Consider the following 121,896-nt stretch of genomic DNA (forward strand, 5'->3'; position numbering starts at 1 on the left):
TGCCACGTCGGACAAGGCTGCTGATGTGGCTACCACACGAGGCGCTGATGTGGCAAAACTGACTAGTCTACCTCTATTTAAATCTAATTTATTGATCTCAAACCGACGGCTACGATTCAAAGGGGTGAAGGGGTATCTAAACCTCTAATCTCGACTGCACGTGAGGGATCCAAAGGCCGACAACGGTTGGGAGAAGTTTGGTGGCCAACAGCGACACAGAAGCGATGGTGCCGCCTTGGACAGGGCCGGAGCATCACCGCCGATGCTCGATCTAGCGCTACGGGCTACCAAAAGCGACGAGGAACGACGCAAACGAACGAGGTGGCGACGAGGATTCTCAGCGAGGGCTTCACGGCGACCGACGGTGGGCTCAGTGGTGGGCTCGGCCACGGTGACAGAGAAGCAAAAACGGAGGGCAAGGAAGCTTCCTCGGGGTCCTGCGGTGCCGAAGAACCGGTTAGTGGGCCTCGGGGCGCAACGGAGAAGGCGGGCGACGGTGCGCGGCGTCAAAACTCACCGAATCTTGGTGGAGGGCGGCTTGCGGCGATGGAATGTCGTCAAGGAGCGGCGGAGAAGATCCCCTGTGCTCTTGCGAAGCCGACGGCGGGCTCGGAGTCGCTGGGGAGAGCTCAAACATGGCAGACGGCGCACGACGTTGCTCTATGAGTCGGCAATGGCGGTGGCGAGGCTACGGGGCTGGGGGAACAAGAGGGCGGCGGGGTGCTATGGATGCCATTTAATAGCGCAGAGGGGGAGCGGGACTGTTACAGAGTCATGGGGCGTGGAGGTTGATCGTGGCCGCGACGGTTTCGACGGGCAGCTGTGGCTGCGACGCACGGGAGCGAGAGCGGGTGCAGGTGTGAAGTGAGCGAGAGGTTGGGGCTGACAGATAGGCCTGACTTGCCAGTGAGAGAGAGCTGGGGAGTGGGCTGGGCTTTGAAGGCACGAAGATAGACCGACACGACGGAAAACACAACGAGCGTCACATCTGGGTTGGTGCGAAAGCTATTTTGAAGCAGGTATGGCATTGGTGGTAGTGCGGATCGGGAAGGCTGCTTCCGTTGGCAGCTCTTAGCACTTAGACCTCTTCCCACAAGTAGGAACTGTAGCAAATGTCACCTCTAGTTGTTATCCCTCGAGTTTAGACTCTTAGTTGAGTCATTTGCTGCGTAGCCTACTTTAACATTTTCTAAGGCAGAAAATCAAGAAAAACTAAGGCTAGCGACCAAGATATCATCCCTTTTGAAGTCACCGACTTCACTTTAAATCGAAAAATAATACATTAGTTACCTAAAAATATTATATAACTAACGGAAGCACATGAAACTAGTTACGAAATTAAAGAATGTTACATAACTAATAAAAAACATTGAACTTGAGTAAAGTTAAGATTGAATCTTAAACGTGACCATAAATCTTAAACAGCTCTCAGAGTGAAAAAACAGTGAAGTCTCTGGCACGGATAACAAGCGACGAGAGGGACAGTAATCATAGGCTCCACTCCCGGCGCCAACTTAGCCGTTGGTCCTCCGGTTCAGGCCGCTCAACGGTCGCTCCTCCCGCTCCATATTTAAACCTTCCCCCGCGCACTTCCCGGCTCTATCCACCGAGTGCACTGCTGACTGCTCTGCTCAACTAAGAAATACCTCGCTAGCTAAGAAACAGCAACCACGCCTCTGTCAGGCAGCTCGACGCGATGGCGTCGGCCACCGGCAACTCCAGCCTGAGAAGCTGTTCCTCGCTGCCGAACCTGCTCGTCTGGCTCCTCAACCTCTCCCTCCTCGTCCTCGCCGCCGCCGCGCTCGGCCTGGTTTTCCTCCTCCGGCCCCGCCCGACGCCCTTCGGCTGGGCGCTCGTCTCCGTGCACACCACCACCCTGCTCTCCGCGCTCACGGCCCTGTACGCCCAGCTCACCCATCTCTGCTTCCCCGCGCACGCGGCGCTCGCGCTCGCCGCGCTCTCGAGCCACGCGGTCGCGTCCCTTGCTTTCTTCCTCCGCCACGACCACAGCCTCCAGCTCCTCGGGTCCGCCAGGGACCGCCGGGAGCAGTTCGTGCTGGCTTTCCTGGAGGAGGTGCTGCTGCTGGGCATGTTCCTGGTGCAGGCCGTGGCGCTGGCGGCCACGTGCGTGGTGAGCCAGCGGTGGGCGAGGGAGTACGAGGCTGCTGAGACGGAGAAGGCGGCCGTGGCGAGGAAGCGGGGGAGGAAGATAGGGTACAGGCGGAGTCGGCGGACGCCGGGGTGAAGGCCGTCGACGAGAAGGTGATGAGGAGCAGCAGCGACAAGAAGGTGCACTGGGCCAAGAACGATGGATTCGAGGAATGCTGAACGAAGTAGTCTATAGTATCCAAGAAAGTAGAGATGGCCATTATAGTGTGGTCACAAACAACCAGCTAGAGTTACTTTTCACTGTTTTTAAGCATGTACCAGTTGTTCTATTAATTGAACTTTCCACCTGAACAACAAAGATCCCGGAGGATCTGTGAGAAAAAATATTTCCCTCTTCGTTTACAGCTGTATCGTTACAATAATGTTCGAGGGTCATGGGAAAGGCTAACCTCAATAAAATAATATACTTCTGAGTGATCTACTATATTTACAATTCTAGTTACCTAATGTAAACTGCACAACATGTTACAACTGACAAGAATGCTTACTAGTTTCGATCGACTTGTTTCAGCCTGTATGTATCAGCCACACTCTATTATCCTGCACCATCCGAACTAATTGGGACAAACCAAACCGAACTAATTTAATCTTGAGTTCAAATCACCCTGAGTTTTTTCTGTGCCCTGAAACGATCCATGCAGCTGCAGATGCAAAGAATTGCTGACAACAAAGATGGAGCTCAGGGCCATCAACCCCCCTGCGTGATGCACCACCAACACAACATAGTGTCATTATCAAGACACGACGCACTGATATAAGGAAAACGAAGAAGAGATAACAGACAAGTGTACAGTAGCCCTGAATAAACATTACCTGAGAGAGATGGTGTCATGGCGAAATCAAATTGAGGCAGTAACACTCCAGCGGAAATTGGTATTGCTACTATGTTATATGCCACTGCCCAGGCCAAATTTTGGTGAACTTTTGCCATAGTTGCTTTCGACAGGGATAGGGCATCAACCACCTGAGCAAGAGATTGTTCTTGATTACTGTTAATTGCCACTTGAGTTATTCAGATGGAAGAATCATACAAGACAGAACCTTACCTGAGAAAGTCTGTTGCCTAATAGAACTATTGAAGCAGCATCAGCGGCAGCATTCTCCTTTGAGTGAGTTCGCATAGCTATTCCAACATCTGCAGCTGCCAAAGACGGCGCATCATTTATTCCATCACCAACCTGGACAACAGCAAGTAAACAAGTCCACGTTGTTAGGAAACAATGCAGATAAAAAAAAAACAAGTACAATAACAAATAATGCAAAGTTGTAACCGAGCAATTTCAAACTTCTTTGTATTATCTCCAAACGATGAATTTAGCCAAGCTTCTAGTTTTGGACTATGCTCAACACTTGTTTATACCATTATTCATTGATAGCATGGTGGTAAGTCACTTAGTTATGGTGCTACTAACAAGGGCTCGAACCCTGGTTCTAACAAAAAAAGGCAACTCAGTGTGTGTCGCTTTCAGTGTGGTCCCGGGTGGCCATGAAGTCGTTTTAAGTGATGCCCCTAGGTGGCTGGCCTCCGGTACCTTTTCTCGACCTTTAAAAGTAATGTTATGAGCTATCTTCCCCAATAGGTCGAGTTTTTTTTAAGACATTACAATTTTATAGTGGCCATTTTGGAGGTCAATATAATCACAAGTGACAGGATGTTTGCGCTGTCCAGAATAGGTCATCAATAAAGCACTGAAAAGTGAAATGCATTACCATTGCAACTCTGTGTCCTTCCCCTTGCAAAGTTGATATAATGCCTGCTTTTTCCTGTGGAGTTAGGGACGACTTTATGTTTTCATTCCTGATTCCGACAGTCCTCCCAATGCTTGCTACCGCTTCTTCTCTATCCCCTGATAGTAGAAATGGTGTAATGCTTTCCTGCTGCAATCTGATAATTAACAAGAGAAAATGACGTTTATACATGCTGCACTACTTGAACTATACAAATAAGACAGTAATAGTTGCAACGCTTCCATGATGCTTCAGAGATAACATTAGCAATATCTAAGGATCTAACAGAAGCATTTCATAGCACCTATGAGCATAATCCTGTTAGATAAGAGAAATATATATGTATTGAGGAAATACAGTTAAAATGCAGATGATATCTCCAGAAAATACCTGTCCACGGTCAATTTTGCATCTTCTCGTAAAATATCTGATATAGCAATAGCACCTATAATTCCTTCTCCTTCACGGCCAACATAAGCGATTGATTTGGAGTGATTTGATGATGATACCTCACTGGACAACACAAACTCCAGACGATCTCTAAGATCTTTCAGTTCAGTTGGTGACGCTTTAGTTTCAAAACGATTGTGGACCCAGTCCAAAGTGCCTACTGCAATCAAACACCCATCTACTTCTGCCAAACAGCCGAATCCAGGCACTGTAAGCTGCCCACTTGTCATTGGAATATCCAGTTTGAGCAGTTCAGCCTTGTTCATTATAGCATGTGCAATTGGGTGCAATGCTGTTTTCTCCACTGCAGCAGCAAGACGAAGAACCTCTGTCTCCTCATATGCCAGAGAAGCAATAGAAGTAACTACTGGTTTTCCTTCTGTAAGCGTCCCTGTCTAGAATCGGAATACAAACATTGTTTGTAATAAAAAAATATAACTTTGATAAAAAATATTTTACTATGAAAAATAAAAACGATAAATGAAGTCACAACTACCTTATCAAGAACAAGAGCATTTATTCCAGCCAAACGCTCTAAAACATCACCTCCTCTAATAAGTAATCCTCTTTTAGCACCTAGTTAAAGTAAAAGGAAGAAACAGGAAGTTAGGACTTTACAAAAAGATACAATCAGGAGAAAGTTTCCATAGAATAGTTAACCGAATTTGCGAAGAGTCTCTAAAAATGTATAAATCCCATTGTATCATCAAACATCCAGAACAAATGATAGAAACAGTTGGATATAAAAAGTTACCCAGAGAAGTTCCTATTAAGATAGCTGTAGGTGTAGCTAATCCAAGTGCACAAGGACATGAAACAACCTGCAGGAGAAAGTTCACAAAATTAGCCCAAATAAACACTTCAAATGTGGTTACGTGAAGAGGACTTTTACAGTACACCTAAATGAGTGCATGACGTTCATTTTCTTCATCCGGTGGTTTAGATTAGCCCAATGATACTCTATCGCCCATCAGTATCATGGGTATCATTAAAGAGTATCATGAGTATCATAAGGGTAGGATTGGAAAAAAAAAACATGATAAACTTGTAAATTATATGTTTAATTAGGGATGATCAAAATGTTAGTTTATTCTTCGGATAAGTTTTCACTTATTCTGTTCATTTCATTTATTAGGGTTTCCACCCTCCGTCGGTCGGTCGATGATGGATGGCGAAGGTCCGAAGTCCGGTCAGTCAATGACGTAATTACCCCTAAGGGTATCAAGATAATTACAATAATATCTACTAAAATGGACGGTTGGATCACAACAATGATACTCTCCATCATCTAGTATCATGGTGTACTGTAAAGGTTCTCTATGTGAAAGCGGTCTATGCAACAGATTTCTAATGATCAGCCAATCAGCCACCTCAATACAGGTTCTACCGTTTTGAGATTTCAGGTTTTGCATGCGCATTGACCACACCATATTAAGGGAACTAGTTAGTTGATCAATTGTGAAATTTGCCAATGTGATAAATTTCCAAACAGCAGCATGCAGTCTATTAGACTGAAAGGCTGATCCTTTTCCCCCAAAAAGAAAAACTATAGAGGACTACTTACTAGTACATCCACAGCAAGCTTCAAACTCAGAAGTAATGAATCCCCATCTGGGCCAGCAATATCATTCAGAAGAACCTCCGGAAATAAGTGTGTGCCAATGTAATACCTTAGGAAGGGAAAGGGTTAGAAAAGCAATTTTATCAGTTACAGTAAGCTTATTGTGTATATTTCATTGAATAGAAGAAAAGAAAAATAAGAGCAAACCAGAAGGAAAAGGTTGCTGCAGCCAACGTCATAACAGTATACACAAATGGCCCTGCAATTGAATCTGCGAGCCTTTGAACAGGAGCTTCACGTGCTTGGGCATCCTCAACCTGTTCAAGGACAAAATAAACATAGTTAAACACTTTTTCCCCTTCTTTCACTGTCAACAGCAAAGGGTGTGTTTCCAACCATGCGGACTATCTTGGCAATTGTTGATGATGGTCCAGTACATGTAGCTCTGATCTTTAAAGGTCCATCCTTCAAAACAAGTCAAAGAATGGGTTGTTAGTTTATCCAGCTGAGAAGTCTGAAAGGCCTATGAAGGTAGTGCAATGTCAAAGCTGAAGAAGTGAAACAATCAGTTGTAGTGAATTTAGTGAAGTGTATCCTTTAGACATCAGTCAAGACATGACAAAATGAGTGAAGAGCTTACTAAAACTTCAATCACAATTAACTTTGAATTGATTAAATAAGTATGGATGAGAAAAAAATACATGACATAGAGGGCGGGCATTTTGATGTAACGTAACAATTAAAATTTTCATACATTTAAAAAATAAAAGTTGATTGGAAACAACTTGTTGGAATACAAACGGAGAAAATTGACCAGACTTTCAGACAAGAAGTTATATACATACCCAATTCACAGTTCCAGAAAATACAGGAAGCCCTATTTCCTTGGCTACAGGCAAGGATTCCCCTGTAAGCATTGATTCATCTACAAAACTTGATCCTCCGATGACATTCCCCTACAAGAATGGGTGTCAGATGGTCCAATGTATTGGTCCAATAATACTAGCAAAAAAATGAAACCATGGTGTGGCTCCTTACATCTACAGGTATAGTTTCTCCTGGCAGGACTAATATCGAGTCTCCAACACGGACATCATCAACAGGAACCTCAACTGTGATTGCATCCGAATTCAAAATACTGTCCGAGGAAGGATCATCACTTGAGGAAGTGATGACTAACCTCGATTGAGGTGATAATAGTGACTGCCACAGAACACCAGCCGTCATTAGTTTTCAATAAATCAATTATCTTGCACGAAGAATATATGGATCCCTTTGCTATCTGTTATTTAACAAAATGGTCATTTTTCTATTGCGCTTTCAGAAATACAGAGTATATATTATCCATGTTATCTTCCATTCTAGCAATGTAAAATGAGAAGAAAAAAAGATGCCTCTCGTTGTAACATTAGTTAGATACAAAACAATACTTACAATAAGGTCATTCATATCGCTAGATGCCTTAAGCCTTGCACTTTCTTCGAGAGACCGTCCAAGAAGTACAAATCCAAGAAGCATGACCTGCATGCTACAAGACAACTTCCTTCAACAAATTTTTGTTATGCAAAACAAAATTCACAATTCAACAGTTATTCAATCAACTGCCAGATCGGATCGAGTAATGTGGGAAAAAGAAACAAAGTTTCTAAGTTCAGTGATTTGACACTGATTTTGTCAAAGTATTGCAAGATCCAAATGCAGAGCAACATTAACCATAACAAGACAGAAACCAGAAGATAATAATTAAAGTTCTATTAATAGAACTCCAAAAAGAATTGACTCACCGGTTCATCAAAAAAGGTTGAATTCCACTCCAATTCAGGGTTCAGCAAGGACACCTTAAGAGACACAATGCTATATTAGTATATTCTTATATGGCTGGACGGAAAAAAGTCCGCCACTATAAACCCACTTACTGCACTGATAGCAAATGCAGCTGCAGAGCCAAATCCTACTAGGGAATTCATGTTGGGAGACCCTTGCTTGAATGCTCTAAGACCGTCAAAAAGTATTTCTGGAGGTGGATGGGACACAATGTGAGAAAGGGCAAGTGAAGTAACTGAAGAAGCATGGTGCTTAAAAATGTGCTTCAGTTTGAACTTTGATTTTGATTCTTCATACAACTTAATTGGTGCTGTTCAATTGTCTAATGTACTAAGTTCTTAGAAATAAATTGAATAACAAATGTCAAAAAATATTGCTGGCATTATCCGGTTGGTGCACATTAAACAAAATGACATGTCAAAAGTAAACTAGTACATAACATAAAGACTATGAGACAACATTGGCACTAGTTAATAGTTATACCTCTTCCAGGCCCAAACAAGGCCGCGATAGCAATGCCACATTTGACATAAGAATTATGTAACGAATCCAAAAATGTTCCTGCACCATGCACAAACCGATGAGAAAACCATCCACACCGAATTTAAACATTAGTTTGTTCTGTCACATAGCTTGAACACAAGCTCTGAATCTGTCATAAATTCCAACTCACCATGGCCGATGTGGATGCCCAGCGAGTGGAGGAGGTGGGACGCGTGCGAGCCGCAGCAGAGCGCGACGAGCGTCCACGCGAATGCCACGCGCCCTCGGCTCCGCGCCAGGAGGTCCTCCTTCCTGGCCGCCATCTCCCTCCACTTGCGCGCGCTCTCCCCGGCCCCCTCGGCCGCGCCCCCTCGGCGCGCCGTTGACGGGAACCCGCACTCCGTAAGCCTCGCCGCCAGCTCCTCCCCCGCGCCAGGCTCCGGCGCCCGCAGCCGCACCGCCGCTGACTCGGCGAGGAGGTTGACCGCCACCGTCTCCACCCGCGCGTCCGCCGCCAGGATGGCACGCACCCGCGCCGCACAGCCGCCGCACATCATCCCGCTCACGTCGAGCAGCACGGTGGCGCCGGCCCCTTCTCCCCCCACCGCCGCCGCCGCATCGACGGCGCTCGAGGCGGACGACGGGTCGGCCGTGGCGCGGGGGGTGGCCGCCGGTGCGCCGCGCGTAGGGAGGAGGAGGATGCGGTGGAGACGCTGGAAGCGGGAGGTAGGTGCCGAGCGGCGGCACTGAATCGGGCGGAGGTGCTGGAGGAGAGAACTATCGCCGGGAATCGGAGGGCGGACGCGTACCAGAGAGGAGGCAGCGGTAGTGGTGGCCATGGAGGCGATCCAGATTCGAGAGGTCTCTCCGGTGAGCGGCGGAGCGAGAGGAGAAGGTGAGTTGGCTGGCTAGGGGTTGGTGGCGCGGGGGAGAGGGGAGGATATGGCCATGGAAACGCGCGCTCGGAGACGACTGGTAGCTGTGGCTTGGTGGTGGGAAGTGGAGGGGGAATGGGAGCTAGCAACCAACGGAAATGTGGTGGTGGTTGTGCGCGCCGGGATTTTAACTTGACGATGGTGACGCGTCGGACGAGATGAGGAGGGGAGTAATCCGTGTGAGTTGGACGGATTGGATTGGATTGGATCCGTGGAGTGTGGACGAGGGGCACTCCAGTTTCTGAGAGGCTTTTGCCGTGGAAAACCTGGTGGTTGCTTCTCTTGTCTTGTCTTAGGACACGAGGGGAGGATTCGTGCCACACGAGAGCGGTGAACCATGGGCTCGTCGGCAGTGGCGGAGCTCGCCAACAATTGAAGAGGGGCCAGAGAACGGGCTCGTAGCCCAGTGGTAGCATGCTTCGGTGGAGCGCTTCCCGTCCGAGTTTGATCTCTGGATCGGACTCGGGTGTCTCACCGGGATTTATTCCAAAAAATAATTTTGCAGGTATCCTCAGGCGTCTATAGATCATAAGGGGAGACGACGCGCCCGTCGCTAGCGGAGCTGGAATCTTCGTGAATCTCTAGTAGGCGTGTGTGTTAGTATAGGTTCTAGTTCTAGCGTGCGCTCTAGGGGGTGTGTTGGTGTGTGTAGGAGGAATAAAAAAAATTGAAGCGGGGCCAACTCGTTTTGGGAAACGAAGCTTTGAGCCTGCAGAAGCATGGATTTCAGAGTCCAAGAATATTGGTTTTTTAGCCTTGTTTACGGTTCAAGCCATTAGCTTCTAAACTACCACCTCCATCCTCTTTTAAATACCATTTTAATTTTCGACACATAGAATGTTTACTTCTCTTAATTTCTCCACCATTCAATCAATGACACATAAAACATCAATCCACCATATTCATTAAATTAAAATTTTACTTTTCAATATCCTTTAATATAGATACTGTAGTAAAACATCAACTTGAAAATCTAAAACGACATCTATTTAAAGATAAAATCAAATTTTTAAAATAACATTTATTTAAGAACTAGATACAGACATGAAAAAAATAATAGGGGGTTATCCTGCATGAAGCTCGTCGCTAACTCCTTTTACCTGCAGGGTGCCACTATTTGATTTTGCTGGTGTCGATATTGCATGCTGTCAAATAGGTGCAAAGTCGTATTTACCTCGTTCGCTCAGGAGTCACAAATAGGGATGCAGTTCCATCTTTTTTTTTCCACTCAATCCTCTCGAACCACTTAGTCCCTATTCGAATGGAAAAAAGTATGTCATTTGGTACCCAACCAACAACTTCTGCCGAGATTTGAAGATAGATGCCACCAAATTTCAATGGGACACATAAAAAAGGAATCCAACCTTACCATCGTCCCAAACAGCATAAACAGTTGAACTATGCCATGGTGGTCAAATTGAAGTAAGATAAGATTTGCATAACCTCCAATTCCATAAATACAATGTATTCCCACACCTAGAACTAGTGCAAAAAAAAAAAGACTACCATATCGATTATTTTCCTTCTCCGGATCATACAAAAAATGGACCATTGTGTCGATACATCACAAGAAAGACCAGTACAAGGACCAGAAGACCAGGCAGTGGATGTTTCTGTCCTCACCGATCACCTTGCAGCCTACAGCTTGGTCGATTGAAACGTGGCGACCCATTTCCATTGCTCTTCTTCCTGAACCGACGAAGGAGAGACATTTGTTACTTATGCGACCTGGAGGTCTATATCCCTGAGATCATTCAAGCGGTAGATTTGCTGCTGCACTGCATGAGGTCATGGCCTTAGGTAGGCGACGGGCCAGCGCACAGCCCGTAGACGTTAGATGGTGAAGCCACGAACTCTATTAGCAACAAGGAGCACTGACAAAGCCTAGATAAGACCAACAGCCGTGCTCCGCGGTTGCGACAGCAAGCTAACGAGAAGGTACGTTTGACTAAGTTTGTTAGAGAAATTCAGAAAACAAACAAAAATATTGACGAGAGAGACACCCACTAAGCCGTTGATTGATAGAATAAGATGCTGTAACGAATTTAGACGCGCAATTTGCGTGGGGCCACTTGTCCACCGAATGGCCAAAAATTACTTCCTTATCATAAATACTTGATGTTTTGCTTAAAATATGGTAAAATTTTAAAACATTGATCATCAATAGTTTCTAAAATATTTAACTTAAAAATATAAAAATCATACGTCTAGATTTGTTTTTAAAAATGCTTTCGTAATATTCTATTTTATTAGATATTATAATTATATTCTAATAGAAAATATTAGTTAAAATTTCATGATGAAGACCATTAAAAATAAAAAACGCTATGTATTTTTGACCGAAGTTGAGTGCTTCGTTTCTTTTTGGCTTCGGCTAATTTCCGAATACGGCGAGGGCCAAACTCCAAAAACCTCCATGCCCTCTGTCTTCAACGTTATCTGCAACCTCTCGTCTGCCATCCGCCTCTCCCGACCCGCGCAGCCGCGCTCCAGCTCAAAACTCACCTACCAATGGCCGCCTCCCCCACCGCCGACCCCGCCTCGATGCCGCCACTTCTTCTCGCCGTACGCCACCTACCCTTCCCCGGCGTCCACTGGCCGCGCACGCTCCCCGCCCACGACGTCCTCACCCCTCTCGCCCGCCGCCTCGAAGAGCTCGCGGCCGCAGCTTCCGCCCACCCGCTCCTGAGGCCGCTCTTCGCCGTCCACTCCCACCTCTCCTCCTTCTCACAGGTAGGCAAATACATACGCTTGTCTTCTTGAGCTCCATCGGTCACAATTCACAGTAAACCAACTAGCTAGCTAACGCCGTTCTCGTTGATCAACCAAATGAGCAGAGCAGGATGCGGCTGGTGGTGGCGCGGCGGGTGGCGCTGCTGTCCGGGGAGCACTGCTTCGCGGCAGTGCTGGGGAACTCTGTGGCCGGGGTGGTGGTGGCCAACGGCATCAACAACTTCCTCAGCCTCTACAACACGGTGCTCGTCGTCAGGCTTGTGCTCACCTGGTTCCCCAACACACCGCCCGCCATCGTCGCGCCTCTCAGGTACGCACCACTGCAACTATGTATAGATAGTTAGTATTATCCATCATCCATGCTAGATTTCTTAGCGACGTGGCACTAAAGATAAATTAAAAATGCTCTAGTATATACAAGCTCCTAAACCACTAGAAAACGAACAACAACCCACGTTTCTTCAGATGAAACATGAGCTAAACTGCATGCTGAGCTACCACCAAGGCACCAACCAACCACTAGCCGTTGCTTTTTGACGCGAACGTGAAAATTTCTCAAACGCATGCGGACACATGACTTATTAGTATCGTTCATTTATATTAAGATTTATATTATCAATGGATAGACAAGTATATAGTAAAAGAGATAGACGGCTAGAATAAATCGTGTATATAAGAGTTGCATTTCCCTTTTTACGCCCTTGTAATCGCTTTAACGAACACCATACAAATGCAATGCAGCACGATATGTGACCCGTACCTCAACATCTTCCGGGGCATCATCCCGCCGCTCGGGGGAACGCTGGACCTGTCACCCATCCTCGCCTTCCTCGTCCTCAACGCCTTCACCGGCACCGCCGCCGCACTTCCGGCGGAGCTCCCCGACTCAGCTGCTCCACAGCATCGTCAGAGCAGTGCCTCTCCATCCACCTCGCCGCCACTTAACCTGACGGCCAATCAAAGGAAATGGATGCGGAGAATGCGGTCACGAAATTGGCAGGAAAAAGATGGTGATCACTAGGCTTGTGCTGTGTCTTTTTTATTTTTTGGTTGCGAATTAGGCTTGTGCTGTGTCTGTCGGTGCCCTGCTCTCGGCTGGAAACTACAGTTTGCTTCAGACGCCTGCAGCTCCTGCACACTCCCACCTGAGCACCAAATGCAATTCAGCATGCGTGCACTGAAACTACCAAACTCGCCTGGCATGCAGTCTTTTCGTCGATCGTTTTGCTCCAAATGTTTTGTATTGTAATGCGGAATCCTTCGTCGAGCCATTTGCTTTCTGCTATGTATGTAGAGGAACCTGCTTGACTGTAATGAAAATTTTGGTCATTGAGTAGAGTTTGCAACTTTCTTGATGGCGTTCATGCTGACTGTTTACAGATTGCTACCTTCTCCATGTATTGCATACTACAGTGGCTGTTCACTCTGTCTGAAAACCTGAATTGCACATGGAAAAAAATTGCTTGTGCCATGAAGTCGGCAAAATGGAAGCATAATACTGACCAAACAGCCATTTTTTGTTTATCTTTTCCCTCGGCACTTTCATCACTCTTGAGTCACACTTTCATCTATTTCTGGTTAACAAATTCAGGATGACAATCAGTGATTATGCGTAGACAACAGCAAACTAATGTATGTAACAATCAAACGGACGCACCGATTCAAAGATCCGAAGAACTTTCCATAGCGCGCAACAGAAATCTTTACTATCTTGTGGAAGCACAAAAAGATCAATTAATGTTCCTCATGTGAAAAGAATTACAGAAGCTGTCACACTGTAAACTTTCTGTTACTCTCACCATCCTAATTACCTCCCCTCTGACTCGCAACAACCAAGTCTCAATCAAGTTCCTTCTCTGGAGCGCCTCATGCTCTCGTCAATCAACTTGAATGTCTTCTTTACAAGTTTCTGATCCAGGGCTGTTGTTCTGTAGATCTTGAACACTCGGTCTACACGGTCGGGCTTGCTACTCTGGAAGTAAAGCTCCTCAAACTTCTTTTTAACAAATCTGTAAAAGATGATCCTCTAGACCATAAGCAGCGATATTGGCACATATTGATAGGGCAAAGTGGAAAACTTATTTTGGCATGTATGTGCACATATACATCTTTATCGGATACTGATAGAGTGATAGTGATAGGGAGAGAGGAGCACACTCACTCGTAAGCATGTTCCACCTCCTGTTTCCCGGGTGCAGTAGGCTGGTAATCTTTAAACCACTCACAAACACTTAAAGGGACCTACATCAGGAGAACTAGCGTTGGTACACATGTGCGTACCTAGTATATTAGTCAGCTATTGATAGGTAAAAAAGGGCGCTCATTACCTTTTGTATTTTCCTCTCAAATATGTCAAATTTGTTGAGAAACAGCATGAACGATGTTTTCTGGAAGTCAGAATTGTATCAAAAAAGTTGGAATGAGTAAGATTTAGCATGAGAATAAAAGGTTGTTAAGACGGATGCAATACAAACCTCAAAACATCTTTGCTTTAACACCCAGTCAAACAGTTCTTTGGTCTCCATCATTCTGTTCTTTGTCTCATCCTCAAATAACATCTGATCGTACCTGAAATTAACAGCCCCAACATTTGAAGGTTTGTCATTTTTTTGTGCAAATATTTCAAATTTATGCTCGATTGAAAATACACTTAATATCAAAAGCACCTGAACTAAACCTGAATAACACATCAGCACCAGAATAAAAGTTCTGATCTCAGAAAATTGACCAGATTGTACACGGTAACTTACCGGTACAACTACTACAGCACTTTTTGCACTGCCGCACTCACAAACCCAATATAAAGGCAGCAGTGGCCTCTGAGTAGAATTCAGAAGTTCAGGATAAGTTCAGTGTCTACAAAGCAAGTGTACTTACTCGCTAATGGCAGCACAAAAGATTACAGCATCAACACCTTCAAAAAGATGAATCCACTTTCTTCTCTCATTTCTCTGACCTCCTACATCGTATAATCTATACACCTCTCCTCCTCTTTTGCTCTCTCCTAAAGGGCTGCAGAAACAGTACTGATTAACTAGATGGTTAACAATATCTCATACTCGTAATAACACAACTCTATTCAAATCCTCAGATCATATGTCAGATGAAAACAAAAACAGGTGGATTTAATTGATTAAGGACTTTAAACTTCAGTCTGTCACCCATATCGAGTAGAACAATAGAAGTATGCAAATATCATGTCAGCAGATTACCTAAATTGAATTTCTACTACACCATTCGTCCGTACTCTTGCATGAAGCACATCCTCCTGCAAGGCCAACACTAGTCAAGAAACAAAGTACCGCACACAAATTCTTAAATAAGTATGACAAATCAAGTGCCAGATGTTAAAACCTATCTTTGGATAAACAGGTGCAGTAAAAAAAATTGCTCATGTACAGACTGTGGAATTTACACAGCAAACAATGCCCAGTAGTGCAGAAATATGAATGGGCATCCACATACAAGGAACTAAAACAATATATAACTTTTAGTTTCTATATGCTATGAAAATGAATTGATTTAGCCAATGCAAGCAAATTTCAACATTTGGACCGGCAGAACCCTATTGAAATTACACAACTAGCATGTAGGATCAATCAACAAATGCCTTTCCACAAAAGTTCCATGACAGATGAAAAGTAGATGGTTCCATGCCAACTTTAGAGGCTACTTCTTGATGCACCACTAATGATTTGAACACAAAGACTGTACTTTAACAATTTTCTTTGCTTAAGAGGTGAGGGACATGATTGCAAAAATAGAAAAAATGATCTGGATAATGAGATAATACTCATATTTTGGAAATTGTGAAAGGAACTGAAGTTTTTTTATTTAGCAAAACATAATTTCTGGTAGAGGGACACCTGAGGAAGTTCAAAAGATTGAGGTGCTTAGATACGATTATGCCTTATCAATAGCAATTTACTAGCCTTTTCCCTCGCTGCATTGTGACTGGGCAAGGGGATTCTGTTGACCCTTGTCATATAAAACGTATGATATTTTCTCCCTCCCTTGATATTTAAAATAATACCTTCCTAAGCTCTTCGGAAGAAAAGGTAGATCAGTGACAAGGGTTTCAGTACCATGGCTTATATTTTGGACCACAGGGAGTAATATCAGAAAACTTGTAGATGAATCTGTCTCAGAAAAAGAATTAGGTAGGGGATAATAGCAGACCTTTGTCGGTACATAATCTAATTCAGCTAATCGGTCCAAATTTTCCATGAAGTACTGTGCACAGTCAGGGACTTGCAGAACACTTCCACGTGAGTGAGTTTCCTACAAATGTATTTCTCAATAATCAAGCTCTCTGTTTGAAAGTGTATACAATTATTAAGAAAAGGTGAACTAGCAACGTTTTTCACCTGAATGGCTGGATCTTGCCATAGTTTTCTTACATCCTGTACAAGTTCCTTGCTTAGCAGCGGATAATCCATCTTGGCACCGATTTCTGATAGTTTTTCTCCAATCTCCTGAAGTTAGAATAAAGTTGCATTAGAAAAAAACAAAAGCTTCTACTGATCTCACAAGGTGTAGAATGAGGAGATGCTAAGTGCTAAGGAAGGTATTGCAATGTCAAAAAAGGTGAAATTTGCTGGCAAGTATTTAGCTCCAGATCTTCGAACAAGGCAAATGCTCAAGACCTGAAAATGGATGGATCTTGTATACTTGATGTTTCAAACAATGATAATTCGAGCATACCAAGTTTTAGTCTTCTTCTCTGAAGCAATCAAATGTACCAGAAAAGGTTTCCAGTTATCAAATGACATAACTGATTTTCTGGAAAATCCAAGGAGAAATACATAAAAGAACAAGGTAGAGCTAACTTTTTCCTATTTCATTTTGTAGAATTTAGAGTTCAAACAGATAAAACTCCATTAGCAAATGACCATGCAAAACATAAGAATGCAATTGAGCAGGCAGGTTCAATCATAGAAATTGTGTCAGCAAAACCAAATATATAATCATTATGTTGCAAAAATAACCATGTTTTTATATGCCAATATATAACTTTAACTAAATAAAAGAAGGGGCACAAACCTGATTATCTGGGGATAAAACATATTTTGAGGAATCTGATTCGGCCTGGGCTAGCTCCTTAGCTCCCTCATATAGTATCTGTGCACATTTAACTCATTACTGAGGCAAAAGATGTGCAAATACACCTTCATAGGAGCAGCAGACAACTCCATAATCAAAATTCCTACATAATCCTCACTATGCGATAAGAGAAACAAAAATAGACACACCCTTTCTAGTATAGCATACTTTAATTGTCTGATACACGTTAGCATGGATGACTGACGTGTAGCTCCTAAGTTCTGCCTCATCAAAGCCAGTTTGAAAAAGGAGCTTTATCTGCAAATGAGCGGTCAGAATATATCTGATGTACCGATGGAAGTAGGAATTATGATTATCAAGGGAATGACATAAGCCTTACCTGTTTAAATATTGTAGATTTTCCCGATTCTCCAGCACCTTACAAGAAAGAAAATAAGAAGGCACCGCTGTTAGGAAGACAGGCAAACTAATTTATTGATGGGAAATATGCAAAGTGCATTTTCACGAAAGAAGATAGACAGGTAGAGAGGGAACGACAGTGACAGTTCTTTTGGCTCATCCAGCAAACTCTCAAGACAGAACAGATACTTGACATGGCAAAAATGCCTTTTCAGTTCAAATAAGTTGGCATTACCAAGAAGTAAGAGCTTGTGGATGTGCTGCTCTGCCTTTGTCTCTTGCAAAATCCGACGATCGATGGCTGCAGACTGTACCCACATAGGACGTGTATCAGAAAAAATCGAATGTGGCAGCTAACCAGCTCAATTGAAACCTATTTACAGCATTTACTTGCTCACTTGGTCTAAACGATAGTTTACCTTCGCATTTTCAGCTGCTTCAGCCTCGTTTAAGGAATGAGGTCTGCTACAGGATGAGCCCATGCTTTCAAGAACACAGGTAAGAACAGACATTATTCTAGAGGCGCACTCTCATTCTTGAGCCTCTTCCTGAGAAGTGCATCTAGGCCTAGATCTCGGAGTCCATAAGCTGCATAATACAGTACACACAAGTTTCAGCCAGCGGCGGGCTTGCCGTGGGGCATCGGGGTTCGGTTCAACCAAACCCAGAGATGAAATCAACTAATCAGGTCGAGACAGCCAGTGGCATCCAGGTTGGAGTGGGGATGGGAACGATGAGGAGTTGGGAACGCCGACGGGACTCGGGAGAAGGTAAGGGAGAGGAGAGAGGGACAGCTGCGGTCCAAGGATACCTGGATCTGGATCGAGCCGTGTGCTGTTCGGCCGGCGCGGATGGCGGTGGAGAGCCTGTGCTGCGGAGTTGGTGAATGAAGGAGCGAGCTGCTGGGGAGTGTTGAGGGTCTCGGCGGCGCTGGACTTGGAGGCGGCCCTGGCTCGGCAACTGCGGCAGTGAGCGTGGGTGGGTGGGAAATGGGTAACTGAGCAAGCAAGCTGCAAGCAGCATTTGGTCAAAACAGTGGTCAAGGGGAGAGAGAGAGAACATGATTTTTGGAAAAGGCAATTCCATGCGTGTTTCCGGCTATCTGGTCGTCAATATCTCCCACGTAATATTCATCAATTTTTTTTTTACTTACAGACGTATGCCTCTAATATAAATTGTAACATAAATGTACTGTCTAAGGACTTGTCCTCAGGACACATGGCCTAGTGGAATTTCCGCTTCCATGATTTTCCTCCGCTCTTATCTCCGTGCCTCCGTGGTGGTTTCAATTCATAGACATGATTTCTCTGTATAAATATTTTGATTGGAGACATTACAATGCCTTTAGTACTCGTACAGACGCACAAGTAGTTGTTTTCACAGAAGAAACTGGCAGCAAACACTTGCAGCTTTTCGCAGCATAATTCGCAAGGTTTTATCGGTGCTATAAATATTTCGCAAGCTAATGTGCAATTACAGGTATACATACACTTTGCATGACTGAACAGCCGCAAGCATTTCCGCGGAATTTTCTGCAACTTGGAAGGGTATATGGCTCCCCATATACTGAACTCTCAACATGCTCGCAGTGAATCTTATATCCCCCGAGAAAGAAACGCTCTTACAATAGAACACGATTCAGGACCAGAGGAGGGCTCAACTGATCAACCGCATGCTACTGATCATGCTGAGTTGAAGGAGGCTTTCCAGACGAAAGCAAGAAATGCAGCACAACCCTGTTGAACCGATCCGGGTCCTCCATCTGAGGTACATGGCCTGTTTTCTCGAAGACTTCCAACCTAACATTCTCACCTAAACACCTGCAGCACGCAATAAGCAATACAGAAAAGAAAAGGGTTATACTTCTACGCAGTTTGCATTACAGTACAACAACGAATCAGTTTGCATTACAGTACAACAAAGATTTAACATAACATAAAAAATAAGCAGCCGTGGTTCGATTACTCCCAGATAATAGAGCCTTCGTGTATGACTACGAATTAGAAATGCACAAAAGTAGGATCAACTTATTTAAGTCACTGTCTCTTCTTGCATCAGGATGACTATGAAATTCATTGTGTCAAAAAATGTTTATAGCATTGCGAATTACCTCTTGACGGCAAATGCCTTTTCCAGGGGAAATATCTGATCATGATCTCCCCAGATGAGCAAAACGTCCTGTCATCAAAGACACCACTAAATTACAGAGTAGAGGTGTCATCACATCTCAATACAATTGTTCAGAAACAAAATACAGCGTAGCTGACTCGAATTTTCTGTTCATATTGTTCAAAGGGTATACCGTAGCCGGGTGGCAGCTACCCACCCACCTGCACAGCCAGTAAAGAAACTGCAACAGATACCTGAGACAAGGGTGTAAGCTGGAACTCGTCTGTGCCTACAGTTATAGCCTTCATAAGCTCAATCTTCTCCTCCCTTTTATCCCAAAAAAGCTTCTGTAAAATTGTTGAATATGACAAGATTACTACTCCTCTGTCGTTTTAGATGAGAAGAAGTTTCTGTAAAACATCTATCCACTGTCGTTTATCTTCTAATGCAAAACAAGCATGCACTGATTGAAGTTAGAATATTGTTGAGTGCTTAGGCCCTATCGCCATCACATTTTAGATGAGAAGAACTGAAATGATCAAACTCAAGTGGGTGGATGGAATGGTGGATCCATTCGTTACCTGCACGGCGTGTCGGATCACAAAGTCGGGCAGCAAGGCGATGGCCTGCCTCCGGTAGAAGGAGAGTTCCATGAGCCGCCGCGCGCCTCGCGCGTCGAGCGGCATGAGCAGGTCGGCCGTGCGCGCCCACCCGCCCCCCGCGCGCTCGAGGAGCCCCCTGTCGTCCTCGGCCGTCTTGAGCAGGTCGGAGTTGGATATCACCACTGGGCCGACCCTCCCGGGCCCCACCGCGCGCGCCAGGGAGTAGGCCACGAACCCGCCGTAGCTGGTGCCGACCACCGCGAAGCGCGCGCCCGTGGCGAGGCCAGGGAGCGCGTCGAGCAGCGCGGCGAGCGCAGCGGCCTGCGCGGACTCGGAGGGCGGCGGGGAGCCGCCGGAGTTGGAGGAGGCGCCGAAGCAGAGGAGGTCCGGGACGATGACGTGGAAGTGGCGGGAGAGAGGGGCCACCTGCAGGCGCCACTGCCAGGTGGCCATGGGCCCGAAGCCGTGGATGAGCAGCAGCGGCGGGCGGCGCGGCTGCCCCGGCGGCGCCCAGTAGTGGATGGCGTGCTGCCCGCCGCCACCGTCGGACGCGGAGGAGGGGAGAGCGATCGTGCGGGGCCGGAGGCCGGCGCCGAGGAACGCGCGGCGCGCGAGGAATTCCATCAGCGGGAGGACGCCGAAGCCCATGGTGGCGTACGCGCGCGCCAAGCGCTAACTGGAGCACGTGGAGCGGAGGTGAAACGGGGGGCAACGACGGTTGGGTACTGCCGTACTGGAGACATAGCGGTGCGGCGGCCACCGAGGGCGGAACTGACGTCAAAGCAAAATCTGTCCGTACTCAGTACTGAGTGCCTGCTTAGCTCAATGCGTTCTGTATAAAGTGGGTTTGGTTGTTTGAATTTGCCTTAATTTGGTTTGATGGTGTGTATTTTTACCGTGTGTTCGGTGGATTCGCATCCTCTGACTCTACAGTAATTCACGATTTCCGTTTCCTGTCCGTCGGATCACAAATGTATGGTTAGGATTTTAGTGATACAGTATTTTTGCTACAGTGATAAAACTGCATTTTACTGTTTATACAGCTATAGCACCTCTGACTTGCCGAGGATGCGAGTCCGTGTTCGGTTGCTGGTACGGAAGTTCGTCCTGGATCGCCTGGTGCATCTTCAGAGTACATGCCCGTTTTGTTTCTTGAACTGAACCAGATCATCTCGGACAAGTCTATACAGATTCTCAGTATATTCTCGTTAGATGCTGCATCAAGCTGTACGCTCAAATCGACCGAATGAAGTTGTACAGAGTCGTACATGAACAGTACTCATTTTTTAGTGTTGTTTGATGCTCCAAAAATTAAAACGGTGGCTTTCTGTTACCAAAAAAATCATAGAATTTTTTTATGTGTTTATAATCCATGTGTAATTCATTTTAATTGAATTCACTAAAAGTCTATGTATAATTGAAACTAAAATTCTCTAAAAAAATTTATTTTTATAACTTCTCATAATTGTTATGACATCAAATAAATTCTCAAAAATCTAAAAAAAATTCACTAATGTCTTCTTACGTGATGGACTAATTTATAAAATTATTTTCACATCTAGGTTATATGATAAAAAAGTGAATTCCTTTGCAATTCTTAATATAAATTTTTATCATACTATACATTATACCTAGCATCAATCCATTCATACAATCAAACAGAATCTTGTACCAAATCATCTCATTTTATACAACCAACCAAACATATTTCTATACGATCTCATACATTCAACAAAACAAACTACGTATACTATCTCATACAAAACCATCCTATCTAAGATTATCCCATCATATTCAATTTGGTTCAATCAACCAAATATACACAATCTTCTTATGGCGAATGCAAATATACGCAATCTAATGGATGCAGACTCTTATATCTACTCATACAAACAGAATCATTTATCAATTTCACAAAATTATCTTTATACAAACAATCAATCACAATCTCAACTATTGTTCCACTCATGAAAGCTCAGATTCAATCAAACAAACAAAAGATATAACCAATTAAATATTTTTCTTTTTAATAAATATGACTGCACTCAGTCTAATTCTGCTTAATCAAATTATACATTCAGAGCTCATGTCCATGTGGCTAACGAATCAAAAAATATACATATAATTGTTGCACAATGTTCTGGAAATAATTCTGTACTATGAATGGATCAAGTGGCTAACCACCTTTATTGCAAACAATCGAGCGGCTAACAATTAATTTTATAGCGAGCTGCCATTAACCGAAGGATCAGGCTTGTGAGCAGCCAGCAAGAAGTCCAGCATGACCTTGTTGAACCGAGCTGGATCATCAAGCTGTGGAGCGTGGCCTGTCTTCTCTATGATCTCCAGTCTAGCATTCCCGTTCAAAGACCTGAAGAAAAGAGTAATTTTTGTACAGGACAGGTCAATAATTTGGTTATCGTTTAGCACAGCAAAATAAATAAAAATGGAGGCAACCCATGAAATTGCAGAAAAATGAAGAGAGTGGCAGAATACAGAGTGTGAAAAATCCATGCAGGTTAGAGTATACCTCTGAGCTGCAAACGCCTTCTCTACTGGGAAAAGCTGATCATGGTCTCCCCAGATAATTAGCACCTCCTGAACAGAATTGCACCGTGGCCAAAATTCAGCTAAGCCAAAGCGTAACCAGCGAACACAATGGATGAACTGTTGTATCAAACATACCTGGGATAATGGTGTCACTTGGAATTTATCTGTGCCGACTGTGATCCCCTTCAAAAGATCAATCATCCGCTCCCTGTTCGCCGTGAAAAGTTTCTGACAGATGATAAAATCGTCTGTTTTAGCAACCTGCCCTACCTCACCGGAACTATTAACTGCTACTATCTGAACGGCCTGAAGTACAGCTGCAGTATTAAGACCAATCGCAGACGAGCAGGGACAGCCGACAACAGTACTATCAAGAAGGACGGTAAGGGTGGAATTTTTAGATTTTGATCTTTTAAAAAAAATTCTACGCAGAAACATGTAGGGAAACATTGTTAAAAAATAAATCATTTTTCAGTGACATAAATATTGATACCATTATTAAATAGCACAATACCATAATAATTGACGTAGTGATAGATATCACATACAATCTTGCAAGTTCAAAATAGAAGATCATACATAAAAAAATATTAGAACGTTAATTGTCGTGATATCGTGCTATTTAATTACGATGTTAAATATTATTATGTCATATAAATGATTTATTTTTAGAAATTAGTTTGACAATATGTTTTTTAAATGGTCAAAATATAAAAATTTCACACCGACAAGGGACGATTCCTATCGAGTCGAGCGAAGCAGTTCGGCATTCATTCCTGCGGAGTCCATGGTTCGTCTTCGTCTCCAACTCTCTGTCCGAAAGATGTCGCGTACAATTTTGATTGTAACTCGGTACTGCTTTCCCTGTCAATATGAATCTACCCTCCCAACGTGAAGATGCTGCTACTTCTGCAAAATCACCGACCAGGTTGCTAATATATGTATTTAGAATTTAGAGTTATTTGGCAGAGCTCTGAGGTCTGTATATAATTTAAAGTTTGTAAACATCTATTTTTATTTTAAAATAAGAATAATATGGTTTAATCAAATATCATCCATTTTCTTATAGCTCCGGCTCAAAAAATTCTAGAGTTAAAGAGATAAAAAAAGCTCTAAATACTTTTTAAACTGAAGCTCTGTAAACAGTGTTTAGATCGATGAGTTCGTGGTATAATACTAGTGTCGCATGGAGTTCGGCCGTGAAAAAGGTTAGAAATTCTGGTGATAATATTTTCTTTACGATAAAAATGAAAAAATAGACAACATACGTCATTATATTTGCTAAAAGAGATAATATATCGGTGTATTTATAATAAATCTAGTACTGATATTAAGTACTTAAATTCCAGAAAAACCCTAGAACGGTGGACCCGGACTATATTTAACACCTGAGATGCTGAATATGGTCAACAATATCGTATTTAGCACATCAAATGCTAAAAATTATCTATATTAGGTGCCAAATACGGTGCACTATACCGTACTCGACACCTCATGCGCCGAATATGACCTAGCTGATGCGCTCGTCACTTCCTGTCTCTGCTTTGGCGCGCGGTGACGTTGTGTCGTCTCGCCGTCACTTCCTTTCTCTGTTGTCCCCAGTAATTAGTGATCCTCGTGCTGTCGTATTTCGCTATAAAATGAGAGTGCACTCGTGAGGAGTAGCATCAGCGCATGCACGAGCCGCAACACGAGAGGAGAGTAGAAGCGCGAGTAAAGGAGGAGAGGAGAGGAGAGGAGAATCAGCAGCGCAGCGCGTGGAGAGGAGAGGAGAATCAGCTCGAGGTGAGGAGTAGGAGCAGCGCGAGTAGAGGAGAATCAGTCCGAGACAAGGATGAGCAGCAACATGAAATACAACAAGTACTTAAATTATATTTTTAATTAGTACTTACAACAATAATAGTAATTAGAGTAAGTAGAGTGTTTAATTTGTTTAAATATATTTGTTCAATTATTTGCTTAGTTTGATTATATGAATCTGATTATTTGCTTAGTTAGTGTAATAGTAATTAGCGTGAATTTGTATAATTGTAATTAGCGTGATGTTGTATAATAGTAATTATTTGCTTAGGTTAGTAAATTGTACAATAGTAATTAGCGCGAATTTGATTAGTAAAAAAACTTGAGTTGGACAGAAAAATTCAATTCAAATCACAATGCACCGATAGATTGTCAAATTAAAATTTTCAATTAATAATGGTGTGCGTCAATTTCATTAGTTTTTTAATGCAATCCATTAAAATAGTGATCTACACATGAACTTCTAGCCTTAGTTAAATAAAAGAAGCAGCTATGAAGTAAATAGAGGAATATTTTTAGTGTCTTGTACTCACCGTAGACTTCATTACTCCGCTCAGCTCACTTAGCATAAAGAAATCTATGAATACGTTAATAGTGCAGTGTCAATTTATAATGAGATTGAATATTTGCTCTATATAACTTTCATGTTAGTTTAAATGATATTTTAATTCAATATTGAATATTAATTATTTTATTTTAATTCAATAATGATGATTTAATTAGCATTATTAATTACTTAAATATTTAGCATGTGTATCGTGCAAACATCTAAGTAGTAATTTTATTAGGTGTACCTCTGTTTAGCAAATACGGCATGACTTTCCATATTTATTATGGAGAATGTCTCGTAGTTTTGCACGGGAGGCTCGTAATAATTCAGAACTGCCAGCATATAGAGAGTTCGGTTGAGGTACCTAATGACCTAGATGACCTGAAATCACATGTTATGAGCCTTTTGCGTATAAACCAGCAAATCTATATTAGTGTCCTAGAGGGTGTGCGACCACGGGTTGTTTCAAACAGCTCGGTTATTGTCTATACGTTATTCGAGATGAGAAGGAACAAATTATGAGCTTTGTACTCATGCAAGACATTAGAGGAGAACTTTGATATAGGGTGTACGTAAACATAGTGCCACGACTAGTGCATAGGATGTAGTGACTACCGTGGAAGAATCAGGTCAGCAGGTGATGCATGAAGAGGATGGAGGGCATGTCGGGGAGGGCAGTTCTGGTAGAGGAGTTAGAGTGAACCCTTCTGATGTAGATATAGGATGCATGTATGATGAATCCAGTGGTAGCGGGGATGAACAGGATGCTTATAATGATGATCTGGTGTCGGCAATCCAGTACTTTCGTGGTGCTGGTTTGCTGGATCTTACCGTCGTTGAGTATAACACTTTATATAATTGGGGATATTAGAATAGGGACATTCGGGTAGGACAACAATTTCATAACAGGAGGAGGTCGTCCACTTTATTAGCAACTATGCTGTAATAACAAGAAGGGACCACAAGTGCATCCGGTCTAACCCTACGGAGTATGAGGTCAGGTGTATCAAGCACCCAATTTGTCCTTACTTCATACAAGCAATAAGCCAAAATATGAGAACTATTTTGTGATCAGTAGACACACCCCACATACATATAGCAAAGAGGCTATCAGGAATATGAGCCACGTTGTTGATGCGAGATTCATAGCCTAACTCTTCATCACTCTTGTTGGCACGAACATTTGTTTGTCATCAAAACCTATTATGGAGGAGGTGCAGACTAAGACGGGTATGCTGATCAATTACCACACTGCATGACGAGTGAAGTAGAAGGCATTGAAGATACTGTTTGGAAGCTTCAAAGAGTCTTACAACTATACTCCGAGGCTACTGCAGAAAATTGCCATGACGAATCCAGGCCTTGGTGGACGATGGTGGATGAGCCGATCAAGCTAGATGATGGGTCATGCAGCACCATTAACCGATACCTCATTAGGTTATTCTGGTCCTTTGAACAATGCATCGAAGCTTTCAAACATTGTAGGTCGGTTCTATGTGTCGATGCCACATTTCTGAGTGCTAAGTACCATGATACCCTTATGACAGTGATGACGGCAGACGCAAATAATCAGACCATTCCTCTCGCCTTTGCAATGGTTGAGAGTGAGAAAAATGATAGCTGGCTGTGAATTCTCACTTTGTTGAGGACACGTGTTGTGGGTAACGGAGATCTAGTTTGAATCATCTCTGACCGTAACAAGGGTCTTCTGCATGTGTTGGATGTGCTGTATGATAACACAAATGACTCAATTGCATAGTCTGATGTGAAGAAAAGATGGTGCATGTGCCACTTGGGAGTGAACATATACACAAGGTACTATAACAAGTCTCTTGTAAAGAGATTCAAAGGTTTGTGTCTGCAGAACCAACAGACGAAGTTCAACGAGATATGGAGAGAGTTAAATGAGACCACTCGAAAGATGATGGCAGATCAACAAGAATATGAGGACCATCTGCGAAGGCAAATGGTTAGGGGACAAAATATCGTTAGCCGTTCACGTGATACGTTTAGCCAGTGGATAACGGGGAAGCCGGCAGAGCGTTGGACCCTAATCCATGACACTCATAGTGCCAGGTTATCACTTAGAATTTAAATGATCATATTGAACTTTACCTTATGCAAATAGGCCTTCTAATTTTTTTAATCCTATGTTAGATACATCATCATGACAACAAACATAGCGGAGACGTTCAATAATGTCCTAAAGGGAGTACATGATCTCCCATTGTGTGCTATCATTGAGCTCACATTCTATAGAACGACAGACTACTTTCGAGACCGTGGTAATGCTGCTATATAGCATGTTTACATTTTGTATCAACCATGATACCTAACGCCAAAAAATTGTAACTTCCTTATGTGTGCCGTATGTTAGTGTAATTGTCTTATGTAACCGCACTCGAATCAATTATAATCAGTCGTTAGTCTACAAGCCTTCTTTACCTCGCAAATTTGGCGACAAAACATAGGCACGTGACCCTATCCCTGCTGTGATGGAAAGTCACAACTCAGTATATATCATTTCCCCTTTGTGCAAATGAACATGTACAAATCAATTATTGTTGCTCAGACCTGTGACCTTATCCTTTTGTCTACAGTACCACGCATCTTTCTCTCTGTTGTAATATCGTTCAAAGCAACAAATGCAAACACAAACTGCTACAACCACACCCTGCTGCCAGCACAACACCTTTGTCATGAGTCAGGCTTTAGACATGAAGTGACCACACAATGTAGCTTGAAACATGAAATGACAACACGCTGCTACTAGCACAACATCTCTAACATGACTCACACTTTAGTCAGAAAGTGACTACACGACTCACCTTTAACCATGAAATGGCAATACATCTATCCTGACTAATGCTTCATACACGAACTGATCACATGACTCACCCTTAACCATTCACATCGGATTCCATTAAGCATGTCTCGGGTTTGATATTAGTCACAATTCTAACAATTAAGAGACATATCTGCTCCACGAATTGCTTGATCTTGATGTTAGTAACCACTCTAATATTTCTACGTATCAAATCTGTCACTCATGTGACTGAGCATAATAGTCAAAACATTTGGAGGAATGGATGGTTGCACCATTAAAGTCCTTCAACGAGGTCATATGCATAGAGACAAATCAACCACACGAATCTACTCTTCAAGTAAACCTAGCCATGCTGGGATACCACATATTCTTTCTTTACATGATTTTGCAAATTAGATGCAATCAGATTTATACTCAACTTTCTGTAAATATCATTTATCATTGAGTAAAAAGGCATTGGCGTCAAAGACTCCAAACAAGAATATTGTGCTTTAGATATTAAGTAACCATACACTACTTCAGAACACCACATATATATAGTGCCCTATCAGTGCCGGTTTGACAGTAATCAGAACTGAAGATGTATCAGTGTCGGTTCTTAAACTCTCGCGCGCGAAAAACAGCTGAGGAGATAAGAACCAGCACTGATAGTGACTATCAGTGCTGGTTCGTGGCCAGAACCGGCACTGATAGTGACTGTTCCAGTGCCAGTTCTACCCACGAACCAGCATTAATAATCAGTATCAGTGCCGGCTCGTAACTATTAATGTCACAGCTCATTTAAAAAAATTTATAACTTTTTCACACGAAGTCAGATGGGAAAACTTTATAGGAAAATTATAGCTTTCGATGAGATCTACAAATTTGTAGTTGAAAATATTTTAATTTGAGGTCATTTAAATGCCCAAATAATTATAATAAAGTAACTTTTTCACACGAAGTCGGATGGAAAAAAAATTGTATGAAAATTGTAGCTCTCGACGAGATTTACAACTTTGTAGTTGATCACTTTTTTATTTGAGATCATTCAGATATCTAAATATCTATTCAAATGTTCGGTCAAAAGATATTAAAAGGATTTATTTTGCTACTATACTCATGAACGGACGATAGCTGAGATGGTTAGAGGGATCATACGTACGCATAGGCTATGAGGTCTTAAGTTCAAGTCTTTGTTTCCGTATGCAAGCAAATATTATATGACTTTACGAATATTAGGCATGGTCAGGTGGGCAGCCTCTGGTCGGGTGCTTCTAGTCGTGAAAAAAATTTAAAATTTTTTTTGGTCCGAAAAATATTGAATCGAGACTGACTATCAATGCCGATTGGAGCCACTAACCGACACTTATAGTGATTTTCAGTGCCGGTTTCATACCCGGCACTGATAGTCAGTGACTATGAGTGCCGAGTAATCAGTGTCAGTTCAAAATCCGTCACTGATGACGATTTTGAACCGGTACTGATGACGTATTTTGGTGTAGTGATACAATGTAGCTTTAATAATGAAATGACAGCACACCTGCTGACAGCACAATATCTCTGTTATGAATCACACTATACACACGAAGTGGGCACACGACATAGCTTTAAGTATGAAATGACAACACCTTTGACGTGAATAAATCTTTAGACAAGAAGTGACCACACGCCTTAACTTTAAATATGAAATGACAATACCTCTGTCCTGATGTAGGCTTTAGACACACTAATGCTTATGCTAGTGTCCTCTTATGACTAATGTTGTAGCACGAGCACCTTAGAGACTGACATAGACTGGGGTTGTATCACTAACACCTTGAGGACTAACATTAATTACAGCTCTATCATGAACCATATGATTGTATGAACCGTTCAACACATAAAGATTGCTTACTTTAGGATGAATGCTTAAAGCAACCTTTGACTTTGGATTAAGATTAAAGGGATAAATGTTACTTCCACACCCACTAAAAATCTATTCTCTAAGCAAACGGGCCTCCAAAATCATACAGTCACAAGTAACTACAATAAATTCTCAACCTTCAGGGACAAACATTAGTGATAAGAGGACACCAACATAACATCTTTATCTTGGATTAGGCTTTAGACATAGAGTGACCACACCACAGAGCTTTAAGTATTAAATGACAACACATATATCGTGAGACACCCTTTAAACAGAAGTGACAGCACGACTCAGCTTTAACCATGAAATGACAATGCCTGTATCATAAGTCAATCTTTAGACAAGAAGTGACCACATGACATAACTTTAACTATGAAATGACAACACATCTGTTGTGAGTCATGCAATAGATACGAAGTGACTACATGACTCAGCTTTAATAGGAATCCATGCCTCTATGCAGAGGCAACAATAACTCATGCTAAACGAAATAACCACACCAAGCAAAAACTTTCGCAGAAAATCTCTGCAAAGCATCAGTGCCACAACTTTTTCAGCTTTCACATGGAATCCTATGCTCCATCTCCCACCCAAGCCCATGCACCAGCCCCCAGCCACCATAAATAACATCACCCTCATCCATAGACCAGTCATTCCTTAGCTCTCTCAACTGTAATATCTTACTCAGCTCCACTAAACCCACCCAAGAAACATTGGGACACTTTCATCGGAATCGAATCGTCGATGTGCTTCGGTGGCTACCCTTATAGGCTTCGAGACTTCCAATACATCTCCTACACCTATGGTCTACACTTCTTTATATGTGCCAACTACCAGTACAACAAGTCTCAATATGGACCGTACGAGTACCCATCGGTATAGCGACATACATCACTCATGTGACACTTTTCATATAATTTCATGCACTATCTTACTAATCTCTCATCTTCTTTCATTTATCTAGTCTCCTCTATCTCTCTGTGACTTCATAGAATGGTTGGATATGGAGCAAAGTGACGACCAAAAGCAATGGGTCCAAATGAGCATACGGTGGAGGAGGGAAGTGTACGAACGCTGAGAGTACAAGCAACAGCAGAAGGAACTACGACTTAAGTGTCAGGAGGAGGAGCGCATGAGGAAGGCAGCGGAGGAGCGCTCCGCGACTGAAGATCACGAGGATGAGACGGAAAGGAAGCGGGAGAGGACCTGTCACGCTAAGGCTTTGGGCCCCGATGCTCTGAGGAAGGCAAATATCCCAGATGCACTCAGTAGAGAGTATCTTTTGTAATCCGATCTATTTTTATTCCCTAAGACATGTTAGTTTTAGCAGCGACATGCTATTAAGTTAGTCGTTAGGCGTACCGTAAGTACCAATATTTGTTATCATTATCTCTTTATGGTTAGTGTCAATTCACGCAATGACGAAAAACCTCATGTCAAATGTAATATTTATCAGCGTATGTAAACTCTATACCGGGTTATATGATAATTATTCTTCATAACTGTTAATGTTCATATGTTAGAATTTGTATCATCCAAACGTTAATTCACTACAAAATTACACAAACAAATATATTAAATGAATAATAAAATATCGACAAAATTACGTCTAAACAAATTTACACACACTCACTCATCCAGTTCCTTTCTTTATTTATTCACTCGTGACCTGATGCAACAAAGTTGTGCTACGGCTCCATTATCACCAGTACGTACTGCACACTATGCAGAGAGATAACACAAAATGATACATACACTTACTACTTCAGTTCTTTTTTTTATTTATTCACTCGTGCCTGATGAAACTAAGTTGTGCTAAACCTCATATGCGATCATTATGCGACATAAAATGACACACGAAAGCGTGGGCTACAAAAACGGGCAAAAGTGTTGGCGCATGCATCGAAAGCACGGGGACATGACGTGACACCATGCGAGCCGCTTTTGAAAACTGATGTATCGAATACGATATTGTGCACCGTATTCAATACCTTATATGTCGAATACAGATAATTTTCGACACATGAAGTGCTGAATATAACGATGTTGCCCATATTCAGGTACCGAATATGACCCGGGCTCACCATTTCAGGGTTTATTTTTAGAATTTAAGTACCAAATATGAGTGCTAAATTTATAAATATATCGATATATTATCTATTTTGATAAATACTCCGATTGAAAAAGACAAGTGATTCTAATCTACTGATCGAAATGTGGACTTCCGGGCAGAAGAAACGTCAACGCGAAAGATTTCAGTTTGCAGCGCACCTGGATGAAGTCCCGGATCAGGAAGTCCGGCATCATCACCGCCGGCGGCGGACGGTAGGAGGCCATCTCAATCAGCTTCCGCATCGCAGCGGGCTCGGCGGGCAGGAGCACCTGGTCCACGCTGCTCCACCCCTCGCCGGCCCGCTTCAGGAACCCCCTGTCGTCCGCCGCCGTCTTGAGCAGGTCGGAGCTCGCGATCACCACGGGGCCCACCCTGCCGGCCCCCGCCGCGCGCGCCAGCCAGTACGTCACGAAACCGCCGTAGCTCGTCCCGGCCACGGCCACGCGCTGTCCCTTCAGGCCGGGCAACACGTCCAGCAGCGCCGCCAGCGCCGCGGCCTGCGTGGCCTCCGACGGCGGCGGCGACGCCTCAGAGGGGTACGAGCTGTCGCCGAAGCCCAGGAGGTCGGGGACGATGACGTGGAAGTGGCGCGAGAGGGGCCCCACCTGGAAGCGCCACTGCCAGGTGGCCCGGGGCCCGAATCCGTGGACGAGCAGGAGCGGCGGGAGCCGCGGCTCCCCCTCCGGGACCCAGTAGTGGACAGTGCAGGTCGCCCCGGCGCCGCCGTCCCGGTAAGGAAGCGTGGCGGCGTTCGGGCGCAGGCCGGCGGCGAGGAACTCGCGGCGGGCGAAGTAGTCGAGCACCGGCACGAGGCTCAGGCTGGCCCCCATGGTTGGTGGTGCTGAGCTACCAGCTGTAGTGGGAGGTGTGCATCATGGCAAGAGAGTGGCCATCGGAAAAAAAAGAAACATCTCGGGTTTGCAGGGTAGTTGAGTGGGCTAAATATCTAGGGAAGGGTAGTTGAGTGGACCAAACATTTTGTTAAGATAAAAAATAAAATGAAATCGTAAAGGATGAACAGTTGGTTAGGGCGGTGATGATGTCGACGGAGTTCAGAAGAGCCGTCCGACCCTCTAAGATACACGCCGGCGTCGCGGGCGCATAACCTGCAGTGTTGCAAGGGAGTAGCGATCAAGCGTCCGTTGGGTTGTCCGAGCTCATTTGAAAGACGGTACATATACAGTATTATTTGTTTGTTAGCAGTATGTATTTAGTTTAGTTAAGAAGGGATTATATTTGGTTGTATGTATGAGTATAAGGTGTATGGGATTGAAATAAAAAAATAAGTGTTAATATGATATTTATTTTACATAAATACACTCTATAATACTTAATTTATCATATTAAGTTTTAACCTAATTTAAAATATACTAATATTAAGTTAATATTTACTAATTATATGCTAATAGTATCATTAGCGTAGCCTGGTACAGGAGAAACAGATATGAAATCCATTTCCCGAGAGCCAAACTACAACATTGAATTTGTATCGCTAGGAATAGGCTCATGCATGCGCCCAGGCATCCAAACACGTGTGCCTGCACACGCTAGCCAGCACCATATACAGGTAACCCAGCAGACCCCAAGCGAAGATTCTTATACTTTTTTTAAGCCTCAACACTGGGTATAGGATGTAGTAGCTGAACACATGTCTAAACACACATCATACCCTACACACGTATCCAGACACATCTAAAGACACACGCTAGACCTACAAACTATACTCACACACATCTATTGAAGAGATTCATGAAGCCTGAGATTTCGCAAGTGACGGATACACCACCCTTTCATTGTGGTCCATAAGCATTTGAGGATGCCCAAAAAATTAATATTAGGGGCAAGACCGATGACACACCCTGTCGGTCTCAAGAATCGAACGCGAGTGGGTGGGAGTGAACACCAACACTCCCACCACTGGGCTATCAATCTGTTCTCTACAATTGTTTTCTTTGTTCTGCAAGAGGGCATTATTTACCAAATAGAAGAAATATATAAATGCCACGAGTGTTGGAGGCAAAGACCAAACAAGGGATAAAGGGAGACCGACTCGAGCATGGCAGCCTAGCGTGAGTGTGTCTGGACCAGAATGGGTGCGATGAGTGCGTGTGTGGCGTGTGTGGGCGCAAGTCTGGCGCTAGCTTTTCTAGGTCTGTTATAACCCGAGTAATTTGGAGAAGGAGGCAATCAACTTAAATACAACTATCTTCTAGCTAATAGAATTCCTCTCTCTGTCTCCAATCTCTCTTCTTCCTTTACTTCTTTCTTGTTCTCGCCAGATTCTTCCTCACCGGGTCTTCAACGCGTTGCCGGATGGCAACAATGCTGATAATTGGTAACCAGAGCAAAGATCCTGGAGGCACATGATCACTTCACCCGCTTCCAGTGCAGACTCGGTGCGATTGGATCCTGGTACCAAGGCGATCATCGACGAGATGAACTAGCACTTCACCTTGTGGGATCTCAAGTGGGAGCAACACTTCCGCGAGCAGGACCAGAAGAAGGAGGAACGTGTGGAAGCCTTGGAGATGGCGACAATGGTGATTGAGATGTGAAAGCCTCAAATTGAGAACATCGTCGATGGCATCAAGTTGGAAGTTGGCAAGCTCAACAAGCACTGGCAACGAATCATACTCTAGTAGTCGATGGGAACATCAGGCTTGTTGCTGTAGCCAGGATCGACGTCTACACGCTTATCTATCAGAGTCCACGCTGATGGCCCAGTCGGGCACCGCGTCGAACAGCTTCACCGCGAGAGTGGGCTGGGGTCGGTGACTACCCTTACTCATCTCCCGGTCATAGGTACCATGGATTTCATCTCAACACCTCCACTGCCTTTGCATTCCGAGTTGCCTAGTCACTTCCACAGCAACACACACAGCTCAGAGCAATCACACTTGAGTGAAAGGTTGCCTAAGATGAATTTCCCACATTTTGATGGAGAGAATCCTAGGTTATGGCAATCTGGTTGCGAGAATTACTTCGACATGTACTCTATAGAGCAATCGCATTGGATTCAAGTGGCGACAATGCACTTTATAGGCCCAACGATACAATGGTTGAAGTCTGCTGAGCGTCACCTGGTTCATGTTGGTTAGGTTATCTGTGTTGAATGATTCGAGAGAGGTTTGGCCTAGATCAGCACTATTCTCTCATTAGACAATTGTTTCACATCAAACAATTTAGCATAGTCACTGATTACGTGGATAGGTTCTCACAATTGGTCGATCAGCTGGATGCTTATCAAGCTATATCTGATCCACTCTATTACAACATGCGGTTTTTAGATGGATTACATGATGATATAAAATCTGTAGTTGCTGTTCAAAGATCTTCAAATCTTGATGCTGCTTGTGCCTTCGCCTATTTGCAGGAGGAGATGACCGACTTGGGAATGTGCAAGGAATTTAAGCGCACTGACACACCGTTATTCAAAAAACCAGTGTCGCGGGGACCTTTTCCTCTACCTCCCTCCTCCAAAGCTGGACAAAATGGAGTCGTTGAGATTAAGCCAAGATAAGCGTGGGCAGGATCCAGCTAAAGCACAAACTTTGAGAGCGTACAGGTGCTCGGGGACTATGTCAGCGATGTGTTGAAAAATGGAGCCGTGATCACTATTTCGCGCAAGGGAAACATGTGTCGAGTTGTATTGATAACTTTGAATATAGTATTGCGAGCGTGCCAGTATATAAAGTATACGAAAGACGTGAGGACAATGTAAAAGAAACATGTAAATTTTATTCATTCATGTCGAATTTATAAAGTACAATTTCTTGATTACAAAGTGTTACTCCACAATGCACACGCTTTCTGATTTATGATTTCTGGAGATAGCTTCAACTTGGTTCTCGGGGGCTTCGTGAAGCGACTTCGGTTAATTACGCCCGTCTTCAGGCTACCTCTGATTAAGCTATGCTGGAGGTTATCATATCGAGATTATCTTCGAGTCTACAAGGCTATAGTCACACGCAACAAAGACAGAGCGAAGTAATTACATTAGAAGCAGTAAAGAGGATAAGAGTCTAGCATAAGCTTTTTGACTGTTTATGTATCTCGGGTAATCATTAGCCTCGTATGGGCCTCAGAATAGTGTATGTATGAAGAGGTGGGTTAGGAGCGTGACACGACATGTATCTTCTATCAGAAGCGACAGCGAGACCATGACCAAGAGCTCAACGCCACACTTGACTCACTATAACCCTCTTTGGGCCTTAGACTTGTCCTCATCGACTGTCTCCGAAGGCAATAGGCAATGAGCTACATAGGCAAAAGCCACAAAAAGACGAAGGTGATTACTGTGGGCCACGAAGTCTCATGCTGTAAAGGCACTATATTCTTTGCGATCAGTGTTATATGATAGCCACATAGGCATTATGCTACACGGGCAAAGTAATATGATAAAGCTACAGAGGCATCTGTAGGGCAAGCAACAATGAGCCTCAGCAACATAGAAGTAATCACAAGTGGATCACCATATATTTTTATACTCTGCAATCAACCATCAACAACATAGATGCAATCAAAAAGGGATTGCCATCTAATTTTCATATTCTACAATAAGCCATAAGTAGACTCAATGTTAATATGAGCATATCCTGCAACAAAGACTAAGGGAGTACCCATCTGACAACAGAAAAGAGAGTAATAGGACTATAAAACAAAATAGCAGAGCCACATCTTTGATAGCAAAAGGGAAATAGCACTTGGGCAAACAACAACAAGTCACCATAACAGGGGTTCAACATTCCTCACGCACGTATGTTCAGAATCCCAACATAAACATATCACTGGGAGGAGGAGCAAGCACCAGGAACATAAATTCCGGGGCAATAGCAATTTGTCAAAGCCCACATTGTCTAGTGAACCTCACAGGAGAACTGACAGAATATCAACCAAAACACATGAGCAAACTAGTCACCAGAACAAAGATCAACATCTAGGCACCGCATCCAGGAAACACATGCGTGCACAATGGTGAGCACAAGTGGTGCGACGGCAAGGCTACCGCGACTCGCGGCCAGAGCCCGGGCTTTACGAACACATGGCCAGAGTACGAAACGTCGATGGCACACAGCTGGAGCCCGATGCTTCTTACAGCACATGGCCTAAGCTCAAGTGTCTACTGTGTAAGTCAAAGAGGGAGAACCAGCGACTGGGCACGATCGCATGCATCGTAGTGCAAAACTGGATCAAGCACCCGCTCATGGTGCGATGGCTGGCACAGAGAGAGAACATGAACATAACACGGTAGCACGATGACATGAAGGCCAGGGACAAGCACATGCGCACCAGAGAGGGGTAGGAAGTGGAAGTCATGGCCAAGTTTCACCTTGTGGAGTGACAATGGAGGAGCACAGGCCAGCCATGGTGATCAGCGTTGGTGTTGGCATGTCGGTGTAGCAGCGAGCTGAACTGTTCGAGCCCCCAGCAGGTGGCAGCAATGAGGTGCTACGGTCGCTAGGTGCATTCACAACCGGGCAGAGCCGCCGGCGTATGTGATGACGAGCTTGCTGGCGTGGTGGGCTTGAGAGCGGCGGTGGGGTGTCGGTGCAGCAGGGCTTCACTGTGGTCTCCAAGATCGATCCCCTTAATAGGACCTCGACGTGATTGCTGATTGAGCAACAAGGGGCAGCGTGGTCGGCCAGGGCCTCTATCCTATTCTCCCCTCAGCCTCCTCCATAGGAGATGGCAGCAAGGACTTAGTGGGCGGCTAGGAGGGTCGGGATAGTGGGGACCAGAATGATGGTAGCAAGAAGGTGGTTGGCCAGCAGGCGCTCAGCCTGAAAGAGGCTCCGCCCCCTTTTCCTTTCATCTCTTCCATAAAGATTGAACCTGGGTTGTATATATAGGGATGGCTCGAGTCTTGGTTAAGAGATAAAACTCAATTTGGTTGAGATTTGAGGGGGAAACAGATAGAGATAGGATGGGCATCCAGTTGGGAACCATATTTGCATGGATTCAGTGGAGGATTCGAGTAGATCAGCTTAGAGATAGAGGGGTAGTTGCTGCTAGCACTGGACTCTAGAGCATGGAGGTGGCTCGGCTTGGAGTCAGATAGAGGTTGGAGAAAGGGCCAAGTGGGTGGATGAGGAGGAAAAAGGGCCCAGTGGGCTGGTATATGCTCAACTGGGCCGAGGGCAGAGAGAACATGGGCTAGCTCAGGTAGGAAGTAGTAGGGCGGTCTGCATGACCACATTCTCTTCTCTCTCTTATTTCTGCAAGATGCATATATATACGCGACAAAATGTCATCGTACAATCATAGATGTGCTACCATAGTTTCTCCGCACACAGTCGAAGAAATTTGGGAGTTACTCAATTGTGAAGATGATGACAACAATTATCCCATGGAAGACCAGATGGAAGGTACACTAATGGCTATCTCACAAGAAGCTGTCGGTGGGGTTAAGTGGGGTTAAGTGTTGCAAAACTCTGAAGATGGGCATGATTCAGAACACATACTTGTTGGTGCTGATTGATTCAGGCAGCTCTAATACCTCCCTTAGTAGCAATGTTGGTCATAAATTGCAAGGGATATCCGTGATGAGTAATCCCAATCGAGTCCAGGTGGTTAATGGTCAGGTGTTGGTTCGTGATCAAGAGCTGGTGCATGCTACTTGGAATCTAGATGGGCATGAGTTTCACTCAACACTTTGAGTTTTGCCATTACAATCTTATGATCTAATTGTAGGAATGGACTAGTTAGAGCAATACAACCCTATGAAAGTGAATTGGACTCTCAAATGGACGTAATTCCCTACAAAGGTACAAATGTAACTCTTCAAGGATTTTTGACTGAATTTCCTACATGCACCATGGTACAGGTCTTCAGTACCAGTGAGATGTTGGCCAGTGAATAGGAACTATTAGAGGGTCTGCCAGAGGAGATACAAGGATTTATCAAAAGATATGCTGAGGTATTCCTTCCAGCTCAAGGATTACCACCTTCTAGGCATTTTGATCATCGTATTCCTCTGATTCCTGGGGCTCGATGAAAGGATCGAGTGACCCAAGAGGGGGGTGAATTGGGCACTAATCAAATTTTTACCGATTTTTAGAGCACAAGACAACCTTATCCTAGATGAAATGAAATGCTACTAAACGAACAAGAAAGAACAAGGCAACTAAACAAAGCAAGCAAAAGAACCAAGAACAAGAGGAGATAGAAAGCTTGCACGAAGAAAATGCTCAAAGTAAATTACGGGAATGTAAATAGATGGAGAAGAGAACACCGATTTTTTCCCGAGGTATCAAGAAGTTGGCACTTCCCCCTAGTCCTCGTTGGAGTATCCACCAAGGATATAGCTCCCCCTTGAGTCACCAAGACTCAAGTGCTCTCTCCGGATTGCCACTTCTCCATCTCCGGATTGGCGGGCATCAAACCAAGTACAAGCTCTTCCCGGGGCTCCCACAAGACCTCCAAGAGCTCACCGAGAACACCTCCGATCACCAAGACCGTCTAGGTATTGCCAACCACCAAGAGTAACAAGCTTCAAACTTCACTTGACAGAGACCAAACCTAGACTACAGCTAGATGCACATCTTGTTACTCTTCAAGCACTAATGATGTCCTTAACCTTCAATCAAGAACTTGGAATTCACTCAAGTGCTCTCTCTTGCTTCTAACTATCACACCAAGTGTATGAGTTGCTACAGTGTCGCAAGGGAGCCTCTTGAAACCAACTGAGTGGGTATTTATAGCCTAGAGATCAAAATTAGCCGTTGGCTAACCACTCTCATTTTTCTGTAATCACCGGATAATCCGCTGGCTATATCCTTAAGATCACCGGATAATCCGGTGGGTTCAAACCCAGAGCCAGCTGTCACTAGCCGTTGCACGGTAACATTTGTCCGGTGATAAACTCCGGTGAACACGCAGTCATCACCGGATAATCCGGTAAGTGCAACTCACCCGACCCTTTGAATTTCAGAACCTTCTGCAAGAAATACTCCGGTGATATTTTTGCTCTCACCGGATAATCCGGTGAGTTCAATTTGTCTGAGTTTCTTCACAACATTTCTCCGGTGGTCTGCCAGCTAAGTCACCGGATAGTCCGGTGAACGTAATTTTCCACTATGGCCCGAAGCAATGCTCTCTACAAGAAATAGTCCGGTGTTCATATTATGCAGTCATCGGATAATCCGGTGAGTACAAAATTATTTTTCTCCGAAAATTTTCTCTGCTGGAAAAGCTCTGGTGGTCACCGGGCTTCCATCACCGGAAGTTCCGGTGTAACACTTCTGAAATTTTTCATATAATTCGGATGCCTCAATTAGTGTTTATCCGGTGAGTATTAGACATCCATCAGAGGATAATCCGGTGAGTGATATATATATATATATTTTTTCTGAGCTCGTCCAATTCAACTCTCTTTGAGCTCTAACTCCTCGACAACTTCACCATGGACTTGGATGCTCTACCTAGTGCTAGAATTTAACAAGTGTGCATCAGCTATGTCTAGACTCACTAAGTCAAGCTACTACTTTTAGCCCCCCTTTATAGTACGGTCAAAAGACTAAAAGAAAAGAAGACATATACTACTCTAAGTGTCCTCCATCTCCTTTGTGACACTTAGAACTAGAAGATCCTTAATCTTAAAGCATATGTCATTTGATTGTCCATATAAGCACTTTAGGGACCAAGATTACCCAAATATCATTGTATACTAAATTTTTGATTCCCTTCAAAACAAATTGTTAGTCACAGTAATATGGTTGTCATTAATCACCGAAACACTTACCACTTATCTAGGGGCATAGATGCTACAATCTCTCCATTTTTGGTGATTGATGACAACACAAATAACAATAGAGATATGAATTTGAAGAGCACCCTATCATACTAGGCAAAACAATGCATACAGCAATAAAAGAGAGATAAAGCCTAGCGCTACAAAACTATCATGCTAGAATAGGTAAGAATTATGCGAGCATGAAAATAAACACAATGTGATGACAGGTGAAACACATCCATATACAGAGCCAAATAGCCTGTCATAACATCAAAATCCATAAGATCCAGCATTTCAAAACTAGCTACCCAAAAATCTAAGCTCCCCCTGAATTAAAATCTCACTAGACCCTCCAGCCACTCTCTCTACCAACTCCCCCTATTACTAGACTCTCCCCCTTTAGCATCTAAGCACCAAAAAGAGAAAAGTAGGACACGACTAAGCATCCGGAGCTGGAGAAGACGGAGGACCCGATGCTGTCGAAGAAGGTGCCACGACGAACTGAGAACCGTCGGCCTCGGAGTCGGAGCTGGACGGACTGTGACTCGCAGCTGCTGTCGCCTCATCGATCTGATGCTGCACTGACTGAAGAGTAGCGTCTGGAGCATCAAGTGCTGGCTCAGCGACTGAAGAAGGCACAACTGACAGCTGAGGGGCATGAGGAGACACGACTGGCTGCTGCTGCTCGGGGACTGTCGGCTGTGGGGTGTCCTCGAAGCTCAGAGGTCCAGTGGGTAGAGGTGAAGTCAACGATGGTAACACTAGCCTCTGAGACATCCCGGCAGGCTGAGAGTACACTCCGGTAGCCAAGAGAGCTAACAGAGGGAAATCGGACCCCGGAGTACGCAAAAGTGCACTGGCACTGCCTGGGAGAGGACTCGGGGCAGGAGCCGGAGCAGGTGCGGGAGCTGGCAACTGAAGGCCCTGTGCCTGGAAAAGAACGGAGAACAATCTGGTGTTGTTCTCACGGTCTGCCTGAAGTGCTGCAAACATGGCCTACTGCTGCTGCTGTAGTGACTGCATCAGTGCAAACTGCTGCTCCTCTCGGCGGCGAGCATCCTCTGCCTGAGCTGCCTGCTGCTGCTGCATCTACCGAAGGATAAGAGTGATCTCCGAAGGCACTGCAGCAGAGGGCTCGGTGGTAGCTGTCTCAGTATCTGAGGAAGGAACTGAAGTCTGAGGCATACCCTGAGTAGAACCACCGGCCTCAGCATCGTGACGTCTCGGGAGTGGTGGAATGAACTCGATGTCCTCCAAGTCACTATCGTCGTCATCCAAGTCTATGAAGGCATGAGGTAGCTCTGCCTCGGCCTCTGCAATGGCCTGGTCCTCAGCTGCAACTCTGTCTTGCTCCTCTGCTGGGATCTGCCGCTGAGCCTGCGCCATAGCACGCTGTCCGTGACGTCTGTCCGTCGGAGCGCTAGGAATATAGTCTGGGAATCGCTTCGGAGATCTCTGGTAGACGTCAAGATGCTCTAGATAATGAATCGAGCGAGCCAACAAATATGAGATGAAATGCACGAATGGCTGCTGTCTGCCCAGACCCTCTGCTATGTTATCCTCAATCTCACACAAGATAAGATCTAAAATGTCGAACTGCTGATGAGTGAGGACAGATAAGAGCAACCACTGCTGGATACTGGTGATAGCCTCTGCGTTCCCGATCCTAGGCAACAGGCTGCGTCTGAGTGCAAAGTGAACTGCCCTCGCCTCCGAAGTCAGCATCTCTGGCAGTCTCAGTGAACCTGGAGGGAAGGGCGACCTGAACAACGGACGGATCTCATCATCCGTCGGGAAAACACCACCGGTCAGAGGACGACGAAGAGGTTGAGCGTTCGGATGAACGACCTCATGCAAGAATCTGGTACTCTCCTGAAGCCTCAGAGCCTCGAGCATATCTACCCGGTACAATTTGTAGAACTCTCCCTGGAACATGAACTGAATGAATGACCTGTCGGGAGCGATCCACACTGTCGCATAGAATACTCTGACCCAATCCCCAACATATATGTCCACCTGAGTGAGGAGAGCGGTGAGACCGGGGAATGCATCAAAGTGTCGTCTCACATCTGCTCCCCCTGCAGCTGACTGCAAGTACTCCCATCTCAGCATCCTGTGCTGGCTCAACTGAACGCTCTTCCTGCCAAATGAGCGATAGAAGCTCTCCTGTACCACTGTCCAGAACCGGGGATCAATCCCCTCCTCTCTGACCTCAGGGAACCACTCCTCGACTGGTACGAATCTCAGCCTCTTGATCCTCGGACCCTTGCAGGACGTGAGATCAAGCAAGCGGACCTCTCCCTAAGCTGGAGGCTGCTGCTCAGACTGCTCGGACTGCTGTTGCTGCTGCTGCGCCTCCTCTACCTCTAGCTCCTGGCGAACCCTCTTCCAGCCCCCTAACCGGCCGGAAGGCGTCGAACCTGACCTCCCGGAAGCACGAGTGCGGGTGGAACGACGTGTAGGAGGGGTGGTGTCATCTCTGATCACAAAACCCTCCTGCCTGTTGTAGGCATCAACAGCAGCAAGCGCTCTGTCCCACTCCTTCTGAGTCTTCGACTTCTTCTGCTTCGGCTCCTCAACTGCCTTGCCCTTGCCCTTGTCACTGCGATCCCGACCCATCTGACAGATGCAACGTGAAATAGAGATGAGTGATCACATTGGGTTTAAGAATTCGAATGAAATTAACCCGAAACCGAACCCTAAGCATGGATGGATATGAATTGAGACAAACATGCTATGGATTCAGGCAAGAGACAATAGATATTGATCAATTGCATAGAGTAAGACTTGAATTTGAGCAAATTAATCAAAATAGGCATGAATTTGAGGCAAATATGAATGATTTTGCTCGAATTTGAGTGAAATGAGCGATATATGGCACAAACAAATGAACATGCCTTAGTAGGTGATCAAAAAGGTGGAGATGAAGCTAATTTCATGATTTTATCACAGCAAGAGTCAAAATTTGAACGAAATTCATCTAATTTGACATGAATTTGATCTAGGGCTTCATCAATTTGAATAGACCGGCCACAAATGTGCTCACCACGATGAAGGAGAGAGAGAGAGGAGGTGGCGGTGATGAGGTCACGATGGCCAGAGATGATAGCCGGCGGCGCAGGAGGGGCGGCAGCGGTGAGTGGGGCACGGCGGAGGCGGCTCTGCGCGCGGGAGCTCGGGGCAGTGACGGCGACGAGCCGGCAGTGGCGACCTGGTGGCGCCGGTGGACGGCGCGACTCCGGCGGCGGCACTAGGGAGCTGGGAGGCGGTGAGTCGGCGAGGTGGCGCGACGACATACGGGCGACGGCGAAAAAATGAGAGAGCCGGCCGACCGGGAAGACATATATGACAGGTGGGTCCCGTAGTTTTTGAAAGCACCGGATAATCCAGTGAAGGCAACAAAGAGCACCGGATATACCACCGGACTAATTCTTGCAGAACCAACTTTCATAGACCGAAATCTTCTTCTGTTCACCGGATGTTCTGCTGAGCATATATTTAGCACCGGATGATCTCACCGGATATTCCGCTGATAAATTGAAAGGAGCGCCGGACTATCCGGTGATATGAGAAAAACTAGGCTGAACTAATTTCTCTCATTGAGTCCAAATTTCAAATAACCACTCAACATAAACACATATTTGGACCAGTTTGAGTGAATCCCTTACCCTCTCAAACTCTCATTTACAAATATTTGCCAAAAAGGCTCTAACATATATAATTTTTGAAATAATCAAATAAGAGCCAAAGAAGGTGGTAGAAAACTCCAAGGAAATATTTGAGCCATATTTCCTATGAACTTAAAGATGAAGGCTTTAAATTCACTAGGACATGACTCAATAGGCATTAAGCACTTATATCTTTCTAATCACACTTTTAGAAGTGTACGTTCATATTGAGAGCGAACTACAATCTCAAAGAGTGATATTCTCCTTTGTGATCTCTCTACCACCAATGCTTAAGCAATGCAAGACATATGCATAAAAGTAGACATGAGTGCATATTATATGACATGTGAATGCGAGGCATAAAATTAATCTATCTTGTCATATTACTTCCCTTCTCAAGCTTCTTCATGGTGAACCCTTCAACATGCCTTTAGATAAACTATTGAACCACCATTTCAAGCAAAACCCGCGTTCACCAGTATCTTGAGAAGGTTAGACAAGCTCCTATCTTGAATGCATCTACATGACAAGGCATCACATGACATTTGAAGCGTCGATTACATTCAACTCATTTCGTAACCTACTAAAAGTGGCTTCATCTAGAGGTTTTGTGACGATATCCACCAATTGATCTTCCGACCTAATACCACTAAGAGAGATATCATTGTTTGCCACATGGTCTCTTAGGAAGTGATGACGGATATCAATGTGCTTTGTGCGAGAGTGTTGAACGGGATTGTTGGCAATTTTTACGGCACTTTCATTATCACAAAGGAGTGGAACCTTCTCTAGACAAACACCAAAATCTAACAAGGTTTGCTTCATATAGAGAATTTGAGCACAACATGCTCCGGCGGTAATGTATTTCGCTTCCGCGGTGGATAAGGCTACCGAGTTTTGCTTTTTAGAACTCCAGGATACTAGGGATCGCCCTAGCAAATGGCACCCACCCGAGGTACTCTTGCGATCCACACGGCATCCGGCAAAGTCTGAATCCGAGTATCCCAAAAGTAGGAAACTAGCGCCTCTCGGGTACCACAAGCCTATGCTAGGTCTATGCTTTAGGTATCTAAGGATTCTTTTAACCGCGCTAAGATGCGATTCCTTAGGATTAGCTTGAAAGTGAGCGCACATGCATACACTAAACATGATATCGGGCCTAGATGCTGTAAGGTAAAGGAGTGACCCAATCATAGAACGATAAAGTTTTTGGTCAATCGATTTACCCATTTCATCCAAGTCGAGATGTCCATTGGTAGGCATAGGGGTCTTGATTGGCTTGCAATCATCCATCTTGAACTTCTTGAGGATGTCCCTCGTGTACTTCTCTTGATGGATGAATGTCCCTTCCTTCAATTGCTTGATTTGAAACCCAAGAAAGTAGTTGAGCTCGCCAATCATTGACATCTCGAACTCTCTAGACATCATGTCACCAAATTCCTTGCAAAAATCTTTGTTAGTTGAACCAAAAATAATATCATCAACATAAATTTGACACAAGAAAAGCTCATTGTCAATGATCTTTGTGAACAATATGGTGTCCACCCTCCCGATTTTGAATCCTTGGTTGATGAGGAAGTCATGTAGGCGTTCATACCAAGCTCGTGGGGCTTGCTTGAGTCCATAAAGCGCCTTGTGCAACCTATAAACATGATTAGAGTATCTAGGATCTTCGAAACTGGGGGGTTGTTCAACATAAATAAGTTCATTAATGAAGCCATTTAAGAATGCACTTTTCACATCCATTTGATAAAGCTTAATGTTATGATGTGAAGCAAATGCAAGGAGGATACGGATGGCTTCAAGCCTTGCCACGGGAGCGAATGTTTCGCCAAAATCCAAACCTTCAACTTGTGCAAAACCTTGCGCGACAAGTCTTGCCTTGTTGCGTACCACCATACCATATTCATCTTGCTTGTTGTGAAAAACCCACTTTGTTCCAATCACGTTCTTGTCTTGAGGCCTCTCTTCAAGTATTCATACTTCATTGCGAGTGAAGTTGTTAAGTTCTTCTTGCATTGCCAATACCCAGTCCGGATCCTTGAGAGCCTCATCTATATATGTGGGTTCCAAACACGAGACAAACGAGTAATGTTTACAAAATGAAGCAAATTGACGAGAGCGAGTTTGTACTCCCCTAGATGGACTTCCAATGATCAAGTCAATTGGGTGATCCTTAGAAATGTGTGTATGCTTCATTTGTGGTTGTTGAGGTGTGTCTTGTGGTGGTTTAACATCTTGAGCTTGAGCTTGAGCTTCCTCTTGAGAGATATCGACATCTTGTGATGGAAGTGGTTGATCATCCTTGTCCTCATCTTCATCAACTTGGGGCGCCATGGAGGTGTGCGGAATGGAAGTGGAAGGTATATCTTCATCATCCTCCTTAGGCTTGATATCCCCAATTACCATATTCTTCAATACGTCTCTCACGGGTTCATCACCTACATCATGGCAAGAAATACCTTCTCCTTGGGAGCCATTAGATTCATCAAACTCCACATCACAAGTTTCTTCAACAAAACCGGTGGCATTGTTGAATACTCGATATGCTTTGGAGTTTGATGCATAACCAACAAGAAAACCAATATCATAACGTTTTTCGAACTTGCCTAGGCGTTCCTTTTTCTTGTAGATGAAGCACTTACACCCGAACACCCGGAAGTAGGAGACATTAGGTTTCCTCCCAATGAGAAGCTCATATGGTATTTTCTTCAATAATCGATGAAGATAGACTCGATTTGATGCATGGCACGCCGTGTTGATTGCTTCCGCCCAAAACTTCTCTGGTGTACCATACTCATCCAACATTGCTCTTGCAAGAGTGATCAAGGTCTTGTTCTTTCTCTCAACCACGCCATTTTGTTGAGGGGTGTAGATTGAAGAGAACTCATGTTTGATGCCTCTATCATCACAAAAATCTTCAATTTGAATGTTCTTGAACTCCGTGCCATTGTCACTCCAGATCTTCACAAGTGTGGACTCAAACTCATTTTGGGCCCTCTTCGCGAATTTCTTGAAGATCCCAACGGTCTTGCACTTGTCATCTAGAAAGAAAGTCCAAGTGTATCTTGTATAATCATCAACAATGACAAGGCAATAGAGATTACCACCAAGACTTTTGTAGGTGGTTGGTCCGAAGAGATCCATGTGTAGAAGCTCCAAGGGTCTTGATGTAGACATCATTGACTTGTATGGATGTGAGCTCGCAACTTGCTTCCTTACTTGGCAAGTGCTACACAATTTGTCCTTCTCGAATACCACATCCTTCAAGCCAACCACCATTTCATGTTTGAACACTTTCTTAAGTTGGCTCATGCCAATATGTGCAAGTCGACGATGCCAAAGCCAACCCATGGAAGTCTTGGAGAAGAGGCATGTAGTTAAGCTAGCTTCATTAGAAGAAAAATCCATAAGATAGATATGTCCATGTCTAAACGAATTGAAAGGATACCAATTGAAAGGATCGAGTGACCCAAGAGGGGGGGTGAATTGGGCACTAATCAAATTTTTACCGATTTTTAGAGCACAAGACAACCTTATCCTAGATGAAATGAAATGCTACTAAACGAACAAGAAAGAACAAGGCAACTAAACAAGCAAGCAAAAGAACCAAGAACAAGAGGAGATAGAAAGCTTGCACGAAGAAAATGCTCAAAGTAAATTACGGGAATGTAAATAGATGGAGAAGAGAACACCGATTTTTTCCCGAGGTATCGAGAAGTTGGCACTTCCCCCTAGTCCTCGTTGGAGTATCCACCAAGGATATAGCTCCCCCTTGAGTCACCAAGACTCAAGTGCTCTCTCCGGATTGCCACTTCTCCATCTCCGGATTGGCGGGCATCAAACCAAGTACAAGCTCTTCCCGGGGCTCCCACAAGACCTCCAAGAGCTCACCGAGAACACCTCCGATTACCAAGACCGTCTAGGTATTACCAACCACTAAGAGTAACAAGCTTCAAGCTTCACTTGACAGAGACTAAACCTAGACTACAGCTAGATGCACATCTTGTTACTCTCCAAGCACTAATGATGTCCTTAACCTTCAATCAAGAACTTGGAATTCACTCAAGTGCTCTCTCTTGCTTCTAACTATCACACCAAGTGTATGAGTTGCTACAGTGTCGCAAGGGCGCCTCTTGAAACCAACTGAGTGAGTATTTATAGACTAGAGATCAAAATTAGCCGTTGGCTAACCACTCTCATTTTTCTGTAATCACCGGATAATCCGCTGGCTATATCCTTAAGATCATCGGATAATCCAGTGGGTTCAAACCCAGAGCCAGCTGTCACTAGCCGTTGCACGGCAATATTTGTCCGGTGATAAACTCCGGTGAACACGCAGTCATCACCGGATAATCCGGTAAGTACAACCCACCCGACCCTTTGAATTTTAGAACCTTCTGCAAGAAATACTCCGGTGATATTTTTGCTCTCACCGGATAATCCGGTGAGTTCAATTTGTCTGAGTTTCTTCACAACATTTCTCCGGTGGTCTGCCAGCTAAGTCACCGGATAGTCCGGTGAACGTAATTTTCCACTGTGGCCCAAAGCAATGCTCTCAGTAAGAAATAGTCCGGTGTTCATATTATGCAGTCATCGGATAATCCGGTGAGTACAAAATTATTTTTCTCCGAAAATTTTCTCTGCTGGAAAAGCTCCGGTGGTCACCGGGCTTCCATCATCGGATATTCCGGTGTAACACTTCTGAAATTTTTCATATAATTCGGATGCCTCAATTAGTGTTTATCCGGTGAGTATTAGACATCCATCAGAGGATAATCCGGTGAGTGATATATATATATTTTTTCTGAGCTCGTCCAATTCAACTCTCTTTGAGCTCTAACTCCTCGATAACTTCACCATGGACTTGTATGCTCTACCTAGTGCTAGAATTTAACAAGTGTGCATCAGCTATGTCTAGACTCACTAAATCAAGCTACTACTTTCAGCCCCCCTTTATAATACGGTCAAAAGACTAAAAGAAAAGAAGACCTATACTACTCTAAGTGTCCTCCATCTCCTTTGTGACACTTAGAACTAGAAGATCCTTAATCTTAAAGCATATGTCCTTTGATTGTCCATATAAGCACTTTAGAGACCAAGATTGCCCAAATATCATTGTATACTAAATTTTTGATTCCATTCAAAATAAATTATTAGTCACAGTAATATGGTTGTCATTAATCACCGAAACACTTACCACTTATCTAGGGGCCTAGATGCTACACTCGACCAGTTAATATGAGACTGTATCGTTATACTCCTGCTCTCAAAACTGAAATTTAGAAACAAGTGGCTGAGATGTTAGATAGTGGGGTGATCCAACCTAGCACTAGTGCATTCTCTTCATATGTGGTATTGGTGAAGAAAAATGATGGTACATGGTAATTTTGTGTGGACTATAGACATCTCAATGCACCCACAATGAATATCAAGTGTCCAATTTCTATTATTGATGAGTTCTTGGATGAATTGTGTGGAGCCAGATGGTTTTCTAATCTGGACTTGCGAGCTAGCTATCATCAGATAAGGTTGGAACCTGGAGAAGAACATAAAATGGCTTTCCAAACCCACCATGGTCATTTTGAATTCAAGGTTATGGCATTTGGGCTCTCGGGTGCTCCAGCTATATTCCAAGGTGCTATGAATATCACATTGGCTCCTCTTCTGTGTAAATGTGCATTAGTACTCTTTGACGACATATTGGTCTATAGTTCCACTTGTGAATCTCATTTACAACATCTCACATAAGTTCTAGAGTTACCGCAGAAAGATCGGTGGTAAATTAAGTTTAGCAAATGCTCTTTTGGCAAAGAAGAAATTTCTTACCTCGGCCATGTTATCAACAGTAAGGGAGTGACTATTGATCCTGTCAAAATTAAAGTCATCAGATCTTGGCCATTACCTCAGACAGCTAAAGAGTTGCACAGTTTTTTGGGCTTAGCCAATTATTACCTGAATCTCGTCAGAAGTTTCAGAGTGATCAGTAGGCCATTGTTCGTTTTGCTCAAAAAGGGGTGTTTGTTCACTTGGACCGAAGATCACACATCAGCTTTTGTAGTCCTCAAGGAAGCCATATGCTCAGCACCAATATTGAGTCTACTTGATTTCTCATGACAATTTGGCATTTAAACCAATGCCTCTGATCATGGTGTTGGTACATTGCTAGTACAGGATGGCCATCCATTGTCTTTTGTTAGTAAAGCTCTTGGTCCTTAGACAAGTGGTCTCTCCACATACGAAAAAGAATATTTAGTTATTCTTATTGCAGTGGATAAATGGCGTTCTTATCTCCAACATGCTGAGTTTGCGATTTACACTGACCAACGAAGCCTTTCTCATTTGAATGAGCAGCGCCTCAACACTATTTGGCAACAAAAATTCTTTACCAAACTGCTTGGTCTGCAATACCGGATAGTATAGAAGAAAGGGTCCAACAAGAGAGTTGCATGAATGTTGCCTAGACGGCCCCATCCTTCAAAATCTCCGTTGTCGATTTTGAGCTGTAGTCCCCAATGGCTGGATGAAGTAATTCAAGGATATAATGATGATCCTCAGGCTTAGCAACTCCTTACTGAATTGGCAATCCATCCGGATGCATCAGCACGATCTCAACTCCAAGATGGTATTTTGCGTGGCAAAGGGCTTGTGTGGTTGGGCACCAATACTGCATTGCAGACCAAGGTCATGGCTGCACTGCACTATAGTGCCATTGGTGGCCACTCCATGTTTACTGTCACATACCGTCGAATTAAGCAACTTTTCGATTGGAATGGCATGAAAATAGCAGTATAATAGTATGTGGCTAATTGTTAGGTCTGCCAACAGGCAAAACCTGATCATGCTCGATATCCCGGGCTATTGCAGCCCCTTCCCATACCTAACAAAGCTTGGGACATGGTGTCGATGGACTTCATTGAAGGTTTACTGCGCTCCGGATCTGCTAATTGTACTCTCGTGGTCGTGGATAAGCTATTGCGCTATGCTCATTTCCTACCTCTTATGCATCCCTTTATTGCAGCTAAGGTCACGAAGCTTTTCCTGGACAACATTTACAAGTTTCATGGCATGCTGATGTCCACCATCTCTAACAGTGACAAGATCTTCAAGAGCACCTTTTGGCAGGAATTGTTTTGCCCCTCAAGTACACAATTGTGCATGAGCACTTTGTATCACCCTCAAACCGATGGTCAAACCAAGCATATTAATCAGTGTGTGAAAACTTCCTTGCATTTTTTGTGTATGCTTGCCTGGGCAAATGGCACACGAGGTTGTCCCTGGTGGAGTTTGGTACAACACCTGTTATCCCACGGCTTTGGGGCTTCTCCATTCGTGGTGTTGTGTGGACGATTGTCGCGCCACTTCAGCAAAACTTAAGCAAAGAGTGGCTCTAAAAAAACTATTGGTTAATGTAGGGTTACCTCAAAGTAGGGATATACTTTGTTTAGGCTACTAGTGATATTTGTGTGCATATCCGTTGATTTAACATAAATGAGATCAGGTGCTAACTGGCCCAATGCATGCAAGACAACATCGAAGTACCTACTCACTGTCTCACCAGATCGCCAAAATGAAAACCCGACAGATGCATTTGTGTGATGTTGTCCCACCATGTATAGAAACATTGCCACTTATTCCGCTACTGAAACATGAAATGTTTCAACCAAAAGACCCCTACCTTTAATCCTGGTACATAGAGATCATAGAATACAACTCGAGACATCTTTAATTGTTTAATGCATGTTGAATCTGAGGTATTAATCAGCCTAACCAATGTATTAGTCCTACTAATATCTCTACCAACCAGTGGATCATATTTTGCACCTCGACCCTACCCCTCCTACCATCATTGTTTCTCCACTATAGAGCTAATAGAAGAACTAGCACAACTAAAGCTTTTGCCTCCACATCATGTAACACATACATTAATAATAATATTGATGCTAATCCATGTTCATCTGGGCAAATGAAACAAAATTTTAGCTAAAGAGACAACCAATAGTTCTAATCAGGGAGCAGGTCAATTAAATTTACAATTAGTTAGCAAGGGAAAGAATAGTAGGTAAGAACAAATTTCGGAAGGGTATTGAGATGGAATCACATGGGGAAAATATATTTTTTACTAACCTCCTCCTTTTCTCTTCCAATCCATAGATCTAGGAAAGAATCAACTATAAGTCCACCTAAAAGAGCTAGAACAGTAGGTAAGAACAAATTTGGGAAGGGGATTGAGATGGAATCGATGGGGGAATATTTTTTTTACTGGCCTCTTACTTTTCTCCTCCAATCCACTTAAGACTCAAGAGAGGAAGAGTACTCCGCTACTTAATCGTGAGCACAGCCAGCCGGCGATCCCAACAGGCCCATGCGCTTGATTTAGGTGGAGTCAGCTCTTCATTATTTTCTAGGTCTTGAGGTTCAACCCACTGCATCAAGTATATTGCTCAGTCAAAGCAAGTATATCATTAATCTACTGCATCAAGCCAATATGTCTCATTGCAAGCCAATCAGTACACCAATTGCAACATCAGAGAAGTTGTCTAAAATTGAAGGGGATCTGTTGTCAGCTGATGATGCCTTCGCATACAGAAGTGTGATAGGGGCACTGCAATATTTGACTCTCGCTCGTCCTGACATCGCTTTTGCTGTGAATCGTGTTTGTCAGTTCCTATCTGCTCCAACCACCATTCACTGGGGAACTGCTAAGCGAATTCTCAGATATTTGAAATTTACACCAACAATTGGGCTAGCTATCAACCAGTTAAATTAGTGCCTTTTCAGATGTTGATTGGGCAGGCTGCCTTGATGATCGGAGGTCTACAAGCCAGTTTGCTGTTTATTTTGGAACTAACCTTATCTCCTAAGCTCAAGGAAGCAGGCCACTGCATCACGATCTAGCACTGAGTCTGAGTACAAAGGATTAGAAAATGCAACAGTAGAAATTGTCTATGTACAACCTTGCTTGGAGAATTTGGTGTTCATCAGGATCTGGCTCCCTGCTTGTGGTGTGATAACTTGGGAGCCACATTTCTATCAGCAAACTCGGTCTTCCATGCTAGAGCAAAACACATTGAAATTGATTTTTATTTTGCTCGTGAACGTGTAGCAAGGAACGCGCTGGACAAAGATTTATATCCAGCCGAGACTAAATTGTTGATGGCTTCACGAAAACCTTTGGCTGCAAGGCAATTGGCACTACTGAGAAAAAATCTCAACATGACAAAGCATTGTTCAGATTGAGGGAGGTTGTCAAAGATAAAAATGGATTGGTCAGCTTAGCTACCGTCACTTCTAGCACGATCTAAGCAACGTGCTCCCTGTATTATCTGAAGTTGTTTGTATACTGAATATGAATTGTAGCCGGTCTGGTACTCAATAAATGAAATGTGTCGCCCACTGATTAGGTGTGGCGTTTCCTTCCAATTCACTCTCGGTTGATTTGGTGCTTGCTTATGCTCTTCGCATGCTGAAAATTCCTGTTTGCTGCATAAGAACCCTCCGTGCTTTGATCAAAAGATACATAGCCCACTGGCCACTGGGTTTGGTTTGGTGAAAGGAAATCCCCATAGGACGTCCCTCGTGCTTGAAGGCAGGCTAGCCCTGACCTTGCTGCTACTCATACTCATAGTAACTTCAAAGCATCATAGATAGAGCTTACACGCTCGCGTGCCACGAACTACACTTCATTAATATCACTACTTATACGCGACTACACTGATCACTGAACCTAAAGGGCATGCTAACTTATTTCCCGCCAAAATTCAGAGCAAGCGAATCGAGGAGTAGCCATGACAGCAGCTGACCGTGCCAGCATCATCCATCGAATCGTCCTCTCTCTCCTCTTCGCCACCCTCTGCGTGTCCGATCCTGACCTCCTCCTCGACTACTGCGTCGCCGACACGGCGGCGGCGGCGGCGTCCCCTTCTTCGTTCCACTTCAACGGCCTGGCCTGCATCGACCCGGCGGCGGCACGCGCCGAGCACTTTGCCACCTCAGCGCTATCGCGGGCGACGAACCCGGCCGCCACGGTGTTCGGATTCAACGTGACGCTGACGAGCCCAGCGTCGTCCCTGCCCGGCGCGAACGCGCAGGGGCTCGCCATGGCGCGCATCGACCTGGCCCCGGGAGGGATGGCGCCGCCGCACTCGCACCCGCGCGCGTCGGAGGTGGCGCTCGTGCTCGCGGGCAGTGTCCTAGTCGGGTTCGCGGACACGTCGTACAGGCTGTACACGCAGCTGCTGCGCGCCGGCGAGGCGTTCGTGTTCCCGAGGGCGATGGTGCACTTCCTGTACAACATGGACACGGCGGCGCCGGCCGTGGTGCTGTCGGGGCTCAACAGCCAGAGCCCCGGCGCGCAGCTGGTGCCGTTCTCGGCGTTCCGCACGGAGCCACAGATGCCGGAGGAGGTCCTCAAGAAGGCCTTCAAGATCAACGGCCAGGACGTGCAGAGGATCCAAAGAAACCTCGGTGGATCCTAGAAAAAAATCCGTGCATGGGGGGCAAGAAAAGTGCCTAAGCCTAATTCCGGCCCATTCAAGGAGTGTCTCTCGCGTGCCAATGGCCCATTACTGTGAAAATATGAACAAACACACAAAAAAAAATGACATGCTGATGTACAAAAGCGTATCCATTGATGATCTTTGCGTCGACTTTTTTATATTTCTGGACGGTATTCAGGCGCAAGTTCTCGCCGTGTTAATCTGCGTACGTATGATGCGTTGGAAAAATCGGCGATATTTGGTGCTCGTGGCAGGCGCCAGGGAAGAACAAGAAGACGACGAGTCGCGAAGGTTAACCGCAGTACAAAGCTATGCACTCTGCTTTAGCGAGAAAGAGGTCGATGTCTCTGATACTTTCTACCCTCCTTTTAGGGGACACCGCTGAATTCGCACGGCCATGGCCAAACTTGGTGGATATCTTCTTCGTCTTCTCCTTGTCGGTGATTCTTCCATTGAAAAGACTCGATTTTTTCCTCCTCTTCTGCGGCCATCGTTTAGCCGTGGCAGAGCACTCCGTACGCCTACGGTCTACTCGTGACGTGAATCGGCGGTGGTTGGCGCGAATTCTTCGTCGCCGAAGAACTCCGGAAGCAGCTAGCGATGTGATCTGAAAGCAGAGGCAAAGCGTCTCCCCTTTCTACGCGCCGAGCTTTTACGATTCCATCTTTTAGGGAGCATCAGTAAAGGCGGATATTGTTTGCGACATGTCAGTTGAAGCTGAAGCAGAGCATCTCTCTTGTGCAGATACGCTGGTTTCTTGCGGCTGACATGGGGAGTTTTGGAAGACTAAGGTTCGTGCGATTTTGGACGTGGCTGTCAGAAGTATGAGCCGTCAAAGAAGGTAATCTAAACGCGATCCACTTGATCACAGCAGGTGAAAACCCATCCGATCGACAAGCTGCTTACTCTAAAAGGATGTGTTCGCTTCAACTTTTCTTGGAAGACATGAGGTCATGAACCCAAGATTTTCTCCCATTTGGTTTTGTTACTTACTACTCCGTACATTGTAAGATGCCTGATACCAACCTTCGTTAAATCTGAGAAGAATATAGTAGTATGATCCAAGACAGCCACGAAATCTGGCAGGATTTGAGTTATATAAGACGCTTATTACCTATTAGCATAACATGTCACAGCTGTTGTTGTGTTCAAACGGCCACGGTATACGGCAACTAGAAACCTGATTGCTGATTTGATTTCTGAAGACTGTCAGAAACCAAAAGGGTTCAAATCAGAAAGCACAAGTGGTGTACAATTACAAGCAAAAGGAGACTAGCAACATACAATTCCTCTGGCTTAAATCAACAGCCTCAAGTTAAATATTCTTTGGTTCTTGTCAACACATCATTCTTTTCTAAGTACTACTGCTTCAAACATATGCCACACAAGCTCCAATACAAGCCATTCCAAGGGGGGCATCGTTTTCGGCTGTTCTAGGTAAGGACCAATTCGTCAAGGCTTGTAACTCCCAAGCCTGTCTTCGTCTCAAGTCATATGGGATTGGAAATGTGTTTCTCTAGTGATGTTCAGATATGATCGATGTCTCTTGGAACTATTCTGCGGACGTAATCCGGTTTGCTGATACGAAGTGTTCAATTCTGCACCTAATCCCTGACATGGACATGGAATACTACACTAATAGGTCGTCTGACAGAGAGAGATCAAGGAGTAAAGAAGGAGTGTCTCTGAAGCAAAATGTTTCCTAGAGAAATTTGGAAAGATAGTAGACTTTTACAATTCCGTACTCGAACAATTCTAAAGGCAGAGTGGTTTGGCTTGCTTCGTCCGTTGATAGTGGTTGCTTAAAGGGACATTTCAATTTAGGATCATTAATTTGGAGAAATGCCTGCTTTTCTTTGTTGATTGTTGACAGGTAAATGCAGGAAACCGCTGTGTTTCGATCCAACTAGCTTCTTTTGACATTGAAATTTGAAAAAATGAGCTCTATGAAATCGGCAAATTCAGCATTTCCTTGAATCATGCTAAGAGAAAATGGCGTGGTCATGATTGAAATGAATACATCTATATCTTGAAATTAATTCTACACTTCTATCTAGAAAGACTATTAATCAGCATCCTTAAAAAAAATTGAAAAACTATTAGTCGGCATGTTTCCAGCATATATCAATGATGCCAGTCACTTGGTCATTTCTCAAGATAAAGTAGACGTGAAGTATTTGCTGTGGTTGTACCCAACTCTGATTTAATGGGGAAATTCCTCATAGCCAGTAGCCACTTAGGTGGTCTTGTCCATCTTGATCAAGATGTTCTTGTCTCTTCATCTTGACTTCTACTATGCAATTTGTTCATTTCTGCTTGCTCTGGTATGCACTTCCGTGTCAAATTACTCTGACGCTTTCAAATATTTACAAAAGATTTAAATGCGAAAAGTCTAGAAGTGATCTTCATTTACTGATTGCTCACTGTCATGTTCAGCGATTGTCCCGGGAAGAAATATATTAGTATTTAGGTTGCAACTAATTTGTCTTGTGCCTTGCAAAAAAAAAAAAAGCACCTGCGTCCAAGTGTTTATTGGGTCTTGGAATCATTGAGATGTTGAAATATTTGATCAGGACGTCCTTGTCTCTTGCATACATCACTATTGTGCCTTTCCATCCAGGTCAAAGGCTACTAAACTTGCGTTCTGTAGCGCTGGAGCCGTTTGATCAGGAATCGAACGGTTGAGACTTTAGCAAGTTAGCAACACTAGAAAATTCTTGGTAGCACTGCTCGCTAAAGCCGCATGATCAGCACACACACATGACAGTATTAAACATGTGCGATTAATTCTGAGTGAACGGCTATTAAGCTGGCCACGCAACACGAGATAGACATGATTAACTCGACTTGATTTTGAAATGGATCACGGTAATATGATCCAATGCGTAAAATCGCCGTGTTAAATTATGTGGTTCTATCTTTTTATTACGATGATAAAAGTTAATAAACTTTCTTTATTAGAAAAACATAGAATTGATTACATTGATATACATGTATGTATTTGGTTGAGGCGGACACATGCAGTCATGAAACTTATATGACACGTACTGTTAGGCGAAGCATTGGAACGAGGGATCGATAAACTGGCGACGAAAAGCAGCAGATATATATAAATAGTCCATGTGCATGGAACGACCTAGTAACTTAGTAAGCACTTGGCAGGCCAATCAACATTTTTCACACATCAGCTCACCAACCCAGATTTTTCACACATCAGCTCACCAACCCAGATTTAACCTTTTGTTACTGTTGGTCAAGTTAAATATAGAAAGACATGTAACATGTCTGTCACACATGGTAAATCATTACATTTCTAAAGGCGATTCACGTAAAAAATCGTTTATGAAAATAGTTATTTTCATAGATGGTTGTCTATGTGAATCGCTTATTAATCATATGATTATTATAGTCGTTTCATATAAGTAACCGTCTGTGAAAATAACATTTACACTGGTCGTAGAAATAATCATTTTCACAAATGTTTTTTATGCAAATTGTCTTTAAAAATAGAGGGCTATTTTCAGAGACGATTCACACAATAAACCGTTTTTAAAATGGATGATATTTATTTTAAAAAATCATAATTTTTTCCTACAAAGTCAGATATGGATAAACTTTATATGAAAATTGTAACCCTTAACGAGATATACAACTTTGTAGTTTAAACTTTTTCATTTCAAGTCATTTAGATGCTAAAATAATCGTTTGAATTTTCAGATAGAAGATATCAAAACAAATGCATATGCTTTAGTATTGGTAGTAGTTATATGGTCGGATGGTAAGAAAGATTAAGTGAGTTGAGAGGTTTTCAGAGTTCAAATGCTAAGAATCGCATGCACTCGTACTTTGCGTAACTTATGACTCGTGATGTGGGTTGTCTAGTTGGGCAAAAAAATTATTTTTTTTCAGCCCAAAAATATCGATTTAGGACCCGATTATCATATATGTTTTCTTAAGTGAATCATATATAATAATAGATTTTTATAGACGGTTTCTTTTACGCTTGAAATCATATATTTTTATAGATCGAATATCATAAACAAATGGTCTCTGAAACAAGTTACCTGGCTCCAGCTCCATGCAGGCAGGCAGGCAGGCAGGCCAGGCTCGGTTGCGGTGCCGGCCGGCTGATGAGCCCAACGGGACGAGCGGAAATCCCGCGCGCGCCCGCCCGTCCGTGTGAATCGCACGAGTCCTCCGGTGCAATGGACGTCCATGCCGCCGCGCACGAGGCACGAACCCCGGCCGACCTCGCCCACTCGCGCCCTGGGACGGTTTGCTCCGCTCGTTCGTACCCCCGGCGGCCGGCCCGGCTGGGTCAGACACGCAACGCCAGTCAGAGTGCTGGTGAGGGGTGCTCGTCGCGCGTACGCACCCACGCATGCACCGGGGTTTCCGGATACCAGCGGCAATCCGACGGTTACCGCTGGGATTTGGAACATAGATTGCACTTGCACCTGGCGAAAGGTTTATCCATTTGTTGAGACTAGGGCCACGGTTGTGCACGTACTATGGAATGAAACTGCATGTATACATCGTGACCATGATCGATTGTCATGAAGGAAAAAGAATAAATACATCGTGAGCTATGCTGTTGAATTCGATGGACGATGGAGGGGCATGAATTCGATCCATGTGTCTTCATATCTCCTGTTTTTAATCTTTTGTAGAGAAAATCCCCTTACACAGTGTCTGCATCTACAAAGAAAGAAGGGAAGAAACGCTAGCTCATGCTGCCATCCATCGTATCCATGCATACCTGAGATCTCCTCCCTACCTGCAACGCTTTGACCGTACGTACAGTTGTAGTCCGCTACAGCCACACCGAGGTGATCAAGTTTCTAGAAGGGCTAGCCACATCCATCCATGTCGACTATCGGCTGCAACTAACACCACATAGCTTGGATAATCTAAACAACTTTTACTTATTTAATCTGCATCATTGGGTAGCATATCATGTGTCATGTACATGTTTGCTTTTATATACTAGCTAGCACACCTAACCACCATCTCTTAGCAGAAACCATCTGATTCATATTTATCCGAGGATCGCTTTACTAGGCAGGCTGATATTTGTAGGTTTCATGACCAACTTGGAGGAACTTTCTGAAATTTGGTGCTCTGTCATGTTCTTGAGTTCGACAACAATGAACATCACATGCCAGTTTTTTGGCAGATATCTAGACAAGGTATCTTTCTTCTAGATACTGTGATGGACTAAAGATTTAACAAGTACAGGTGTGTATCTTGATGCACAAGGTTAAATAAGGCAATAAGCATATATAGGCATTGAACGAGTGAAAAATGAAAACTCGATGATGTTTTCTGGTTCCAAAAAAAAAGGCAACCTAAAAGTAAGTACACATGAGTTTGAGTTGTCTTTCCTTTTCCCATTTGATTTAAAAAAAAAAACAGGATTGCCACAGACTGCCCACAGGGACAAATAAGACACTGTTTGACCTTGTATAGTACTCGCTTTGGTCATTAGTTTTTAAATCATATATAATCACGTGAAAATACATTGAGCCCTATCACTTCTGTGCCGCTAAAATTATGTACTGTTGGATGAACTGTTAGCAAAAAAAAAAAAAATCAGAAGGGTGACTTCCAAAATGTGTGACGGCCCTATGAAATCAACATCGGGGGTGTGTTTAGCTCTACGTACTCATCTAGTTTGTCCAACATAGAAAAGAAAATGCGGATTGATATGCTTCAAAACCAGTAAAGTTGCATGGGACTGTTCGATCTTCGCTCAAATATAGTATAAATTACGAGTTGCACTCTCGAGTTCTTTAAAAAAAAAAAGAAATGGGATCCACCAAATGGTACAAGCTATTCCCTCCTGTCTCCAAAATAAGTATCGTTTTTATTTTAGATATTGATATGGTTTCTAAAATACAACTTTGACTACTATTTTTTATTGTAATATATTGATAAAAATATAGTAAAAATATATTATTATGAAAATATTTTTTGAGACAAATCTACCCATATCATTTTCAAATATCTAAGCTTAATACATAAAAAATAATTTTTAGTTAAAATTTAAAATAGTTGATTATATGTAGCCTAAAATAACACTTATTTTAGACTCAAGATGGTATATATGCAGCAGAGAAAAGACATGCATGTGATGCAGCAGAGAAAAGACATGCATGATACTACGTGGTACAAGCTGCTCCCAACTACGAGTAATACATAACTAAACAGATTTGCTATTTAAAGGCTGCCTGGCGCATACGTGTCCCTGTGGCGTCGGTAGGCAGCTTGCATTGGAAAGTGGTACTAGACAGGAAGAAGCATTACTAGCCCAAGCAGGAATGGAGAGGAACGTCCCTTGCAAGTTTGATGCAGTACAACTTCTGGAAGGAAAAGTTCCAAAACCATTATATCATAATCAGTACAAGTAGTACGTCAGTACTTTCCCTCAGAAAAAAAAAAGAGCACTACGTCAGTACACTGTACACTGATAGGTAATACTAGCAAAGGAAAAAAAAAGGATATGTCAAAAACAAACCACACGCACCAAAAAAAAGAAAAATTTAAATAGCTTGAGGCTTAGGTGATATATTAGTCATGTTTGGCACAGCTAAACCTTATATGTTTTTGCTGAAAATTGTTTATACCTTATGCTAAAAGTTGTTAGTATTTATGAAAAAAAATTAAGATCTCAATACACTAGTTTTTAAAAAAAATCATGCTCAGTCAGCTTATCAATTTTTATTTTTAATCTTTTAATAACCAACCATAAATCAATCTATTTATTTCAACTTATAGTTTAAAAAAACAGAAACCAACAATAAACGGTACCAAATAAGACCGTTTCAAAAATCCAAACATACTTCTGAATCGTCGTCTGAAATGAACGCAAAAGTACGTCTAAACACTTAAAAAAGAGGTCATTTGCATCCACATGCAGCTGGTTCCATCCGAGCCATCCAACCGTCCTGATCAGACGAACGAGGGGACCTGGTCCTGGTCCTGGTGAGAAGGGCGTGCTCGGCACCTGCCGTTCTGGCCAACTGACGGCGCGGCCGCTGATGACACCAAAATCCGCAGCCCCCTGTGCGGTTTTCCGTGCCAAGTCAGAAGCCTCTCCGCACGCCATCCGTCCTTCCCTCCATTCCGGGAAAATAATGTTACTATACTTGGTCATCACTGTGACATATCATATTTTATTTTTATTTTTTCTATTTTCTCACACGTAATTTCATTGGTTACATTATAAGTTTTATAATATTTTTTATTATATATTATACTATAAATTAAATTAAGATGGCAAATACATTAGATAAGATCTGATAAGATTATTTTTCTCCGTTCCGAGTTCAGCCTCCACCCTACCAAACCAAACACCGCCGCTAATCAACGCTAGTTAATCACCCACAACTACTCCCCCAGTCCCCTCGCAGATGAAGCAATTAACCTACCCCGCAAGCACCACGGCACCCGTATATATACCTCGCTATGTCCAGCCAAAGCAGTTGGTGAGCGGTAAACCCATAGACCGATCGAGGCACGCGAACGCGCATGGCGAGGCCGGCGTGGAGCTCGCTCTTCGGGTGCTTCAGCTCCCACGGCGGCCGCGGCAGGAAGAAGAAGGGCGGCGGCAAGAAAAAGAAGGTGGCCGCGGCGGCGGGGAGCGGCAGCGGCAAGCCGCGGTCGTTGCAGAGCCGGATGTCGTTCTCGGAGCTGAGCGGGATGGTGTCGCCGGAGGACCTGTCGCTGTCGCTGGCCGGGTCCAACATGCACGTCTTCACCATCGCCGAGCTGCGCGCCGTCACCAGGGACTTCTCCATGACCAACTTCATCGGCGAGGGCGGCTTCGGCCCTGTCTACAAGGGCTACGTCGACGAGAAGGTCAAGCCCGGGCTGTGCGCGCAGCCCGTCGCCGTCAAGCTGCTCGATCTCGAGGGCGGCCAAGGCCACAACGAATGGCTGGTAATTACTGCTCCAGTACCAACTGCTTATTAACCAACGTAAATGAGTAAATTTAAGAGGAACAACTATTATATATTATTACTAGCTACGATTTACTTCGAATTCTTTAGTTAATTAGTGCTATATTAATTTGTCTGGATAATACAGTACGGCATATTTAAGTGTGGAGGAGAAATTAATCCAATGAAACAGTGTAAGCAATGTTATGTTTGAATTTGTTGCACGCATGGGTTTAGCGTCTATCAGCGTGCTTTAACTAGTTGTGAGACTTGTTTGTTCACAGTTTGTTGAGCTGTTTCTGACGGTCAGGTTTGAGTCAGTCATCAGTTAGCTCCAAATTTTCATCATCATTATATATAGCCTCTTGAAAGTGAAATTAAGTTGAATTTTGAAAGGTATTAGTGCATTCTATCAGCAGCAGTAGTGTAGTACTCTCTTGTCTTAGAATTACAAGTTCCATGGGTTGGTGTATTCCACGTACTGAACTTCTTTCCGAAAGCTAATTTGGTAAGGTTTCCAGCACGGGACAAAATTCAATGGAACAGTATTTGCTTGGCTCAATGGTTTCCTCAGCTCACGTCTCAGCTAAAGTAAATTAGCAAATAAATGAGGAATATTTACGGTTAACTGACATGGCCATGCAGACCGAAGTCATTTTTCTGGGGCAATTGAGGCACCCTCACCTCGTCAAACTGATCGGCTACTGCTACGAGGACGAGCACAGGCTTCTTGTCTACGAGTTCATGACGAGGGGCAGCTTGGAGAAACATCTCTTCAAAAGTAAGCACGCCATGATTAATGTTAATAACTTTATAATTTCTCGGTTAATTTCCTACAGCAACGTTTCACGCATTTTGGCACACATCATTTTCTGCAAGACTAAAACATACAGCCTAGCTAGAACAGTGGAGAAGACACTGTAGCAGATAGCATCAAATTTGCAGGCGGTAAGAAAGGGATATCCCTTGAGAGTTGTTTTCGGTCTCCTTTTCTTCGCTGCATCATTATGCTAGAAAGATTCGAATCTCGAGGTGCACATCAGTCGGACTGGACGGCTCGCTCGATCGATTTCACCTTCTTGTTCTCTCGCATAAACTTTTTGGCGAATTGGTGACCGGATCGATCGAGCGGCTAGCTTTCCGTGCTCTACACCCTTCCATTTCTTTCTCCAGTTTTTTCTGATGGTTCAAACTGCCTTTTGGACTTACTTCTTTGGTGGTTTTATACTTCTTTTTCTATCTCCATGGTGCAAGTCCTCTCTTGGAGTATTTGCATGCCTTGGTGCAGTAAGAGGAGACAGTGCAAATTTCATGCTTTTGATTCTGAGGTGGTATGGGTAGGACACCTGCACCACTTGCTGCACATATATGATTGTTTCACTTTAATCTTTATGCAAAGTAAAACCTTACGGTATGTGATTAGGACCAGTCAGTAGCATCTGGCATTCTGGAGCATAAGTCAAAAAGTTGTGAATTATGTTACCGCTAAATACGATTCATGCTTTTAAAAGAACAGGGTAGAGCTTCCAGTCCAGTCGAGTCCCCATGGTCACCAATACTAGGCTCAGAGCAGGGTAAAGTGAACTCTGTAGGATCAAAAACGACGATTAGAGAGGGTGAATAGACGTCTTACAATTTTTTGAAAATAAATGATATACTCATTCACTCAACGTCCCTTAAAAACGTACAAACGGAAGTATAAACTTTAGAGAGACAAAACGAGAAAAAAATTTAAAGGCAACATGACTTTATAGATGGAATATAAAACATATGTTCTATTCAAGATCATTCTATGTGTTTTTTAGCATAAAAACTTGAAACTTGAACGAAGAACAAAGCAAAAAGACAATCACTGAAAGAAGCAAATCTCCGAGTTGATAGTCTAAAGACAAGGGGATTCAAGATTCTCTCAAATACATAAGTATATAAATGTTTATGTCTCTATAAACAAGAAGAGCAACTTCGTAAGGTTTAAAATAGCATCTCAAAGACAAAAATAAAAATTAACAAGAAAATAAAAAAAAAACTTACAAACTTACAAGAGAACTAATAGAAAGAGATTAGAAGAAGTGGAATTCAAACATATGCAAAAATATAAATTTTATTACTCAAAGATATCAGCCCTATTTTAGACGGATTATAAGGATTTTCTTTTAAAAACTCTCACATATTACATAGACTAAACATTCATCTTCCTCTACTCTAAAACCCTAGTACTAGACTTTCAAATGAGTGGTACAAGGAGCTCAAGTGGCTAGTTTATACTCTCTCATAGCCCTACCTCTTTATTTATAAACTAAAAAAATTGATCTTTAAGTTTCATAGCTTGTTATCAAAATATTCATCTCTTGTAGTACACTCATACCTACCATCGAAGATATTTTAGTCTATTTCTTGCTCCATCCATCAAACAGTCGCGACGTTTTCACGACTTAACTTTGTCTTGACACAAGTTTCATGATGATGCAACATACTCCTTCAATCCTTCCACGATTTTGATACTCAACCGTGAAACTCTCTGCACACTTCTCAAAGCGTGACTCACCACTTGGTTACACCTTAAGCAAGCGCTCTGATATCGATACGTGTACCCCGTCTTGTAATCCTGATCGCTAGCAAGTCTCTCCCGCTCCCTATCCCTCGGACTGTCTTATCACTTATACCGACATCTCTTTCGTTTGATTTTATCAACATGTCATTTCATCATACATTTCATATTTTGCTTGACATTCACGTGAATAACTAGGATCACTCTTGACTCAACCTGACCTCATTGATCGTCCGGCTCCAAGCATCTGCTTAGGCCCGATCATCCGCCGGTGACCGTTAAGTTGCATATGTCACCTGTACACCATAAGACAGCAAACACATTTATCCAACTTCAGTTAATTCATAATCAAAATGCTCAAACCAAGCTCAAGCAATTCAAAACCCAATAAACTAAATTGACAATTTTATCAATCATTAATCATATATAAATTAAGACATATTTGAACTTAGTTTCTCAAACTCTGAGTCCCTAAGGAATTCCTAATGGAATTATACTGTTTCCTGTGATCGAATTTTCAGAAAAAATCATGCGTCCCAAATTGAACCTGATTTTTTAGAGTTAGCAAGTTATTTGTTCTAGATAGATCTGAAGAACAGAAAGTCTGAACCTACGTGCGTGCGTGTGTTTTTAAGAAAATAAATCACACGTGGTTTGAAATACAATAAACTCGTATACTACATATGAGTACGTTATGAGTTAGGTGTAGTTCATCCACTTATTCTAAAGAACAAGATAATGACAATAGGTGGGGGGGGGGGGGAGAAGATGATGGTATTGGAAATGGACACATTCCGAACATTGCCAGTTGTTTTTACTCTTAATTATCATGGAAATTTTGACAGCTTTCTCCAAATTGCATGCACATCAGCTGTAACTTTGCTTACCTCAACTGATCAAATTAATCGTACCCAATACAATACGCAGAATACGCGGCGTCGATGCCATGGTCAACACGGTTGAAGATCGCCATTGGTGCTGCCAAAGGGTTGGCCTTCCTCCATGAAGCCGAGAAGCCGGTCATCTATCGGGACTTCAAGACCTCCAACATCTTGCTGGACTCGGTGCGTAACGACGCTATCCACCTACCTTCCTCTCTCACTAGAAACATCAGACTTCTGAGTCGTGGTTGGGTTTGGTTTGATCGAGTGGAAGTGTCCGTCAGAAACTAGCGATCGATGGGGTTGGTTGCATAAATGCAAGTCGCAGCAAGTAAACTACTGCTGAAATTGTCAGGCCGCCAAACCAAAATGCCAACTGCGGAACAGCAAAGTCTTGACCACCGCTGGCTTCGATCACCCCAGGGAAATAGAGTCAACCATTGCGGCGCTCCCGGCCGTATGGACATGGCATCCCTCCGTGAAAAGGAGACTTCTTTTTTCTAGTGGAGAAAAATATAATGTGCAAACGCATTATTAGCAATGGACTTGATGATTTTCAACCATATGTTTTCTTCTCTTTTCTCGTGTGACGGCTGTGAGCCAACAACTTTTTTTTTGGACCACCAGCTAAATCGACAATTTCTTCAACCTCTAATGTGCTCACTCCCCCGTATTGCCTGCTTGCCTTCATCTTGCTTGTGACCCTGCCGTGCTAACCATTCTATTTTAAGCTCTTCACTTTGATACCGACCCACCAACTAGTTGTCCGTCATGTGACCTGTAATCGGCGGCACCCTTGTCGCTCCGTCTCGACGCCTGCCTCCTCTGCTAGGCAGGCATGCCGTCTGCCGACCTTCCTCTAAGATTGTAGGACACAAATCCTCACTGAAAAAAAGTTCATCGACAGAAGCCTAGTGAAAGGATTGAATAGTCTAAGAGGGGGGTGAATTAGGTAATTTAAAATTTCTACCATAATCTAAGAACAAATAGCAACATTAGCCTGGAAGAAAGGAAATGTGACTACACAGTCAATCTAGGAGAAGACAACAAAATAAGTAAGTAAATACATTAAGAAAATGCGGAATTGAAAGCTTGCAAGAAAGTAGATGCTCAAATACCATTGCAAAATAGTAAAGAGATGGACAAGAGAACACCAAATTTTTTCTCTCGATGTATCGAAGAGTTGGCACTCCCCCTAGTCCACGTTGGAGCATCTACCAAGGATATCGCTCCCCCTCGAGTCACCAAGACTAAGTGCTCTCTCATGATTGACACTTCTCTATCTTCGGATTGGCGGGTATCAAACCAAGTACATAGCTCATTCCGGAGCTCTCACAAGAACTCCAAGAGCTCATCGAGACATCTCCAATCATCAAAGACCGACTAGGTGTTGCCAAACATAAAGAGTAATAAGCCAATAGTTTCACTTGATCAAGATCGAGCTTAGACTACAGCTAGATGCATACTTGCTACTCTCCAAGCACTAATAATGTCCTTAATCTTCAATTAGAGACTTAAAAATCAACTCAAGTGATCTCTCTTGCTTCTTGATGATACACACAGTGTATGAACTCCTCTAGATCGCAAGAGAGCCAAATGAAATCAAGTCGAGGGGTATTTATAGGCTAGAGATCCAAATTTTAGCCGTTGACTAATCACCCACTTTTTCTGTTAACATCGGATGATCCAGTGAGTATCTCTTACTCGCACCGAACAATCCGGTGAGTACAAATTTCAATCCTCACTGTGTTAGTTGTCATTAGTCGTTACTGCTGAGAAATAGTCTGGTGTTATCATCTAGTGAGCATACACTTAGCATTGGACTATCTTATGAGTACAACATAGCAAAACTGTCATTTTGCAACCTTCTCTTGAAAATATGCTCCAAGGATAATTCAGTGCTCTCTAAGCCTATAGCCAGATAATTCAGTGCTTTGATCTTCATTTTTGCTTGAGCACGGAATTGCTTCGGCGTCAGTTTTAACACCACACCGGACCATCTGATGAAGCTAACTTTCTAGACACTAGATATTCCGATGAATTTATTTTTCCTGAACACAAGACAGAAAATCTAACTCCAACTTAGATTACCCATAAATAAAATCACGCACAAACAAATTCATATCAACCAAGTTCAACTCAAACCTAACGTTATTAATAACTTATCACAATCAAATTAAGACACATCTTAACTTGTTTCTCAAAATCTCACACGATTTCAGACATTTGAAGATTAGGAAGTGTATATTAGCAATGATAAATTAAAAGGATCAGTCGCTTTAATTCTGTGCTGTTAATTAACGAAGCTGTTGAGGGTTCACTGCTCTGGGCGAGACCGCGAGGCAGGCAGGCAGCTGACGTTTTTGCTTGCATTTGCTACAGTGTTCTCACTCATCGCCGTCCCTTGTGGAGTGTTGTGTAGGATTACAAGGCCAAGTTGTCAGATTTCGGGCTAGCCAAGGACGGGCCAGAGGAAGACGAGACGCACGTCTCGACGCGAGTCATGGGCACGCAGGGCTACGCCGCACCGGAGTACATCATGACTGGCACGTACAGCACAAATCATCAACAGCTTTATTTATACGCGTGCACAGAAAAATTGCGTGATTACCCTGCCTGAATATTGCGTTTCAATTCCAGGCCACTTGACGGCGAAGAGCGACGTGTACGGCTTCGGCGTGGTGCTGCTGGAGCTGCTGACGGGGCGCAAGTCGGTGGACAAGACCCGGCCGCCGCGGGAGCAGAACCTGGTGGAGTGGGCGCGGCCGTACCTGACGGACGCGCGCAGGCTGGACCGCGTCATGGACCCAAACCTGGCGGGGCAGTACTCGAGCCGGGCCGCGCGCGAGGCCGCGGCGGTGGCGCACCAGTGCGTCAGCCTCAACCCCAAGTCCCGCCCGCACATGTCCGCCGTCGTCGAGGCGCTGGAGCCGCTCCTGGCGCTCGACGACGGCATCGTCGGGCCCTTCGTCTACGTCGTGCCGCCCGACGACGGCGACGAAGGCAAGGGAGGCTCCGGCAGAAGAGGCCGGAGGAGGTCTGAAGGCGCGGCGGAGCCGGCCGCCGCCGTGCGGCCGGAGTGATGTACCTGTGACACGTTTGCTTGGTGCTAACGACTGGGCTATCGATCCAACAGCTAGCCGGTGAAATGGTTGTGAAATTGAAGCAGGTTGCGTTTGACATCAAATGGGAAGAGGTTTTAAAGCTTGTAAATAGGAGCATCTCGCCCGTACATGAGCGTGTACACCAGTTTGTTATTTTACGTTTACTGGCAAGTAGAGTATTTGCATATGTAGTATACATCACAAGTTTGCAACCCAGATTCTCAAATCTGCATGAAAATTGGAGGAGAAACTGGACTTAGTTTGCATTTCTGATGTAACTGGAACCACATTTGTAGAGTCGAGACCAACTCCGACTGGAATGTCGTGGCAGGTTCCTCAACATGCATGACACGGGCTGAAGGCTGCTAGTATATTTCTTCTCGCTATGTCTGTCAACAATGAAATGTAAATCCCAGTCTTTTCATTCAATGGTGCACACAGCCTCGTATAGTACAGTAAATCCCAGTCTGTTCATCTATACATGAATACATCAGACAGTATAGTACAGTAAAGTACACTAATACTGCAGCTAGTAACTTGAGAGCAAAATTTCCTTGTTTGTATCTAAAATCCTACGTAACATTGTATGAGATGACATATGAGACAACTAACGTGTATACCCACACTAAAAAATTCATCCAAATTTCTAACCTTAGGATCCTGCAATTAGATTATTGCTACGGAAACTCATCTTCTTCCTTGACGAGCTTTAGGATATATTACTAAACACTGTTGATTCAGAAGCATTATCCAAGCAACGCATAGCAAAGTACGTGCAATATGTTAGTATCAAGAACTCACAGATTCTTTGCATGTAAAGTAAAGTAATAATCTTCAACACCAATTTACAACATTTTCATATCATACATACCATGTAGTAAGAAAGGTAAAGTAAGAAAGTAATGCCCGATGAATAATCAAGCTACACAATTGTATCCTAACAATTTGCTAATATGATGAATCTGATCGACAGATAGATACAAGCAGCCAAGCAGCTACATTGTTATCATGTCTACTATCAACACCTAGTGGACTCTCCATGCATGTTGTCAAGAATGGCGATCACGCCAACCACAAAGGCCTGGTCATAACCTGGTTGCACCACCACTTGATAGAAGTCCTTGCCGGCCATCATCCCCGTCACTCCAATCTGTGACGCGCATCAACAAAGAAACAGGAATTGCATCACCAGTTGTTGGGTCATAACATAGTTCTACTCCTAAGCTCCTTCTAACTTAATTGTCCTGGATGTGTGGAAATTTTTACCTGCGCCACGACGTGGCCTGCTCGGCTCTTGATGGCGCAAGATCTCTGAGCAAAGGATCCAATCACCTCATAGTCCCAGTGCCTCTTTCTTCCTTTCGGTTCGACAGTGACCCGAACATCACCCTTCATACAGAGGACAGGCTTAGGATCCTGCAAGCTGAAAACCGGCTTGCTTGGTTCACCATAGTCAGTCAGATATCCTCTCCACCAGTTGTTAACGCTCAATGCTTGAACAACACCTCCCTTTGAGATCAAATTTGATCAAACATTCAGAAAAGAAAAGAACTGAAGATCTTATTGGCTCTTACATTAGGAAAAGAAACATTCAGAAAAGCGTGATAAAACATTCAGAAAAGAAACTCAATCGAAAATTTCAGGTTAACTCCTGGATTTCACCTTCTTGTGAATGAAGAGGATAGCATTGCCATCCCCATCCCTGACAACCAGTTGCCCGCTAGCGCCGATGATTCCACAGCCATCCACGCTGAAAATGATCCTCTGCTCCCTGTCTGTGACAACGAAGCCGCCACCACTCACGGTAGGAGGACGCCTGCGCACCATCAGCACGGCATGCAAAGAACTGCAGAAGATCTTGCTGACAATTGGGGTTATGGTTGTGTATGCACCCATGGTACGTAGCTCTTTTATGGATTTGTGATGAATCTTCTTTTCAAGCCAGCTATATATATGCTATCCTTAGCTAGCTCATACATTAGCTTGGCAATGAATGCAAGGAATATAAAGAGTCGTTAGAGTGTGGATGTGTCTCATGACTCATCTGTGTACCTGCCTAACAAGGATTGCCAATAGAGGTTGTGAACTCGTCATTATTGTGAGCCAAGTAATTTGGATGAAGTATGACATTTGAAGCAACAACAAATGAAAATGCTTTAGTAAGTATGCAGGGGTACTGGATCCCACCAGAAGAATCTTTGAACACGTTTGCTTTAGGCTACCAAACTACTTTATCTTCACCTTTTTGAAGCGTTTACGTTTAGGTGAAACAGATTATTCCTAATTACATGCCTAATTATTTGCTGATGATACTTTGATAACTAAATGCTATACGACAATGCTAAGTACATACCTTGTGTTGGACAGGTTCAGGTGACTAACCCAAGCTTATCCTTGGCATAAATGGTAGCTAATCATGCCACGGAATATAAAGCATTAATTCTAATTTTTCCCAAAATAGGATTTCCCAAAATAGAACATTGATCTCTTCACTAAACAAACTCCCTTTTTTCGTAAGGGAAACACTAAACAACTCGATCTCATTTCAGCGAGAAGGGTTGCTTCATGAATCTTGGCAGGAGAAGTGTAGAGAGAGCGATCAAGCCTCTAAGCGCATGATTCAACGTGTTATGCTGACCAGTCGCGCGGAGTTGCTGCTGGTTGGAAAGCGAAGTTGTAGTATGTTGTTCATTGATCTTGTGATCTCAATAGCCTTAGCATGTTTCGTCATCTGAACCTCTGTCTTCGACGATATAGGGCGATCTTGGTAGCCTCTGAAACCACAGAATCTGGAAGCCGGTCCAGTGCCATGCCAAGACAGCAGCCTCAAGATCACGGTTGAAAGCCTATGAAGGTCCGATGTTGAGTCAGCCAAGGAATTGTCCACCAGACCACTGACTTACTGAACAATTTCATTCTGGATGTCATAGTAATGCTCCATAGCCTGCACGTTAATATTCAGAAACAATTAACTACTTCCGAGCAGCAGCACAAAATCTGGAATCAGGGATGTGGAAACTGGGAATAAGACTCGCGCAAAACAAAGCTCGGCAAGCTCTGGTGCAAGCTCGCTGTCACAGACTCTGATAATGGCTGAGATGTACTAGTGGCAGCATGTGAAGTAGCGATGATCAATGATTGAAACTTGTTTATGGAAGCCTTGATCTTGTCCAGCTTGGCACTATTCTTCCTTTTTTCTTCCAGGCTCTGCAGAGTAGAAAGCATTTTTTCATGCTGAATCCTCAAGTTCTCTCTGGCCTGCAGCAATCAAAGCTGATCCATATGTTATAAGTTCGAAATACTTGGCTCAAGAAACTGCTTAGCATATATCAGAATTTCAAGTACAGCAGCACAACTTGCCAGTAAAGATTCATTCCATCCCAAATTGCAGAAAACAATTGAACACTTTCTTGCTTACTTTAAATCTTGCACATCAAAATTTCTGATACTGAAGACATACATCTCTACATCTTCCTTCTGAAAATAATTTCGCTATATTTCCATCAGTGAAGCAAATTAAGTAATGCAATGTAATCTGCAATCCTGAAAATGGCCGAGCACTCGCAAGGAAGATGCAACTGCGGTGCCTTATGCATTGCAAAACATCTCATTGGAGTTCTAATTTAGTAATTTTGAGGTTGCCGCAATGTTCCAAACAACTATTATCATTTGATTCATTTAGCAAGGCGCAAGCTGCAAGCAAAAGGTGTAGACCAAATTGAAATCCAAGCAACTTCTGCAGTTTTGCTACACCAAAGACCAAACCAACTCTGCCGAATTGAACGCAAAAATTGAGGTCTTTACCTCCCTCCCGGAGGAGCTGCAATGCATGTCCTGGTTCCAGACGGCGGCGCGGAGCGCGGCGGGGTTGGCGACCCCGAACTTGGGGGCAGCTCCGGAGTACGACGGCGTGGCGGTCGAGCACGGTGGGCACGACGAGCGTGCGGTTGAGCAGCGAGGCGGCCATTGCGGCGTTCCGGAGCTCGCTCACCTGATTGCTGAACCCTCTGTGAGGCACATAGCACAGTAACCTCTCGACCTCGAGCCCCGTCGAAACCCCGTACCGCACCGCCCGCCCGCCGCTGCCGGAGGCGGAGAAGGGAAGGAGGGCGCGGAGCATGGAGGAGTAGGCGGAGGAGAGGAGCAGGCGCACAAGGACATCCACGAAGAGGGTAGGTACGACAGGGCATTCCGCCTGCGCCACAAGCCGCGGTTTGCCGGAAAGTCCAAGTCGCCGGCGGCGGACCGCAAAGGGCAGCCATCAGCCGTGCGCCATGGGAGAAAGAGGGAGGACAGCCAGCGTAAGCGAGGGACTACTTTGGAAAAAATGATCGCGGTTAATAGTCGATATAGTGTTTCTGAAAAACATTAGATCGTGATAGGGATTTTATGTAAAAAGTTGAATCGCGGTTAATATTCGCGATTCGAAAAAAGGGTTTCCTGAAAATAGTAGGACCGCGGAGAATAGTCGTGATCCGAACGATGGGCTAAGATGCAAAACGTTGTTGATCGTGGTCCACTCTGTGCAGGCTACCAAAGCCGTTGGATCTACGGTATGCCGCCCCGATTGCGCTATAGCCCAAAACCGTCTGGATGTGGACTTGTGGTCAGCGATGCAACCTCCCCCGCTCCAGTCGACGGCAAGCCCACATGCGCCATGGTGGTGTTAGCAACCCATTGGAGAGAAGCTGGGAAAGGATTTAGAAAGGAAGAGAGAGGAATATAGAGGAAGGTCTATTGGAGAAGATGAATAGTAGGAAGAACATGAGCACGGGAAAGGAGAAGACTTTTTTTTTTTACTCTTCACCGTTAAATAAAGCTGTAGTATCTGAATATGAACGCGCGCACTCACTCCACACACACGGAAAAAAAAAAAGACTGGTTCGGCTATTTACTGTTCGATCCTTCTTTCGTCTGACGATGAGTCTTTTGTATCTGACGGTCTAGCAGGCAGTCTGGCGCCAGCTGCGCCATCGGATCCTATGGAAATACGGCGCCACCGGATCCTATGGAACGTTATGATCTTGCACGCTGCGCACCTTGATAGAAGCAAGCAGCTCGTAGACCAGGTTCATCATCACCGGCATGGTGAAGAAGAGGTTGACAGCGCTATACGCCATGGACAGCTCGAGCACGCCGCCGAACCTGCGCTTGTCCGCGGTCTCCGCCTCCAGCGGCAGCACCATGCCGATTCCCTTGAAGGTGTAGACGGTGACGCAGAGCCCGAAGACAAGCTCGGTCGACCCGGCGAAGGCGAACACGGGGAGCTTGTTGGTGTGCGAGAAGGACGTGTCCTGGCCAAGGACGACGCCCATGGCGCTGAGGTCAACGATATCCGCAAAGATGCTGAGCGGGGTGATGGACGTGAACATCTTGATGGAGTTGAGCCCGAGCTGGAACAGCAACATGTGTTCCTGGACATCGACAAGCGCGACGGCGCGCATGAACACGAGCCCCAAGTCCCTGGACCCTTCGACGTTGATGTCGAGTGGCGTGCAGTGCCCGGCGATGACGGTGTAAATGGCGCGCGGTTTGAGCGAACGAAGCATGTTGACGTGTGGCATGGAGAGTGGGTGGATGACGCCGAGTTTGGGTTCGCCGAGGTTGTAGCTAACGACGTTCCTGCGCAACTTCTGCGTCACCTCGAACGTCCCCTCGATGCCATGCTCCTTGCAATTGTCGCAGGTTGACGCGTGCAAGCCGTGGAAGGCGGGGGTGGCGAGGCATTTCGTCGAATAGTTGGTGGACGCCAGTGAGGGGAGAGCGCGCCCACGCGGTGCCAGTGCAGGGAGAGCGCTGCGGTGGATGATGTTGGTGGGGCCGACAGGGTCGCCGCCCCCTGGCGCGGCGAGGGAGGTCTCGGCGTGTGCCGTGCTGACGTCAGAGTCCGAGAACTCCGTACAGCACACGAACGGCTCCACGTAGCAGACGTCGCCGCCGCCGGCCACGACGGCGTCAAGGTTGGCGACGGGCGGGTGGACGGGGAGGACGCGCCAGCCGCTTGTTTCCTTCGGCGCTCGTACAACTCCAGGGTGCACACGTGGCAGTAGTTGCGGAGTGAGTCGTTGCGCCGCCCGCGATGCTGCCCGTAGGCCACGCAGCGCGCGTGCTTGTTGGAGCCAGCGTGGCAGAGTGGGTGCAGGTACACCGCGCGAAGGTTGGAGAACAGCTAGGCACGGGCGACGGTGCTGTCGTGGAGGTCGCGGTAGACAGTACAGGTGGCGTGCGCGAGCCCGGGGTAGTTCTCGACGGAGGTGTCGGAGTCGGAAGAGGTGAGGAAGACGCAGTCGGCGAGGTAGTTCGGCTTCCGGATTCCGCATTCGATGGGGTTGTCTGGGTTCCTGTTACCACCGTTGCAGTCGTGCTGGGGCGGTCGGAGGCCTCGCAGGCGCTGCGGCGCGCGCGGCCATCGTCGGTGCGGAGCTCGTCGGGACAATCCGGCGCGAGCGCTTGGACGAGCATGGGCAGGCTGTAGCCGTCGACGCGGCTAACGTCGTGGAAGTCCTTTCCGTCGGCGTCGTCGAGGGTGCACTCGGCGAGCGTAGCGGACGGGGAGGCCCCCACGCCGTCGCAGTGCACGTGGTCCGACCCGCAGTCCCCCGTGGCGCAGGAGGGGGTGTCGCCGACTCCTGCGCAGCTGAGGAAGGCCGGGTCGTCCGGTCTCGGCTTGGTGCTCGATGGAGTGGATGGTGCTCCTCGAAGCAGTCCTCCTGTCCGGTCGCTCCTCGTATCCCTCGAACATTTTACTCGTCTCGGCAAGGATGAAGGCGCAAATCCGTCATGGTGACCAGAAAGGATAGCTCTAATACCAATGGTTAGCAATCCACCGAAGAGAAGCTAGATAAAAGAACTAGAAGGGAAAAGAGAGGAATCTAGAGGAAGAAGAAGGTCTATTGGAGAAGATGGACAGTAGGGAGGAGAACAGGAGCACGAGAAAGAAGAAGGCTGGTTCAGCTATTTCCTGTTCGATCCTTCTTCCTTCTGACGATGTGCCTTTTGCATCTGGCGGTCCCAGACTACCAGCAAGCAACCTGGCGCCACCTGCGCCATCCAGCTAGGTGCTGACAGGTGGATTCCTCGAAACCTGTTCCAGATGGACAACCCGCCTGGCATGCAGAGATGTCCAGGCATTCACCGGCTTCGACGGAGGACGACAGCCGGTTGCAGCAACGGGAAGCTATGCGCGATGGACGGTTGCAGCCATCATTCAATGAAGAGAGGACGTCGATGATCTGACCAGCCTGCCTCCTCCCCCTTCCATTGATTTCGTCGGTTTGGTTCCAACTTTGAAGTCTTGATCATGGACGCTGATGTTCATTTCGGCATGAGAAATTGAGAATATATCTTGCATCCCCAATGTTGGTTCGAATAGTCGACGTAATCAGTTGATGTTTATTTTTATAATTAGGTGATAACTATTTAGGTTTATCTATAGCCAAATAATACTCATTTTCTAAAAATTATTAAATTTGAAAAAAATAATATTATAGTTGAACTAAAGAAGGTCGATAGATATCTTTAAATTAATTAATTTACCTGTATATACCCCCTTCTCTCTCCGCGGTGGTGGGCTCATAATTTGCGCGCCGAAACGGTGGGAGCGGGAGGCCCAGGCGTTCTTCCTTTTTTGTGTTTGGGCTTTGAACGTCGTCCAATGCTTTGCACGATGACACATGAGCACGTGACGAGCTTGTTTCTACCCTCCATTTGCACACGAACTACTGAAGCTGACACGGCAAGTACCAGCCAACAAAACTAACTGGCTGGTACTGTTACTGTGGCTCCATGTGGCCATTTGTGGATACCATCAATATTTTTTTCTGAGAACGTGGTATGATCAGTAACTGATCCAGTGATTTCTTCACTAACGTTGCTATCTTAGTGCACTTAAGTCGCCAACTATGTCGACATTCAGCAGAAGCAAGTCAACCACTCATCCCTGGACCCTGGTTGCAGCAATGCAAAAAGATGAAAATAAACAAAGAGGACTTTTACAGTACATTTAAATGAGTGCATGCCGTCTATTTTCTTCATTCGGTGGTTTAGATTAGCCCAATGATACTCTATCGTCCATCAGTATTATAGGTATCATTAAAGAGTACCATGGGTATCATAAGGGTATGATTGGAAAAAAAATCATGATAAACTTGTAAATTATATGTTTAATTAGGGAAGATCAAAATGTTAGTTTATTTTTTGGATAAGCTTTCACTTATTATGTTCATTTCATTTATTAGGGTTTTCAGCCTTCGTCGTTCGGTCGATGATGGATGGCGAAGGTCCAAAGTCCGGTCAGTCAATGACGTAATTACCCCTAAGGGTATCAAGATAATTACAATAATACATACTAAATGGACGGTTAGATCACAATACTGATACTCTCCATCATCTAAATTACCCCTAAGGGTATCAAGATAATTACAATAATACATACTAAAATGAACGGTTGAATCTCAATAATGATACTCTCTATCATCTAGTATCATGGTGTACTGTAAAGGTTCTCTAAACAAATCACAAAACCCTCCAACCGTTGAAAAAAACGACATCCTCGTCAGTTTTTTAAGAGAATTTATTGACTCTTATTGTTAATTCAAACGCACAGATTCTACCGGGGCCTCTGGATATTAGACATGCACATATTCTCGTTGGTGGAGACAGGGATATAGTCTTAGACTTCCAAACGGTGGAAACGCACTGGTCGCCGATGTAGCAGCCCCGTTCCCCGTGTGATCCGCGGGAATTTGTAGATCCAATCCACGCAGCACGGTTGCTCTCGGTACTAGTGCTAGTGTGGTGCCCAGGAGCAAAAGGATCTCAAGAAATGGGTTGGATTTGATGCCTGGCACTGACTACACCAGCCACCAACCTAAAGACGAGCAGACATGTCCCGTCTTTCTCCCTCCCTCCTTTCACCAGCACCATAATTGAGACGTTCACTCTGGCCAGTGTCCACATCCGCCGTGCGAGACCATCTGACCGGCGAGACGAGCAGCTGTGCTGGTGCCGGGGCCGAGCTTCTGGCATCAGCTGAACGAAATGAAAGATCTATGGTAGCTGGAACATGGACCAACCAAAAATAAAATAATTTCAAGATGTTGCGCATAAGAGCGGATCCACCTATGGACAGAGGAGGGCAAGCCCCCTACCCTAAACGCACAAGAGAGCCTTCAAGCTCTTCCCCTTCCCCTCAATTTTATTTGACACTGAAGAGGAAAAAGAAGAGTATGTGGAAGAAAAGTGAGCCTCTTCTATTTGTGATCTGAATCCGTTGGTTGCACACATCGCATGCGTTGTATATACCACCGCCACAGCTTGCACCAAGAGTTGAATTGCAGAGCATACTGACGACTTCCATTGCTGAATTTTGTAGAGGACGGATTCTCGATCCTGATGAATGGAGATGTACGAACAATTGTAATCCATGATCATGATCGGGCTGTACGAGATGGCTCCAGCTGTTCCGAAAGCCCACATGGCGCAAATGCCAGCCGTTCCTTTTAGCTTCAGTGCACGAACGCATCGATTCCACTTACGTCAGTCCACTACAATCTCATCAGTAAACTAAGAGTTTGCCTTGTACAATTGCAAACAAAAATGTTTGTCTTGTACAACGATCAGTGAGCACTCACTTTTGCCAAATCCAGATCTTTTAAGCTAATAAACAAAAACTGGAAGAAAAAAGGAACGTGCCGAAATGAGCTCAATTCACACGATATAGTAGCATGGTACCTTTTCTTTTTCTTAAAGGGGTTTACATGATTTTTGCTGCACCAAAGACTGCTGAAACCTGAAAGTCAGCTCCGATATTCATTTACTATGTGAATTTTGGAGTTTCAACTGAGCGGAAAACCGTGGGCGGCGTTGATCAAGAGCACATGGCATTTTGATCCGAACAATCTACTCCATTATTGTACATACATATCATTGCAATTTGCAAAGCAAACATCCTTTTCGGGGATTCCTCGATCTGTTCCATGGTCTAAGCTCAAAAACCGTTTGATTTGAGTGCAAATGGCTGCTCCATTCTGGCTCCTGCTTTGAAAATGTCAGCCATGTGCTTTGCAACAAGCACGGTTTCAGATGAATTCAGAGCCCAGAAGTTGCAGTCATCCGGTCAATCGAAACCAAGAAGAGAAGCAGCTTCCATGTAATCTCACCAAGAGTTGTTTTGTTCTGGACGAAGTCTTTGTAAGCTCACCAAGACTATTTATTTCGTTCATTTTTATTGTAATGTTACTTGATGTATGTGTCCAAATATTTTGCGACCGAATCGGAGCCGAATCCTCTACAGTAACAATCAATTAATGTAAGGATCATTACGTAAACAGTACTTCCTTTGATTGCAAATGTAGACCGTTTTAGCCTCCTCATCTATTCTCTAAATATAAATCATTCTCGGACTTCTATACATTTTTTTCTCTTTTGTTCCTGCCTTGCTTTTGTTTAATAAATGTTATCACTCTCACAAATGAATGAATTATTTTTTCTAATGTAAAATAAATGAAGGGCAACAAGATCATTTGATCTAATTTTTTAATCTTATACATAAGTCTAAAACGATCTACATTTGTAACTGGAGGGAGTCCAATGTGACATTTGCTACGTTAACCCGCGTTAATTAACTACATGTTACTGTTACACCAGTATTTCGATTTACGGATGACCAGTACTGTATCACCTGCGCTGTAGCGTCCACTTGGTAGAGTTGCCTCCGGATCCGATAGCTACGGAGGGTCCTCATGCGGAGGACTGTTAATCCTCTTCATTGACCACTCTACTGTGATCCTAATAAAGAAGACTGTTATTAAATTTCAAGTTATATTTTATATATTTAAATTTTCTTTGTCCAGCCACTCGAATTTGAGTCAGTTTCCGATACAATGCTGTGTCAGGTAACACTGCCCCACTTCCGACTGCAAGATGCAAATATATAACGCAGGCACACGAGTCTGAACTTTTATCAGATGACACGGCCCCTCCCCTAACCCCTGCAGCGTCTGCTGCTGCTCCATCACAACGACGCCAGGCAAAAGCCAAAACCAAATATCCGATCATCCCAAGCGCGCAAGCGCAGAGCCGAGAGCGCGGCATGGCCACTTCATGCAGGGAGTTCACTGGCCTCCGGCGGGCCACGGCTGCCGCGAGGACGGTGCCGGCTCGCCGGGGCGCGAACGAGCTGTGCCTCGCGCGGTTCCACCACCCGCTGCAGCAGGGGAGGAGCAGGAGGCAGCGGCGGGGCGTGAAGGTGGTGGCGGCCATCAGTGAGGAGCTGCCGATGCTGGCGGCTTCCGGGCAGGGCGCCGGCGCGAACAAGCGGCCGGAGAAGGTGGCCGTGCGGGCTGCGCTGACGGTGCGGCGGAAGCAGAAGGAGGACCTCAAGGAGGCGGTGGCAGGCCACCTCGACGCGATCTGGGACATGGTCGGCCGGGGCGTCGCGCTCGAGCTCATCAGCACCAAGATCCACCCCAGTAAGCAGAGCAGCCTCGCCCCTTGATCCTCTTCTGCTTCGCCGTGCTGCCCTCCATTTTCCTGGGACCAGTACTCCTCCTCGTTGACTTGCTCACAATCATCAACCTTTCGAGCTGTTAGATTTTTGCCTTTCTTTCGATCGTAGATAGAGCTATTGGGAGCTGGATATGCAAAGTTCTTGCCTTTTTGGGCTGCTCCTCTTGTTCTTGACCGTCTTAATTGGTAGGTGGCACCGGCATCAGGAAGATGCTAATTAGATGCACATGATCATCAGATCTCCAATAGTGGAGTTATGATAAGCCCGTGTGTGCGTTTTCTCTGCATTTGTTTATTCCATTGTTCGCACTTCATTTTCCAATAACATTTTTTTATCCCAAAAAAAAAGGAAGAAGAACTAAACAATTGGAGCTGCTTTAACTTTTTAACCACCGGAATCTTTCACAAGACTGTAAATTCTAACATTTTGCAAGAAGAAAAGGAAAGAATTGGAGCAGACTTTTAACAGAACTTCCTATATTTTTAAAATCCAAACCGTCATCCATCCACCAGAATCTTCAGAGCACTGCAGCCTCCCTTTAGCAGTAGTCCTAATCACTGCGGAATATTTCAAGCTCAAAATGGATCAGTACTGCAACAAACATGTTTGCCCCGTCTCTCCATTCGCACCATGCGATCGCCAAAGCTTTTGCAGTCGCTTTCCATGTCTCCTTATTTGACTTCTCCTAAGATTGTTCTAACTTTTCCTGCTCGTGCGACGTGAATCATTGACAGGGACGAAGAAGCCAATGCAGAGCGGCCAGGCATCGATCAGGGACTGGTGCCGGAAGAGAGGTGTCAAGGGAGACCACGTCGTGTACACCGCAGAGTTCATGGTGGATTCAGATTTTGGCGAGCCGGGCGCGATCACTGTGGCCAACCGGCACCACCGGGAGTTCTTCCTGGAGAGCATCGTTGTTGAGGGCGGGCTGCCATGCGGGCCGGTGCACTTTGCCTGCAACTCCTGGGTGCAGTCCACCATGGAACTGCCGGCCAAGAGGGTGTTCTTCAGCAACAAGGTAGTAAGCATTTCCTTTTCGTGGTTCAAGAAAAACGTGCTTTGAGCTTTTTGAAAGCCACCATGTGGGCGATTATATTAGTAGACATGGACTTTCTACTACTGGATTATCATCATAGGTATGTGCCTACTACATCAATCATGTACCTGATCGCATTTTTTCGTTACCAAGCTGGTTGCACATCTTTGTCTTTGATGTTGATGGCGAAAGGAGGCCATTAACTACAAAACGAGGAGCCCGGTCTAAAGGCATGATTAATTGATATGTCATTGTCTGTGAGCTGTTTAGATGACCAATTTTTTAGTAGGCATCAGTAGAACATATCTGTAGTCTATTCCAGAAAAACCCTTGGCACTAAGACACCGATTAACTGAGCAAGGGACATCAGTGCCTTACATTTGATCATGTGTATTTTAATTAATTCTAAATTTTACAAGCACTATCAAATATGATACCCTGCCGATTTCTTACAATTTACTAGATAATAAGTCAAGAACGATTTTTTTAATAAAAATATAAGTCAAGAACCATTGAAAATCTATAACTATATGTAGTGGCAGCATTTAGTCTGATTCAGATTATAATCCCCATATATTACCTTTAAGCCTCAAACGGTTACCTTTTCTATTTTATGAGTACAATAATATACGAAGCATTGATTTATCTATTGGGAATTTGTGGCATCAAATTTCTGATAATACCTGGATACTCTCATGCAGCCATATTTACCATCTGAAACACCACCCGGGCTTAGAGAACTAAGGGAGAAGGAGCTGACGGACCTGAGAGGAGATGGCACAGGAGTACGAAAGTTATCTGATCGAATATATGATTACACGACATACAATGATTTGGGAAATCCAGATCGGGGAAAAGAGTTCATCAGGCCGATCCTTGGAGGCGAGAAGATCCCTTACCCAAGGCGATGCCGGACTGGTCGTCCACCAACTGATACTAGTAAGTTCTGTTATGTTTGCAAAATTCTTGGCAGATAATGGAAATTGGAATTTGGCCAAAGGCAACAAAGTGCATGTGATTTTCCAACTATAGCCACCACGAAATATGTAATGGAAGTTGGAATTTGGCCAAAGGCAACAAAGTGCATGTGATTTTCCAACTATAGCCACCACGAAATATGTGCATGCTCAATTTTTTACTTTGATCCAAGGTCAGGTCACTTTCAAATTTGACAGCTTGACCCAGCAGCCATCATCACCACGTGGTTTGTTGCCTTGACGGTGTCCAAATTTGAATAGAAAAACATATAGCTTCTAAATTTTGTCTGACACGAGCAGGACCTGAAAGTTAGATCTGGTCATATGCATGCAAAATCTATTCCACACGCTCAATGGAAAGAAAATAGTTGAGTTGGCATATTGAAGCAGAGAAGAACAATTCAATAGGCTCAGATCAGGATCATGGCAGTTCTTCTGGGTCAAGAGTCTTGACAAGTACTGAATGTTGCCATTAGTTAGGTTGGAAGTACATGACCAAATGTCAGTAGCAACAAGGAACACCAACGAACTGTATGTACCACGTTTTTGTTTTAATCTTTAGGTATGCTGATGCCACGGCTCTTGGATTCTTTGGCCTTCCTTTTCCACTTCTGAGGCAAAATGGCTCTTGGATTCTTATCGTGGTATTGACTACGAAGTCTACAAGAAAGTATGGAGTATTCATCGTTGTTTATCTCTTTTGATTTTGCATTTTCCTTTGCATTACACTAAGTTTCCAGTTTGTAATTGTGTCAACACTCATGTGTCTAACACTTTCCTATAAGCAAGGTCTATGTATATGCCAGAGGAAAGCGAAACTGATTTGTATAAGTTGGTGTTAGCCCTAGAATTTATTAGACTTTCTGTAGCATTTATCTCAGAAGGGTTTTTTTCTGAATTCTTTTCAACTGATGCTACATGGTATATTATGACATTTAAGACCAGCAGTCAAACAAATCACTACAAATTGGCCACTCTGAATTTTTAAGACAAAACGTTTCTGTATTTCACCTCATTTAGACAGAGTAGAACTAATGTTGTGCATTTACTTGTTGTATAGACATGCTGGCCGAGAGCAGAGTAGAGAAACCGCATCGGATATATGTACCTCGGGATGAGGCATTTGAGGAGCTGAAGCAGGGTGCCTTCTCATCAGGAAGGCTCCGGGCAGTACTTCACACCCTTATCCCATCGCTGATTGCAACCATTTCAGCTGAGACCCACAGCTTCCAAGGCTTCCACCACGTTGATAATCTCTATAAGGAGGGCCTTAGGTTGAAGTTGGGTCTCCAGGAGCACCTGTTCCAGAAGATACCCCTTGTTCAGAAGATTCAGGAATCGAGTGAGGGGATGCTTCGGTACGATACGCCTAGCATCCTTTCCAGTAAGTAAAGTTCATTAGGTTTTGGCTTTAAGCTAGTGTGTCAACGCCAGATGTTCTTCAGATTCAAGTGCCCTAGTGCCCAGATAATTGCTGCTTTAATGCTCATACTCCAATTCTGCAGGGGACAAGTTTGCATGGCTCCGTGATGATGAGTTTGCTCGGCAGACTGTGGCAGGAATAAACCCAGTTAGCATCTCGAGACTCACGGTAATGAACTAAAAACATGATTTTTTGCTCTATCAACAGAAGTAATATATTGCTAATTTTGTTCAATAACAGTAATCCATAGCCTTCTTTTTCATTAGTACTTTACTGAGGCAGTTATTTGGAAATAGGTTTTCCCACCAGTGAGTAAGCTGGATCCTGCAATCTATGGCCCACCAGAATCATCGATCACGGAAGCGCACATAGCTGGTCAGCTCAATGGACTCACAGTACAAAAGGTACCATCATACGATGAAGTCTACATTTATGTTCAGTTATGTACTGATGATTTTTCTTCTGCTGATTCTGATCACACGTCATTGGTGAAGGCAATGGACGAGGCAAAGTTGTTCATATTGGACTACCATGATGTCTACCTGCCGTTCTTGGATCGGATCAATGCGATAGAGGGACGGAAAGCATATGCAACCCGGACAATCTTGTTTCTGACCCAAGCTGGCACATTGAAACCAATTGCTATTGAACTTTGTCTTCCTCCAAGCCAGCCAGGCGAGCCTCGGCCAAGCAAGGTCCTCACTCCTCCCTGTGATGCTACCTCCAACTGGCTCTGGATGCTTGCCAAAGCTCATGTCAGCTCCAATGACGCTGGTGTTCATCAGCTCGTAAATCACTGGTATGGATTCCAGAATGAACATACATTTCAGTACATTGCCACTGTCCACTCAAGCAATTTCTGAACAATATGGATCCTGAAATGATTATCAGTATTCTCTGACAAACTCTTTCAGGCTGAGAACACATGCTATGATGGAGCCATTCATCTTGGCGGCGCATCGGCGAATGAGCGCAATGCACCCAATCTTCAAGCTCTTGCACCCCCACATGCGGTACACGCTGGAGATCAATGCGCTTGCACGGCAGAGCCTGATCAGCGCGGACGGCGTGATCGAGTCCTGCTTCACCCCTGGCCCTGTCTCAGGCGAGATCAGCGCTGCCTACTACCGCAACCACTGGCGGTTCGACCTCGAGAGCCTCCCTGCCGACCTTATCCGCAGGCATGCCATTGCCTCCTCCATTAGGAGCTACCACTGCTTGATTTTGCAGATCATAAAGCTTTGCACTATCATGGTCGCTGACATCCTCTCGCTTCGTCGCCCTTTTCAGGGGAGTGGCTGTGGAGGACGCAACGCAGCCTCACGGCATCAGGCTCCTCATCGAGGACTACCCTTACGCAAACGACGGGCTTCTGCTGTGGTCGGCCATTCGCAACTGGGTCGAGTCCTACGTGCAGCTCTACTACCCGGACGCCGTCACGGTCCAGTCCGACGACGAACTCCAAGGGTGGTACCACGAGACGGTCCATGTCGGCCACGCCGACCTCCGGCACGCCCCCTGGTGGCCACAGCTCTCCACGCTGGAGGACCTCACCGCCATCCTGACCACGCTCATCTGGCTCGCGTCGGCGCAGCACGCGGCGCTCAACTTCGGGCAGTACCCACTGGGCGGCTACGTCCCGAGCCGCCCGCCGCTGATGCGGCGGCTGCTGCCGGACCCGGAGCGCGACGCGGCCGAGCACGCGGCGTTCCTGGCCGACCCGCACCGGTTCTTCCTCAACGCGATGCCAGGGGTCCTGGAGGCCACCAAGTTCATGGCGGTGGTGGACACGCTGTCGACGCACTCGCCCGACGAGGAGTACCTCGGCGAGGGGCGCGACGAGGGCGCCGCGCCGTGGACGGGCGACGCGGACGCCGTCGCGGCGCACCGCATGTTCGCGGCCGACGTGCGCCGCGCCGAGGAGACCATCGAGCGGCGCAACGCCGACCAGAGCAGGAAGAACCGGTGCGGCGCAGGGGTGCTGCCGTACGAACTGCTGGCTCCCAGCTCGCCGCCGGGGGTCACGTGCCGCGGCGTGCCCAACAGCATCTCCATATGATGGATCGCACAAGAAGAGACCCGTTGTTTTTGTCCCCCAATTTTCTACGGGTGAATGCAAATATTGTTAATTTGAGGAAACATACTTCTTTTCGAGTAAATCTATGCGAGTTTCACTCCTGAATTAAATTGAATCTTCAAATGAGATTACAACTCGACTGATTTTCACTCCTGAATTAAATTGAATCTTCAAATGAGATTACAACTCGACTGATCACGTTACCCAGACAGAGAGAAATACACTTAAAGGGAAGCCTACAAGGAAATCCAAGAATCCAAAAAGCGCAGCTGCCAAGCTTGAAGTTGAAATTGAATGTTAGGTTAAAGTTGCACTCCAATAATGGCAGTATATTGAATTGAAGTTTGAGAATTTTTGAGCTGAAACTGAAAGTGGGGAAATAGACTGGTTACAAAAACAGTAGGGAAAAATCATTCTGTTTTTAGAGTTGAAAGTGTTTCGCGGATTCAAAACACGTGTTTGAATTTGTATTGTTATATAACTTTGAATGTAATATTGCGGGTGTGCCAGTATACAGAGTATACGAAAGACATGAGATAATATAATGATACTGTAAAGTTTATTCATTCATATCGAATTCACAAAGTACATCTTTCGATTACAAAGTTTTACTCCATAATGCACACGCTATTTGAATTATGATTTTCGACGATTGCTTCGTCTTGGTTCCCGGGGCTTCGTAAAGCTCTCCGATTAATTATGCCCGTCCTCAGCTACCTCCGATTAAGCTGCGTTGACGGTCGTTGTACCGAGGTCGTCTCCGAGCCTGCAAGGCTGCAGTCACACGCAACAAAGACCAAGAAAAGTAAGCGTTATAAATCAAAAGTGATAAAGAAAGGGATAACAGTCTAGCATGAGCTTTTTAGACTGTTTATGTATCCGAGGTCATCATCAGCCACGTAAGCCTCAGAATTATGTATGTGAGAAGAGGTGAGCTAGGAGCGCGGTATGACACGTAGCTTCGACAGGAAGCGGCAACGAGGCCACAACCGGGAGCTTCGACGTCATGCTTGACTCACTAACTTCCTCCTCGGACGTGTCCTCATCAGCCATCTTCGAAGGTAACGAGCCACAAAGGTGAATGCCACAAAGGCAAGGGTGATCACTTTTTGAGCCACACAGGCTCCTGCCGCAATGACGCATATATTTTCTGTGGTCACTATTATCGGATGGCCACATAGGCACTACGGCACAAAGGCGGGGTAATATGAAAAGGGCCAGGAAGGAAATCGAGCTCATCAGTAGGTGAATCTTGGGGAAACAATATGACCAGCTTCAAAGAAAACTTTTGACACAGCCATGATCCAGCAGCCACCATCACTGCATATCACCACTTGGTAATCATCAAGACAAAGGGCAAGCATCTAGCACCACACTAGTACCAAGACGTGCAAAAGACTGATAATCCGCAAGACGCAACAGTAGCCTTAAACATCAAGGCACCAAAGGTCAACATCACAAACGGCAAGAGGGCCTCCATGGCAACATCACAAGCAACCACAGTCTCCACAGGAATAGCATGACCAACAACAGGGTTCCCACGGCAATAGAGCTAACACATCTTTGACATCAAAGTGAAAGGGGCAGCACATATGATTTGAAAAGCTGCCCATAGGTGCATCAGAAGAGTCGGGCCACCAGCGAGGCACAACAGCGCAGCAGCGACCACATAGGGAGAAAACCAAAGGCCGCGCTCGCGTGCAAGCACAATGGCATCCACATTTGATCCATGAGCATAGCGGCGCGAAGGTCGGTCATCATAGAGAGGCAGCATCAGCGGCATGACACAGCACAGACAAAAAGAATGCAGCAACAGGGGCCTTAGTTTTATCATCACCGGCCCACGGCCAGCGCAGACATACGGCAACGCGCACGGCATGATGACCGATGATCAAAGAGCATCAGCACGAAGGTTGGCACACAGGGCGACAACAACACGCGCGCACATCGCACTGGACTGCCACTCTTGATTTGCACGCAGGGATCAGACTCGAGCCAACGGCGACACGGCACACGCACAACATGATGGCTGGCCACAAGCACATAGCATCAAAGATAGCAAAACATCGACGAAGCGGACCGAGGCCTCAATTTTAGCATCATCGGTCCACGGCAAGAAGCATGATGGCACGAAGGCCGGGCTATCCCAGAGTAGAGGGGGAGTCATGGCCAAGGCTCACCTTGGGTTGGAGACATGGCGATGACGGCGAAAAATCCACGGCGTGTCCCCGGGAGCGGAGGTGTAGCAGCAGCAGGGGTTCGGCCCTTCCTCCTCGGCACATGGTAGCTCGACCACAGGCGGCGCAGCCAAGACAACAGCGCACAGCCGGAGCAAGGGCGACGATGTTCTAAAAGAGGCGGCGAGCTGGTGCTAGGTCCCCCCCCCCCAATATATATAGGCCGGCTTCAGGAGGTAGAGGAAGAGATAAACCTTGAATCGGTTGGGATTCCCCGTAGGAGATAAGGACTAGATCCTTCCCCAAATCCACAAAATCCGGGCGAATCCCCACCAAAACAACCTCGGGAACCACTCAAACCGAGATAGAAGAGAGGAATCAGAGGGGCGGGGGGGGGGGATGAATTTGATCTCCAACCCGTTAGAAATAAGGGCGGCTGAGGATAGGAAAGGGGCGCTTGGGAGAGGCGGTTGCCTCCTGCTCGGTCTAGAAGCCGAGCCGAGCTCGTGCAGCTGGGGGAGGAGAGGGGCAACGCTCGTGGAGGTGGCGGCGCAAGCGCGTGGGAGAAGAAGAACAGGAGGCCGGGGCGAGTGGATAAGAGAGAGAGAGAGAGAGACAGAGGTGGCCGGACCAGCTTGGGTGAAGGAGAAGAGAGGGATGGACCGAGCCGGTTTGGTGCGGGAGAAGGAGGCTAGCCAACTGGGCTGGGCTGTACGACAGGGGAGAAAAGAGGGGAAAGAGGGCTGGGTCGGCCAATAGGAAAAGGGCCGCCGTGCCTCTTTTTTTTCTCTTTTTTTTATGTATATGTGTGTACACCAATGCATATATACGACAAAATGACATCATATAGAAAGCATAGATTTTTGAGATCTTATTTGGTAGAGCTCTAGCTTTGATATCCATATATGATTTAGAGTTTGTAGGATAAATATATGTTTTCAGTCCAAAATAAGAAACAATGTGTCTCAACCAATGACCCTCAATCTTTTCATAGTTCTAGCTTTAAGTACTTTTAGAGCTAGGGATGACAAGCTTCAAAAACTCTTAGAGCTGGAGCTCTGCCAAACAAACATTCCTAAAAATTTAGGTGTGAGGCAAAGGATTCTGGAACTTTGTGTTCAAAGTATTGTCAAGATATGTTCGAGTTGAAAGATGAAATTGGTCGTTGAAATCACTTTTTTGGATGAGGAAGTAGTTCAGGTGAAAGAAGGGGGAAGTTGCCCAGGAGCCTGACAACTTCTCTCCTTGTTAAACTACTCTTCTCTTCTCTGTTAAAAGGCAGACAACCATGTATCTTGTGGCCTCCAATCTAATGCCGCCATCGCCATGAAGACGTTACAGTGTTTCGAGACCCCCGCGTCGGAGCTCTATGACTGGAGCCATCTCTCGGACCTGCTGCTCAGCGAGGTTCTCAGTCTACTCGTGCCACGCCTCTGATTGCTTGCGGCCTTCTCCAGCACCTGCCGCTGGTGGTGCCGCTTCCTCGCTGCCTCGGCCTCCATCCTCCTCCTCTTGCGCATCTCACCTCTCCACCTTGTCAGTGCCTATATTCAAAAGGATGGCAACCTGATAGCAGCAGCAACACGGGAACTGGACTCTGCATCGGCAACAAGCGAAGAGGGTATCTGCACCAAGGCCAACACAAAATACCTTGGCGCGTGTTGGGCTATGTGAGGATTGGGTCCCAGGAAGACATGTAACAAAGGGGTGAATATTTAGACATGCGTGTGTAGTTTGAGGACTTGGAGAGGAAGAAGGTGTTTCTAGTTTGGGAGACAGTGGTGTGTTTGCATAATCATATAATTTGTAGCCACTATTAGTGTGTTTGCATAATCATATATTGTGGGTTGCTAACAGCTTGGTATCAGAGCTAACTTGGATCCACCTCACGATCATCGTACTCAGTTTCAATTGCGCTAGTAAGGCATGGCTTCGGCGAGGGGGAAAGAACTGAGTGGAGTGGCAGCCACAGCGTTGGACGATAAGTGGAGCACCAGGATGGATCAAATGAGTAGAGTGATGGGTGAGATGCAATGCAGCAAATTACGACGTCATATGCGGTTACGGATGCATGACAGTTGGACGTTGAGATGAAGGTGACCGAAGTTTAAGCCTCGGTCTCGAATCTAAGAATCAAGATTAACGAGTTGCTGCTAAAGTCCTCAAGCTTGTCGGTGGACAGGAAGCTTTGCGAGACGCCATTTCCCGCCCACTTGGGAACATCATCCGTTGTGAAGGTGTCTAGGCCAGATGGCCTCTGCTCGACGTATGATTGTGAGGAACCATCCAAATAATATTCTAATTAATTATCAAGTCGATTATTTACCTAATAACGACTGTAATGATTAATTAGAATATCATACAGGTAGTTCCGGCATGTATTTTATGCCCAAGATCGAAACACACATTTCTTCAACATAGATCATCATAATAAAGCTTAAAAAAGAACAAGTGATTAAAATGGTATTACAAGTCATTAAGTCCTTACATTCCCATACACATATACAAGACACTACGTAGCGGAAAATATAATCTATAGACAACAAAATGTGGATGGAACCATTGCCCTAAGGCAGCACCCGAAAAACTCGCCACTCATATAATTTGCACTACTCATGCCTGCCAACTACATCGACGAGTGTGAAGTAGTCAGACACTAGCTCTTCCTCGCCTGTAGAACTTGAAAGAGAAGCGCGAGTATGGAGGTGCTCGTAAGACTTAATCCATAAAAGGATACATATACATAACCTGACTTTAAGGATTATGCATTCAGATGATTAGCAAAGAACGACTATAAAGTTAAGTAGATTCACATACAAAAGCAATTTTTGACATAAATATATAAACATCTGCACATAACCACTTATACCATTCTACCTTGTAATCAGCGACATAAACATATATGTAACTGAAACCATCATAAATATTTATAAGAATAGAACCATATCAACTACATCCCAACATCCTATACCATAGCATCTCACATTCATGGTCACCTAAAAATGAGGTTTTCCAATATTCTACAGCATATTTGGTATATTCTGAAAACCAAAATTTTCAAACACCAAAAAAAACCAAATGCCTAGCCCTACCTCCCCTCCTCTCCTCCCGTGGTTATCTCAGTTGCCACTAAGAAAATAACAATTAATAATATATGAGTCGTTCTGATAAATAGGATGCCACTTAAGGTAATTTGTGGCGAAAAAAAAAACAATGCCCCCTCGCCCGCCCCCGCGGCTTCCTCGTGCTCGTCGACGCCCTCACCGGCGCCGAGCGCCTCGTCCTCACGCTCCCCTCGGCCCCAACCCCCTACCACTACGCTACCCTCACCTCCACCCACCTCCTCCTCTTCGTCTCCAAGCACGCCTTCTTCTCCCTCCCGTTCCCGATCCCAGACCCCGTCCCTGAGTGGACGCGCCACCGCCTCCCTCGCGCGGCCTCCTTCGTCGCGTCCGTGGTCGAGTTCCGCGGCCGCGTGCTCGGCGTCACCGACCGCGCGCAGCTGCTGGAGTTCCACCTCGACGCCGCCCCGGACGAGGCGGTCCAGATGCTGCCCACGACCAGCCTCCCCGACGCCGCCACGTTCGAGAGCTGGCAGTTCGGGCCCCGCCTGGTGGCCGCCGGGGAGCGGCTGCTTCTGTTGCTGCTCATGATGGACCCGGATGGGGATGGGCGCGGCGATACGAGGGTGCCGGGGTGGGTGTGGAAGGTGGGCGTGCACGCGCTCGACATGGAGCGGGGGATGCGGTGGGAAGAGACGGACAGCATCGGGGAGTACAGCTTGTTCGTGGACTCCGCTGGGAGGAGCGCCGTGGCGTGCGCGGACGGCGTAGGCTGCGGCGTGGAGGTGGAGGGCGGCGGGATCTACTTCGCCGAGAAGTGGGGTCGTTCAGCATCGGAGGTGTGTTACTGGTATTCGCACCGGCCGGGGTGGCAGGCCCAGGCATCCAACTCGGGAGAGTGGCTGCACATCTCCGACTGCGGCTAGCCGTTGCACATATGGGTTTACCCCAGACTCTTCGGGCTCTAAATAGCATCTTGATTGGACGATCAAATCGATCTTATCGTTTCCAGCGGGGGGGGGGGGGGGGGCTCAATTTTACATAAACCGAGCTAAATGCTTTGTGTTACAATAAAAACAAAAATATTAAACATGTTAATATTAAACATAAATTCAAATTATAGAGATATAGTTAAGTGAGTTTCACCGAACGAATACGTCTGAAGCGATACCTTAATTTGATTTCAAATAAAATAAAAAAATAATTATTCACTAATTTCTCTTCTATTTTTATTTATTTTTATTATTAAAAATTAGTTTCATATCTGTTAGCCGTAACGAGACTTAAGATATGAATAGTAAAAATAAGTAAATTATTAGAATTTCAAGAGTTCTTATTAGAGGGATAGAGGGAAGAGAGTAGAGAAAGAAGTGACATAAAAATCAACTCATATTTTATATAGTAAAGATTAATTACTTCAATTGTGTTTCTTGATTGTTGAAAGAAAATGAAATGCAAATACGGCGATGTGCCAATGTCCTGGTCATATGTAAAACTGTTTTGAAACCACATGTATAGAATTGACCCGTTGACTGCTTATCAGGACTCGGGAAGAAAAAAAACATGACTACATGAGATGCAAAATTGCTGGACTTCTGTCAAAACCATCCTGGCATACATAAGCTCCAGCTCTGCAGCATGAAAACATAAGATCGTACTGTGCAAGAATGCAGCAATTACCTTGTACTGGAAGGCATGGCCAACACCGCAAGTGTGTAACAGGAAGATCATGGTGGTGTTTACATTATTACTGTGAATGAAGAAAAAATTACAAACAAATAAATACAGCCGTGTTTTGTTTCGAAATCCCAATCCAAAAACATACACAACTCGACACAAAAGGACAGAACAGAAGAACACCGTATAGCTCCATTTCATTGTATAAACGACAGCCAAGGGGCGAGTTGTTTGATGTGCATCTACATCTCTCTTTACAGTGCAAGTAATTATCTAAGTCAAGCCAGGTAGTGGCAATAACCCCATAGCATTGCTTACTCTCATAAAAAGAAAAACCAAGTAAAGAGCAATGAGGCCAACTCCAAGTATCTTGTTAGGCCGCATGTCACCTCGCATCAGCATAACAAGAGCCCAGATCAATCCAGCAACAAGAAAGCTCATCGTGTAAATAAGAGAGCGGTCTAGCGGAAGAACATACGAATTGGGTGCTGTTGACCAAGCTCCAAGCAGCATTGATATTCCCAAACCAGCAAGTGTATTGAACATAGGTCCGGCATAACATCCTGACATAGCAATCTGCACGCTGTCTCCACCATTCATCGCCAAAGCAACATTTGACATTAAGTCACCCATCGAATTCCCCCATGCTAACACCGTTAACCCAAGAATTGAAGGATTGATTCCCAATATCACACCTAAAGCAACTAAAAGTGCAACCAGTTCATTCGCAATGATGTAGAACCAAACAATGCTCATCACAAACCCTCCGAAAACCCATGGGAACAAAAATCTCCGTGGAGGGCGCTCATTGCTGGTGAACAGGAAAGCTACAGCAGCAATGGCAATCCCCAAAATGCCAGCTATCACAAATGCTGCTATGCTAGCCTTGGTGGTTACTCCATCCTGACTGCTCCACAGAAACGCCAAAAGAACAGGAGCCAAGCAAGAACTTGCAACAGCGTATTCTTTCGACCAGCGGTCTTCCTCGACTATCGGAATAGTCAACCTTCTTGGTATCGTCAAGGGCAGCTCCATAAACAAAAAGAGCTTGGAGATATTGAGTGTGGAGGTATCCGCTTCTCCTTCACTCCAACCCCACAATGGCCTGGAGTTGTCAGGGGAACCAACTCTACTCCCATGATTTGAGTAGATGGCCACATGAGAAGCCCACATCCACTGAGGCAAAAAGGTGTTTATTTGGGCCACCTCACCATCTACATCCTCCTCAAGAAGTGAACTATACACTGACTCGTCCTCCTCTGTTCCTTGTTCAAAGATACTTCCCCTCACAGGTAGCAATGGTGAGACCACATCAAACTTCAGCCTCCGCGCATGCTTCCTCAGGACCTCATTTGCAGCCACCACAAATGCGTAGACCGCATAGATGGACACAAACATCATAGCTCCCCAAATAGTCACCTTCCCAATGATCAATATAATAGACAATGCAACCAGAGTCAAGATAAAGAACCCAACATCCCTCACAAAGCACCTCCTATCAATCTGCACATTCTTCTCCGCGACACATAACGATACTGCCCCTACCACGACACAGGTCACAAATACAGCTCCGCCCAACACGCTGTTCAGCCCCACATCACCAGCACCACTCCCCATGAATGATGCAATGCTCGCAAACACGTCAGGAGCACCATTACCAAAGGGGAGCAGTGTCACACCAGCCACAGTCGGTGGGAGCCGCAGCAGGGCTGACATCTTCTCGAGGCTGCAGCAGAAGTAGTCGGCGGCCGTGTTGCCCAGCACATAGAACAGCGCTGCCAGGCACACGCCGAGCACAGCATAGCCCAGCACCCTGAACCTCTCACATGTACAGTAGAAGAAACCTAGGTAGTTCACGAACCCGCCGGAGCTGCACTGCAGGTGGGCCCAGAGGAACTCGCACTCCGTCCCGAACCCCTCGTGCCTTGCGATGCCGGCGCACGAGACCGAAGGGTCCTCCAGTTGCTCGCCGTTCTGACTAACGACCTCCGAAAGGTTCGAGCCTCCCGGTGCGGGGCCCGCAGGATCGGCACCGGAGAGGAATCTACGGTACACCGGGCGCGAACTGGAGCCCAGAAGCCGTGGAGCACGCGCCGAGTCCCCGTCTGAGCGGCTGTACAGGAGGAGTAGGAACAGTACCAGGGATGCGGCGGCGAGGGGCCGAACCCGGCGCGTAGGCCGCGGCTGCGGCGCGATCATCTCCGACGCGGTCACCGGCGGGGGTTCCCGTCGATGCGCATGCCGAATTCGCGACTGGATTTGGGGGATCTGGCGGGTAGGGTGGTGTTTCGGGGGGTCGCGGTCGGGGTTAGGGTTTGCCGCGGAGGTGGGGCGTGGTTTGGGAATCGGGAGTCGACGACGAGAGGAAGGAGACGACGGGTTCGCCTTGCCGGGTTGGACGCCGCGCGAAGGAACGGTAGTTGTTACGTGGGCTGGGCTATGGAAATGAGGGTTTGACTTTGACTGGTCCGATGTGCTTGTGATACCTAGTAATGGGCCTGACCGTTTCGGATAGAGCTTCACAGCTTTTTTTAGAAATACAGAAGGGAAACTTTCTGTGAAATTGATGAGAATCGGCGTAGAAAAATTGGCGAGAATCGGCGTAGAGCTTCACAGCTTGAAGTGTTTATCGGCAAAGCTAGTGCCGGATGTTTGATATATTGAACGTTGTAATTGCTTATCGCAACATCGAAAATTAACGCCTATAATATTTAAAATCAACGTCTGTAATATAAAAAAAATACAAAAAAAAACACACAGATTTTAAAAAAAAATATCCATTTGAGTTAATTCTTATATTTCGATATGCAACATACGAAAATAACTTCTGCAACAAAATTCCATAACGTCTGAAACATTCAATTTAAATATATGAAATATTAGAGATGCGAAAATATATGAATTAATTCAAATAGATAATTTTTCGGGTCCGAATCTATACACAAGAGATTTCGAGATGCAATATTCTTGAAGAACTTCTGCAACAAATATTCATAACGTTTGAAACATTAAATTTGAACGTCTGAAACAATAAATATATATAAAAATTAAATCGAATGGATAATTTTTTCGGATCCGGATCTATACACAAGAGATTCCCGAGATGCAACATACGGAAATAACTACGGTAACAAATTTTCATAACGTCTAAAACATTAAATTTGAATGTCTAAAATATTAGAGATGTGAAAATATTTTTGAACCAACCTAATAATATTGTGGACTGAACGGACCATCTGTCTAATACATCAGACATGTGAAGGAGAGCATTTCTGGGTGTTTATCCGCTTTTCCCTGTTTTTCTGGGGCTTGGTCATTTGCCATCTTCCCCTGTTCTTCAGAGAAAATTTTCATTTCAATGTTAAGAAAGGCTACAGACTACTCTGGTTCTCACAGTGATTGGAGAGTTTCTAAGGTGTATGCAGCGATCAGTTGTGGAATCATGTCATACTCTGTTCTTTTTTCTCCTTTTTGTGAGATGGTACCTTTGATTTACACTTGAGAGGATACATAATACAATACTTGCTTGATTCTAAGAGAAACATTGAACTCTTTCTTAGGAGACATAATCAAAGTTATTTCAGATCAATCTCTATCATATAAAGTATAAGTTGGTTTACACGTCACTTCTTCCTTCTACTCTCCTTTTATCTAATAAAATCTCTTAAAATTTAAATAGTTTATTCATTTTTATCGTCCACTATCGTCCTCCAACTACTTATCTCGTTACCGACTACGGATATATGACTCATTTTACTAATAAAAATAAATAAAAAATTAGAAGAGAAATTAGTAGATAAATTTTTTTTTCATATCCCATCTGAAATCAAATTATGATATCGCTCTCGACGTATTCATTCGGCGATGCTCCCCTAACACATCTACATACATATACATTTATAGTACCATATCCAATATTTATATTTTTATTGCAACATACATATACTTAGCTAGTGTTGTTAATTTTCAGTGATTGTTCCCGAAGAAAAATAATCGGTGACCGTCCTTGTTAACATAAATCTGTCATGCAACTGGGCAACTTGCACAGCCTAATCTACAAATGCAGCTCGATCTTAGATATGCGCATCAGTGGTTGCTTTCTCTTCTTGTCAGGAAAAGAACACTTGTGATCAATGATCACTGCTTCAAGAACACTTGTGATCAATGATCACTGCTTCCTGCGAACAATTAATCAAAACATGGCATATTTCGGAACATTCCAACAACATTCGGTATTTTTTTTCTTTACAAAAACATTGCTGCTGAGTACATCCGTGACCAAGGCAGCACTCAAACACTAGACAACAGCTAAGTGGCGAAACTGTCCGATGCGACCGACGCATTAGCTCACGCTTTTGTGCATAATCTAGAGATCAAAACCTCACAGCTGATGCATGTCATCATTCTCTCTCTTTTTTTTCCTTTTAACAATTTTTTCTGGGATTTTTTTTTTTATTTTTTTTGCAAATTGGAGGCAGGTCATCCTGAGAAGCGAATATGCCAGGAACACTATGCGCAGGAATGATCTATGCAGGATAGGATGGATAGCTACACATATATTGGTTTTAATCCGGTGGTCCAGATTCCTGATGGAACTGGCGAATAAAATTATCTGGTCAAGACAAAAATACGAATTGCGTTTTAAATCTTGGGAAAGGGGACGGTAATTGGTGGGAAATGGTGACCACGTCATGATCTCCACGTAATTAAGTACACTTGTCTAGTTCTCCACAAATTAAAGAAGCGATCCATGATTACTCGTCGCGCATGGAAGATTCGGCCTGGCGAACGCAATCATGAAGTCTGACAACCAACACTACTTTTAAATTTTTATTATTAATCACTAACTTTGGGATAAAAATTAAGTAATGTCGAACCAAAACCCGATTTGAATTTTGATGTGAAAAACATCGAAGTTTGAATTGTGTAGAATTTGAAGAAATACATTTCCGTAACGACGGATAGATGTTCAGTAAACTATTTAAGTATGTAACTGGAAATTTCATATATAAATCTCGAATAAAACGCTAACAACATTAGCATAGGATCCAACAGTTTATCAGCACTCCTCAATTGCATGTGTATGTAATAACGACGTGTGGAAACGAGATTAACAACTAAAGAAGGATAAATATATATCTCAACAAATTTTTTACGAAATCGATGACCTTCTCTTATTTAGATCATCCAACGTACCTCAAAACTCAAATGAAAACAACAATAGAGAGAAGTTTTAACAAGAGAAAACCGAGATAACACGACTACATAGATAATATATGAACCATAAGTTCTATTTAAGATCAATTCATATGTCTTAACACTCGAAAGATCATAACTTACCAAAAAAATAAAAAAAGATGAACATCGAGCAACGAAATTCTCCAAATTGATTGTCTAAAGGTAAGGGAATTCAAGACTCTATCACATAAGTATATGTATATGAATTTTATACCTCTAGCAATAAGAAGAATGACCTCACAAGATGCTAAAAATTCAGCCAAAAATCAAATTCGAAAATAAAAAAATTACAAACTTGCAAGGAAACCAATAGAGATAAACTAGAAAGAGGTGAGCACAATAACATGAAGAAAAATAAACTTTATTGTAGCAGAGATCAGTCCTATTTTAAACAGATTATAAAGATTTTGCTTCACAAAGCTCTCACTTAATACATAGGCTAAGCACTTATTTTTCTCTCCTCTAAAATCTTACAAGAAGGCTCTCATATTGATGGCACAAGTGGTTCAAAATGGTTGGTTCATATTCTTTCATAGACCTACCTTTCTATTTATAAGTCTAGAAAACTTGACATCTAAATTTTTTAGTTTTTTTTCCAAAATACTCCTCTTTTGTAGTACACTCTTACCTACCACCAAAAGTATTTTGGTTCATTTTCTTCTCGATTCATCGGATGGCCGCGACGCCTTCACGACCACCTCGATGCAAGCTTCACGATGGTGCCACATACTCCTCCAGTCCTCTCACGATTTTAAGACCAAACCGCAAAATCCTAGCACACTTCTCAAAGCGTGACTCCACACTTGCTTACACCTTAAGCCAGCGCTCCGATGTCGACGTGTGTACTTCGTCGTGTGATCCTAACCGCCAGCAAGTCTCTCACTCTCGATCCCTCGGACCATCTTGTCACTTGCAGCAGCATCCCCTTCATTTGACATTGTCAACATATCATCTTCATCCGTCTTCCATATTTTGCTTTAGCTTCACGTGTTTAGCTAAGATCAACCATGACTCTGTCCGGTCTCCTTGATTGTCCGGCAACAAGCACTTCGCTAGGCCTCGATTATCTCGTCTTCGACTGCCAAGTTGCATCCATCACCTATATAACATGAGATAAATAAACACATATTTTTAACTCTAATTCCAGTTAGTCCATAATCAATATGCTCAAATAAAATTCCAAATAAATTCAAATCACATCAAAACCCATACAAAATCAAAGATCCTCAAACCAAATAAATACCAATATCAATTACTCATTATAAATAAAACAAATATATTTAATTTAGTTTCTCACGACCTCCGTCTGATTATGCATAGGACAGACCAGAGCCCAGAATCCTCACTAAAATCACAGGAATCGATTCTTCATGTCGACCGCGATGAAAAAAATTGCGGAAAGAATCATAGATCCGGGATCCGGGATGGTTTTCACCTAATTTTGGCGCACGTGAAGATGAGCATCGCAGACATATGCATGATTGATACTCACTCCATTAAGCCCAACAAAACCACGGGAGATCACCATATCCGTCCACCAATCAACAGCCGTGGAATCAACATTAGACGCCCCTAAAAATAGTTGCAATTATTGCCTGGTAGTTTCCAATCAGTTGCAAGCTTGCCTCCATTTTTTATAAGAAAGATGGTTCTCAGAATGTACTTTATTTTTCAACAAAGTTGACTTCATCGATGTTACTTCTCTTCTGATGAAAGAACCAGTAGCAAATAGTAGCAAGGAGCATTAACATGGTTTCCCGTGCAGGCCAACAGATAAGAACAAATCTTACTTGAAAAGGCCAAGCGTATCATTGGTATTGGTTATATTTTGTGTTGAGTAGCTTACCTTAATATCTGGATAATTTTGTATTCAGTAACTTAGCTTTATTGCAATGTGCAATTTTTATATCAACATTGCTTTGTACTACACTTTAGTTGCCGGCATCTGCAAGTTGCATTCTGATGCTACCATATGAGTAAAAGGTTTCCGTTATATGCAATGCAACTATCTGTATTATCTCGTCAAAGTGCTAGCCAGACACTCGTGTGATCTGAACAATTGCTCCACATGACTCCATGGATATCTGTATCATCCTGCATTATCTGTTACTTGTAAATTTTGTGCAGCCTGTAACATACACTGACAATAGCCAGTTAATTTCTCAATCTAAGATATTTTGTAATAACTTGCACGAATGTTTGTCGTGTGCCAGAAGCCTACTAGATTTGACAAAGTCTCGGTAAAATATATCTGAAAGTAGCTCTGTGCTTTGGTCTGAAAAAAAAAAACAGAGAGAAAGAGGGTACCTCTGTGCATTTATTTCTCTAAATATTCAACAAGGAGAATTATATGCGCCAATTAGTCATATTTGCTTCGCCCTTAGCCTGATCCAAAAATGAACTTTCATCTTCAGTATTCAGCATTGCTAAATCAGATAAAGTGTGCAAATTGGTAAACTTGAACTAAATAACATGGAAGATGGAATTTTCCCATCTTCTAGCTTTTATACATGTAAATCTCCCAGAGCCCCTTTCTTCCAAAATTTCTGACGTTTCCCATTTCTAAGACTTTTATACACGAGGCTGGAGAAATTGCAGCATTTATGTCTTAATTAAGCATGTAAATATTCAGAACTAAATGTACATTACGGGAAAACCATGAAAACAAAAAGACTAGCACTATGCTAGCTAGCGCCGCCTGCAAGAACAAATCTTCGATCCGTCTCAGGCAGTCATCAGGCCTCCTGGAACTCTACACCACCACGGTCTTCTCCTCCTTGCCGCTCCCGTTGCGGAGCAGCCGCCGCACCGCCGCGATGAGCCTCTCGGCCGCGTCCGGCGTCCTGCGCCCGCCGAGCGCCCGGCAGAAGGTGGCGTGCCTAGCGATCGCCGCCTCCAACTCCAGCACCGACCCGCCTCCGGCCGCGACCTCCTCGCCCACTGCGTCGCTGCAGAGCCCGCACAGCCACCGCCCGCCGTACCGCGCGCGCACCCCGGTCGCGTACGCCGGGGTGCACTCCTCCCTCAGCCCGCAGCACGCGCACACCTCCCACTCCTCCACCTCATCAGCTGTGGCCGCCGCCGCGATGGCCGGCGTCACCTCTTGCCCCGCTGCCGCCGCGGACATGTGAAGAAGCCCAGAGAATCCGACAGGAGAAGCTGTTTGGTGGGGGCAGGGGGGGGGGGGAGAGGAAAGGGGAATCAAAACCTCTTGTTCTGCGAGTCTGAATCCAGCAAGGGAGGGAGAGGCAGGACGAGGCTCTACTCGCCGGCGGCAAGGGAGAGGGGGAGGAGTGGTGGATGCAGCAGTGGCTCGCCCATGGAAGAGGAGGGCAGTGTAGCTCCGATTGGTGGAGCAGCTTGCTCTGTGGCTTTTGTATGCGGCGCTGGAATGCGGCGAGCCGGTTAAAATGGCGGGAGGAGGAGGGCGGGGCCCGCAGGCAAATCATTGAGGTGCTTAATGCTTTGGGGGTTTGGAAACGAATCCCTAGATGCTTTGGGGGTTTGGAAACGAAAATAAACCGACTCTTTTATATGGAGGATTTTTTCTCTTAGATAATGTCTATCTATTTTTTTCTTTTTAATTTAGTTATTAAATCACGAGGTAGATGGTATACATAAAATCTTGTAAGGTTCTTCTAAATAGAATTTTATAAAATTTATTTTTTAAGAAACTATAAAATCTTGTAAGGTTCTTCTAAATAGAATTTTATAAAATTTATTTTTTAAGAAACTGTGGCTGCTGTGATGGCAGTGACAACCATACATATCGGATGCTTAGTACCTTATGGTTGATAGGCAAATAATGCTGCAAGTCCCCAAATTTGACACTAAGCATGGATGCATTTGTATCACTACCAAATTCTAATGGTACCTAAGTGTAGAGGCATTAGAAAATCGTAATAAGGCGATAGTGGTTATTTATTAACACCAAATTATTGTACTAATAAAAAGGTATTTTTTTAACGAAATTATGTTGCAAGCTTGGCGTCGTATCATTCCCATGTACCAGATCATTAGGCGTTTTAGTTGGTGACTTTCTGTGTACATTTAGCGCACACATTTTACATGTAGGTACCATAGAGTTAGAGGAGGATCTATGGTGGGAACACCAGCTGGTGATGCCACGTCAGGGCGATAAGCTGGCATTGGATGCCAGTACCGGAGACGTTTTGGACCGGACACCATCTTCAATGTATAGATTTAAATATTATTTTTATTACAATATATTTATAAAAATTATTGAATTTGTAATATTTTAAAAAATCAAGATAAATCTACACATATAATTTAATATTTTTAAACTAAATATTTTAAAAACTATTATTAGTCAAAATTTTAAAATTTTAACTAAATATTTTCTAAAACGACTTGAATTTATGAACCGATGGAGTATATGCTCCACAGTACTGTGGTACTGACACACACTTGTGCCTACCTGGACAGCCTCGGTCCCACTTATCCTTGACACGGCTCCCGTGCTCTCATCTATATCATCAAGTATTGTTCTGGCGTAAACGGAGATTAGAGCATAATTAATCAAATTTGCCTGGTGACACGAACTGTAGTGGCATTGAACTACTGAAGTATGCTACCGTTTGATGACGGTGAACCTGAAAGTATCTAAGTTTGAACAGCTTCGAGCAAGAGAAAACCAGGGACATTGGATGCCCAAACCCTTTTTATGGTTCTAAAATGTTTGATATCTGTTGTAAAATAATAGCAGTACAAAGAATTATGCAACCACCATATGACAAACAGGGCTTTCAACTGCTTAGGGCATAAATGATAGATATTTTCTCACAGATGTCAACATACAAAGAAAAGTTAGCTTTGAGTGTGTTCACCTATTCTCTCTCTGTGTGTGATTAAGGTTGAGTGTGATGGCTTCAGGACCGTCCATCAGCATGTTCTAGATGAGCGACCGCTCAGGGCCCCAACTTGTGTGGGGCCCCTTTTCTCATTTGATTGGTTAGTACCATATAGAATTAGCTAAGTTTTAAGACTTGTGACATATATACTTGTACGTAATTATTAGACTCTACAAACAGGAAAGTAGCTCATAGTCGTATGCATTGATCAATAACGTTCCAGTGGCATTTGACTTGATGGAAAATCTCAAATAACCTTGAAACAATGCTTCGAATTTGTGTACGTTCCTTTAAACTAGATATCGTAATACATTTCAGATGAGAGATGAGTTTGGTCCCAAGCCTCAACTATCACTAAAGAAACCTCATGTTCTGTGAATCATAAATACCGTGTTTTTGTAGTATGCCACATAACTTTAGATTTCTGTGGAACACTTATTTTACAAAATCTGGCCTTAACCAATTTCTAGAAATTCTAGCATATGTTGGTCGCAACCGCATGCTTACGTGGCACTCTACTCTATTGATGTGGCCTTCAAGTTACAAGCTAAGGCTCTTTTCTTTACAAGCTGACTTTTCTTGCAGGTTGTATGAAATTTAGTCTCGTTTTTATTTGCAATCTTTGCACTGCTAACTCTCTCTCTTTAAAACCGATTTCGCTACTTTGATATTTTAACACATTCGCATGTCATAATTTTTAATGCACTTGTGTCTTGACGTAGGGACTGTTCCTACATTTTTTATATAGGGCCCCCAAATTCTTCAGGACGGCCCTGGATGGCTTAATCATGCTAATTGCAAGGTAAGTAGTATTATCACTAGAAAACGGAGCAAAATTGTTAACTCATCTCTTGAACAGAAAGCAACATAATACAATTATTTATGAGGCTCAATAACAAATCCAACAAAAAAAATACTCTATCTTTTCTACGATTTGGAATATAAAGGCATCAAATCAAAAGACACAATCCTACTTGTTTGTCAACCGAGGACCGTACAAAAGACGCACCGAGGACCATAGAATGCCCAGCAACCGAGAATCACTGGGCGCAAAGGTGCAGGATCGGGTGTAAATTATTTGGTCCCTCGCACCCAGAAGATAGCGCAACGATGCTAGAAAAAAAAATTGCCTGCCCTTCAACCGGGCCCATGAGTCAGTTTCTGTAGCTTCAACAACCCGGCTCCTGGTCCCTGTCCATCACAGCGCAGGGTGGGTCTACAGTTTCTTTCACGAGATGCACAAACATGACACAGGAGAGACCATTTATCGTGCGACCCTGAGTGCTACAAGACATTCATATTTAACCTTCATCATTGAGAAATGTATTAGTTTTAACACTTGAATTCTAACAAATATATTATGTGCGTTTTTCAACAATTATTTGAAGACTTTTGTCATGTGCATTCTTTAATACTCCAAACATTTTTAAAAGAAATATATTTAAAATGAATACATGTAAACTATCTTATACCTGTTTGGATAGTCTTTTTTTTTTTTCAAAAAAGTAAGAAGCTATTTAAACGGTTAGCTTCTGGTCCTAGTTTTTAGGGTTTTTTAGTTGACTGAGAAAGTAATTGTGGTCAAAATAAATTAAAAGCTAGAAAGTCTGTTATAACTGGCTTTTCTGGTTTTTAGGTGTGCCAAAAAACTAAAATTTTATTATAAAAATTAATAACCAAAAAATTAATAAGCACAGTAACCTTCTCAACTAGTTAGAACCTCTTAGCTGCAACATATCCAAACGGACCTTTTGTGTGGAAGTATTGTGTGGAGGCAACCTGCGTCTTGGATTTTGACGCTGAGGCTGGTGTAGATCATTGTTGGTCATCATGGGTGTACGCCTTATCCCTCACCCCCATCCACAGGTGACAGGTGAGGAGTGAGGACAGTGATTTTTTTTTAGTCAACGTGATCCGGTTAATCCGTAGGGGAAGACAATGAAGGCCGACATTTCTCTGCCTACATGGATGGGAATAGACACTGCATTTTTAAAAATAAATTCCTTGTCTTTAACAATTTTCTAGACATTTGTTGCCAGCCATTTCTTTTTGGACGCCGACTTGATTGCCAACAAGTTAGGTAACTTTTTTAGTGCTTAAAATGTCTAATGTGCACCTCACCGTGATTACAGCTTACGAAAGAAACAGCTGCCACAGAAAATCAATGTGGCCCAAGGGCGGAGGCAACAGCTGAAGCGTCAACGTGTGGCTGCAACCCGCCTTCCACTCACTCCACGCACACGCCGCCGGCCCCTACCCATCTCTCCCTCTGCCGGATCCTCCGCCCGCCGCGTCTCAGTCCACTGCCGCCGTCGCAGCGCCGCTGCTCTCTCCGTCCAGTGGAGCGGAGATCCATCCGTGCGCGGATTAGTCTCGTCTTATCTTGGTATGTCATCATATCCTAGCTTGCTTGGATGGAATTCCCTTGCTCCAAGAGTGGGTTCTTGTACGCAATCGGACCCTAGCGCTTTGTCCGCTCTGCCTCCAGTTAGTTGCGGATTCTTGTGCTGCGTGATGCCCTCGAAATCCTTTCCATCAATCCGTGGTTCGATTAGGTTCTTGCTCTTCGTCTTCTTGAGCGCGCAAGATCGACGACACCATTGGAGTTCTTGCTTTCTTGGTACCTAATTGAGGTGAGGGCGCAGTTTATTTCCCGAAAATTTTAGGGGTTGTACTGGACCCTCATGCTCCACGAGAAATCCGCCCCTGCTTCGGGTATGAGGGTTTTGTTGGGTCTCACCTGAGCTGGTTTTTATATAGCAAGGTTTCTGGTTTTAGATGCCCCACTATCTTTTCAATTTCCAATACGTCATTTAATTCTGCTTCTGGATGGTTATGGACATAGTTGCTGGTGCAAAATAGTGTACTTTGACTTGAAATTCAGCATCTTTTTTTAGCTATTTTACTTAAATTATCGTCTGCTGCACGGTGATGATGATGCTATGGTTTTACGATCCTTCTGGTTACTGTACGTAGAACAATCGGGAATTTAGGGGACACATGCTTTCTTCACTTAGGGGTTGTATTAAGACAAGAATATTACAATTTTGGTTACGTCAAGCTTAACTACGCTGGCCTTTTGAGCGTACTAGATACCCCATGCAGCAGTGCTAGAATAAGAAGCCTTTTCTCATGATTGGATTCATCAGGCAATAGTGGTTCGGGATTTGCTACTTTTGTTTGCACAAGTGTCCAATATGGGCAACATGCTTGTATTTGTTTCGAAATCCATCAGGAGTGATTAGGGATGGTTTGCCCAGCAGTGTAGTTTCTCTCCTTTGTCTATGGGTCTGGTTCCTGGTGTCCATTTGTTATAATCAAATATAAACCTCTACGATTCTGTTTGACATGGCACCTTTTCTTTCTGGACACATCTGTCCTCCTCCTCCATTCCTACTGCCCAATTCTTCCTGCTATTTTGGGTTTATTGCTTCTGACAATTATTTCCTATAACTCAATTATTTAGTCTTTCTGAAAGATGTAGTCTCCATGGTCGCATGGCCTAAAGAAGTCAGTGATTTTTTTGTTTTTGTTTTGTTATCTTTTGGTTTATGAGTTTGTTCCACTTGAATGTATTGTGGTCAAGGCCATCTGCTTCATTATTTGAAACAGTTTTGCTTCTATTAATTTTGCATTCGCAGAAATCTAACTTGTACTACCCTGCACAATTCTGTCTAATAGGTCCACGAACCATCTCCCTAGAAAACTTTCACCCCTTGGTGCACAGCGCTAGCGCTGTTCATATCAGTTTTACAGTTCTTGAGAATAGATACATCTGCTCCTCAGCAATATGTCCATCGAAGAGAGGAAATTAAGTATGATAAACAAGAGCACTGCATTAAATCCAAATGCCGAAGAATTTGTTCCTTCATCCCTTAGATCTGTCAATGATGCTTCCAAGAGATCAGATGCTACTATGGGTATTGTCTCAGGGCCCTCCAATGAAATTAGAGAAGACCAGCCAGAGTCCATTATACGGAGTAATTCTGATGAAGAAGCACATCAGTATTGGCAACAACAGCTCCCAGATGACATTACCCCTGATTTCAAAGTCATGGGACAAGATGAGACTCCTGGACCTGACAGTCTGTCACTCACAGGCCTGTCCATGAATGATGGCATTGGAGCGTCAATATTTTCTCCAAACCAGTCACTGAGCATGCAGCATCATGCTTCTCCTTTTATCAGGGACAAACTTAGTGCACATGCAAAGATTGAATTTCCTGGCCCAACTTATGTAGATGAACGTTCGCAAGCTACAATTATGAGTCCAACTGCAAGTTCCATGAGCCCAACTGCTGCTCCATGGGCAAAGACAGTAAGGAACGGGGGACAATACAGCACAAACAGAAGGGATGCCAGTCTCTACAATGGAGATTCTAGCATTGGTATGGTAATGATTTGACATGTGAATTTTTCTTTCACGAGGTTGGTCCTATGAACCTAAGATTTTTCCTTACAATTTCAGGAGCTTCATTGCACAACCCTACTCATGCTTATCATGGAACCCGACGCAGCTTAAGCTCGACTATGGATATCATGAGTCAGTTGGAGGTCTGTCTTTAGTGTCTTCATTTGTCCACCATGCTGTTTGTCTCAATTTTTTATTTTCGGAAGTTGCATTTCTATTATTGAGAAATAGTAATGTTGTTCCACAACTTAACTATGTAAGCAAAAGAACTGCTACTGTGCACCTAATGTATCAGTCTCACTAACAAATGTTATCTTGGATGATCGGATCTGAATTCTGAAAGCGCCTCTCTTGCATTGTCATTAAATTTTCTATGAACACTACAAACTGGTTCCTTTTAGAGCAGATCTATCATAGAAACTGACTGATAACTCATATATCACACTGTTGGATCTATGTTTAGGCAGAGTTTACTAGTAGTTCAAATGTACCGAATCGGTTATACCCTAGAAGGCACTGAAGACTGAACATCCTTTTGTTCTCCATCTTCAGGTTAATCTCTTCATTAAAAAACTACACAGTTTTGTTCACTTTTAAATTACAAATTCAGGAAACTTGGCTGACCAATACCATTTGTATTATATTGTGTCTAACACCGATAATGAAATGACTCTTTCTCTGCTCTGCCTACGTCTAACGAAATTGCATGTGCCATATTTGCTGCTGATGTTGTTCTACTTTTGCTCCATGGAAATGGCTAGCATCTTTGTTTACCTGCATGAAATCTCTTTCAAATATCTGCTTAATATTATCATATGTTTAATAGCAGAATAAAGTTGACGGACGACTCAGTCAGAATCTCAGGTCACTGTCATTTGGAGGTTCAAGTCCCCCATCACCAGCATCATATACCCAAAATGGTCTTGTGAACTACAGTAAAGAAGCTTTTGGTCTGCCAAACAGTCTATATAGATCTCATTCAGCTATACACGCAGACGATATTGTTTCGCCTTCAACTGGACGCGAACATGTATCCCTGGATGCTCCTAGAGGAAGGTACAAGGCAGCTAATCTGCCTGTCTCTGGTCTTGGTTCAAGCAGAGGTTCTCAGCTGTTGGGTGGCTTATATAATGGACATCATGATATGATCTCAACCAATACCCCACAAAACATATCTGGAATTCAGACAGGACCAACTTGGTTTGAAAGTGATGCTGCGGGTAGTGTTCTTGAATTACAATAAATGCTTTCTATGAATCGTTAGGAAACACATGCCTATTTTCCTTACGGTTTTTTTTATGACAGCAAGTGCTTATCTGGAATCAAAGGATGAAGTTCATGATTTTGCAAGCCTGAGACATGCATTTCTTGAGCAGGTAGATATGCCACTGTGAGATACTAAACTATTAGAATATTTCAAGAAAAAATTATTGTGCATACTGTTTTCAGTATCATAGTTTTGTAACTGCAAGAGAATGCATATGCCATGTGCAGGTCCTAGGGGTCACTGTTCACGCGAACAGTACCCGAACCTTGTAGCGTGTGTGGCTTATATTTTTCTTTTAGTTAGTTATTTGGAAAGATTAGATCAGATTTGTCAGGGATCATTTACAGATAAGATTATATTTGTTATCAATTAGAGATAGGATTTGATTTGGTTTGTTAGAGCCATGACCTGCCTATTGAGGCAGCCGGCACATCCTTTGAATTAAGCAAGAAGAAAATCAATCTATTCCCAGTATTCCTTGTCCTACCCTGCCCTTGTGGTGCAGCCGCCGCTCGCCGGCATGGTTGTGCTGCTTGGGTTCAGGGTCATTTAGATCGGTCCATCGCAGCATAAGATCATCTTTTGGTAATAGGAGCAGGCATTGTAAGTTGTTGAAGACAATAGAAGCTGGTAATCATCCTACATGCTATTCAACATTGCAATTTGTAATTGCTTTGATATATCACAGCTTCTCAGTTCACTTTATGACCTGTCCCCTTTTTTAAAGAAATGGTATTTGTCATTATACTGCTGAAAAAGGTGATTTTTGTTACCATATAGTAAAATTAATAATTACAGGAAAACTAGAGCTGAATAGCGTTCATGGCAAGTAAAATGAATCTATTACCAGTATTGCTTCACTTTCTTTATTTGAAATATGGTCACCTTGGATTGTACATTAACAATATAGGAGTACTTGACAATGTGATCTGGACCTGTTTTGGTATGGATATTTTGACTTCTTTTTCTTGATGGTGATACAAGAACTACTCTTAGACATAACTGAAAAAGACAAATATTGAATATAGTGGTTTTGATGTTGTTTTTTCACAACTCAATAGCATGCCTCTGAATAATGTCTTGATTTCTGGGTATCATTTATCCGATCAGTGAGAACTTTTTCTCTCTTCTGCTATATGCTGAAAATTTTAGCAGGATAGGCAGGCTTTTCTAACGGGCAACCCTTTGACAAAGGAGCTATACAATATGCAAAGCAGGTTGGCTCAGGAGAAGGCTAGAGAAACAATATATCGCCAAAGGTTAGCTTTAAAAAAATTCTTAATTCATCTCTACTTAGATGTATATAGTATAGCTTCCTCTAGAAGTCGCTGATTGTGCTATGAACACATCTATACAAACTACTACTCAAGGTTCTGTAATGCTTTTTTGATGGGTGCCCAAAAACTGAACTAGGCTCACTTGTTGCACAACTGAGCATGCAATGATCAGGCGTAGTCGCCAATGAATATTACAAGATTCTTATAGATGGTATCCCACCAAATTGTAATTAAATTCTTATAGCAGGATAATGACAGTAACCAGATACAATATTCTTGGTCAAAATCAAATTGCCAAAATGTGTGGATGGTATTGCAATTTTCATATTAGCACACTGGCCAAGCTATTTGTAGTTCTTAGTCATATTTTATGAATGGCTCAACCAAGCTGTGCTGGTTTGTTACTACCTGCGACTTATGGCATGCTATTCTTCCTACACCTTATTTTGTCTGCTCTAGATGTTCAGTACTGCACAAAGCTAATCCATTTCCTGGGTTTCACCAGACTCCAAATGCCAGAGCTGCAAGGTCTTATCCAGGAACAAAATCCCCCAATTGACCTCTGTGGTCTTCATGTCAGCGAGGCGATACACGTCCTGAACTATGAACTCAACAACCGGAGGAAGATTGCACGATCCACTGGGCGCCGGCTCCAGGTGATCATAATATCGAGTACCCGTACCCCTGCGAGGCTGACGGCCGCCGTCGAGCAGTACCTCATGGAGCACGGTCTTCAGTACACGCAGGCACAGCCAGGCCTCTTCCGTATCCTGCTACAGTGAAGGAACGGGATGGGAGGTTCTCCGTGTTCTCGAACAGGATCGGATGAAAAACAGCAACAACAAAAAAGTTGACTTCTACTTTTGTATATGGCAGAGATGACTAGCAGAATAGAAGCGTTACGATAGCTCTTGTAATATCCGTATAGCAGGCTTTTTTTGTCAGCAAATGTATACACTGTAGAATTTGCGGAGTCAGGCGATATGTTCTTTCATAAATTTGCGAGAGTTGCGCGGTATGTTCTTTCATAAATTAGATGATATGCGTCTGCCTGTGATACCCGTCTTACGCATACTACGAGCAAAGAGAATCATTTATCATAACCAAAAGGTGAAATCATCTTATGCCATAAATAAACATGTGTTTGGTTCGAGGAATCAACTAACGTCGAATCTGTTCTCGTAATTTTGGACATGGACTTGATCTCATGATTTTGATGAGGGTGATATGCACGTTTACCAGAGGAATGACGGGATGTATCAATCCGTTCCGTTCCTCAAACTAGAATTTAGTTGGTTAAGTATGCAATTAGAACCGCTCCATACTTGAAACAAGTAAGCAAAGTTCGGAGTAGTCATGAGCCATTCAATTCCTCTTATCAAACGCAGCAAAGTCTACGCGACATAGAACCAAACTATCAATGGCTCAGACATGCAATTGCTAGCAACCCACAATTAGATCGTAGCAAATTCAACCACATAGAAAGATGAAGCAACGAGTACAGGACATGAGCTTGTTTCCGGTGTCGACATAATATGATCCACTCAGTGTTTCTTTGCTGGCTATGAAATGAAATGGCAATGCTGAAGCACAACAGCGCAGTGTGTGAAGCAGTGACATGTCGAATTTATGGTAGCTCAGTCTCGTTCACTAATTGCTGTCAGGTGCTGATCAATCTCCTCTGTTGTGAGCGCTCTGAAAACGCGATCTTCTTTTCTCACAACACCAACCTTCCAACACGAGTTCATAGCATTAGCATAAGTTGCAGAAATTGTGGTGTAGTGTATTTATCTTGCAACTAGAGTGGTACCTCGATCTCGGTAGCCTTGAAATCTTCCTGCAGAACTGATTGCAATGCAGAAATTGCAATCTGAAATGCATGGGATACAGGTTAGCAAAATATCACAATCCCAACTTCAACATAATGCATGAAAACTGAAGAAATGAAACAAAAAGGGGAAAAGGACAAGCAATTAGTTGTCTGGATTACTAACTTAGGGCAACATGTACATAATATTATACAAAAGAGAGCTTCTTGCTTGCTCTAAGTAAAAAGACATGCAATCTTTACCTGAACAGTTTCCTCATAGGTGAATTGTGGGTCATCCTTCATTTTCTTCTCCAGAAAATTTATTGCTTCCTGCTCCTTAAGCCCGGCACTAGTTGCCTGAAAGAAAATGTTCGCAGATTGTAATCCTTGAGAAACAACCGGCGGAAGACAAAGAAACTAAACATTTGGCAGAAATTAATGAGAGAGGTGGAAACTATATAAGGTGGCGCAGCAAAATAGTATTATACCTTATGTCCAAAGAAGTGACCTGCTGGGTCACACTTGAAGAGTTGGGCATTTTTCTCTTCGTCATAGCCCAAGACCATAGCAACTGAAGAATGTAGCCAAAGAAAATGAACATGATAGGCAATAAGCTATAAGCTGACTGAACAGTAGAGCACAAGGTAGAAAATATAAGTTAATGGAATAGCTAACATGTGTCATATGATGATACTAACCTACTCCAAGGGGTCTCATGTAGGCATGCTGCGTGTAAACTTGTGCTTTGTCTGCTATCCTGAAACATAAATCAAATAAGTAACATTATATGCTTAGAGCTACTGCTTGGTTATATGCACGAAGCACAATTATCAAATTGAGAACTTGTGTAAGGAAAGGTTCAATACCATTTTGCTAACACATCTACAGGCATCTCGTAACCCCATTTGAAACGAAACTCAGCTGCTTCGTTTCTCGCTTGGTAAACCAATGACCTTGCATCAGCTGGGAAAAAAATAGCCACATACCATTATTGGTGAGGAACAAAAGGTGTTCTGGTAGAAATAAATAGGGCAATATGTGAAAACAGCAAGGGAGTAATTAGTATTCTAAGTGAATTGATGAGCACCATTAAGGAGAAATACAGAGCCAGCAGATTAATTAAGATTTTGTGAAAGGGAACTGCTTTCTACCATATTCCTAATGGAAGAATAAACAGAGTTAGCATGCCATCCAAAAACCCAAGCCAAGTAAAATAAAAAAATTATCAGCAACTCCACGACTTCCATTGTTTTCAATATTAGCAAGAGACTGAAGCTCACGGGTCATGACATTGAAACCTAGCCTAGAATTTCACTATCCTCTCTCTCTCTATATATATGAAATTAACAAGCCTTGAAATCATTTATTGGAGCTGCCTTCTAATGATGATCAAGATGCAGCTAAAAAAAACTCACATTTTTACAGTCATACAGCTTTATACAATCAGACAAAAATCATAGATAAGAAGCAACACTGAACAAAACAGAACTATAAATCCCAACTTCTGTTATCATATCCTAGTTAGCGCCAGCAGTACCAGCAGTCAATTTCCACTGATCTATCTCTACAAATCACTAAAGCACAAATACTATTTCCCACCACAATTCAACAAAAGGACAGCAACCTTTCATCACTGACGGCATCTAAAACGAACTCCATACCATAACATCACTACTGACCATATAACGATATACACCAAAGCACAATAACCACACCTGTGAGGCCAGTAGCAAGCAATCCGATGTACTTGGTGATCGGGAACAGGTGTGTCACGCTCGTCTGATCCAGCAACTTATCCTGCACGTACAACTCATCAGAGAGCCCGTCTTTCAGACTCGACCATCACAAAAACAAGCAACCCGACCCACAACCCACAGAAAGTAGCAATCTTTTCGGTCTAGCGCGCCGCAGAAGGTAGAGAAAAACACGAAAAAGCCCCGCTCGTATCGACCAAGTCCAGCGAAAAACTCACCGGCACTTTCTTCTGGGTGACGACGCAGACGGAGTCCTTGCCGCGCACGCCGATCGACGTGACCCCCGCCGACTTCACCGCCTTGAAGGCGTACTCTGCGCGCAACGCACAGCACGGGTCAGACGCGCTCGAATCGGAACGCGACGAGTCCGCCACAGATCTAAGCTAGTGGGGGGGGGGGGGATTGCACGCACCGACTTGGTAGAGGCGGCCCTCAGGGGAGAAGATGGTGATGTGGCGGTCATACCCTGCGCCCGTCCCGCGGCTCATCTCACCGGCCGCCGGAAGATCTCGCCGGAGTTGTGTATGTGTGTGCGCAGTTTTTTTTTTGTGCGCAGTTGGGACCTCTGGCACACGACTAAACGCCGCCGCGGCTTCTTATTCCGCAAGAAGAAGAGGGATTGGTTCGGGTCCGACCCAGAATCTGACAGGCGGGTCCACTCCCGGGCCCTCTCGGAACACTGATCTTGCCTCGCACGTATCCCCGCCGTCCGATCAGGGGCCAGCGGTTCCAAATTCACACAAATTCGTGGAGCTAGAGGGTTTGGGTAAGTTTTTTTATTTTAATTTTAATTTAAAAACAAAAACTTAAATTAATTTATCTTAGCCTATAAATATAAGATCCGATGTGGAATTAAGAGTTAGAACTTTGCCAAATAAGATGTAACATATGACGAAAATAATCTCGCCGCATCGACCGTGTGGATTCTTGATCGGGCAGTTAGAACACTTAAGGACATCTTTAACAGAAACTCTAAAAATTCACCCCCTATAATACCATTACAGTATCATCTATCACTATTACAGTATCCTCTATTTTTTCTATCTCCAACAGACATCATATTTCTTACCTTCTATTACTTTTCTCCTCTCTTTAGATCCCCGTGCATACACTGTGAACAGTAACAGAGGGAGCTCCAAACGTTCGGTAAATTTGCCATCGGCCAGCTCCAAAATACCGCTCGCAGCAACACTGTAGAGCCAGTTGCCGTCTTCGTTGGAGCCAGACGAGCGACAAATTCTCGCTACAGTGCCAAAAACAGTGATGTGGATGCGAATGGCGTTGTTGTTGGAGTAGGCCTAAGCAGCCTCCGTGCCATTACGGCAGATACATGTTCGACAGAGGGAACATTTGGAGCTTCAGGGCCTGTTTGGATTGATGTTTTTTTCACTGATAGATTTCAAGATTTAGATCAAAATTTGAACTAACTTGTAAAATTTTCCAATGACAGCTCGACTAACATTCGGTATTCTCAGTTAAGCTGTGTCGTGCTCGTAGGTCTGGTATTTTGAAGTGAATGTGCGGTTATTTGAAATGTTCCCTTTATGCATTCGGCTCCAGCTTAATGAGGCATTCATTGTTTTTCACTAGTGTTAATACAATGACAGAATCACAGAGGACAGTGATTCAAGCAAAATTCTTGCAACGTGACAGTGATTCATGCTGACCTCCCAGCTTACTTGCCTACGACCTGAGGCGTGACACGCTGACACTTCACTACTTGAGCTCCATGGATAACACAAAACATGACTGACGGTGCTTCACAATCTGTGGCTAAGTTTGTCACACGCCAATGTCTCTCCCAGCTGCAAGCAATATTATTTCTTTTCTGGACTCTCGGTGCACCTCTCACTCTACCTCTTGACTACATGGAGTTTCCCTTAAATGGGGTAGATCTTCCTCGATGCTAGTGTTTTGATGCCATTTAAATGCAAGTTCGGAATGTGTGCAGCTGGGCATAGAAAATTGCACCCCAGTTTGCTGGACAGACCACTGGCCATGAGCTTCTCCTGAGGTGCAAATGCAGTCTCTACCCAGATCTTTCAGAGTTGTGACCGCAGGGTCATCAGAGTTGTTACTCCTATATATACACTTGTGTAATCTATCTGCTTGCTAGAGTCCATTCCCCTGCATTTTTCCAAACTTGGTACACAAGAGAGCACAAAGTGGTCATGGGGGTACACATGTTTTTCTTTTTGGTTTCGTCTGAACTTTCTATGGCTGAAAGACTGATGTTAATTCTTGCTGCTGCTGCTATTGCAGGTCCTGAATTGGGTGCAGAGAAGGATTCATGGAGCACATCACAGCAAAAGGAACTCAGAGTTCAGTACAGGCTCGGTTCGATGTAAGTGACTGCTGATCACAGTGGCAAACTGAATCGTAATTCCAGAGTTCCAGCCTCTAAATGAGAAAAAAGAAAATGTTTCGGAGTTTCAGCATGTCTCATGAACTGAAAGGGCGCTCTTTCAGGTTCAGTATAACTGAAAGCCTGAAAGACTGAAACCCACACTTGACACTTAACCCCTCTTGCAGCTGCTGAATTTTCAGATGGGCTTCCTTGGAACGACGTGCTCGACAACGGCTGGATCACGACGATGCTGTCAATCGGAACGTGTGGGACGAGGGGAGGAAACACACTGAAGAGCTGTGACGGTTCCGGTAGATCGTACGCAGTTGGCGCCGACGAGCTCAAGAAGCTGAGAGAGGAGCTCATGTTGCTCATGAGAGCCAAAGGAGTGACCACAGCCGAAGAACTGAACAGGCTGCATCACCTGCCACTGGAGAGGCTTCTGGACTGCACCTCGAGCTCCAAGAATGGAGGGACAGCTAAGCCGAGATCTGTCGGGAAGCCAATTGCCTTCACTGGTTTCCTACCCAGATCGAGCTTCCGAGAAACAGTACCTGAACTGAGAGCGACTGAAGTGTTACAGAATTCAGATTATCTTGTACGTTTAGAATCAAACTGGTCTAGAATTCAGAGTACTCGTGTGAACTCTCTCACGTATGATTCTCTTGTTTGACAGGCTCCCTGCGCATTACTCCACAAGAATACACATCCCCAAAACTCGGCATTCTCTGATCCTGTGACCAGGAATGATCGAGCGGTCCAGATGCCCCGAAAAGGCAAGGCACATGTAGAGGAAGAAGGGGGCAAGTGGATCAGAACAGATTCAGAGTGTAAGTTATCTGACAGAAAAGGGTAGATGTGTAGCAGTGTTTGCAAGTAAACATAACATTTGACATGCTTCTTCGATTCTCCAGACATCGTGTTAGAGATCTGAACCCCCAGGACGCCAGCAAAAGGGAAAGACCGAGTTCCTTGTACAATCTTAGTTTGGTACAGCAAAGTATCTCATCAGCTGGGCCTTAGCGCCAGTGTTACAATATGATTTTCTCTGTTTTGCTTGTCATGAATATAATAGAGTACGAGACATTCAAATAAGGTACCATATATATCAAACAAGGTGTAAGCTATAGTAAGTACATATGTATCTTGTAATAACATGGACATGCGCTCAACAAAGAGTGTGCTTTTTTGTCTAAAAAGGAATGAGCGGGGTAGCTCTAAAATTGCCCTACTACATGTTACTAGCATCACAGTAGAGACCCTGTGGGCTTCAGCCGTAGGTTCTGCTAAGACTATAGTGGCGATGCCCACGATATCAACTAATCTTGGCAGCAGCTGGTGAAAACAAACAGTGTCTTCAAATTCACGTCTGATCATTCTAGTATGGACCACACCTATTTCCGGGACCAACAATTCTTTGTCTGAGATATCACACGTATCATCCTATGACCTGCAAATTGGGTATGAAAGAAGATCAGACCTAAGCTGTTGAGTGTAATCATAAACCTAGTAAGCCTGGTTCAAGCATGTGCCTGGTTCACCAATGGAAGTGCACAAGTTTCCCATTCTGTTTCCCATTTGGAAGATGACCCTGTACTCAAGGCACCATCCTTGAGGGATTTCAAGGCGTTGCATTCTTCTGGAAACCCCTTGAAGAGCATCTGCATTGTTTTGCAATTGCAAACATTAGCATAATTCCTGGGGATAGAAATTACGTTGCATTCCAAAGAAAAAAAATAAAGGCTGTCATTTTCCAAAAATATCCAAGTATGCATACAATGAAATGTCATGGAAAACAAAATACTGAAGTGATCCTGACCATAAGTTCATCAGCAAGCTCCGAAGATGTTGAGAAAAGAAGACCATTTCTGTTTACTTTTACAAGCTCCTCGATGCTGCAAATGGAACAGAAAGCTAGATGCTTAAGTGAAAACTATCAAAAGCAGAATATTGCAAATCAAACATATAAGAAACTGGGTTACCAAGAAAATGAAGCAGCACAAACTGGCAATCCACATCCAAACATATCAACCACCTAAAAGGATTACACTAGCTAATAAAAAGTCTTCATCCTTCAACAAAAATAGATTGCTAAGGCTAAGGCCTAAGAGTAACCTTCATAGGTAGGTCCAGCCCTGACGAAGATGTATGCAACGACACACCTAGATCAGCTGACCCTGCAATATTCGAAGGATCAGCATTTATGCTCATGTGTGAAATTGTTTAGCAATCAGATGGTTTACCGAGCAATAGAGGGTAGTCCTCTGAGGCAAGCCACATTGTCCGGAAGGCAACACGTCTCAACTTCAACCTTTTTATCTGCTCGTCATATTTCTTCCTATCAGGTCCTTTACCTTTAAAATTGAAATACATTAAAAATCAAACAATCCTTAAAATTTGGTTATTCAAATAATATGGCTGAATGGATGATACCAGTGATAATAAATAGCAATCTTGGGAAGACAAATTGCTTCCCATTCTTGATATCAATCCATAGTTGTCCCTCATCCATGGAGTCCTCTTCACCTAAAGTTGCAGCAACACATCTATCATACATCAGTGCTGCTTCCAGAAGTATGCTGAAATCTTCATCTGGTGTCCTGGAATATACGTGACAAAGATCACTAATTATCCAATCAACAATCACGTGTAGTGAACATAACTTATAAGTAAGACCAAACAGTTCGAGAGATCAGACCAGCTTGTGCTGCTCACAACAAGTGCAGGTCTATTAGGCTTCAGGAAAAAATGACCATTGATCTTACTGGTAAAGACAGTAGTGTTCACGTCTTCCACTTCTTTCTCTGTGTTACAGAAAATAATTCCCAAGTGAAATACGCTTATAACATGAAAAATGTTTTGATTAGTTGGAGAAAAAACTCACCAACAGAGATGCAATCAGCATTGCCCATAGCACTACAAATGGAACTACCTAACCTGCTAAACAACTATTTCATGTCTTAAGGTCACACATGCAGTACTGCAAGGAAGAAAAAGAATAACCGAAAAAATAGATGTTCACCCCATGTTTCTTCGTCAACGAAGTAGGGTGGAAAAAATCAGGAGATTGATCGTAAAGAACTGTTGCTCTGAAATCAACAATACATTAGTAAAAACCAAAAATTATACAATATGCACAGCAGCCTTTAAAATAAAAAGATTGATGAAGTTTAACCAATCTACCTGATTCCCCAATTTTGAGCAAGCTCATGCTGCATTGCTTTCGTAACGCAAAAGGCACCATCAGCCATCTGCCCAAAGTGCTTCTCAAACCTAGAATATAGGAAAACATTATAATATTAACACATATGCTCAAATACAGGATAACATTACTATATATTAACACCATGTTCAATATGCTATCTTAAGCTTAACGGATAAAGAAACTGGATAAGATGGATTACCAGAAGTAGATTTTGACTATTATGTGACTTCTGCCATGAGACAATCCAAGCAATGTATATCCGAAGTTATGCCAATCCACAATAAATTTAGCACCTCTTAGCCAGCTTGCCAGTTTTACAGCAGCCAATGTTGGAACAGAGGGTGGATTCTGTTCGAGAAAAGATGATCAAATAACAGAAATCAGGTCTCCCATTGTACAGCAAACATGATATCTAAAACTTGAGATTATTTCAAACCAAAATGGATTTCCGTAAATATCAGACAAAAGGGACTCTAGGTAACTAAAATCGACATCACTCGTGGTACTACATATAATTTGCTTGAAGATGAGACAGGAGCATTGCCAAAACGAAAAAAAGAGAGTCAGGAACAGGTCAGCATATCCGCTGCATAGCATGATCCCCTATTTAAGCTACGCAAGAAAACATGATGTTTACACCATGAGTTCACTTAGGAGGACTGTATTCTGAACAGATTGCAGTTGTGCATACTGTTCATGTAGTTCTCAAGTGCATACATAGATAAGGAACCTGACACTTACCTGAACAACGAAGACATCAGGGCGAGGAATCTTAAAACAAAGGTACCAAACCAGTATAATAAACTGGATAGCAGCTTTAAGGAGAAGTGCCATGGCACCAGATATCTTTGAAATTCCGGGCAACTGCACTGATTTCTGAAGAAAGAACTTTCCAAGTTAATATAGTAATAAAAAGAGAAGACAATAGAATAGTCTCCAACAATTAGTACCATCTCGTGGATGTGAATAGATGGATTCTCTCTCAATGAGAGGTGAGGATCACTTCCTGTTCATTTACACAAGGTCAGATCTCCACAAGAAAAAGGAACGATGGAAGGCGACATAATTTTGTCTCGCGCAATACATCCTAAGCCGTGAAACTGATGATATAAATAGCTTCCAACTAATGTTTTTGGACAGAGTTATGAAAGTGAAATGTGATTGTGAAGAACACAATACCTCCAGTTGCAACAATGTCCACTTCCATACCAGCCTGTGAAGAAGAGTAACAAAACGATTAAGTCTGAGATAATAAAACAGAAAAACATATGTAGTCACACTAGAATTGTTTGCCTGATGCACTAAACAACATGGAACATGTCTAAGATTCAAAACGTTTTTGCCGAACTGACAGGTAAGCTGTAAAACTCTTTCTTCCTTTTCGTCACTCCAAAATCTTCCATGGCCAATAGATCAACTGCTGCTCTTGCGGAGGCGAAATCGACTACGTCTACTAAGCTGGACAGGCCACTTTAATCCAGTCCAACCCAATTCCAAACGGAACAGAGCTAAACGAGAAGATGGATTTAGGAGGGGTGTACCTGGTTGGCGAGTGAGAGGGAGTGGTATTGCATGCGCGGACTGCGGCCGATGTCGCCCAGCACCACCACAGCCGCGCGCTTCGTCCTCCCGACAGCCGCCGCCGCCGCCATCGCCGTCGGACTACGGATCCAACCTGATCGAGAGGAGGAACCGGAAAGAGGTTGCCCTCTGGTCCAACGGGCTGAGCTAAGCAAAAGCACGCGTGTCGCTGGAGGAAACGGTTGTGGATCTACAGACGCATCGGACGGCTCCTATGCATCGCATCCTCATTTGGACGGCAGATCCGCGCATCCAGCATTCCAGCGGGCCCGTGAAAACGCAGAACGCCAGGGCCGGAAGAATACGATTCCAGCACCAGCACCAGCACCAGCACCCGTCTCCGATTCTGGCCGCCGCGCCCAACGCGCACTCTCAAGCCCAAGCGATGATGAGCGGGAAGTAAATTCCATAAAATTTTATCTAAAAGGACTATCACGAGATACTATCCATATCATTTATCATGTGATTCAATGACTAAGCTGAAGAGAAGATAGATAAAATGAATATATATCATCACAGAGGAGAGTCTTTTGTAGAACAGAGTCCTATAAAATTTGCTTCGTGATGAACAACTTTACATCCGTTAACTTTTCTCTTCGTTCGGTACTTCGGCGGGTGTTGTTATCACGCATGGCTACGTGCATGCCACCACGGTGGGGGCGACACATAGGCTGCAGGAAAAAATTCTATGCAGTTGTGCTGCCAATAGATCACTTTAGAGCACCATCTGGATTGCCGCCACGTGTCCCTAAGCAACGATCTCAAAGCTCGCGGCGCCAGGTCCTAGCAGTCAGCCAAGCGAGCGATGGAGCCAAGCCTGCCAGGTCCAAGCAAGTGTTCGCGATGAGTGATCGAGCTGAGCCTTGCGCAGCTATCCATGGTGTGGGGGCGCTCGAGTGGTCGGAATGGCGGCGTCGCGCCACCTCCTCATCGTGGCAGTGCTCTGCGCGCAGGAGGGAGTATACAGGAGCTCGGGGGAAGCTTAGGCGGACTCTCCTCCGCTGATTCCCCGATCGGTCCTGCCGTTTCCCCGCCCCAATCGAG

At 44.2% G+C, this 121,896-nt stretch overlaps 16 protein-coding genes, 1 long non-coding RNA gene and 1 pseudogene across 28 annotated transcripts; 8 read left to right on the plus strand and 10 right to left on the minus strand.

Moving 5' to 3' along the window:
• Positions 1-1,598: 1,598 nt before the first annotated feature.
• Positions 1,599-2,329, plus strand: LOC133911721 (uncharacterized). The gene has a single exon (XM_062354092.1). It carries the CDS (start codon positions 1,697-1,699, stop codon positions 2,243-2,245), a length of 549 nt encoding a protein of 182 aa, XP_062210076.1. The 5' UTR covers positions 1,599-1,696; the 3' UTR covers positions 2,246-2,329.
• A 127-nt stretch (positions 2,330-2,456) lies between these two features.
• Positions 2,457-9,253, minus strand: LOC133911720 (copper-transporting ATPase PAA2, chloroplastic). The gene is made up of 17 exons (XM_062354091.1): positions 8,406-9,253; positions 8,216-8,293; positions 7,825-7,922; positions 7,693-7,746; positions 7,343-7,429; positions 6,947-7,111; positions 6,754-6,864; positions 6,305-6,373; positions 6,116-6,225; positions 5,912-6,017; positions 5,102-5,168; positions 4,844-4,923; positions 4,288-4,742; positions 3,880-4,054; positions 3,216-3,347; positions 2,983-3,133; positions 2,457-2,866 (listed from the first exon to the last, which is right to left on the minus strand). Exons 1-17 carry the CDS (start codon positions 9,052-9,054, stop codon positions 2,748-2,750), a joined length of 2,706 nt encoding a protein of 901 aa, XP_062210075.1. The 5' UTR covers positions 9,055-9,253; the 3' UTR covers positions 2,457-2,747.
• A 2,321-nt stretch (positions 9,254-11,574) lies between these two features.
• On the plus strand, positions 11,575-13,221 carry LOC133911724 (ylmG homolog protein 2, chloroplastic-like). The gene is made up of 3 exons (XM_062354094.1): positions 11,575-11,883; positions 11,988-12,193; positions 12,625-13,221. Exons 1-3 carry the CDS (start codon positions 11,662-11,664, stop codon positions 12,902-12,904), a joined length of 708 nt encoding a protein of 235 aa, XP_062210078.1. The 5' UTR covers positions 11,575-11,661; the 3' UTR covers positions 12,905-13,221.
• A 322-nt stretch (positions 13,222-13,543) lies between these two features.
• On the minus strand, positions 13,544-18,388 carry LOC133911722 (guanine nucleotide-binding protein alpha-1 subunit-like; annotated as a pseudogene).
• A 368-nt stretch (positions 18,389-18,756) lies between these two features.
• LOC133911723 (uncharacterized) lies at positions 18,757-20,820 on the minus strand. The gene is made up of 4 exons (XM_062354093.1): positions 20,037-20,820; positions 19,710-19,802; positions 19,457-19,524; positions 18,757-19,166 (listed from the first exon to the last, which is right to left on the minus strand). The coding sequence occupies exons 1-4, from the start codon at positions 20,703-20,705 to the stop codon at positions 19,022-19,024; spliced, it is 975 nt and encodes a 324-aa protein (XP_062210077.1). The 5' UTR covers positions 20,706-20,820; the 3' UTR covers positions 18,757-19,021.
• A 1,240-nt stretch (positions 20,821-22,060) lies between these two features.
• LOC133911725 (uncharacterized) lies at positions 22,061-32,704 on the minus strand. Of its 2 annotated transcripts, none has more exons than XM_062354095.1 (4): positions 31,941-32,704; positions 22,743-22,913; positions 22,588-22,655; positions 22,061-22,428 (listed from the first exon to the last, which is right to left on the minus strand). In XM_062354095.1, the coding sequence occupies exons 1-4, from the start codon at positions 32,610-32,612 to the stop codon at positions 22,278-22,280; spliced, it is 1,062 nt and encodes a 353-aa protein (XP_062210079.1). In that variant the 5' UTR covers positions 32,613-32,704; the 3' UTR covers positions 22,061-22,277. The 2 variants fall into 2 exon arrangements, with proteins under 2 accessions (XP_062210079.1, XP_062210080.1); XM_062354096.1 differs by having other exon boundaries at positions 22,743-22,835; positions 31,941-32,702.
• A 21,209-nt stretch (positions 32,705-53,913) lies between these two features.
• Positions 53,914-54,775, plus strand: LOC133910916 (germin-like protein 3-1). Its single transcript, XM_062353153.1, has one exon. The coding sequence runs from the start codon at positions 53,970-53,972 to the stop codon at positions 54,657-54,659; it is 690 nt and encodes a 229-aa protein (XP_062209137.1). The 5' UTR covers positions 53,914-53,969; the 3' UTR covers positions 54,660-54,775.
• A 7,331-nt stretch (positions 54,776-62,106) lies between these two features.
• LOC133911727 (serine/threonine-protein kinase RIPK-like) lies at positions 62,107-69,582 on the plus strand. 3 transcript variants are annotated; one of them, XM_062354098.1, is made up of 5 exons: positions 62,110-62,621; positions 63,266-63,401; positions 66,096-66,232; positions 68,472-68,599; positions 68,690-69,582. In XM_062354098.1, exons 1-5 carry the CDS (start codon positions 62,211-62,213, stop codon positions 69,090-69,092), a joined length of 1,215 nt encoding a protein of 404 aa, XP_062210082.1. In that variant the 5' UTR covers positions 62,110-62,210; the 3' UTR covers positions 69,093-69,582. The 3 variants fall into 3 exon arrangements, with proteins under 3 accessions (XP_062210083.1, XP_062210082.1, XP_062210081.1); XM_062354097.1 differs by having other exon boundaries at positions 62,118-62,621; positions 68,472-68,595; XM_062354099.1 differs by lacking the exon at positions 66,096-66,232 and having other exon boundaries at positions 62,107-62,621; positions 68,472-68,595.
• Positions 69,583-69,952: 370 nt separating this feature from the next.
• LOC133911729 (protein LURP-one-related 6-like) lies at positions 69,953-73,476 on the minus strand. 3 transcript variants are annotated; one of them, XM_062354104.1, is made up of 5 exons: positions 72,958-73,476; positions 72,236-72,411; positions 70,816-72,097; positions 70,420-70,662; positions 69,953-70,303 (listed from the first exon to the last, which is right to left on the minus strand). In XM_062354104.1, the coding sequence occupies exons 3-5, from the start codon at positions 71,047-71,049 to the stop codon at positions 70,172-70,174; spliced, it is 609 nt and encodes a 202-aa protein (XP_062210088.1). In that variant the 5' UTR covers positions 71,050-72,097; positions 72,236-72,411; positions 72,958-73,476; the 3' UTR covers positions 69,953-70,171. The 3 variants fall into 3 exon arrangements, with proteins under 3 accessions (XP_062210088.1, XP_062210086.1, XP_062210087.1); XM_062354102.1 differs by having other exon boundaries at positions 70,816-72,411; XM_062354103.1 differs by having other exon boundaries at positions 70,816-72,426.
• Positions 73,477-80,083: 6,607 nt separating this feature from the next.
• LOC133911728 (probable lipoxygenase 6) lies at positions 80,084-86,373 on the plus strand. Its single transcript, XM_062354100.1, has 9 exons — positions 80,084-80,624; positions 81,397-81,680; positions 82,400-82,637; positions 83,736-84,059; positions 84,181-84,266; positions 84,395-84,502; positions 84,593-84,897; positions 85,013-85,279; positions 85,389-86,373. The coding sequence occupies exons 1-9, from the start codon at positions 80,246-80,248 to the stop codon at positions 86,155-86,157; spliced, it is 2,760 nt and encodes a 919-aa protein (XP_062210084.1). The 5' UTR covers positions 80,084-80,245; the 3' UTR covers positions 86,158-86,373.
• On the minus strand, positions 80,937-82,404 carry LOC133911730 (uncharacterized). Its single transcript, XR_009908696.1, has 2 exons — positions 81,827-82,404; positions 80,937-81,647 (listed from the first exon to the last, which is right to left on the minus strand). It is a non-coding gene; the product is annotated as an uncharacterized LOC133911730 (long non-coding RNA).
• A 3,305-nt stretch (positions 86,374-89,678) lies between the features above and the next one.
• On the plus strand, positions 89,679-92,340 carry LOC133910451 (uncharacterized). The gene is made up of 2 exons (XM_062352847.1): positions 89,679-89,766; positions 91,541-92,340. Exons 1-2 carry the CDS (start codon positions 89,679-89,681, stop codon positions 92,338-92,340), a joined length of 888 nt encoding a protein of 295 aa, XP_062208831.1.
• A 920-nt stretch (positions 92,341-93,260) lies between these two features.
• On the minus strand, positions 93,261-95,548 carry LOC133911731 (cation/calcium exchanger 4-like). The gene has a single exon (XM_062354105.1). It carries the CDS (start codon positions 95,288-95,290, stop codon positions 93,365-93,367), a length of 1,926 nt encoding a protein of 641 aa, XP_062210089.1. The 5' UTR covers positions 95,291-95,548; the 3' UTR covers positions 93,261-93,364.
• A 5,205-nt stretch (positions 95,549-100,753) lies between these two features.
• LOC133910452 (uncharacterized) lies at positions 100,754-101,747 on the minus strand (the record flags this gene model as incomplete). Its single annotated transcript, XM_062352848.1, has 1 exon — positions 100,754-101,747. A coding segment is annotated over one exon (666 nt), but the record flags the coding sequence as incomplete, so codon positions are not given.
• Positions 101,748-105,365: 3,618 nt separating this feature from the next.
• LOC133911732 (polyadenylate-binding protein-interacting protein 7-like) lies at positions 105,366-111,190 on the plus strand. 5 transcript variants are annotated; one of them, XM_062354106.1, is made up of 7 exons: positions 105,366-105,586; positions 106,882-107,588; positions 107,669-107,754; positions 108,438-108,831; positions 108,917-108,987; positions 110,031-110,137; positions 110,661-111,190. In XM_062354106.1, the coding sequence occupies exons 2-7, from the start codon at positions 106,991-106,993 to the stop codon at positions 110,935-110,937; spliced, it is 1,533 nt and encodes a 510-aa protein (XP_062210090.1). In that variant the 5' UTR covers positions 105,366-105,586; positions 106,882-106,990; the 3' UTR covers positions 110,938-111,190. The 5 variants fall into 5 exon arrangements, with proteins under 5 accessions (XP_062210090.1, XP_062210094.1, XP_062210092.1 ...); XM_062354110.1 differs by having other exon boundaries at positions 110,034-110,137; XM_062354108.1 differs by having other exon boundaries at positions 105,367-105,586; positions 108,441-108,831.
• Positions 111,191-111,506: 316 nt separating this feature from the next.
• Positions 111,507-114,293, minus strand: LOC133911733 (proteasome subunit alpha type-6). The gene is made up of 9 exons (XM_062354112.1): positions 114,132-114,293; positions 113,938-114,032; positions 113,681-113,762; positions 112,832-112,928; positions 112,664-112,722; positions 112,454-112,536; positions 112,227-112,322; positions 111,966-112,025; positions 111,507-111,885 (listed from the first exon to the last, which is right to left on the minus strand). The coding sequence occupies exons 1-9, from the start codon at positions 114,205-114,207 to the stop codon at positions 111,793-111,795; spliced, it is 741 nt and encodes a 246-aa protein (XP_062210096.1). The 5' UTR covers positions 114,208-114,293; the 3' UTR covers positions 111,507-111,792.
• Positions 114,294-115,808: 1,515 nt separating this feature from the next.
• Positions 115,809-117,142, plus strand: LOC133911735 (protein NEGATIVE GRAVITROPIC RESPONSE OF ROOTS-like). 3 transcript variants are annotated; one of them, XM_062354115.1, is made up of 5 exons: positions 115,813-115,896; positions 115,982-116,063; positions 116,252-116,664; positions 116,743-116,896; positions 116,981-117,134. In XM_062354115.1, exons 1-5 carry the CDS (start codon positions 115,891-115,893, stop codon positions 116,998-117,000), a joined length of 675 nt encoding a protein of 224 aa, XP_062210099.1. In that variant the 5' UTR covers positions 115,813-115,890; the 3' UTR covers positions 117,001-117,134. The 3 variants fall into 3 exon arrangements, with proteins under 3 accessions (XP_062210100.1, XP_062210099.1, XP_062210098.1); XM_062354116.1 differs by having other exon boundaries at positions 115,809-115,896; positions 116,267-116,664; positions 116,743-117,142; XM_062354114.1 differs by having other exon boundaries at positions 116,743-117,137.
• Positions 117,143-117,152: 10 nt separating this feature from the next.
• On the minus strand, positions 117,153-121,014 carry LOC133911734 (UDP-glycosyltransferase TURAN). The gene is made up of 16 exons (XM_062354113.1): positions 120,813-121,014; positions 120,451-120,484; positions 120,222-120,277; positions 120,013-120,147; positions 119,471-119,619; positions 119,250-119,339; positions 119,089-119,155; positions 118,951-119,014; positions 118,765-118,870; positions 118,500-118,666; positions 118,310-118,420; positions 118,182-118,243; positions 118,049-118,101; positions 117,886-117,961; positions 117,599-117,727; positions 117,153-117,516 (listed from the first exon to the last, which is right to left on the minus strand). The coding sequence occupies exons 1-16, from the start codon at positions 120,921-120,923 to the stop codon at positions 117,505-117,507; spliced, it is 1,422 nt and encodes a 473-aa protein (XP_062210097.1). The 5' UTR covers positions 120,924-121,014; the 3' UTR covers positions 117,153-117,504.
• Between the last annotated feature and the right edge of the window lie 882 nt (positions 121,015-121,896).

Source organism: Phragmites australis, chromosome 3, assembly GCF_958298935.1.
Source record: "Phragmites australis chromosome 3, lpPhrAust1.1, whole genome shotgun sequence".
Classification (NCBI taxonomy): Eukaryota; Viridiplantae; Streptophyta; class Magnoliopsida; order Poales; family Poaceae; genus Phragmites; species Phragmites australis.

Coding starts and splice junctions, on each gene's coding strand:
- LOC133911721 (XM_062354092.1), top strand. CDS start 1,697: ATGGCGTCGGCCACCGGCAACTCCAGCCTGAGAAGCTGTTCCTCGCTG.
- LOC133911720 (XM_062354091.1), bottom strand. CDS start 9,054: ATGGCCACCACTACCGCTGCCTCCTCTCTGGTACGCGTCCGCCCTCCG. Junction 6,374..6,753: donor TTTCTGGAACTGTGAATTGG/GTATGTATATAA, acceptor CTTGTTTTGAAG/GATGGACCTTTAAAGATCAG. Junction 4,055..4,287: donor GCAAAATTGACCGTGGACAG/GTATTTTCTGGA, acceptor GTTAATTATCAG/ATTGCAGCAGGAAAGCATTA.
- LOC133911724 (XM_062354094.1), top strand. CDS start 11,662: ATGGCCGCCTCCCCCACCGCCGACCCCGCCTCGATGCCGCCACTTCTT. Junction 11,884..11,987: donor ACCTCTCCTCCTTCTCACAG/GTAGGCAAATAC, acceptor CCAAATGAGCAG/AGCAGGATGCGGCTGGTGGT. Junction 12,194..12,624: donor GCCATCGTCGCGCCTCTCAG/GTACGCACCACT, acceptor AATGCAATGCAG/CACGATATGTGACCCGTACC.
- LOC133911723 (XM_062354093.1), bottom strand. CDS start 20,705: ATGGGCTTCGGCGTCCTCCCGCTGATGGAATTCCTCGCGCGCCGCGCG. Junction 19,525..19,709: donor AGCTTACACCCTTGTCTCAG/GTATCTGTTGCA, acceptor CTTTGATGACAG/GACGTTTTGCTCATCTGGGG. Junction 19,167..19,456: donor AAGGCATTTGCCGTCAAGAG/GTAATTCGCAAT, acceptor TGCGTGCTGCAG/GTGTTTAGGTGAGAATGTTA.
- LOC133911725 (XM_062354095.1), bottom strand. CDS start 32,612: ATGGGGGCCAGCCTGAGCCTCGTGCCGGTGCTCGACTACTTCGCCCGC. Junction 22,656..22,742: donor AAGTGACACCATTATCCCAG/GTATGTTTGATA, acceptor AATTCTGTTCAG/GAGGTGCTAATTATCTGGGG. Junction 22,429..22,587: donor AAGGCGTTTGCAGCTCAGAG/GTATACTCTAAC, acceptor TCTTTTCTTCAG/GTCTTTGAACGGGAATGCTA.
- LOC133910916 (XM_062353153.1), top strand. CDS start 53,970: ATGACAGCAGCTGACCGTGCCAGCATCATCCATCGAATCGTCCTCTCT.
- LOC133911727 (XM_062354097.1), top strand. CDS start 62,211: ATGGCGAGGCCGGCGTGGAGCTCGCTCTTCGGGTGCTTCAGCTCCCAC. Junction 62,622..63,265: donor AAGGCCACAACGAATGGCTG/GTAATTACTGCT, acceptor ATGGCCATGCAG/ACCGAAGTCATTTTTCTGGG. Junction 63,402..66,095: donor GGAGAAACATCTCTTCAAAA/GTAAGCACGCCA, acceptor TACAATACGCAG/AATACGCGGCGTCGATGCCA.
- LOC133911729 (XM_062354104.1), bottom strand. CDS start 71,049: ATGGGTGCATACACAACCATAACCCCAATTGTCAGCAAGATCTTCTGC. Junction 70,663..70,815: donor TCCTCTTCATTCACAAGAAG/GTGAAATCCAGG, acceptor TTGATCTCAAAG/GGAGGTGTTGTTCAAGCATT. Junction 70,304..70,419: donor CAGGCCACGTCGTGGCGCAG/GTAAAAATTTCC, acceptor TGCGCGTCACAG/ATTGGAGTGACGGGGATGAT.
- LOC133911728 (XM_062354100.1), top strand. CDS start 80,246: ATGGCCACTTCATGCAGGGAGTTCACTGGCCTCCGGCGGGCCACGGCT. Junction 82,638..83,735: donor TCGTCCACCAACTGATACTA/GTAAGTTCTGTT, acceptor CTTGTTGTATAG/ACATGCTGGCCGAGAGCAGA. Junction 84,267..84,394: donor TTAGCATCTCGAGACTCACG/GTAATGAACTAA, acceptor ATTTGGAAATAG/GTTTTCCCACCAGTGAGTAA.
- LOC133910451 (XM_062352847.1), top strand. CDS start 89,679: ATGAAGACGTTACAGTGTTTCGAGACCCCCGCGTCGGAGCTCTATGAC. Junction 89,767..91,540: donor GCTGCTCAGCGAGGTTCTCA/GTCTACTCGTGC, acceptor ATGCCACTTAAG/GTAATTTGTGGCGAAAAAAA.
- LOC133911731 (XM_062354105.1), bottom strand. CDS start 95,290: ATGATCGCGCCGCAGCCGCGGCCTACGCGCCGGGTTCGGCCCCTCGCC.
- LOC133911732 (XM_062354106.1), top strand. CDS start 106,991: ATGTCCATCGAAGAGAGGAAATTAAGTATGATAAACAAGAGCACTGCA. Junction 107,755..108,437: donor ATATCATGAGTCAGTTGGAG/GTCTGTCTTTAG, acceptor TATGTTTAATAG/CAGAATAAAGTTGACGGACG. Junction 108,988..110,030: donor GACATGCATTTCTTGAGCAG/GTAGATATGCCA, acceptor TGAAAATTTTAG/CAGGATAGGCAGGCTTTTCT.
- LOC133911733 (XM_062354112.1), bottom strand. CDS start 114,207: ATGAGCCGCGGGACGGGCGCAGGGTATGACCGCCACATCACCATCTTC. Junction 112,537..112,663: donor CATGAGACCCCTTGGAGTAG/GTTAGTATCATC, acceptor TACATTCTTCAG/TTGCTATGGTCTTGGGCTAT. Junction 112,026..112,226: donor CCTATGAGGAAACTGTTCAG/GTAAAGATTGCA, acceptor CATGCATTTCAG/ATTGCAATTTCTGCATTGCA.
- LOC133911735 (XM_062354114.1), top strand. Junction 116,064..116,251: donor CAGTACAGGCTCGGTTCGAT/GTAAGTGACTGC, acceptor CCCCTCTTGCAG/CTGCTGAATTTTCAGATGGG. Junction 116,665..116,742: donor TACAGAATTCAGATTATCTT/GTACGTTTAGAA, acceptor CTTGTTTGACAG/GCTCCCTGCGCATTACTCCA.
- LOC133911734 (XM_062354113.1), bottom strand. CDS start 120,923: ATGGCGGCGGCGGCGGCTGTCGGGAGGACGAAGCGCGCGGCTGTGGTG. Junction 119,015..119,088: donor CGTTGACGAAGAAACATGGG/GTGAACATCTAT, acceptor GACATGAAATAG/TTGTTTAGCAGGTTAGGTAG. Junction 117,962..118,048: donor TGTGCTGCTTCATTTTCTTG/GTAACCCAGTTT, acceptor TTCCATTTGCAG/CATCGAGGAGCTTGTAAAAG.